Source organism: Henckelia pumila, chromosome 2 (assembly GCF_033568475.1).
Source record: "Henckelia pumila isolate YLH828 chromosome 2, ASM3356847v2, whole genome shotgun sequence".
In the NCBI taxonomy this organism is placed as follows: domain Eukaryota; kingdom Viridiplantae; phylum Streptophyta; class Magnoliopsida; order Lamiales; family Gesneriaceae; genus Henckelia; species Henckelia pumila.
In genome coordinates, this window is record NC_133121.1 from 13,926,509 (window position 1) to 14,070,687 (window position 144,179).

The window sequence follows — 144,179 nt, forward strand, 5'->3', positions numbered from 1 at the left end:
ATAGCGTCGGTTGTATTCTGCCGATTGGATTTGTTGTATTTTAATTATCCGCACTTTAACGCTTAAAAGCTTTTATTGCGTGCGCTTTTCTATAACTCTGATTAGATAGTGGATCCGGGTTGGGTCACTACATTTTGGTATCAGAGCCACGCATTGCACTGGGAATATTGTAAAGAGGATTAAGTAATTGTCTGTTCTTATGTAACAGATGGCAGATTTCGACGAAAATCACGGTGGCGTAGACGGCGGTCGTTGGGGCGATCCGAACGATCGTAGACGTCGGGGACATCCCGAGGAGCGCAGGCGAGTCAGTATGCGTAGGTTTAAGGAAGTTAGCCCGAAGCCTTTGACGGTAGGGGAGACAGCTGAAGAGGCAGAGGATTGGATGGAGAGGATGGAGCAGTGCTTCCAGGAATTCCGTTGCACGGCTGAGGATAGGATGGAGATTCTTGCCTTTATGCTTGAAGGCAGAGCGAGGAAATGGTGGAGATCTACTTCCGCACCGTTCATAGCAGCTAGAGGTGCAGCTACTTGTGTTGAGTTCCGTACTGCTTATCAGAGATTTTATTTTCCTCCAGCTCTTCGTCAGGCGAAAGCCAGTGAGTTGTTGAGTTTGCGGCAGGGGACGATGACGATCAAGGAGTACCAGCAGAATTTCTTTGATCTGCTACCTTTTTGTCCTCATATTGCCGATAGTTCTATGGCGAAGTTTGATCATTTCCTTCAGGGTTTGAATCCGGACATTCATCGTATGGTTGCTGTGGGCGGCGATGGGACTTACGAGGATTTGGTGGACTGTTGTCGCCAGGCCGAGGACAGTATTCGGAGGAACAGGGGACTCTATTCTTCTTCCAGGCCAGCGAGCTCTAGTCCTTTGGGTCCGAAAGGACAATCCTTCAAAAAGCCAGGAGGTACTTCTTCTTCTTCCTCTGGATCTGGTGGAGTACATAACTTTGGTGGCCAAAGGCCGAACCGTTTCCGTCAGTGCCGACGCAGACATCCGCCAGGGCAGTGTGGTCGATCGACCACTGCATGTTTCCAGTCTCACATGAAGAGAGATTGTCCTATGCTGATTGGGGCAGCGAGTGGTTCTGGAGGTTCTCAGGCATTTGTTCAGCCTCCTCAGTACCAGCAGCCACCTTTCCAGCAGCAGTATTCGCAGCAGCGCCAGCATCCGCAGCAGTCTCAGAGATAGCCTACTCAGACTCCTTCTCGGGGTCATTCTTCTTTGAGGCCACGTGCCCAGGGTCAGGTCTTTGCACTTAACCAGGAGCAGGCAGAGGCTGACAGCGATCGGATGATTGCAGGTATCTGTAGTTTATGTGGTTTTCCTGCATATGTTTTAATTGATACCGGTGCATCGCATTCTTTTGTCTCAGCACGTTTTGCTAAGAAGTATAAGTTGCCATATATTCCTCTAGACGTGTTATTAGTGGTTTCTACTCCTATGGGGAGCGAGGTTTTAGCCAAGCGTCTAGTTGTGGGTTGTGTTTTGGATTTCGAGGGACATCAGCTTAGTGCTAACCTAATGATTCTAGCGATGGAGGATTTCGATTGCATCATCGGGATAGATCTATTGACTACCTACCGAGCCATAGTGGATTGCTATCAGAGGTTTGTCCAGTTTCGTCCAAAGGATGACGAGTCATGGTATTTCTATGGTGAGGGAGCGCGACCCCCGATGCCAGTGGTTTCAGCTTTGAAGGCCCGGCGTGCTTTAGAGTCTGGCAGGGAAGGCTACCTTATCTACGCCATTGACGCATCCTTAGGAGAGTCAGATATTCAAGAGATACCAGTGGTTCATGACTTTCCAGATGTGTTTCCGGAGGAGATTCTAGGTTTGCCACCAGTTAGGGAGATAGAGTTTGGCATTGAGTTAGTGCCAGGAACTACACCGATTTCCAGGACTCCTTACCGATTGGCACCATCAGAAATTAAAGAGCTGCATAAGCAATTGCAAGATCTTCTTGATAAGGGTTATATCCGACCTAGTGTTTCGCCATGGGTAGCCCCAGTACTGTTTGTGAAGAAGAAGGATGGTTCGATGCGGTTGTGTATTGACTACCGTCAGTTGAATCGGGTGACAGTGAAGAATAAGTATCCTCTTCCGCGGATAGATGATCTTTTTGACCAGTTGCAGGGTACTTCTGTCTATTCGAAGATTGATCTTCGGTCTGGGTATCATCAATTGCGAGTTCGAAAGGAGGATGTTCCAAAGACAGCATTTCGTACGCGGTATGGGCACTATGAGTTTCTAGTGATGTCATTTGGTTTGACGAATGCTCCAGCTATTTTTATGGATCTGATGAACCGAGTTTTTTGCTACTTTTTGGACAAGTTCGTGGTGGTGTTCATCGATGACATTTTGGTATATTCTCGCAGCATGGATGAGCATGCCTACCATCTCTATACTGTACTGCAGGTCTTGAGGGAGAGACAGCTGTACGCGAAGCTGAGTAAGTGTGACTTCTGGATTGACCGAGTTGTGTTCCTTGGTCATGTCATTTCTCAGGAGAGCGTATCTGTGGATCCTAGTAAGACAGAGGCTATTTTGAATTGGTCGCGTCCGACTACAGCTTCTGAGATTCGTAGTTTCCTTGGTTTAGCAGGATACTATCATCGTTTTGTGGAGAATTTCTCTCAGATAGCTAAGCCTTTGACTCAGTTGACGAAGAAAGACGTTTCTTTCATTTGTTCTGATGCATGTGAAGATAGTTTTTGTGAGTTGAGACGTCGTCTGACGACAGCTCCAGTTCTTGCCTTACCGTCTGGATCAGGTGGATTTGTAGTCTTCACTGATGCTTCTCTCCAGGGTTTGGGGTGTGTGTTGACTCAGAATGGCCACGTGATTGCCTATGCCTCCAGACAGTTGAAGACTCACGAGGAGAACTATCCCGTACATGATTTAGAGCTTGCAGCCATTGTCTTTGCTCTTAAGATATGGCGTCACTATTTGTACGGAGAACGATTCGAGATTTTCACCGATCAAAAAAGTTTGAAGTATCTGTTCACTCAAGCTGAGTTGAACATGCGGCAGCATCGTTGGATGGATCTGTTGAAGGACTACGATTGTGAGATCAAGTACCATCCAATCGGAAGCTCCGTGCCAGGATCGGAAGCTCCGTCGGCAAGATCGGAAGCTCCGATCTGACTCAGTGAACACGTCATTGCTTACGTCAGCAAGGTGATGTCATGGCTGACGTAATATTGAGCAATCGGATGCTCCGAAGGTGCGATCGGAGGTTTCGATCGTGAATCGGACGTTCCGAACAGGGATCGGAGGTTCCGATCGTCGTTTATAAATAAGGGGTCCGAGCCCTCATTCTGTGCACCGATTTTCCCTCTTTCCTCTGGTTTTCGAACCTTCTTACTTAGATCTCCGGAGTTCTAGACATCCTATTGGGATTCCGGAAGTTGCCTAGCGATCCCGGCGTCGTAGCGGAGGTGTGCCTAAGTTTTGAGGCGATTCTACACCAGCGGGCTGACAACGGACGAATGTACAATTTGGCTTCCTAAAAATATTTAGGAGTATGCAATAGCTTAGTTAAGGCTTTTAGAGCTTAATTGTTGATGCATGGATATTTGTATTGTATTAGCTAGTAGGCTTGGAGTCTAGGCCAGCAGAGCTAGGTTTGACCAGCAGTGTTAGAGGTACGTAAGTACTGACCGAGATAGCCGGCATGATATATTTGCTTATATGTTGCATGAGTATGTGCTATATGTTTTATCATGTTTTAGCATGTTTTACCGCCTTAGCACATACATGATTTTACGTGTGACTGCATCCGGAGAGATGTGAGTCATTGACAGTCTCCATAGGGAACGATGATCTCATTCTAGACTCGAGTCAGGTATGACAGTTTCTATATGAGGCTTGTATCCTGTTTTGGATTCGGGTCAGGATGGGGTTGGCTCAGCCCTGATATGGAATATACGAGTACCCCGCGGAGTGGCTCTCTAGCCGGTACTATATATTCTTGGCGCCATGAGCAAGTGTTTTAACTTGAGTTTTAAATCATCTGTGTGCGAATATTTGTAATTATATCATTGCTTCGTATTGAGCGTTCTAGCTCACGCCTCTGTGTTTGGGTATTGTGTACCTTGTGGTGGGGCAGGTTTGCGGCTGGACGGTTCAGGCGGCTCCCAGCAGGATTGAGTTTCGAAGAGTCCAAGGTTGTAGAGGGTAGGGATTTATTTACCCTGACCCTTCGATTTGGTTGTATAACAGTATTTATACACTTGTGATAGCGTCGGTTGTATTCTGCCGATTGGATTTGTTGTATTTTAATTATCCGCACTTTAACGCTTAAAAGCTTTTATTGCGTGCGCTTTTCTATAACTCTGATTAGATAGTGGATCCGGGTTGGGTCACTACAGCAGCAATAGTGGCGACGACACTCCAAGGGATGGCAAATACAAATGGCAATGGCAACGGCAATGGCAATCCGCCACCTGCTCAGAATGGAGTAAAATTCCATTATGAATCTCTTCGCAAGAATCGAACTGAAATGTTCAAGGGAGATGCTGACCCAGAGGTGGGACGAAATTGGATGAAGAAGATGGAGGACCAACTGCGTCTACTTGAAGTCCCCGAAGCACTTAAAGTGGAGGTGACAATTCCTTTACTGGAAGACAAAGCACGCAAGTGATGGGAAGCTGTCTCACCAGCCATGTTAGCGGCGGGACCAATCACATGGCAACAGTTCCGTACTGCATTTTTGAAGCAGTACTTTCCAGTGGAGGTTCGAATACAGAAACTGAGCGAATTTGAAAATCTCATGCAATCTTCAGATATGACAGTGGTGGAGTACACCTCCAAGTTCAATGAACTCGGTTCTTATGCCCCAACCATTATGGGAGATAATGAACTGAAGTTGCACCGTTTCAAGAAGGGGTTGAGCAGCCGAATCCAGTTGGCATTAGTAGTTTTTCAGCCTGCCAACTTTGCAGACTTGATGGGAGCAGCCATCCGAGCTGAATCGGATATCAAGCGTCGAGAAAATAACTTCAACAACAAACGACCTCTCTCTGGCCAATCTTCTTTGAACGGGCATGTGTCCAAGCGTCCAAACCATTCTGGTGAATTATCCAAGGAGACCCTTTATGCTCCAAATCATCCACAGATCAAGCTATGCCCCACCTGCCATCTCCGACATGAAGGGGAATGTCGTCGGAACAATGGAGCCTGTTTCAACTGTGGAATAATGGGACACCGAATTGCTCAATGTCCCGAACCCATGAAGTCAAAGACAGGACCAAATGCTAGTACTACTAGTCAAGGCCAACCAAAGGAAAATAAACCTAATGCTCGTGTCTATGCCATTACTCAAGAAGAAGCAGGTGGTGCAAACAAAATCGTGACAGGTACCATTCTAATCAACAATGTGTCTACATATGTTTCATTCGATTTTGGTGTCACACATTCGTTTATATCTAGGAGGTTCGCTAAGAAGTTAGGGCTTATACCTGAGGAACTGACTAAACTATTTAGAGTAGCGACCCCTAAGAACAAGATAACTCAAGTTTCGAGGACAAAACTTTTCATAAGGAGGGAGGAATGTGAAACCCGGAACTTGGTCTCCAAGTTTATTCATTAAGGAATAAACTCTCAGCATGAAAATAAAAAAAAATCTTTCCTTTTTGTGATGACAAGATAATGGCTGAAATTTGGACACAATCATTATAATTTCAGAAATTAAATCAAGGAATGAATATGTAAGATTTTCCTTCCCCAAAGTTTCGAAATCAAGGCAGATCTTCCTCTTTTATTTGGATGATTTGTAGTCTCCTATTTAAGTGCAAAGGAGCGGCCTCTTTAGCTCTCCGAGTCACATTCAGAAAGTGCTATTTTCTCCATAATTTGAAGTCAAAGGCTACCAATTTTTCTTCCAATATTTTCAAGAAGTGGAGTCAAAGATTTCTCCAACTTTCTCTTTCATTATCACGTGGGAATTTTTCCTATGGAATTGGGAAGACAAGTCTTGTTAATACTTGTCCTCTAGTCTGCCTTAAATTCGAGACTTGAGGTGGAAAGGTACTCCTAAAAATTGTCCACTTTCTTTTATTGAGAGTCATGAGTATGCCATTAATCTGTCAAGTTTTTCTTTTAATTTCGAAGGTTAGTGCTTGAGAGTTTGGGAAATAAAACCTTCAGAAACTATCCTAACTCACTGCCGAAAGTTCAATTCTGAATTTTTGAGATTTTGCTCCTGTAATACTTTCGGTCAAAGCTTTGCCTATTGGAATATTTGATACTCGCAGCAACAGTAAGTGCGCTTTTATATGTATATTTCTTGTTGTGATTTTAAAAATATTTATTGATGAGTCATGGTATTTTGGTTTTCGAAATTCGTTCGAGCATGTGTCTTTTATTCGTGTCATGTTGGTTCATGTTGTGTCATGCATGTTGTCAAGTACTGTTATGATTCGAATGGATATGATAATGATATGACCCTTATACGGTGGGATTGTAACCGTTGTATGGCCTCACTCCATAGAGGATTAACATATTGGACATGACCTCGCTCCTTAGAGGATTAACATATAGGAGACAGTAAATCATGGAAAGGAGATGAATTTCAGTGCTTATGTTCATGTGTTGAAAGCTTGTGTATCATGATGATGTTATGGCCGATGGCCCAAGTATTGAGTTATGTTTATGTTTATGTTCATGATGTGTTGTGTTCCTATGATTATGCATATATTTGTTACATGTCTCGAACGGCCCCCACTTGCTGAGTGTTTCCCAAAACACTCACCCCTTACTTTTCTCTCCCAGATGATGAAGATGATGATGTAGAAGTTCGTGAACAAGATATGTTTTGGGGATGGTGATAGAAGAATTTTAAGATTTAATTTCGTTATGTTTATTTTGGGATTTTTGCATTAATATTTTGATATTAAGTTTTTAGACGCTTCCGCGAGTTTGTTGTTTTGTTATTTTGGATTTATCGAGTTGTAAAGACGATATTTTGGAATTTATTTATGATAATAGACTGGTTTGGTCTATACTGTACTATGAGGCTGGTTGTTTTATAATTTTTGTGAATTTAAAACAACGCCGGTGGCACGTCTCGGTCTCGGGGCGTGACATTAATTATGTTATCCCTCATTTATCAAAGCAAGTAAACGCAACAAGAATATTTTTAGATAAAAATTGGTATGACATAACTTATCAAAAGTAATTACTATAAATGTCTCATACTTAATAACGGGAGTAGAGTAACTAAGGAAACCCAACTTCTCACATCATTTGATTGATCGAACAATTTTGATTTCATCTTTATCTATCTATTTTATTTAAAAGACTTTACAGTTATTTCTTGACACGTTTTTTTATTTAATTAATGAAAATAAAAAATGGATGGAATATTAATTTTTAAAGTTAAGAATTTTAAATAAATAGTCGAGAATCCAAATCATGGCACGTGTTTTCAAACGATTATTAAGTTTGGACCCTAAAAAATGATTCGATCGATTTTAAAACAAAAATGTCCATATATATATATATATATAATTCAAGCTAATTACTTAAAAAAGGATTCTGTGCACATGAAATAATTCTTGAGAAAGGATCAATTTTGAGTTCGAAATTCCTAATTAAACCCTCTAATTAAAATTAAAATTAAAATAATCCAAATCCGTAAATAGCATCCTAATACAAATCAAATTCCAAATCCTGATAGCAATGAACATCTTCCCCTATAAATAAACACAAGCTCCGCCTATTCAAGTTAATATTATAACTCGAATAATTAACCAAGCTGCTTTATATATATTTCAATTCCTTCCAGTGAACGTATCCCATGGCTCTTAAATTGGCAATCACCATCTTCTTGTTTCTTGCTTGTTTTACTTGAAAATATGTAAGTTTGATAGGATATACCAACTCAGCGATTCGATTTCCGAGACCGGAAACTTGATACGAGAGTATCCTATCGGAATCAATACTTCCTTCGCAAGACTCCCTTACGGAGAAATTTTTTTCAACAATGCCACCGGTCGATGTTCAAATGGTTTCCTCATGATCGATTATATAGGTACGAATTTTGTTAATACATTCTCCAATATTAATCTGCATTAGTATATTCACTCATGTATATGCATATAAAAGATAAGCAAATCAAGAAAGTATAATTTTATGGTGATATAATTAAAATAACGTGATCTTAAAGCTATATTAAAGGACACTTTGTTTTCTTGATTAATATAACGTGATCTTAAAGCTATATAACACAAAAATGGGATCACAAAATATATCATATGTAATTATTTATAACTGTTGTAGAACTCGTGTCAATTGATTGCCTTTTAATATATATTTAATCTCTTGAACTATAATTTTAAGAAATATGTGATCCATTGAATAACAACTCAATATATATATATATATATACAGTCATGATCTACAGCACACCAGTATGCAGGGATTTTGTGTGCACCGCGTGATGTTCGCGCGAACATCTGAAAATAAAAATCAGATGTTCGCGTGAACATCTCAGATGTTCACGCGAGCATCACGTGGTGCACACAAAATTCCTGCACACTTGGCGTGCAGGGAAACAGTATATATATATATATATATAATTTTGTTATAATTTTTCTTGTTCTTTTTGATAGCTATGGATGCTGGTCTTCCATTGCTTCCACCTTATAAAAACACAACTTCAAACTTCCAACATGGAGCCAACTTCGCGGTTGCAGGGTCCACTGCGTAACCCAAGCAAGTTTTGGAAGATAAAAAGATTTTGAATCCAGTCACAAATTCTTCTAACATGGGAGGCTTTTATATAAACAAGGGCAATCCTCACCTCTTGAGCTAGCTTTTGAGGTGAGTTAAGTCCAAGTCAATTTATAATATGGTATCAAATCCCGGTTCCATCGTTATATATTGGACGACCCATAGTAAGCCTCACCCGTCCAATAGTTGGCCATCCGTTAATATCTCCACGCTCCAGTCATTTTATTTCTTGGCGTGAGAGGGGTGTGTTGGTGTATAAGTTTGTGTCCCACATCGGTTGGTTAAATAACCTTTGTTAGAAATTGACTTGGACCTAACCCATCTCAAAAGCTAGCTCAAGAGATGAGGATTTCCCTTGTCTATATTAAGGGCTCCCAGTTTATTTAGTCTACCAATCATGCATGATTACAAACATCCATTAACATCCATATTAGAACCAATCTTGCTACAACACGACTTACTGCAGATGTATAAGTGATACATACCGTAAAATCGTGCGAAGTTGAGCAGGAACTGATAGGCGTCGTTGTAGTAATCTCCATAGACGATCCTCACATTCGGTATTTCATGTTGTAGTTTGTGAATGGCTAGTTGGAGTTGGTCGTTGTGGTACGTCGCAAACTCGTTCAACTGCTTAACACATTGGTTCTCGTCGTATGCTGCGGAGTTGTTGTTTTGGAAGGCCATTTGGTAGATTGGGAGGCATCCGATGGGGAAGTTTCCGGGAACCACCACTCAAATTTACCCATTTTCATCAAACTTTGTGAAATCCTAGTTTTGTTACAGATAAGTGATAACCTTGGTGAAACTTTTTTGAACTAATAATGACTTATGATTCCAGAAATCTCGCACTCCCTCGTGTTTTTTCAGCAGTTTCTTTCACTTTACTTCTAACTTTGTGACAGTTTAATGTTTAGGAAAAATTTCATAAATCACTCCTATGAAATCTTGGTTTTGCTGATAACCCCCTATAAAAGTTTTTGAGCATGTGATTCTAGATCTGTAGCATACACACCCCTTTCAGCTAAAAAATGACAAAAATACACCTACTTAAATAAATAATTAAATTAATTTTATTTTATAATTCTATATTTAATTGAAAAAATGAACAAATTTTAGTTAAATAAATTTGAAAATTATTTATAATTATTTTATTTTAATATTTGTTATACACAAAATATATTTTAATAGTAAATTGTATTATTACATTAAATTAAGTAATAAGTTTAATTATTTTTAAAATTAAATTAAATATTTATTGATTGTATAAATAAACTTAATTGAACATATAAGTTAATGCATTGATGTTTTAATTTTTAAATTTTCAATAAAAGATTATATAAAAGTTCATAAAAGTCATTTAAGGACATTTTAGTCATTTTTCAGCCAGAATGTGTGTGTATGCTACAGATCAAGAATCACAAGGGCAGGTACGGATCCATTAATGAGTTGTGGTGGGGTGTAGCCCAGCCCAAAAAAAAAAAAAATAGTACCTATATATATGGGCAATTTGCTCAAAAATCCCCAAATGCAAACATATTTTGCTTTGGGGTCCCTAGTCATAAAATGTGGTACAAAACAATACAATATGTGGTACAAAACTATACAAGGCGTGGTACAAATTAACAAAAATTGTGGTACAAAAAAGTGGCTAGGAAGTGCAGAGCAAAACATGTTTGCATTGGGGATTTTTGAGCAATTTATATATATATATATATATATATATATTCATTCTTATTAGTTCCATGTTAGTTGTTACCCTTTCCAGCCCATTGCCCAGTCCACAAACTCATTCCAAGCAGCCCAACTATTTAATTATCATCCATATCAATATACTCGGTAACCTTTTTATATTTAAGATTTTTTTTTTCCTGGCCTGACACTCTGTACACGGCTGACGGCACACGGCACACCACAGGTTTCCATCGTTGGTTTTTTCTTTCTTTCTTTTTTCTAGCTCACATGATTCCTTTAATCATCTATTTTTGCAATTAGTACCTATTTTTCTTGTGAAATTTTTTATTCGTGAATTTTTGCAGTAATATTGAATTTTAATACATATGTGTATATGTATTCGGCCGTCCTTTTTTTTATTTGTTTTGTTTTGACTCTAGATCACATTGATAGCCCATGTGTTTTCTTTTATATGTAATGCAAAATAAATTAGAAATATTAATTTCATTATTGTTTAGTGCCTATTTTATTAAAATATTTTGCCCTTGTAAATTGTTTAACCCCGGTTCCATCAATGATATTGTTTTTCCATTGTTAATATTTAAAAAAAATCAAAGTGAAACGCATGTAATAATTTATGTTTTATATTGTAGTTTGTTGTGTATGTGTTAGTCTTAAGAAGTAGGCGGCATTTTTGTCAATTTTGGATTTGGAATGGAATATTATATACATGTCAAGATTTAAGAGTCATAAAAGTTCTCTTACTTTGTTTAAACATAATTATCATATTTATTTTTAATTTTAGATGATTTATGGTTTGCTAAATGTGAATGCCTTCCAAAATTTGAATGCTTTATGAAGAGACTGATGATTTATTGTAATTTTCTTAATTTTTATTTATTATTTTTTAGGGATACAATTTGAAATACTTCAAAATGGAACATCAATCTGCCTCCAAGAAGGGGAAGACATTGATATCCTATTTCTTTAAGAAGCGAGAGCATCAAACTAGTGAAGGCACTTCAATGCCTACCGTCCCTACAATGAAACATCAATAGAGTGAAAGTCTTCCAATTACTAGTGTCCAAATTTCTTCAATTTTCTCACCTACAAACGACCATCAGTCATCCTCTTCTTGTATTGAACGAGATCCGGGAAAAGAAAACAGATATGTGAATATCATGTTAATGCACGATATGAGATAAGACGTTTATATCTAAAGATGGGACCTTATCAACCAGATATGTTGGAGTATCCGAGTACAAAATTTGGAAGCCAAAATCGTCGATTTCAGAAAAAATGGTTACAGAGGTTTCATTGGTTGGAGTATTCACCTTCAACAAACAAGGCATATTTTTTTTTGGGTAAATTCGCATTCAGTACCTAAACCCAAACACATATGCATGTTCAGTACCCTGTCAGAAAAATATTTGTTTGAACTCCTTGGGCCCACATTTTTTCTCGGATGAAAATGAGTACAAAATATTGAAAATAAGGTACGAATATATGATATTCCAGTACAAAACATTGAAAATCTGATACAAAAACTTAGATTTTGAGTATAAAATTAACATGAACATTTTTATTAATAAGAAAAATATGTCATTAATATTAATATTTTTAGTATTCAAAAATCATATATTTGTACCAGATCTAACACATTTCGTACTCAAAAAACATATATTAGTGCTCTATTTTTGATATTTTGTACTCATTTTCATCAAAACATACAATTTGTCATTAATGTCAATATTTATCTATATATTTGAGTACTCAGAAATCATACATTTATACCAGATTTTTAATGTTTTTTACTGGGATATCATGTATTCGTACCTTATTTTCAATGTTTTGTACTGGTTTTCATCCGAGAAAAAAATGTGGACATAGGGAGTTTAAACAAACATTTTTCTGACGGGGGACTGAACATGTATATTTGTTTGGGTTTAGGTATTGAATGATACTTTACCGATTTTTTTTACTGTTTCTTTTTTTTTTAATGTTGTTCATTCATCTAATATCTCGGCATTGGTCAATGAAAGATTTGACAATTGGAAAAGGGTAAACCAAGGAAAAACGTGTGCATTTCTTGCCCATATTGAGGTTTGTGAACAATCATGGGATTTTGACAGAAAGATTTTTTGCTATCAAAAGTGTTAGTGACACTACCTCATTGAATCTGAAAAAAAATATATTAAATGTTCTTGTTCATCATGACCTCCAAGTTATGAAAATTAGAGGTCAAGGATATGATGGTGCTAGCAATATGCGTGGCGCATGGAATGGACTTCAAGCATTATTTCTTAGTGATTGTCCTTATGCATACTATGTTCACTGTTTTGCCCATCGATTACAACTGACATTGGTTTCTGTAGCTAAGGATGTCAGTGTTATTTGGGAATTTTTTTCTCATTTGGACAATATTGTCAATATTGTCACTTCTTCTACTAAGCGCATTGCTAAGTTACATACTACATAGAGAAATGAAATTGAGCATATGTTAGCAATTGGAGAACGTGATTCTGGAAGTGGGGCCAATCAGATTGGTAATTTGTAGCGAGAAGGATCTACTCGTTGGAGTTCTCACTATGACTCAGTAAAAAGCTTGATAGGTATGTATGCTGCAACTTGCAAAGTTTTTGAAGTTTTTAGTGACCATTCTCCAAATGGAAGAGCTAAGGCTGAAGTTCGGCGGGTTTACAGAAATATGGCAAGATTTGAATTTGTGTTCATTTTGCACTTGATGCATAGAATTATGAGAATAACAGATATTCTTTGTCAAGCTCTTCAAAGAAAATCTCTAGACATTTTGACTGCTATAACATTTGTCTCTACTACCAAAACTATCCTTCAAGAACTTAGAGAATGCGAATGGGAAGAATTTCTTCACGGAGTGAAAGATTTTTGTTCAAAAAATGAAATTGATGTGCCAGACCTTGATTGTCTATATAAGATTGGTCGTTCTCGGCAGCAAACCAAAGTTGAGCATCATTACCACTTTGATGTTTTTAATGCAACAATAGATTTCATCTTGATGGAGCTAAATACTCGGTTTAATGAGTCATCAGTTGAACTTCTTTATCTAAGTGCAACTTTAGATCCAAAAAAATTCATTTGACTCGTTTAATAGTGACGATATTTGCAAGCTTGCAACGAAGTTTTATCCTGAAGATTTCACAGATCAAGAAATCGTTGCTTTGGAGTATGAATTGGTACATTATAAACTTGATATGATGCAGAATTTGAAGGCTTTTACACTTGTTGAGTTGTGTCAAAAATTGACTGAGAGTGGGCGATCAAAGGTTTACGTAATGTTGACCAGATTGATTCATCTTGTTTTGACGTTACCTGTTTATACTGCAACTACTGAGCTAGCTTTTTCTGCAATGAAGCATGTGAAGACGGCACTTCGCAATAAAATGGAGGATGACTTTCTTGTTGATTGCTTGACACTCTATATTGAACAAGATTTAGCAAAAGAAATAGATGTAGATTCTATTATAGATGAATTTTATGTTTCAAAATCTCGTAGGGCTCAACTTTGTTGAACAATATAATGTATATTGTCTTTTTTTTAGATATAGTTTTTTGTAATTATAACTTATTACATTAAGTTCAAGCTCCCCTAATTCTAATTTCTGGATCCGTCCCTGCACAGTGGCTAGGGCTGGGATACCGAGCTAAAATACCGATTTTTTGGGATACTGTACCGAATTTTTTTCGAAATATAGACATTTTTTTGGTATATTGAATTTTTTTCAGTATCTATACGGTACCAATATGAATTTTTTTCATACCAACATTTCCGAATTTCGATATCGGTACCGGTATGAATTTTTTTCATGCCAATATTTTTTATACGGTATACCAAAAACCCACCCCTAACAGTGGCTACTAGATCAAAAAAATTTTATAGAAGGTTATCAACAAACCCAAAATTTCACAGAAGTGATATATGTCATTTTCCCTAATGTTTATTAGAATGCTTGCCTCTTGATTTTGTATGAGCATAAATCATGTTTAAGGATATATATATATTTACCGACCCTCGTTTCATTTTTGTTTGTTGTTTTTTGTGTGTACTAGAATAGGAGACAATAATAAAGATCAAATTGATATATATTATTTTTTTTGTGTTAATACTTTATATAGGCCCTGTTTGATATCAAAAGTTAGGCCAAAAAAAATACTTTTTAAAAAAAAAAAAAGTACTTTTTTAGTTTATAAGGTGTTTGGATGGTCATTTAAGTGCTTAAAAAACACTTTTTTAAGTCAAATTTATAGTTTTTTCAAAAGCCCAAAATTAGAGCTTAAAAAAGCATTTTTTCAAAAAAAAGTATATGAAATCCAAACGGGCTCATAATTTAGAGATAAAATATCTAGAGCTAGAGACTATATAAAAACTAGGGGAAATTGCATATATCACCCCTGTGAAATCCCGTGTTCGTTGATAACCCCTTTTGAAATTTTTTTGAGCTAAAAACCCACTGTGTTTCCGGATCTGTAGCACGCGCACCCCTCCTGCTGTGTTTTGTGGCTCACGCGCTGATAGATGCGAAAATGCAATGGTTTTTTTTTTTATAAATTTAGTCCAAAATACCCTTAAATCATACCCATTCATTTTGGCCATTGAACTCGTCACCTTCATCTTCTCCGATCACGACTCCAGCCAGCCGTATTTCCAAAATTTCTTGCTTGCTTTAGACTCCTCTTCACCTCCCCTACAAGCCTCGACATTTTTCTCTTCATTTTTTCCCCTCAATATGTCGAGCTACAGCTCCAATCTTACATTGGTACTCACCACGAAGCCGACTAGTTTTTCTTAATTTCCGACCAACTCCGACCACCAATCTTCCAAAGAAACCCCTATCTGTGACCCTCTTTTCCATACGAACAAAACACACACATCAATTTCCCCGATTCGTACTTTCTTTGAAAAGATAAGATATGGGTAATTTCGTCATTTTTATGGTAAAATTCTGAATGTTATGCGTGTGCTACTGATCCGGAAACACAAGGGGTTTTTAGCTCAAAAATATTACACAAGGGGTTATCAGCGAACCCGGGATATCACAGGGGTGATATATGCAATTTTCCCTAAAAACTAAAAACTTTCAAAATGAATTTTTTTTTTGGGAATTAAACTGCAAATGAAACTACCATCTTCATCTCAAGATCTCGTTTAAATCATCAGACAATTTAACTATTAAGCAAAAGCGTACTTGAACCCATGATAATTGGAATTCCGTTAGATCTGTGTGGTATGAACTTTCAGATCAACACCATTTCTGTTCGGAGTTTTTTTTAAAAAAATAATATTCTATCACGCTTTCTAACAATATTGATGTGATATATATATATATGAGAAAACAGTGAGCAACCACCGTGAGCACCCATGTGAGCACCTATTGACGTGACATCATGCACATCCAATAAGTAAGTGATACATCAGCAGATGCTCACATGGGTACTCACGGTGGTAGCTCACCGTATCATTTCTTTTATATATATATATATATATATATATATATATATATATATATAAATAATTTTGATCTCCTGCACCCTAGGGTGCAGGGTGCAGGAAACCTGTGTGCGACCACTAAAACCCGGTAGTGGGTTTTAGTGGTGCAAAAAAAACAAAAACCACTAAAACCCACTACCGAGTTTTAGTGGTCGCACACAGTTTTTCTGCACCCTAGGGTGCAGGGGATTGGAGCTATATATATATATATATATATATCAGGCAAACCGGCCATGTATTCAGTCACCAAATAAGGAGGGATGACCTGCCAATCCGACGAGTTGGATAAACCTAATGTCCTGTTGTGGGTTATAGGTGGGTCAACCCGCCCAAAATAACAAATATAACAATAAATCAATAAAAAAAAAAAAACAAAAACACCACCATTAATTGAGATGTTAAACAAAAATACTATTATTGTAACAAGTAATCAATGTCACAAGTAAACAAATCATATAAATTTCAATGTCACAAAAAAAAAAATTCACATGCATTCCAAAGCAGTATTGGTATCCAAAAACAGAAAATTAATTATAAAAATAAATAAAAATTTTAAGACATTAAAAACACATCAAAAAATAGTTTTAGTATCATTATACATTGAATATAAAATATCACAATATAATAAGAAAATCTCATTGTATAATGGAAGAACATGATATTAGATGTCATTTCAACATTATTCCGAACTATTTAATATTTATCATGAGTCAATTAGAAGTTGCCTCAAACAAAGATGTACCCCTCTATCTAATATAACAAGATTACAAGACTACACGCCCAACCCCACCTACGCACAAACGAACTATCTCAACCTATAATTTTTTATTACGAAAAAAAATTAGCGATTTCATTTTATAATAAGAATTCTATCTTTCTAAATAAAGAAATGTTAAAACAAAGATCTCTTTTTGCAATTCTAGTCTTTCTATTTTATTTCGTTCCTATTCTATGCCATTTTTATTCCATGATTTTTTCGGTTTGGACTAAGAAGAAAATTTCTATTTCTCATTATTTACCATTTTTTTTAAACAAAATATTATATATCAAACAAAGTCATTACGGATTACATCAGAAATATCAGAAGGTGAGAAAACTACTCGACCTTCTAGACCAGACAAAGAACCAACTCCTCGAACTAACAAATGGGCAACGTGATTCGCTGATCGTTGAGCAAAAACAAAAATTTCAAAATTTTGAATATCCAGAGCAAGGATATTACTATCTTCAATAATTAGGCCCGCGGACGAAGAATCTTGTGATGTAGAATTTAAACCTTCAATAATCAAAAGAGCATCAGATTCGATGGTAATATGTGAGAGTTGCATATCTTTTATCCAGCTGAGAGCTTCTCTTATTCCCAATGCTTCGGCGATTGATGGATCGGTGATTCCAGGCAGACTGCCTTTCATTATTTACCATTTCATTGGAAAAATTGTTTTTTTGGTCTTGTATGTTTGTCACTTTGCGATTTCAGTCTTTTATATTTTTGGATTTCAGTTTTAGTCCGCTATATTTATTTTTTTGGCAATTTTAGTTCTTTTTTCGACGTGGTGCTGACGTGGCACCAATTCAGTGCTGATGTGGAGCTGACGTGTACAGTGCCACATAAGTATTTTCGAATAAAAAAAAGACCGAAATTACCAAAAATCAAAACATACAGGACTAAAACTGAAATATGAAAACATAGAAGACCAAAATCTCAATGTGACAAACATACAGGATCAAAGTTGCAGTTTTTCCCCATTTCATTCTCTTATGTCACCGAAAAAAAAAAGAGATTGGCTACTCAATAAACATGAATTATGAATGACCCAATCGAGCTCATGTAAATCCTGAATCACCCATAATATCTTCACGCAACTCGAATCCATGGAGAAAACAGATCTATCACTAGTAGAATTTCTGTAATATACTTTAGATATTATCCAAAGTAATAGGTAGATAATTACCGAAGTAGACGCACGTGAAGTAAAAGATATTTTTTATTTGCATTAGAAAACCGAAGTAATAAGTAGATAATTACTGAAATTTTTGCTCGGTCCAAGGAACCCAAAACGGTTCGAAATTGGATCGTTGTCAAAGTAAATACTTCAGCAATTTCGCAAAATGACGAAGTAATTGATCTTCTATGACTTCACACATTATACGATTATCGAAGTAAAATAGATATACGACTTCACAGTTTTTGAATTGTGTCATTTTACTTCCTATGTTCATAGAATATCGAAATAATTTATCATATAAGACTACCAAAAAGTTTCGGTTTAACGAAGCAATTGCTACGTACGACTTCACTAATTTTCAAATGTGACGAAACAAATATTTTTTTTTCTATTTCACAAAAAATTAAAATTTTCAAGTATTTTTGTAATATTACTTCACTTTTTTTATTTATAGCTTAGAAGTAATAGACAATATTTTATTGTATTAAAATCATTCATCCAAAATATGCTCTATAAGTAAAAAAGTTGACCCAAAATATAGTCTACAACCCAAATCATTCATTCAAAATTATTCATAAACATGTGTCACAATGACCCAAAACATGTATCCACAACTATTCACAAGTACAACCCAACAAATTTTCACATCGTACATGAACAGTTATAGACACCCAAAAAAGAGTAAAAAAATTCACTCAATTCACTTCTTACTTCATCATAATGAGCTTGATTGTAATACTGTTTTTTTGATTGATCCTCCAAACTGAAATTTATAATTAAAATGTACAATGTTAAAGCCCCGTGCATAGAATGTCTAGAAAAAAAATAACAGAATGTTCCTGTAACTAATATAAATTATGCATTTATCACAAAATGAGGAAGACTAGTAGAAAATACAAGAAAATTCCAGCGGCACAAACAATCAACAACAATTTACTCAAAACCTTTGTTACACGAAATCTATTGATTGTGTTCACTACAATCATGAATCAACAACAACATCAAAGGCAATCATTATCCAAGTTAGATCAATTGGATGGATCATATTCACAACAAATAATAATAAACAGAGCATATTGAAAGCAAGATCATTTTATTTAAGTTTTGAATCAAATAAAAAAGTGCACCGGTCTTACATATTAAATGTCACACCTATTAGATAGATCTAGGGATGTAAATTAATCGAGCCAGGCTATTCATGCTGATTCGATAGATATTTTTATTCGAACTTATCAGACTCAAAGCCGAACCACATGTTCTGAACTCGAGCCAAAATTATTTTTTTGATAGTTTGCGAGCCGGTTGTGAGCCTTTATATTTTATTAATACAAGGAAAAACGCGTGAAAAATTTATAATTAAATATATGTTTATTAATATCTAATAAATAATAGAGAAGAAATATTTGATTGACAATATTAATTAAGAAACCATATAATTAATATGTTAGATATAATATTATAATGTAATAAATATGTATATTTTGACCCTTCAAGATATTAGAGCTTTCGAATGAAGTTCCCGAACTTTGATCTCTAAGCAATTCGAATGGTTCATGAATATGTTCGAATATTTCGAGCTGAACTTAAACTCGAACTTCATTTTGAGCCGAACTCAAACCAAAATATTTAAAATTTTCGAGTTTCGAATCGAGAAGGAACTCGAATACATTTAACTCAAGCCGAACTGAACCTTATTTTTTACAATTATTTGGTTCGATTTGATTTATTTTCATCCCCAGATAAATCAAAGAAAAATATCCCAAACTCATATTTAAATCATTTTTAATGAGCTTAAACTTATTTGACATTCACGATATATAATTATTTAATACTAGTTACGGAGCACACGCGTTGCGTGTGGAATATAATGTTGTTGAACAGTTAGATTTCCAATTGAAGAGAAAATGAGAGAAACTGTTGCAACGTGAAAATTTGGCTGCAATCAAGGGGCAAATCTGGAAGGAAATTTCGGTGTCCTAACACCATACCAAAAATAGTTTTTATAAGGGTTTCAAATATTATAATATAGTATAGATAGTATAGATAAGCTCATCCCCAAAAACATTTCATGCGTGGGGTCGTACTTTGTGTGTGTAACATAATCATATGCATTGTTTATATTTTGTTCTACACAAAAACTTTTATGAGACGATTTCACGGGTCAATTTTGTGATACGAATCCCTTATTTGACTCAACCTATGAAAAAATATTATTTTTTATGCCAGAACTATTTTTTTTTTGGTTGTAAATATAGGTTGGGTCGACCCATCTCATTTTTTGTTGTACATATGGGTTGGGCCAACCCGTCTCATGAAAATAAATCCGTGAAATTATCTTATAGGAGACGTGATACCCTTTGTTTTTAAAGTTAATATTCTAAAATTTTAATTAAAAATTATATGGGATTGGCTATTTTTTGTAATTATAAAATACGAAAATCAGACACAGTACTCTAATGTATGTATAAATAAATAACAATTCAATAATAATATAAATTATATTAAACAAATTATAACATAATAAGATCGTGTAAATATACATTTATATATATCTTTACTATATATTAATAACGCCACAAATTCGACAATTGTCCTTACTGTATCAAGATGGATCTTTTCAGCGTGCTTATGTCCTTAGTCACACGCACCCTGAAAAATTTTCCTAGGACTACCCATACCAGAATTTCTCCAAGTCAAGCACGCTTCACTTTGAAGTTCTTATGTGATGAGCTCCCGTAAAAAAAAAAATGCACCTTATTGATATGAGTAGTATAAAAAATGTAAAAAAAAAATGCACCTTCTTGATATGAGTAGTATATATAACATCTTTTAAATCATCCTCAACCATGAAGTCCATATCTACACATATTAGAATCCATCTCATTTTGGTATGAGATCGTTCATTGATGTTCCTCTTGCCTAAAAGTCAGCCAAGAGTCGCTCTTTATTCGTGAAATATCTTGGCACTGGTGGTCACTCACCGCACTCTTGTCAGTCTCGGACGTCATAATAATGGAATTTTCTGCACCAAATTCTCATATAAAATATTAAAAATACACACTTCACCTAGGAATGACAATAACCCGACCCCTTCCGGGACAGATATAAACCCGATAAAATTGGTTGTGGGGCGGGTCCAAATCAACGGATCCTGAGGTAAGTCTCGCATTTGAGTGAACCCGCGCCGTATATATATAGCATATGTTTACTGTATACATGTATAATAATATAATAAATATATTGAGTATGAATTTTTTTATGCTACCCTAGGGTGCCGTTGAGCAGACATGACACGTCAGCATTTTTTATTTTTAATATTTTTTAAAATCAACAAAACCTTTGAATTTTTCCTTTAACAAAACTACTATGGCCAAATAACCACCGGTAGTCGCCGCCACCTACAACCAAGCACCACCACCGCCACCTCTTACTGCCAAGAAAATCTCCCTCCATAGGAGATTAAAAAAATAAAAAAAATGCTCACATGTGTGTCTGAAATCCCATGAATTCGAAAGTCCATAGGAGATTAAAAAAAATAAAAAAAATGCTCACATGTCCGCTGCGTAATAGGTCCCTCACATTTTAATAAAAGTTGAATATTTGTATTGTGATATTGTTTGGTGTTATGGATGAAATGAATGAATGATGTATATAAGCAGTGGTGGAGCTACATGGTCTCGAAAGGGTGCGATCGCCCCCCCTCAAATTTTAAAAAAATTTAGTACTATATATATATATATATTATATAAATAGTGTTTGAGAGAGCTTTTGAGAAACATTTCTCAACTTTTCATTAACAAAATTTTCAAAAGATCTCTCATACACTATCACAATATCTTTTTAAAATACAAATTTTAATTGTGCAATATTTATCCTCCTCAATAACAAAAGATCCACCTCCATTTTGTCTACCATGATAAACTTTGAATAAATAGCAGTAAAAACAGATTTGGAGATCACGATGAAATACTGAAAAAAAATCATCTTAACTATTTTCGTTTTGAAATATTTTATGAAGTGACAGGTTTTCAGAGATTTAAACAATCTCTTTAATTGGGTGTGCACAAATTTGTTGTTATGTATAGCATGTTTTGATCCATCAAATTCATTTTTTTTTTACTTATGATAAGAAAAGTTATTTTGATTTACTTAGTTTTATCATCTGATTTTACTTTAATAGAGTTAGCGCATCTTGAGCACCAATATCATACATTTATTTGAGATATGAAGTAGCGATCAATTTTCTGATGTTGCAAAAATTAGCGAGATTGCTAAAAGGATCATCTAATAGAAAAAAACATCAATATTTCATTTGATATATTTACTTTGGAAATTAGAATTGTTATATATGTGTTGTAACTGCAGTAGAGAGCTTTTTTTGAGTAATGAAAATTATTAAAACATCACTTCGTAATCGGTTGAAAAATGATTAAATAATTATTTGGTATCGTATGTAGTTTTTTCAAAGCATGAAATGTGAGAAAATGTATTGTAAAAAACATATAAAGTTAATATATGATATTTATTATATATTTTTTAAAATCTAATGAATTCGCCCCCTCTGATCGAAAATTCTGGGTACGCCACTGTATATAAGTGCCATAAACTATGATAAGATATTGATGAGTAATATATAGACATGAATAATAGGTCTTTTTGTATGTTTTTTATTTTATAAGATTATTATGTTTTTAAATAATGTCCTACATTCCCTTGTTAATCACAAACAATTGTGGGGAAAATGTTATATTTGTAAAATTTCATTCATATCAAGTCAATCATGTACTTATAAAACATTTTTATAAAAGCGTTTTTGAAAAACTTTTTATAAAATATTTTAAAAGTTGTTTTAAGAATAAATATATATGTGTTTAGACAGCTATTGATCTATAAAATTATTTTAACATTTGAAAACTAATGTTTTTCATCTTTGTCTTCTATAGTTACATTTTAAAAACATCTAAAAACACACCTCAATGTTATTTAAAAACTATATATATTCTAAATTTACTAATTGGATAACACAACATATACTTAAAGTATTTATAAGTGTATTTTTCACTTATAAAGCACTAAAAACCTTTTTAAATTAAATATCCAAACGAAACCTATAAATTAGTTAGATATACTACTCAAAATAATTATCGATGTATTAATGACGAAAGTTTACATTTTGTCGATATATAGCGACAGAATAATAATTCTGACGTTACATTGATCGGCGACAAAGCTTTTCATGACGACAGAATTTTTGTCGCTAAGATCAATTAACGACAAAATAGCTACAGAAAAAGCCATCGCTATTCACAATTTTTTTTGTAGTGATAATGTCATAAGATGTTTACTTTTTAAAATATCTTATTAAAAAAATTATATTACAAAGTACACGTACTCCATTCTTTCAAAACGTGTTTACGTAGATGTTGTGGTTAGGTGCACACAAAACACACAAACTCGGTGTTTCGATCATTCTTAAGGGTGGGTCGGTACGGTATATCGAGTGATGTAGCAAAAAATTGATATTATCCGGTTAGAGAAAATTTGGGTAACTTGTGGAGATCTGGATAGCCGGATCAATACTCGAACTGTTCTAAAGTCCGAAATTCGTGGGTTGTTCCTGCATCACAAAGTAAAGTAAGTGGCGCCGGGAGTTGCCCGATGAAACACTCTGACGCTCAAATCAATATTTATCCAATAAAAGTTCTAAAAAACTAGAGCATGTGACTATAAAGTGTGTACATTAATAATAAGAGGACTTGAGCTATTTATAGATAGTCAAAGAGTTTCTTGGGCTTGAGCCTCTTATGGGCTTTTAAGAATTTATGATTTCGATAAAATGTCCAAATAAATAATATGAGACCCAAATAGACTGAGTCATTGGGCTTGGACCGGGAAAAAATCAAATTGGGTCATAACCCATCATCAAGATTTTCAACAAATACCGTATATCGTACCAAAATATTTGATATTGGAAAGTATGATATCGATATTGTACCGAATATTCGGTACACCGAAATTTCGGCATACCGAATGTTCGGTACAGTATAAATTTCAAACTGATATCGTACCGAAATTGATTGAGCCCAATACAAAATTATTATTATTATTTTTAATATAAATGATTTTTTTTCCGATATACCGAAATATCAAAAATATTTTAGTGTCATACCGTACCGAATTTTTTGCTATACCGTCAAATTCGGCATATGCGGTATTTTTCGATACGACAGTATTCCAGATTTTTCGGTATTTTTTTCCCCAACCCTAATCATTCTCCCTAATAATCCTATTCTCAATAGTTTCACTTCGACTTATATTTATACAAATCAAACAAGCGACTTTGGCTTTAATACCAACATATCAACGTTTGTATTTTTTAAAAAAAAGTTACTGTAATGGTGCAAACTCAAAAATTTATATCGTTCATTAACTCAAACACGACGTTTCATTCACCTCATAACAGACACTTATGAGTTATGACTTCTCAGCTTAACATTATAATTATTTTAGTGTCATTACTACATGGAAAGAGATTATGAAAATTACATTTCACCAGCACCACGAAACATTAGTCGGAGTAGGGAACACATATTGTGTCATCATTTGGTTCATAATGAGATGACGAAAGATCAAGAATAATTTTTACATAATATAATGATGATAAATCAACATACTTGCATAAAATAACGGTAAACTACACCAATCTTTCATAAAATTTGAGTCAAACATTGAATAAAATAAAAATAAATAATCAATAATTGTTTTATCTTTCTTTCGTATCAAGAGATATCTCATTCATCAATCATCATCTATTAAACGAAAAACAAATTAATAAATTTTTTTTTACCAATTCCCGTAAAAAAAAAAGATTTACATATTCGCCTTATCTTAAAATGATCATATAATAAGGGTCAATTATTTAAAAAATCCCATAGACATATGTTTCATTATTGATCAGTCCCCACAAAAATATTTTTAAGATTTAGTATCTGACAAATATGAAATCTTAGATTCAACTCCCTGACCTAATAAAGCTACGTAATCGTCCTTTTTTTTGGATATATATGGAAAACACGTTTTCAAATAATTAATGCAATCTCATCCCACAACCTCATCCTTCTCCTTCGCCATCACTGTTCCGGAAGAAAATCCCTAGGGCAAAAAATAGTATCATTTTGTGATCTTTTTCAAAAATCGCTTGGCTCGCTAACAGGTAATTTTTTATCCAACATAATCTTCACGATTTAGCTTATTGCTCTCTCCTGCTTATTTTTTCTTGTGTTTTCCAAAAAAAAAAACACAATCCTCTTCGAAAGTAGAATTTCCGTTTGTGTTTAATTTTTGTGGATTATCGCCTCATCTCTTGTGTATATGCTTTCTTTCTTCTTCTTTTTGTAAGAAGTGTATATGCTCTGTGCTTTATAGCTTAAAAATCTCACATTTTTATTTTTTTTTTTTTGTTTTTACTCTAACCAGTGTCCTTTCTATTTTACACTTTGAAGTTCCATTCTACGTAGCTTGAAATCTTATATTATTTGTTCAATTTTTCAGAGTCACATCATTTATGGAGTCCGGATCTGGAAGCATGAATTTATCATTTCTTGGTAGTTGTCGATACCTCCAGGGTCTTTATCTAATTTCAATTCCTAATGTTGTCACGTTAATGGAGGTATTCCATAGTTTAGAACAAAAATGCAGTGACATTAATCCTCAATTAACTACATTGCAATTCATAGCTCCCCATGAAAAGATTTCTGTCACTCTGAATGACGACGATGATGTTCGAAACATGATAAATCTTCATATGTGTTTGAAACTGAGCATAATTCATTTGAAGGCATCAAGAAAAATCGACCAGAGTCGGGGCAGTAGAAATGTCATTGGGTAAGATTCTTTTTTATTTGTCATTTTTATTGAGAATGAGTCTATTTTCATACATATATATGTTGTGCATGCAGAAGCTTATAATTCATTTTGTTGTTGATTGGGCATCATGCTTAAGTATCGATTATTAGTTATTTATTTGAATTTTGGTTAAATGAATATCTATGTTTGTTAGACTGATTATATATTAAAATGATAAAGGATTGAAATCGAAGATGATATAAATTCAACCGGTGAAAGCCCGCTCGAAATTGGAAATGTAAGCAACTCAATTGATTCTTGGATTCAATGCATACGTGGCGTAGGACAAACATTTAAAGACGCAGCAGAATTCAGAATTTGTATTAAAAATTATGCTATCGCAACCAGACGCTCAATTTCTTTCCAGAAAAATGATAGTGAGAAGATTATTATTGTCTGTAGGGGAAAAAATTGTGACTGGAGGATATATGCCTCTAAACATTGTTGTGGAACGGTGTTCAGATCAATCAGAATTGATACTCGGTGCAGCGGAAGTTTTAAAATTTTATATGGAACGATTCCATATCATGGGTATCAAAACTTAACGATTAAATTGTGCGTGTAAAAATTAAATAACAATTAAATTTTTACCTCCAATCTCGAATCGAGATTATGGACACCAACAGATTACTCTGCTCTTGTTGTATATCCCAAGAACTGATGGACGAACAATTCTTCAATCAGGTCCACGAACAGAAATTTAATCCCTCTGATAGATTGCACTAGAAAATCTATCAGAAGTTTCTACGAAGAGAATTAACGAATTTGATCCGTTAAACCAGACTGCAAATTCAAAATTCACAGGCTGGATTTTCCCGAGCAGAGAGGGAGGGGGGCGGCCACTTTAGAGAGAAAAACTAGGGTTTTCGAAAATTGTGACCTCTGTTTTTTAATTTCTGTACTACAATAACTTATTTATAATGTGGGCTGCTAACAGCTTAGGGCCCATTAGTCATAAGCTCAAGCCTGACAAACAAAGCCCGCATGTTCAGAAATTAATATAAAATTCATCGTGACTCAGATTGATAAACCAATTTCACCAATGTTCACAGAAACCATTTCTGCATCTTTTAGAGTCAAGATAAATTTTCTGAATCCGAATTCAGTGGTTTCCAAAAATGCCCATCCCTATGTCATTTTAGGAAATCTTACTCCTCTACTCTTAAATAAGAAGTCCCACTTCTTTGTTCATTAAATTTAACTCTTTAAATTTAACTATCTCAACGGGGATTAAAAATCCATTACTCTGTGTGACCCTCAATGGTTCAGGGATACAGCTAGCCGTGGGCTCACAACTCCTTGTGACTTGGAACAACAATTTCCGACTTTCCCATCGAATCATGGTAAGAGCGCCTAGCAACATCGTCCCATGATTCCCTAGGTATCACTGATAGTGCCTGCAAGAACCAATAGATTTTGGTTAGTGTACAGTACGGTCCCTTCATTCATATATCCTGACGGATCAACAACCATTGGTAAATCGAGAGTCGTTCGAGATTCGATAACTATGCAATACATCTTGAAGATCAAATAGTGATATCGCATGTGCTACTAAGAAACCATTTTTTAAAACACATCATGTACTCTGGCCAGAGATTCGTCACACTAATATCTCCTCAGATTGCATAGGATATCCACACTAGTAAGTATGTGGTGAATCCTTGACAACAAAGCATCGACTCCTATATGTGTCGTAACTGTACCCAATCCCGACACCTGATGACCCTAATAGAGTCGGTAAACGAGTCAAAGTACAGTACTAGCATATAGAGTCTCAATGATGTTTCAAGTAGTAAGGACTAATGGTGTACAACCAAAACCATGGACTTTATCCACTCGATAAATGATAACCACTTGGAAAGTTCGGATAGGGTAGTTCGATCATTCATCGTATGAATATCCATTTGCATGCTTTGAACATCTCTATGTTCCATACCAATGAAACGTGGTACTCGGCATCGCAAATGCTAGTCTCAATCTCGAGCGATCCTTATCCTTATTAACGGACGGCTCAATCGACTAGGAACTGTTTAGAATATACAGTGACTATAAGATGTGTTTCATGATAGTCATCCCCATGCACTACCACATCTTACATACACTATAGTACATTCAAGGTCTTTATCAAAACAACAATAGTATATCACAATATAACAATATGAAGAAAGATAAAGTCATTGCCATTATAAAAGTGTAAATTATATTAAACAAAAGATTGTTTATACAAAGAGTCATCAAAGCCCTTAGCCACAAGTTGGCTCACCGGGCACCCACTCTTTCAATCTCCCACTTGCCCTACAGCCAACTAGTCATACTACGCAGTCCCATTGCTTCGCGATATTTGTCAAATAATGGTACTGGCAAGGGCTTAGTAAGTGGATCAGCGATATTGTCTGCAGAGGCCACTCTCTCGACAGTGATGTCTCCTCTTTCCACGATCTCCCGGATGATGTGGTATTTCCTCAGTACGTGTTTGGATCTTTGATGAGACCTTGGTTCCTTTGCCTGAGCAATGGCACCCGTGTTGTCACAGTACACCGGGACTGGACCAACAACTTCAGGAATGACGCCCAACTCTTGGACGAAATTCCTCATCCAAACGGCCTCTTTAGCAGCTGATGCCGCAATGTATTCTGCCTCATTGGTGGAATCCGCTGTGGTGTCCTGCTTGGAACTCTTCCAAGAGACAGCACCGCCATTGAGCATGAACACAAATCCAGAGGTTGACTTCGAGTCATCCACGCCACTTTGGAAGCTAGAGTCGGTATAGCCTTCCAATTTCAGTTCTCTTCCTCCATATACCATGAACATATTCTTAGTCCTTCGTAAGTACTTAAGAATGTCCTTCACGGCTTTCCAATGCATTTGACCGGGATTAGCTTGATATCTGCTCGTGACACTCAGAGCAAATGCTACATCCGGTCTGGTAGATATCATCCCATACATGATACTACCTATGGCTGACGCATATGGTACATGTGTCATTTTCTCTATCTCTTCATCAGTCTTGGGACATATGGACTTGGATAGAGAAACTCCATGACACATAGGTAGATGTCCTCTCTTGGACCATCCATTGAAAACCTTTTCAATATGGTGTCGATGTAGGTTGCTTGAGTGAGTCCTATCATTCTCTTAGATCTATCTCTATAGATCTGTATCCCTAGAATATAGGATGCCTCACCCAAATCCTTCATCGAGAATCTACCTGATAACCATATCTTTGTTGACTGCAACATTCCTACATCATTCCCAATGAGTAGGATGTCATCAACATAAAGTACTAAGAATGTCACAGCATCTTTAACTACTTTCTTGTACACGCATGGTTCCTCCGGGTTCTTGATGAAACCAAAATCCTTTATTGTTTCATCAAATTTCTGGTTCCAACTTCTTGATGCTTGTTTGAGACCATAGATCGATCTCTGAAGCTTGCATACCTTATGCTCGCTTCCCATGGATGTGTATCCCTCAGGCTGCGTCATATAGATCTCTTCCTTAATGTTTCCATTAAGAAATACAGTCTTCACATCCATTTGCCATATCTCATAGTCATACCAAACAGCTATGGCAATAAGGATTCTTATGGACTTGAACATTGCAACTGGTGAAAAGGTTTCATCATAGTCAACTCCTTGTCTTTGAGTATAATCTTTCGCCACCAATCGTGCCTTGTAGGTCAATACCTTACCATCAGGCCCAAGCTTTCTCTTGTAGATCCATTTACACCCTATTGGAACAATTCCATCGGGAGGATCTACTAAAGACCAAACTTGGTTTGTATGCATCGAATCTATTTTCGACTGCATAGCTTCAAGCCATAAATTTGAATCCGCATCAGAAATTGCTTCCTTGAAGTTTCTTGGATCACATCCAATATCGGGTTCATCTTGATCCCCTTCAAGAAAAAGACCATATCGAATAGGAGGTCTAGAAGTCCTCTCGGATCTTCTAGGTATAGGCGTGTCCATAATTGGTTCCTGAGGTGTAGGATCATTATTTTGTGTTTCGGGTTCTTCTCGAATTTCTTCGAGTTCCATCATCTCGCCTTTCTTATCCAATAAGAAATCCTTCTCCAAGAAGGTGGCATTCCTTGAAACAAACACTTTTGTTTCAGTAGGATGATAGAAATAATATCCGATTGAATTCTTCGGATACCCTACAAAATAACATAAGGTGGATCGACTATCCAACTTATCTCCCACTGTCTGCTTCACGTAAGCAGGACATCCCCAAATCCTCAAGTACGAATACTTAGGAGCTTTGCCATTCCATAACTCGTATGGTGTTTTGTCCACTGCTTTGGTGTGGACGTTGTTCAACAACAACACCGCTGTTTCAAGCGCATAGCCCCAAAACAAAGGTGGAAGCTCAGTGAAGCTCATCATGGAACGAACCATGTCCAACAAAGTTCGATTACGACGCTCCGATACACCATTCAGCTGAGGTGTCATAGGAGGAGTCCACTGAGAGAGAATCCCATTCTCTTTTAGATAGTCCAAAAACTCGGTACTCTAGTATTCTCCACCTCGATCCGATCGAAGTGCTTTAATACTTTTACCTAGCTTGTTTTCTACTTCAGCCTTGAATTCTTTGAACTTTTCAAATGCTTCAGACTTATATTTCATTAAATATAAATACCCATACCTAGAATAATCATCAGTAAAGATAATGAAGTAGGTGTGGCCAAATTGAGTACCAATTCTAAATGGACCACAAACATCTGTATGGATCAAATCCAACAAATTTTGACTACGCTCAGGTTTCCCCTTAAAAAGGAGATTTAGTCATTTTTCCTTTCAGGCAGGACTCACCAGTAGGTAGAGAGTTAATATCAGACATATCAAGCATGCCCTCTCCTACTAGCTTGTTCATCCTCCTTGAGGAAATATGACCTAGCCTAGCATGCCAATGGTTTGCCGGGTTTTGACTATCGATTTTCCTTTTGTTCGTTGTTACCGGTTTATCAACATAACCAATCAAACATTCATTCTTGTAAATATTGCAAATCCCATTCACAAAATTGCAAGAATAACCATCTCTATCAAGCATAGAAACAGAAATAATGTTTTTAATCAAATTTGGAACAAATAAAACATCTCTCAAAAGTAACTTAAAATTGTTCTGCAATAATAAATAAATGTCTCCTATAGCTTTGGCTTCGACTCTAGAACCATTCCCGAGCCTTAGCTGGGTCTCACCCATCCTTAGCTTATTACTTCTTGTCATCATTTGCAACTCATTGTAAATGTGAGATCTATATCTGGTATCCAATACCCAAGAAGTAGTATTAAGTAAAACATTTATTTCAATGTAAAACATACCCTTTGCAGTTCTCAACTGCTCGAGGTATTCCTTGCAGTTACGTTTCTAATGACCGGATTTCTTGCAGTAATGGCAAACTTGTTTAGACTTGTCGAATTTTGCATGTAACATTTGGCCTTGAGATCATGGTCCAACCATTTCTCTAGTTCGGCCAACCTTTCGGCAGTTACATCAGCCGAGGCTGTTTTCGGAGAAGCCTTTTCTAACACTTAGAAAATCTTTTCCGAACTCATGACAATCTTAACTTATGGAACCATCCTGTATAGATTGCGCCAAAATTTGTTTTGTTCGAGAATTGTAACATGTGGATCACGAATTCATTGTAATGAAATACTGAGATGAAACAGACAATAATCGATGATTTGTTTAATAATTTACTAAGACATAAAATATGGCGAAATTTATTTTATGAATCTCACTCCCACTATTTTGACGATTTCACTACCCTCTAGTGAAAACGGGAAACTGTTTTCCTTAGTGGGAACATGAAGTCCAATTGACAAACTATAGTCCCGAATAATATCAGCCAACCATAATTTTCAAAAGGTAGAGCCCAATTGCTTCCAAAGCAACCTCCACGTTTTTACCTCATGTCCAATAAGGGCCCAATTATATGACGCCGTTTATTGTGACATGTCAAAATGACCCATCAATATTAAGTTGTGATGGACGGTCGCCATGTGGATCCCCCAATAATATGAGCCGATCCCATGGGAGTTCCACCCAACTTACAACATGTGTCGATCCAATGTACAGCTTTCCGACAAACGGGCCCCCCAATAATATGAGCCGGACCATATCCGCGGGTAGCATCTCATACATTGATCGTTGATGGAAGGTAGGAACATTTAAACAATTTTAAATTTCCTTTATTTATCTTGATATCAATTTTAAATCATATTTAAAATGAGGGATTTTAATTTTGAAAATTTGTCTCATCATTTAAAATTTGTATGCTTGCGGGATTCATACAATTTAGTCTAAAACATGCATACAACGATAATATCATATATTATATAGGATGATCGATTCCATTTCTAATCGACCCGTGGTTGCCAATCACGAGTCTAAGTCCAATCCTAGGTAATATGCAAGTATGCAATGCAATCCTATTACATTGTGCTTCCAATTTACATTTCTTCAGTCTTTATTGTCTGCTGGGCCCACCTCCGTCTTCAAATCTTCATCTCCCACTAAATCTAATGTATTTACAATTAATAACTATGATAAGTAGAGGATACATTTTAAGGGGTGGAAACGGGCCATAAACCAGGCCTACTTTTATTACATATGACAATTCATATTGGGCCATAAACCAGGCCCATTAATAAATCCAAGAACAATAAAAACAAATGTAAATTCCTAACATACACCTACAAAATTGGTCATGGCAATCGATCATCCTTATCCAATAATATTTAATTCAAAATTAATTTATTGGATAACATGCAATGGCAATTAAATTTAAAAGGATAAAATCATATTCCATATATAAAATCTTATTTTACATACAAAATCATATTTTATCTTTTTATCAAATAAAATCATATTTTACATATAAAATCCAATTTTATACATAAAATCATATTTTACTCAATATTTCCATAAGATCATATCTTATCATCAATTGTAACAAAAATAATTAATTTCATAAAATTTGATTTAACGGATAAAATCTATAAATTTTCCAAAAATTCAAATTTATCCAAAAATCAATTTTAAAATTTTCGGACTCGAACAATTCGATCCGACGCCTCGTGGACCAATCAAAACAATTTTCGATCGGACCAAAAATAGAATTTTAACATATTAAAATTTTAATTTAAAATAAAAAATTAATTTTTCCCAGGCCGCCCGGGACGATCCCGGGCAGCCCGCGCCCCAATGGGGCTCAGGCCGGGCAGCGACGATCGCTGCCCTGGGCAGCGCCATGCGCTACCCTGCGCAGCGACCATCGCTGCCCGTGTTTTGCCCGAAAAAATTTTATTTTAAAAAAAAATTTATTTTGTTTCAAAAATCGAGGCTTAAAAAAAAAATTTTTTTGTACAATCGATTAATTTAATCGCTTGATCTGAGCAACCTGGCTCTGATACCACTGTTGAAAAACTGTGATCAGATCAATCAGAATTGATACCCGGTGCAGCGAAAGTTTTAAAATTTTATATGGAACGATTCCATATCATGGGTATCAAAACTTAACGATTAAATTGTGCGTGTAAAAATTAAATAACAATTAAATTTTTACCTCCAATCTCGAATCGAGATTATGGACACCAACAGATTACTCTGCTCTTGTTGTATATCCCAAGAACTGATGGACGAACAATTATTCAATCAGGTCCACGAACAAAAATTTAATCCCTCTGATAGATTGCACTAGAAAATCTATCAGAAGTTTCTACGAAGAGAATTAACGAATTTGATCCGTTAAACCAGACTTCAAATTCAAAATTCACAGGCTGGATTTTCCCGAGCAGAGAGGGAGGGGGGCGGCCACTTTAGAGAGAAAAACTAGGGTTTTCGAAAATTGTGACCTCTGTTTTTTAATTTCTGTACTGCAATAACTTATTTATAATGTGGGCTGCTAACAGCTTAGGGCCCATTAGTCATAAGTTCAAGCCTGACAAGCAAAGCCCGCATGTTCAGAAATTAATATAAAATTCATCGTGACTCAGATTGATAAACCAATTTCACCAATGTTCACAGAAACCATTTCTGCATCTTTTAGAGTCAAGATAAATTTTCTGAATCCGAATTCAGTGGTTTCCAAAAATGCTCATCTCTATGTCATTTTAGGAAATCTTACTCCTCTACTCTTAAATAAGAAGTCCCACTTCTTTGTTCATTAAATTTAACTCTTTAAATTTAACTATCTCAACGGGGATTAAAAATCCATTACTCTGTGTGACCCTCAATGGTTCAGGGATACAGCTAGCCGTAGGCTCACAACTCCTTGTGACTCGGAACAACAATTTCCGACTTGCCCATCGAATCATGGTAAGAGCGCCTAGCAACATCGCCCCATGATTCCCTAGGTATCACTGATAGTGCCTGCAAGAACCAATAGATTTTGGTTAGTGTACAGTACGGTCCCTTCATCCATATATCCCGATCGGATCAACAACCATTGGTAAATCGAGAGTCGTTCGAGATTCGATAACTATGCAATACATCTTGAAGATCAAATAGTGACATCGCATGTGCTACTAAGAAACCATTTCTTAAAACACATCATGTACTCTGGCCAGAGATTCGTCACACTAATATCTCCTCAAATTGCATAGGATATCCACACTAGTAAGTATGTGGTGAATCCTTGACAACAAAGCATCGACTCCTATATGTGTCATAACTGTACCCAATCCCGACACCTGATGACCCTAATAGAGTCGGTAAACGAGTCAAAGTACAGTACTAGCATATAGAGTCTCAATGATGTTTCAAGTAGTAAGGACTAATGGTGTACAACCAAAACCATGGACTTTATCCACTCGATAAATGATAACCACTTGGAAAGTCCGGATAGGGTAGTTCGATCATTCATCGTATGAATATCCATTTTCATGCTTTGAACATCTCTATGTTCCATACCAATGAAACGTGGTACTCGGCATCGCAAATGCTAGTCTCAATCTCGAGCGATCCTTATCCTTATTAACGGACGGCTCAATCGACTAGGAACTGTTTAGAATATACAGTCTATAAGATGTGTTTCATGATAGTCATCCCCATGTTCCACTGTTGGAAAACTGTGATCAGATCAATCAGAATTGATACCCAGTGCAGCGGAAGTTTAAAATTTTTATATGGAACGATTCCATATCATGGGTATCAAAACTTTACGATTAAATTGTGCGTGTAAAAATTAAATAAGAAATTAAATTTTTACCTCCAATCTCGAATCGAGATTATGGACACCAACAGATTACTCTGCTCTTGTTGTATATCCCAGAAACTGATGGACGAACAATTCTTCAATCAGGTCCACGAACAGAGATTTAATCCCTCTGATAGATTGCACTAGAAAATCTATCAGAAGTTTCTACGAAGAGAATTAACAAATTTGATCCGTTAAACCAAACTGCAAATTCAAAATTCACAGGCTGGATTTTCCCGAGCAGAGAGGGAGGGGGGCAGCCACTTTAGAGAGAAAAACTAGGGTTTTCGAAAATTGTGACCTCTTCTGTTATGTAATTTCTGTACTGCAATAACTTATTTATAATGTGGGCTGCTAACAGCTTAGGGCCCATTAGTCATAAGTTCAAGCCTGACAAGCAAAGCCCGCATGTTCAGAAATTAATATAAAATTCATCGTGACTCAGATTGATAAACCAATTTCACCAATGTTCACAGAAACCATTTCTGCATCTTTTAGAGTCAAGATAAATTTTCTGAATCCGAATTCAGTGGTTTCCAAAAATGCCCATCCCTATGTCATTTTAGGAAATCTTACTCCTCTACTCTTAAATAAGAAGTCCCACTTCTTTGTTCATTAAATTAAACTCTTTAAATTTAACTATCTCAACGGGAATTAAAAATCCATTACTTGTGTGACCCTCAATGGTTCAGGGATACGGCTATCCGGGGGCTCACAACTCCTTGTGACTCGGAACAACAATTTCCGACTTGCCCATCGAATCATGGTAAGAGCGCCTAGCAACATCGCCCCATGATTCCCTAGGTATCACTGATAGTGCCTGCAAGAACCAATAGATTTTGGTTAGCGTACAGTACGGTCCCTTCATCCATATATCCCGATCGAATCAACAACCATTGGTAAATCGAGAGTCGTTCGAGATTCGATAACTATGAAATACATCTTGAAGATCAAATAGTGACATCGCATGTGCTACTAAAAAACCATTTCTTAAAATACATCATGTACTCTGGCCAGAGATTCGTCACACTAATATCTTCTCAGATTGCATAGGATATCCACACTCGCAAGTATGTGGTGAATCCTTGACAACAAAGCATCGACTCCTATATGTGTCATAACTGCACCCAATCCCGACACCTGATGACCCCAATAGAGTCGGTAAACGAGTCAAAGTACAGTACTAGCATATAGAGTCTCAATGATGTTTCAAGTAGTAAGGACTAATGTTGTACAACCAAAATCGCGGACTTTATCCACTCGATAAGTGATAACCACTTGGAAAGTCCGGATAGGGTAGTTCGATCATTCATCGTATGAATATCCATTTGCATGCTTTGAACATCTCTATGTTCCATACCAATGAAACGTGGTACTCGGCATCGCAAATGCTAGTCTCAATCTCGAGCGATCCTTATCCTTATTAACGGACGGCTCAATCTTCTAGGAATTGTTTAGAATATACAGTGACTATAAGATGTATTTCACGATAGCCATCCCCATGTGCCACCACATCTTACATACACTATAGTATATTCAAAGTCTTCATCTAAACATCTTATAGTATGTCACAACATAATAATATGATAAAAGATAAAGTAAATGCCATTATAAAAGTGTAAATTATATTAAACAAAAGATTGTTTATACAAAGAGTTATCAAAGCCCTTAGCCACAAGTTGGCTCACCGGGCACCCACTCTTTCAATCTCCCACTTGCCCTATAGCCAACTAGTCATACTACGTAGTCCCATTGCTTCGCGATGTTTGTCAAATAATGGTCCTGGCAAGGGCTTAGTAAGTGGATCAGCGATATTGTCTGCAGAGGGCACTCTCTCGACAGTGATGTCTCCTCTTTCCACGATCTCCCGGATGATGTGGTAGTTCCTCAGTACGTGTTTGGATCTTTGATGAGACCTTGGTTCCTTTGCTTGAGCAACGGCACCCGTGTTGTCACAGTACACCGGGACTGGACCAACAACTTCAGGAATAACGCCCAACTCTTGGACGAAATTCCTCATCCAAACAGCCTCTTTAGCAGCAGCTGATGCCGCAATATATTCTGCCTCAGTGGTGGAATCCGCTGTGGTGTCCTGCTTGGAACTCTTCCAAGAGACAGCACTGCCATTGAGCATGAACACAAATCCAGAGGTTGACTTCGATTCATCCACGTCACTTTGGAAGCTAGAGTCGGTATAGCCTTCAAATTTCAGTTCTCTTCCTCCATATACCATGAACATATTCTTAGTCCTTCGTAAGTACTTAAGAATGTCCTTCACGGCTTTCCAATGCATTTGACCGGGATTAGCTTGATATCTGCTCGTGACACTCAGAGCAAATACTACATTCGGTCTGGTAGATATCATCCCATAGATGATACTACCTATGGCTGACGCATATGGTACATGTGTCATTTTCTCTATCTCTTCATCAGTCTTGGGACACATAGACTTGGATAGAGAAACTCCATGACACATAGGTAGATGTCCTCTCTTGGACTCATCCATTGAAAACCTTTTCAATATGGTGTCGATGTAGGTTGCTTGAGTGAGTCCTATCATTCTCTTAGATCTATCTCTATAGATCTGTATCCCTAGAAAATAGGATGCCTCACCCAAATCCTTCATCGAGAATCTACCTGATAACCATATCTTTGTTGACTGCAACATCCCTACATCATTCCCAATGAGTAGGATGTCATCTACATAAAATACTAAGAATGTCACAGCATCCTTAACTACTTTCTTGTACACGCATGGTTCCTCCGGGTTCTTGATGAAACCAAAATCCTTTATTGTTTCATCAAATTTTTGGTTCCAACTTCTTGATGCTTGTTTGAGACCATAGATCGATCTCTGAAGCTTGCATACCTTATGCTCGCTTCCCATGGATGTGTATCCCTCAGGCTGCATCATATAGATCTCTTCCTTAATGTTTTCATTAAGAAATGCAGTCTTCACATCCATTTGCCATATCTCATAGTCATACCAAGCAGCTATGGCAATAAGGATTCTTATGGACTTGAACATTGCAACTGGTGAAAAGGTTTCATCATAGTCAACTCATTGTCTTTGAGTATAACCTTTCGCCACCAATCGTGCCTTGTAGGTCAATACCTTACCATCAGGCCCAAGCTTTCTCTTGTAGATTCATTTACACCCTATTGGAACAATTCCATCGGGAGGATCTACTAAAGACCAAACTTGGTTTGTATGCATCGAATCTATTTCCGACTGCATAGCTTCAAGCCATAAATTTGAATCCGCATCAGAAATTGCTTCCTTGAAGTTTCTTGGATCACATCCAACATCGGGTTCATCTTGATCCCCTTCAAGAAGAAGACCATATCGAATAGGAGGTCTAGAAGTCCTCTCGGATCTTCTAGGTATAGGCATGTCCATAATTGGTTCCTGAGGTGTAGGATCATTATTTTGTGTTTCGGGTTCTTCTCGAATTTCTTCGAGTTCCATCATCTCGCCTTTCTTATCCAATAAGAACTCCTTCTCCAAGAAGGTGGCATTCTTTGAAACAAACACTTTTATTTCAGTAGGATGATAGAAATAATATCCGATTGAATTCTTCGGATACCCTACAAAATAACATAAGGTGGATCGACTATCCAACTTATCTCCCACTTTCTGCTTCACGTAAGCAGGACATCCCCAAATCCTCAAGTACGAATACTTAGGAGCTTTGCCATTCCATAACTCGTATGGTGTTTTGTCCACTGCTTTGGTGTGGATGTTGTTCAACAACAACACCGCTGTTTCAAGCGCGTAGCCCCAAAACGAAGGTGGAAGCTCAGTGAAGCTCATCATGGATCAAACCATGTCTAACAAAATTCGATTACGACGCTCCGATACACCATTCAGCTGAGGTGTCATATGAGGAGTCCACTGAGAGAGAATCCCATTCTCTTTCAGATAGTTCAAAAACTCGGTACTTAAGTATTCTCCACCTCGATCCGATCGAAGTGCTTTAATACTTTTACCTAGCTTGTTTTATACTTCAGCCTTGAATTCTTTGAACTTTTCAAATGCTTCAGACTTATATTTCATTAAATATAAATACCCATACCTAGAATAATCATCAGTAAAGGTAATGAAGTAGGTGTGGCCAAATTGAGTACCAATTCTAAATGGACCACAAACATCTGTATGGATCAAATCCAACAAATTTTGACTAAGCTCAGGTTTCCCCTTAAAAGGAGATTTAGTCATTTTTCCTTTCAGGCAGGACTCACAAGTAGATAGAGAGTTAATATCAGACATATCAAACATGCCCTCTCCCAGTAGCTTGTTCATCCTTCTTGAGGAAATATGACCTAGCCTAGCATGCCAAAGGTTTGCCGGGTTTTGACTATCGATTTTCCTTTTGTTCGTTGTTACCGGTTTATCAACATAATTTATTGGAACGTCTTTTAATTTTAAGTTATATAGATCGTTTTCAAGTTGTCCATTTCCAATCAAACATTCATTCTTGTAAATATTGCAAATCCCATTCACAAAATTGCAAGAAAAACCATCTCTATCAAGCATAGAAACAGAAATAATGTTTTTAATCAAATCTGGAACAAATAAAACATCTCTCAAAAGTAACTTAAAATCGTTCTGCAAAATTAAATAAACGTCTCCCACAGCTTTTGCTTCAACTCTAGAACCATTTCCGAGCCTCAGCTGGGTCTCACCCATTCTAAGCTTGCAACTTCTTGTCATCACCTGCAAATCATTGCAAATGTGAGATCCACATCCGGTATCCAATACCCAAGAAGTAGTATTAAGTGAAACATTTATTTCAATATAGAACATACCCTTCGCAGTTCGCAACTGCTCTAGATATTCCTTGCAGTTACGTTTCCAATGACCGGGTTTCTTGCAGTGATGGCAAACATCCTTGGACTTTTCCATGTTTGAAGCCTTTGTCTTGTTCTTCTTCTCGGGTCCGGTTTTCTTGGGTGAGACAGAACGTTTCTTACCCTTTGTACTTGGCACCTTCTTAGCAGAAGAAAAGGAGCCCACCAAGAAAGCCGGTTTATTCTTCTTTAAAGTGGATTCATATGTTACAAGCATATTGACCATCTCTTCAAGGGAGGCCTCTATCTTGTTCATATTGAAATTCACCACAAATCCGTCAAACGAAGAAGGAAGAGAGAGAAGTAATAAGTCCACGTTGAGTTCATGCTCCAACACCAAATCAAGCGTTACCAACAGTGGTATCAGAGCCAGGTTGCTCAGATCAAGCGATTAAATTAATCGATTGTACAAAATTTTTTTTTTTTAAGCCTCGGTTTTTGAAACAAAATAAATTTTTTAAAAATAAATTTTTTTTTTTCGGGCAAAAAACGGGCAGCTATTGGATCGCTGCCCTAGGGGCAGCGACGGGCTGCCCGGCCCGAGCCCCTTTGGGGCGCGGGCAGCCCTGGAGCGTCCCGGGCGGCCAGGGAAAAATTAATTTTTTTATTTTAAATTAAAATTTTAATATGTTAAAATTCTATTTTTGGTCCGATCGAAAATTGTTTTTGATTGGTCCACGAGGCGTCGGATCGAATTGTTCGAGTCCGAAAATTTTAAAATTGATTTTTGGATAAATTTGAATTTTTGGAAAATTTATAGATTTTATCCGTTAAATCAGATTTTATGAAATTAATTATTTTTGTTACAATTGATGATAAGATATGATCTTATGGAAATATTGAGTAAAATATGATTTTATGTATAAAATTGAATTTTATATGTAAAATATGATTTTATTTGATAAAAAGATAAAATATGATTTTGTATGTAAAATAAGATTTTATATATGAAATATGATTTTATCCTTTTAAATTTAATTGCCATTGCATGTTATCCAATAAATTAATTTTGAATTAAATATTATTGGATAAGGATGATCGATTGCCATGACCAATTTTGTAGGTGTATGTTATGAATTTACATTTGTTTTTATTGTTGTTGGATTTATTAATGGGTCTGGTTTATGGCCCAATATGAATTGTCATATGTAATAAAAGTGGGCCTGGTTTATGGCCCGTTCCCACCCCTTAAAATGTATCCCCTACTTGTCATGGTTATTTATTGTAAATACATTAGACTTAGTGGGAGATGAAGATTTGAAGACGGAGGTGGGCCCAGCAGACAATAAAGACTTTTCGGACTCGAACAATTCGATCCGATGCCTCGTGGACCAATCAAAACAATTTTCGATCGGACCAAAAATAGAATTTTAACATATTAAAATTTTAATTTAAAAATAAAAATTAATTTTCCCGGGCCGCCCGGGACGCTCTCGGGCTTCCCGCGCCCCAAAAGGGCTCGGGCCGGGCAGCCCGTCGCTGCCCTGGGCAGCGCCGTGCGCTGCCCAGGGCAGCGATCACGTCGCTGCCCATGGCAGCGCCCAGCGCTGCGCTGGGCAGCGACCATCGCTGCCCCCCGGGCAGCGATCCAATCGTTGCCCGTGTTTTGCCCGAAAAAAAAATTTTTATTTTAAAAAAATTTATTTTGTTTCAAAAAACCGAGGCTTAAAATTTTTTGTACAATCGATTATAAGATATGATCTTATGGAAATATTGAGTAAAATATGATTTTATGTATAAAATTTGATTTTATATGTAAAATATGATTTTATTTGATAAAAAGATAAAATATGATTTTGTATGTAAAATAAGATTTTATACATGTAATATGATTTTATCCTTTTAATTTAAGTTGCCATTGCATGTTATCCAATAAATTAATTTTGAATTAAATATTATTGGATAAGGATGATCGATTGCCATGACCAATTTTGTAGGTGTATGTTAGGAATTTACATTTGTTTTTATTGTTGTTGGATTTATTAATGGGCCTGGTTTATGGTCCAATATGAATTGTCATATGTAATAAAAGTGGGCCTGGTTTATGGTCCGTTCTCACCCCTTAAAATGTATCCCCTACTTGTCATAGTTATTTATTATAAATACATTAGATTTAATGGGAGATGAAGATTTGAAGACGGAGGTGGGCCCAGCAGACAATAAAGACTGAAGAAATGTAAATTGGAAGCTCAATGTAATAGGATTGCATTGCATGCCTGCATATTATCTAGGATTGGACTTAGACTCGTGATTGGCAACCACGGGTCGATTAGAAATGGAATCGATCATCCTATATAATATATGATATTATCGTTGTATGCATGTTTTAGACTAAATTGTATGAATCCCGCAAGCATACAAATTTTAAATGATGAGACAAATTTTTCAAAATTAAAATCCCTCATTTTAAATATGATTTAAAATTGATATCAAGATAAATAAAGGAAATTTAAAATTGTTTAAATGTTCCTACCTTCCATCAACGATCAATGTATGAGATGCTACCCGCGGATACGGTCCGACTCATATTATTGGGGGGGCCCGTTCGTCGGAAAGCTGTACATTGGATCGACAAATGTTGTAAGTTGGGTGGAATTCCCATGGGATCGGCTCATATTATTGGGGGATCCACATGGCGACCGTCCATCACAACTTAATATTGATGGGTCATCTTGACATGTCACAATAAACGGCGTCATATTATTGGGCCCTTATTGGACATGAGGTAAAAATGTGGAGGTTGCTTTGGAAGCAATTGGGCTCTACCTTTTGAAAATTATGGTTGGCTGATATTATTCGGGACCATAGTTTGTCAATTGGACTCCATGTTCCCACTAAGGAAAACAGTTTCCCGTTTTCACTAGAGGGTAGTAAAATCGTTAAAATAGTGGGAGTGAGATTCATAAAATAAATTTTGCCTATTTTATGTCTTAGTAAATTATTAAACAAATCATCGATTATTGTCTGTTTCATCTCAGTATTTCATTACAATGAATTCGTAATCCACATGTTTCAATTCTCGAACAAAACAAATTTTCTGGCGCAATCTATACAGGATGGTTCCATAAGTTAAGATTGTCATGAGTTCGGAAAAGATTTTCTAAGTGTTAGAAAAGGCTTCTCCGAAAACAGCCTCGGCTGATATAACTGCCGAAAGGTTGGCCGAACTAGAGAAATGGTTGGACCATGATCTCAAGGCCAAATGTTACATGCAAAATTCGACAAGTCTAAACAAGTTTGCCATTACTGCAAGAAACCAGGTCATTGGAAACGTAACTCCAAGGAATACCTCGAGCAGTTGAGAACTGCAAAGGGTATGTTTTACATTGAAATAAATGTTTTACTTAATACTACTTCTTGGGTATTGGATACCAGATATAGATCTCACATTTACAATGAGTTGCAAATGATGACAAGAAGTAATAAGCTAAGGATGGGTGAGACCCAACTGAGACTCGGAAATGGTTCAAGAGTCGAAGCCAAAGCGATAGGAGACATTTATTTAATTTTGCAAAACAATTTTAAGTTATTTTTGATAGATGTTTTGTATGTTCCGGATTTGGTCAAAAACATTATTTCTATTTCTATGCTTGATAGAGATGGTTATTCTTGCAATTTTGTGAATGGGATTTGCAATATTTACAAGAATGAATGTTTGATTGGAAATGGACAACTTGGAAACGATCTATATAACTTAAAATTAAAAGACGTTTCAATAAATTATGTCGATAAACCGGTAACAACAAATAAAAGGAAAAATGATAGTCAAAACCCGGCAAATCTTTGGCATGCTAGGCTTGGTCATATTTCCTCAAAGAGGATGAACAAGCTAGTAGGAGAGGGCATGTTTGATATGTCTGATATTAACTCTCTACCTACTTGTGAATCCTGCCTGAAAGGAAAAATGACTAAATCTCCTTTTTAAGGGGAAACCTGAGCGTAGTCAAAATTTGTTGGATTTGATCCATACAGATGTTTGTGGTTCATTTAGAATTGGTACTCAATTTGGCCACACCTACTTCATTACCTTTACTGATGATTATTCTAGGTATGAGTATTTATATTTAATGAAATATAAGTCTGAAGCATTTGAAAAGTTCAAAGAATTCAAGGCTGAAGTAGAAAACAAGCTAGGTAAAAGTATTAAAGCACTTCGATCGGATCGAGGTGGAAAATACTTAAGTACCGAGTTTTTGGACTATCTGAAAGAGAATGGGATTCTCTCTCAGTGGACTCCTCCTATGACACCTCAGCTAAATGGTGTATCGGAGCGTCGTAATCGAACTTTGTTGGACATGGTTCGATCCATGATGAGCTTCACTGAGCTTCCACCTTCGTTTTGGGGCTACGCGCTTGAAACGGCGGTGTTGTTGTTGAACAACGTCCACACCAAAGCAGTGGACAAAACACCATACGAGTTATGGAATGGCAAAGCTCCTAAGTATTCGTACTTGAGGATTTGGGGATGTCCTGCTTACGTGAAGCAGACAGTGGGAGATAAGTTGGATAGTCGATCCACCTTATGTTATTTTGTAGGGTATCCGAAGAATTCAATCGGATATTATTTCCATCATCCTGCTGAAACAAAGGTGTTTGTTTCAAGGAATGCCACCTTCTTGGAGAATGAGTTCTTATTGGATAAGAAAGGCGAGATGATGGAACTCGAAGAAATTCGAGAAGAACCCGAAATACAAAATAATGATCCTACACCTCAGGAACCATTGATGGACACGCCTATACCTAGAAGATCCGAGAGGACTTCTAGACCTCCTATTAGATATGGTCTTCTTCTTGAAGGGGATCAAGATGAACCCGACGTTGGATGTGATCAAAGAAACTTCAAGGAAGCAATTTCTGATGCGAATTCAAATTTATGGCTTGAAGCTATGCAGTCGGAAATAGATTCGATGCATACAAACCAAGTTTGGTCTTTAGTAGATCCTCCCGATGGAATTGTTCCAATAGGGTGTAAATGGATCTACAAGAGAAAGCTTGGGCCTGATGGTAAGGTATTGACCTACAAGGCACGATTGGTGGCGAAAGATTATACTCAAAAACAAGGAGTTGACTATGATGAAACCTTTTCACCAGTTGCAATGTTCAAGTCCATAAGAATCCTTATTGCCATAGCTGCTTGGTATGACTATGAGATATGACAAATGGATGTGAAGACTACATTTCTTAATGGAAACATTAAGGAAGAGATCTATATGACGCAGCCTGAGGGATACACATCCATGGGAAGCGAGCATAAGGTATGCAAGCTTCAGAGATCAATCTATGGTTTCAAACAAGCATCAAGAGGAACCAAAAATTTGATGAAACAATAAAGGGTTTTGGTTTCATCAAGAACCCGGAGGAACAGTGCGTGTACAAGAAAGTAGTTAAGGATGCTGTGACATTCTTAGTACTTTATGTTGATGACATCATACTCATTGGGAATGATGTAGGGATGTTGCAGTCAACAAAGATATGGTTATCAGGTAGATTCTCGATGAAGGATTTGGGTGAGGCATCCTATATTCTAGGGATACAGATCTATAGAGATAGATCTAAGAGAATGATAGGACTCACTCAAGCAACCTACATCGACACCATATTGAAAAGGTTTTCAATGGATGGGTCCAAGAGAGGACATCTACCTATGTGTCATGGAGTTTCTCTATCCAAGTCTATGTGTCCCAAGACTGATGAAGAGATAGAGAAAATGACACATGTACCATATGCGTCAGCCATAGGTAGTATCATGTATGAGATGATATCTACCAGACCGGATGTAGCATTTGCTCTGAGTGTCACGAGCAGATATCAAGCTAATCCCGGTCAAATGCATTGGAAAGCCGTGAAGGACATTCTTAAGTACTTACGAAGGACTAAGAATATGTTCATGGTATATGGAGGAAGAGAACTGAAATTGAAAGGCTATACCGACTCTAGCTTCCAAAGTGACGTGGATGACTCAAAGTCAACCTCTGGATTTGAGTTCATGCTCAATGGCGGTACTGTCTCTTGGAAGAGTTCCAAGCAGGACACCACAGCGGATTCCACCACTGAGGCATAATACATTGCGGCATCAACTGCTGCTAAAGAGGCCGTTTGGATGAGGAATTTCGTCCAAGAGTTGGGCGTTATTCTTGAAGTTGTTGGTCCAGTCCCGGTGTACTGTGACAACACGGGTGCCGTTGCTCAGGCAAAGGAACCAAGGTCTCATCAAAGATCCAAACACGTACTGAGGAAATACCACATCATTCGGGAGATCGTGGAAAGAGGAGACATCACTGTCGAGAGAGTGGCCTCTGCAGACAATATCGCTGATCCACTTACTAAGCCCTTGCCAGGACCATTATTTGACAAACATCGCGAAGCAATGGGACTGCGTAGTATGACTAGTTGGCTTTAGGGCAAGTGGGAGATTTAAAGAGTGGGTGCCCGGTGAGCCAACTTGTGGCTAAGGGCTTCCTGGTGAGCCAATTTGTGGCTAAGGGCTTTGATGACTCTTTGTATAAACAATCTTTTGTTTAATATAATTTACACTTTTATAATGGCATTTACTTTATCTTTTATCATATTATTATGTTGTGACATACTATAAGAAGTTTAGATGAAGACCTTGAATATACTATAGTGTATGTAAGATGTGGTGGCACATGGGGATGACTATCATAAAACACATCTTATAGTCACTGTATATTCTAAACAGTTCCTAGTCGATTGAGCCGTCCGTTAATAAGGATAAGAATCGCTCGAGATTGAGACTAGTATTTGCGATGCCGAGTACCAAGTTTCATTGGTATGGAACATAGAGATGTTCAAAGCATGCAAATGGATATTCATACGATGAATGATCGAACTACCCTATGAGCCCAATTTCTTCCAAAGCAACCTCCACGTTTTTACCTCATGTCCAATAAGGGCCCAATAATATGACGCCGTTTATTGTGACATGTCAAGATGACCCATCAATATTAAGTTGTGATGGACGGTCGCCATGTGGATCCCCCAATAATATGAGCCGATCCCATGGGAGTTCCACCCAACTTACAACATGTGTCGATCTAATGTACAGCTTTCCGACGAACGGGCCCCCCTAATAATATGAGCCGGACCGTATCCGCGGGTAGCATCACATACATTGATCGTTGATGGAAGGTAGGAACATTTAAACAATTTTAAATTTCCTTTATTTATCTTGATATAAATTTTAAATCATATTTAAAATGAGGGATTTTAATTTTGAAAATTTGTCTCATCATTTAAAATTTGTATGCTTGCGGAATTCATACAATTTAGTCTAAAACATGCATACAACGATAATATCATATATTATATAGGATGATCGATTCCATTTCTAATCGACCCGTGGTTGCCAATCACGAGTCTAAGTCCAATCCTAGGTAATATGCAGGTATGCAATGCAATCCTATTACATTGAGCTTCCAATTTACATTTCTTCAGTCTTTATTGTCTGCTGGGCCCACCTCCGTCTTCAAATCTTCATCTCCCACTAAGTCTAATGTATTTACAATAAATAACCATGACAAGTAGGGGATACATTTTAAGGGATGGGAACGGGCCATAAACCAGGCCCACTTTTATTACATATGACAATTCATATTGGGCCATAAACCAGGCCCATTAATAAATCCAACAACAATAAAAACAAATGTAAATTCCTAACATACACCTACAAAATTGGTCATGGCAATCGATCATCCTTATCCAATAATATTTAATTCAAAATTAATTTATTGGATAACATGCAATGGCAATTAAATTTAAAAAGATAAAATCATATTCCATATATAAAATCTTATTTTACATACAAAATCATATTTTATCTTTTTATCAAATAAAATCATATTTTACATATAAAATCCAATTTTATACATAAAATCATATTTTACTCAATATTTCCATAAGATCATATCTTATCATCAATTGTAACAAAAATAATTAATTTCATAAAATCTGATTTAACGGATAAAATCTATAAATTTTCCAAAAATTCAAATTTATCCAAAATCAATTTTAAAATTTTCGGACTCGAACAATTCGATCCGACGCCTCGTGGACCAATCAAAAACAATTTTCGATCGGACCAAAAATAGAATTTTAACATATTAAAATGTTAATTTAAAATAAAAAAAATTAATTTTTCCCGGGCCGCCCGGGACGCTCCCGGGCTGCCCGCGCCCCAAAGGGGCTCGGGCCGGTGGGTTATGGGGTACGAGTGATTTGGCTCATATAGAAGTTGGTAACGCTTGATTTGGTGTTGGAGCATGAACTCAACGTGGACTTATTACTTCTCTCTCTTCCTTCTTCGTTTGACGGATTTGTGGTGAATTTCAATATGAACAAGAAAGAGGCCTCCCTTGAAGAGATAGTCAATATGCTTGTAACATATGAAGCCACTTTAAAGAAGGATAAACCGGTTCTCTTGGTGGGCTCCTCTTCCTCTGCTAAGAAGGGGCCAAGTACAAAGGGTAAGAAACGTTCTGCCCCACCCAAGAAAACCGGACCCGAGAAGAAAAACAAGACAAAGGCTTCAAACATGGAAAAGTCCAAGGATGTTTGCCATCACTGCAAGAAACCCGGTCATTGGAAACATAACTGCAAGGAATATCTAGAGCAGTTGCGAACTGCGAAGGGTATGTTCTATATTGAAATAAATGTTTCACTTAATACTACTTCTTGGGTATTGGATACCGGATGTGGATCTCACATTTGCAATGATTTGCAGGTGATGACAAGAAGTCGCAAGCTTAGAATGGGTGAGACCCAGCTGAGGCTCGGAAATGGTTCTAGAGTTGAACCTAAAGCTGTAGGAGACATTTATTTAATTTTGCAGAACGATTTTAAGTTACTTTTGAGAGATGTTTTATTTGTTCCAGATTTGATTAAAAACATTATTTCTGTTTCTATGCTTGATAGAGATGGTTTTTCTTGCAATTTTGTGAATGAGATTTGCAATATTTACAAGAATGAATGTTTGATTGGAAATGGACAACTTGAAAACGATCTATATAACTTAAAATTAAAAGACGTTCCAATAAATTATGTTGATAAACCGGTAACAACAAACAAAAGGAAAATAGATAGTCAAAACCCGGCAAACCTTTGGCATGCTAGGCTAGGTCATATTTCCTCAAGGAGGATGAACAAGCTAGTGGGAGAGGGCATGTTTGATATGTCTGATATTAACTCTCTACCTACTTGTGAGTCCTGCCTGAAAGGAAAAATGACTAAATCTCCTTTTAAGGGAAAACCTGAGCGTAGTCAAAATCTGTTGGATTTGATCCATACAGATGTTTGTGGTCCATTTAGAATTGGTACTCAATTTGGCCACACCTACTTCATTACCTTTACTGATGATTATTCTAGGTATGGGTATTTATATTTAATGAAATATAAGTCTGAAGCATTTGAAAAGTTCAAAGAATTCAAGGCTGAAGTAGAAAACAAGCTAGGTAAAAGTATTAAAGCACTTCGATCGGATCGAGGTGGAGAATACTTGAGTACCGAGTTTTTGGACTATCTAAAAGAGAATGGGATTCTCTCTCAGTGGACTCCTCCTATGACACCTCAGCTGAATGGTGTATCGGAGCGTCGTAATCGAACTTTGTTGGACATGGTTCGATCCATGATGAGCTTCACTGAGCTTCCACCTTCGTTTTGGGGCTATGCGCTTGAAACGGTGGTATTGTTGTTGAACAACATCCACACTAAAGCAGTGGATAAAACACCATACGAGTTGTGGAATGGCAAAGCTCCTAAGTATTCGTACTTGAGGATTTGGGGATGTCCTGCTTACGTGAAGCAGACAGTGGGATATAAGTTGGATAGTCGATCCACCTTATGTTATTTTGTAGGGTATCCGAAGAATTCAATCGGATATTATTTCTATCATCCTGCTGAAACAAAGGTGTTTGTTTCAAGGAATGCCACCTTCTTGGAGAAGGAGTTCTTATTGGATAAGAAAGGCGAGATGATGGAACTCGAAGAAATTCGAGAAGAACCCGAAATACAAAATAATGATCCTACACCTCAGGAACCAATGATGGACACGCCTATACCTAGAAGATCCGAGAGGACTTCTAGACCTCCTATTCGATATGGTCTTCTTCTTGAAGGGGATCAAGATGAACCCGATATTGGATGTGATCCAAGAAACTTCAATGAAGCAATTTCTGATGCGGATTCAAATTTATGGCTTGAAGCTATGCAGTCGGAAATAGATTCGATGCATACAAACCAAGTTTGGTCTTTAGTAGATCCTCCCGATGAAATTGTTCCAATAGGGTGTAAATAGATCTACAAGAGAAAGCTTGGGCCTGATGGTAAGGTATTGACCTACAAGGCACGATTGATGGCGAAAGGTTATACTCAAAGACAAGGAGTTGACTATGATGAAACCTTTTCACCAGTTGCAATGTTCAAGTCCATAAGAATCCTTATTGCCATAGCTGCTTGGTATGACTATGAGATATGGCAAATGGATGTGAAGACTGCATTTCTTAATGGAAACATTAAGGAAGAGATCTATATGACGCAGCCTGAGGGATACACATCCATGGGAAGCGAGCATAAGGTATGCAAGCTTCAGAGATCGATCTATGGTCTCAAACAAGCATCAAGAAGTTGGAACCAGAAATTTGATGAAACAATAAAGGATTTTGGTTTCATCAAGAACCCGGAGGAACCATGCGTGTACAAGAAAGTAGTTAAAGATGCTGTGACATTCTTAGTACTTTATGTTGATGACATCCTACTCATTGGGAATGATGTAGGAATGTTGCAGTCAACAAAGATATGGTTATCAGGTAGATTCTCGATGAAGGATTTGGGTGAGGCATCCTATATTCTAGGGATACAGATCTATAGAGATAGATCTAAGAGAATGATAGGACTCACTCAAGCAACCTACATCGACACCATATTGAAAAGGTTTTCAATGGATGGTCCAAGAGAGGACATCTACCTATGTGTCATGGAGTTTCTCTATCCAAGTCCATATGTCCCAAGACTGATGAAGAGATAGAGAAAATGACACATGTACCATATGCGTCAGCCATAGGTAGTATCATGTATGGGATGATATCTACCAGACCGGATGTAGCATTTGCTCTGAGTGTCACGAGCAGATATCAAGCTAATCCCGGTCAAATGCATTGGAAAGCCGTGAAGGACATTCTTAAGTACTTACGAAGGACTAAGAATATGTTCATGGTATATGGAGGAAGAGAACTGAAATTGGAAGGCTATACCGACTCTAGCTTTCAAAGTGACGTGGATGACTCAAAATCAACCTCTGGATTTGTGTTCATGCTCAATGGCGGTGCTGTCTCTTGGAAGAGTTCCAAGCAGGACACCACAGCGGATTCCACCACTGAGGCAGAATACATTGCGGCATCAGCTGCTGCTAAAGAGGCCATTTGGATGAGGAATTTCGTCCAAGAGTTGGGCGTTATTCCTGAAGTTGTTGGTCCAGTCCCGGTGTACTGTGACAACACGGGTGCCGTTGCTCAGGCAAAGGAACCAAGGTCTCATCAAAGATCCAAACACGTACTGAGGAAATACCACATCATCCGGGAGATCGTGGAAAGAGGAGACATCACTGTCGGGAGAGTGGCCTCTGCAGACAATATCGTTGATCCACTTACTAAGCCCTTGCCAGGACCATTATTTGACAAACATCGCAAAGCAATGGGACTGCGTAGTATGACTAGTTGGCTTTAGGGCAAGTGGGAGATTGAAAGAGTGGGTGCCCGGTGAGCCAACTTGTGGCTAAGGGCTTTGATGACTCTTTGTATAAACAATCTTTTGTTTAATATAATTTGCACTTTTATAATGGCATTTACTTTATCTTTTATCATATTATTATGTTGTGACATACTATAAGATGTTTAGATGAAGACCTTGAATATACTATAGTGTATGTAAGATGTGGTAGCACATGGGTATGGCTATCATGAAACACATCTTATAGTCACTGTATATTCTAAACAGTTCCTAGTCGATTGAGCCGTCCGTTAATTAGGATAAGGATCGCTCGAGATTGAGACTAGCATTTGCGATGCCGAGTACCACGTTTCATTGGTGTGGAACATAGAGATGTTCAAAGCATGCAAATGGATATTCATACGATGAATGATCGAACTACCCTATCCGGACTTTCCAAGTGGTTTTCACTTATCGAGTGGATAAAGTCCGCGGTTTTGGTTGTACACCATTAGTCCTTACTACTTGAAACATCATTGAGACTCTATATGCTAGTACTGTACTTTGACACGTTTACCGACTCTATTGGGGTCATCAGGTATCAGGATTGGGTACAGTTACGACACATATAGGAGTCGATGCTTTGTTGTCAAGGATTCACCACATACTTGCGAGTGTGGATATCCTATGCAATCTGAGGAGATATTAGTGTGACGAATCTCTGGCCAGAGTACATGATGTGTTTTAAGAAATGGTTTCTTAGTAGCACATGCGATGTCACTATTTGATCTTCAAGATGCATTGCATAGTTATCGAATCTCGAACAACTCTCGATTTACCAATGGTTGTTGATTCGATCGGGATATATGGATGAAGGGACCGTACTGTACGCTAACCAAAATCTATTGGTTCTTGCAGGCACTATCAGTGATACCTAGGGAATCATGGGGCGATGTTGCTAGGCGCTCTTACCATGATTCGATGGGCAAGTAGGAAATTGTTGTTCCGAGTCACAAGGAGTTGTGAGCCCACAGCTAGCTGTATCCCTGAACCATTGAGGGTCACACAAGTAATGGATTTTTAATCCCCGTTGAGATAGTTAAATTTAAAGAGTTAAATTTAATGAACAAAGAAGTGGGACTTCTTATTTAAGAGTAGAGGGAGTAAGATTTCCTAAAATGACATAGGGATGGGCATTTTTGGAAATCACTGAATTCGGATTCAGAAAATTTATCTTGACTTTAAAAGGTGCAGAAATGGTTTCTGTGCACATTGGTGAAATTGGTTTATCAATCTGAGTCACGATGAATTTTATATTAATTTCTGAACATGCGGGCTTTGCTTGTCAGGCTTGAACTTATGACTAATGGGGCCTAAGCTGTTAGCAGCCCACATTATAAATAAGTTATTGCAGTACAGAAATTACACAACAGAGGCTCACAATTTTCAAAAAACCCTAGCTATGTTTTTAAAAAGTGGCCGCCCCCTTTCTCCCCTCTCTGCTCGAAAATTCCAGCCTGTGAATTTTGAATTTGCAGTCTGGTTTAACGGATCAAATTCGTTAATTCTCTTCGTAGAAACTTCTGATAGATTTTCTAGTGCAATCTATCAGAGGGATTAAATCTCTGTTCGTGGACCTGATTGAAGAATTGTTCGTCCATCAGTTCCTGGGATATACAACAAGAGCAGAGTAATCTGTTGGTGTCCATAATCTCGATTCGAGATTGGAGGTAAAAATTTAATTGTTATTTAATTTTTACACGCACAATTTAATCGTAAAGTTTTGATACCTATTATGGAATCGTTCCATATAAAATTTTTAAACTTCCGCTGCACCGGGTATCAATTCTGATTGATCTGATCACCATTCTCCAACAGTAAGATTGTTTATACAAAGAGTCATCAAAGCCCTTAGCCACAAGTTGGCTCACCGGGCACCCACTCTTTCAAACATAAATCTGATAATTCATTTGCAATTAGAAAATGCAACCTGATCCATTGTTGTGGTGAGGATAATTTGAAGTCCAGAGGGAATCCAAACGCTGATTCACCTTGGGTAGCTAATTTGGTGAAAGCGAAGTTGAGAGGGGAGCCATCATATCGTCCATGTACAATGGTAAAAGACATACAAAGAGACTATGGAGTGGAACTTGACTATCACAAACTTTGGATGGGCAAAGAAATAGCGATGCATGATATTCATGGGACTGATAATGGGTCATATGATAAGTTGCGATGGTATTGTCATGCTGTTAAAGAAACAAATCCTGGAAGTTTTGTTGGATGTGAAATTGATCCTATGACTAAAAAATTTCAACGACTTTTCATTTTTTTTCATGCTTGTCTTGTTGGTTTCACTAGTGGATGTCGGCCGTTATTATTTTTGGATAGGTGTCATATTAAAAATAAGTACAAAGGAAGTCTTCTAGTCGCTGTCGCCAAGGATGCTAATGATGATCTTTTCACATTAGCGTATGCAGTTGTGGATGCAGAAAATGATTCTAATTGGGATTGGTTTTTTTATCGATTAAAAGAAGTCCTAGCCTCACAAGGAATCATTTTCTTCCACGGCTTTACTTTTTTCTCAGACAGACATTCGGGGTTGATCAAGGCAATCCACTCTATGTTTCCTGGTAGTCACCATGCTTACTGCCTCAGACACATTGTAGATAATTTTGTCAAACTGGTTAGTTGTGTTTAGTGCATTTTATTTTATGATATATGTTTCAGTTAATATTGGTTTGTGTTCATTGTCTTTTACAATTTTATTTTATTAATGTAGGTGTTGCGAAAGTATCCATTCCGTAACAAAAGACATTGGTCTTCGGTGTTGAAGAAAGCAGCATATGCTCCATCTAGGCATGAATTTGATGAACATATAAATCAGATAACTGAGTCCATGCCACTTGCTATAGAATTTATTGTGAATTCTTCACCAGAAAATTGGGCAAATGCTTTGTTTTTGGGTAAGCGATGGGGTATAATCAACAATAACATGGCTGAGAGTTGGAACAATTGGGTAAAAGCTGGTCGGTATTTACCTATTGTTTCTTTGGTAGACCATATACGTATCCAAATTATGACCATGATGCACCAAAGACGAGAATCATCACTTAAGATGGTCCAAGAATTAAGCCCTAGAAAAGAGAAGGATGTTTCACTCGCATGTAGTAAATCTCGTACCTTGAAGGTTCATAGATCAAGTGGATCAAGGTTTGAGGTGGTGGATATGGATAAAACTTTTGCCATTGATTTGAATTTGTTGAGTTGTTCATGTCGAGCTTGGCAAATTTATGGGCTTCCATGTAAGCATGCTTGTGCCTGTATAGAATCCAAGTCCTTGTCGGTGTATCGATTTTGTGATGATTTTTTCAAAATGGAAAGGTATCGACAATCATACAAAGGTGTAATCAATCCAATTCCAACCTTCGACATGTACGAAGGATATATCGATGAAGGAGATATAATTTATGCTCCTACAGTGCGCAGTCAACCAGGGCGTAGAAAGACTCAGAGGATTCCTTCTCAAGTTGAACATCATGTGACAAAGTGTAAGAGGTGTGGAAGGACAGGGCACAACAGAAGAACTTGTAAAGAAGCCATCAACTAATTGGTTGTCATCCCATAAAAAATCGTTTACTGTTTATTTATTTCACATTTTTATTCAACTGTTTTGGTTCTTTTTTTATATATGTCCAGCAATGTCTTAATTATTTTATTTTATTTCTTTGGCAGCCATAAGAATTTGTTGGAGCAAGAGAAAGAAACAACCGTTCATGGGTGTGCCAGAAAACGTACAAGATTTGGTCGTGTTACGTATTGATGTTTCGATGGTTAGTTAATGCATTTTCTCTATTGTGTTATTGTGTGTCATATGAGACAATTTGTCATGTGTTTTGTCCTACTGGTTTGATATATATTGTGGTTAAACTTTTGTATTTTCGATGGTTTGGTTATGTGATATATTATGAGATATTTATTAATCACTAGCATATATTATGAAATTTTTATGTGATGCACCTTAGTCATATAATTGCAAACAAAACTGATATCATAAATTTATTTTTCACTGCCACACACTAGTGAAAATTTTACTGATCAATTACTATCAGGATTAGGCCTATTGTGCTTGTATAATACTTAATTGATGAACTTAAGTTCTCAAATATGATGTATAAGTACTCAAAACCATTTAAATAGTACTAGCTTTCTAAATTAAAAAGCCGTACGCGTTGATGAGGAATAAACACTAGCAAAAATATCCAAGAAAATACATATTAAAAAAGCCGTACGCATTCATGAAATTCATCTCACTTTTTGTTTTTTACATTAAAAATACATATTTAGAAGTATATTTTTTAAGTACTTATAATGTCCAAGAAAATGCTAAATTTGAGCTTTGAAATACGTATTTTGGTCAATCAAATACTCCGAATGAGTAACAAAATACTGGATCTTGGCATTTTGAAGAAAAATGGTACTAATTAATACGATATTGTAATCAATACCAATACTTATTCAAAAAAACCATCCTTATGGTTAATAATATTCATTAATAACATTTTATTGGTATTGCTAAACAAGTGTAAGATGATCCTTAGTATGATATTATAATTATCAGTCTTCATTCATATTACTTATGCGTGATCATCCATTGTAGATAGTAGTTTTCAAGTTGATAAGTATCCATTCACAACATGACTCATGAAATTCATCTCACTTTTTGTTTTTTACATTAAAAAATACATATTTAGAAGTATATTTTTTAAGTACTTATAATGTCCAAGAAAATGCTAATTTGAGCTTTGAAATACGTATTTTGGTCATTCAAATACTCCAAATGAGTAACAAAATACTGGATCTTGGCATTTTGAAGAAAAATGGTACTAATTAATATGATATTGTAATCAATACCAATACTCTGAATGATAGGCATGTACTTCATCTCAATTTTTTTACATTAAAAAATACATATTTAGAAGTATATTTTTTACGTACTTATATTGTCCAAGAAAATGCTTAATTTGAGCTTTAAAATACATATTTTTATCATTACAATACTATGAATGAGTAACAAAATACTGGATCTTGGCATTTTCAAGTAAAATGGTAGTAATTAATACGATATTATACTCAATACTAATACTCTAAATGATAGGCGTGCACTTCATCTCACTTTTTGTTTTTACATTAAAAAATACTTATTTTGAAGTATATTTTTGACGTACTTATATTTACTAAGAAAGTACCCATTGCCAGCTTTTAAATCCATGTTTTGATTATTCAAATACTCAAAATGAGTAACAAAATACTGGATTTTGGAGTGAACACCATAAATTTTCGAAGTACTGCCATTTTGACGAAAAAAATGCATTCAGATACTTTGAATATGCAACATAATATTGGATCTTCAGTTAATGTAACAAAATACAACGTCAAACGTGGAATAACTAATTATCTCTCTAATTACAGAGAGATCAGCCTTTGAACAAGCCTTGTTTATTCGACAAAATCATTGAAGCCATCCGAGCTCTATATCCTTCAATTGATGTCTCCCATTCATTGCAAAACTCCAAGTTATCTCTAGCATAACATTCACCCCATAGGCAAACATAAACACCACAACTCAAATCATTTTCTTGTTGCCAACTCTTTATAGGAATCACTTCACCATTACCAATATCACATTTTTCCACTTTCAAAAGATATCCAGCAAGAAATTTGGCCTAAGAAGAAATCCAATCAAAATAATTTTTCAAATCAATCATAAAATAGTTGTAGAATTTTCTTTAAAAAAATATTACTTTCGATTTCAACTTACAAATTTCTTTGCCACGCCGGTGTAAATAGCACCATTCAAAGAATTTTTTAGTGTAAAACACTTATCGCTTGGAGTGTAGATGAGCAAGATCCAATGGTCTTTGTAACTGATCGGAAAAATCAAGTGTTTACACCTTTCCAAAACATCTTTATTTAGCTCTGACAGCTTGCTCAATGTACTCCTGTCCAACTTTGATGTAAATTCTGTAAAATCATCATCTTTGACCTGCTTCTGCTTCATTTTTTCAAGCATCCCAATCACAGTGATCTATAAATTAAAATAAATCGTTAAATATCTATGGGATGAAAGTATTCAATTGTTATCATCGACAATGTGTACCTGGACATTGGGAGACATGCAATATATGTCATGCCCATAATTATGCTTTTTATTGTTCAAAATATTAATAGGCATGAACAAGGTCCGATCGTATTTTCTTGCCAAACAAACAAAGCAATAACTCGTTCCCATACAATATTACGGTATCATCTTGCCATACTACACCACTGCAAAGCAAAGATAACAAACTTAATAAAAACAAACACAAAATGGAGAAATTTTAATTTCAGAAAAAAAATAAAAGAGTTCAAATATTTCTACCCCAAAGTATCCCCGCAGATGTACTTTTCAATAATAATCATTTCTTCTGTTGAGATTTGATCATGTCCATTGTAGTCTTGTCTTCCTCGGAACTCCTGTAGAGCTTCTTCTACGGCACTTTCAGCAATAGCTTTAACATCAATATTATCCTATACAACAATAAGAAAATACGCACAAACAAAAATCAATAAAACTTAAGCACTAAAAAAATCATAAGACATCATTAATATTAATATGTATAGTAAAGCATATATATTAAAACTACCACATCAAAAAATTCGATTGAATGTTTCTTTCTCTTCGGCTTTGGCGTTGTGCTGGGTGGAGTCATATAGTCAGGATGTTTTCTTTTTTTCAACCGGTTCCTTCTTTTTTGAACGTTCTTCACAATAGATGATTTTTCATTATAAATAATCATCTCTTTCTCTTTTCCAATGTTCATACCTAATTGATCGTTATCTCCATTATTTGTGTTCATTTCCACTTTTTTATCAACCACTTCATTTAATTTTTCAGCATCCGGATCAACTTCTCGATCGACATCTTGCTCGGTATGAAATTCATCATATATATGTGATGTATCCTTAAATCCAGATCGGCTAGCTTCATCTTCAGCCACTAAATTTTTTTCCTTCAACACTTTAATCTCCTTTTCAAGTCTTTTTATGTGATCCAATAATTCGGATTCATTGGATTGATGATGAACCTGAAAATTGAAATGTTAATTACACTATTGGTTGAACAATATTCTATCGATATATTTGTTATCATGAATTACAAATGGTTACCTCACTAAATCTCTCTATGCTACCAACAAGTACTTTTTCCTCTTCGAATGGCTTGATTGACACAATCTAAAAATAGAAAATAACAATTTTTTATTTTAAGAATACATTGACAAAAAATGTATAGAATGGTATAGATTAAATTGCACAAACCTTATTTGATTTCACAGTCATTAATACAGCTTCTGCACCCTTAGGATTAACGGGAATCTTACTCTCACTCCACTTGAATAAACGAGGGAAACAACGTAAAACACGAGGTTCACCGAGCATAGGAACTATTTCATATACCCAAGCCTATAAAAACAAAATAATTAACATTTACTAACTCAAAATATAAGATGTATAAGCTGAAAAAATAAATAAAATATCATTAATCCAACTATGCAGCCTTCCATATACTTTTTATCCTTCTTTTTCAGTTTAGAGAATCCAAGATGATCTTCAATTTCATCACGCAAAAACCTAAAAGCTGCATCTCTCCAAGCATACTCAAAAAATGATTCCAAGTTGTCCAAGTATGGGAAAATAAATTTTGGCGTGCCAAAATTACTAATAGGAAAAATTACACAATTAAAAAGTAGCAAAATAAAAGTTCTGAAAAAGTCATCAATTTCCTGCTCATTATCTGCCAACTCTAATAACTTCTTAGAGATTAGATTTCTATGAACAAATTTCATTCCCTTGAAACAACGTTGAAGGAAGTTAGAACCCAATTTTAAATCGATGTTAACATGTTGACCAATGTTAGATAAGCCTATAACGATCGAGAAATCCCGAGAAGTGAATGACACCATAGTATTTTTTCCAAAACAAAAACTACATGTCTCCACTTCAAAGCGTTTAAGCATAGCATTGACTCTTGATGTGCTTATAGAAAGCCTTTTGATCTTCAACCAAGGGGCAAGAGGTGAAGCCTCTATCCTCTTCAACTGCAATTCACCCATTTTGGGAACCAACTGCTCCATAACATTTAAAAATTTGGTTGGAGAACACCTTGAATAACCTTCTTTTCCGCTCTCTCTGATGTCTCCATCACTAGCATCCATATTTTTTTTAGTCTTTGTCATTTCTAATTCAAAAAATAATAATTAGTAATAACATGTACAAATATTTCAACACAAATACAGTGGTTCAAAAACTTCAGAAGACTGATGAAAGCAACTATCGCTTGTGGACGAACTCAAACAAAAACAAGACATGTAATTAATGGAATCAGGAATGTAAATAGATGTATAAAACCAGAATCTGCATCCAATTGGCAGCAACATCATAATTCTATAATGTTGTTCACTTTCTAAATGAAGACCCACAAATTCACTTTAATGATTGCATTTCTTCAAGGCAAACACCACATTTCCTCTATTTTGCCACACGGCAATGCAAAATCCCAATTAAAGAATGAAATATATCATGCGAGGCCTATTTTTTGTCACATGGAAAAGTGTAGTAGAAACAGGGCAAAAAAATCACCATACAATTATTAAAACAATTATTAAACCAACGAAACTCCCAAAAAATGGAAAATGTGTCCAAATTCATAAAAAGATGAATGCATTATACGAAAATTACACAATCAAATTTCATAGTTCCAATAACACAAAAAATAAAATGGACAAACTTTAAATCGAAGTCCTTTTGTTGGTGAGGGAGTGGCCGTGACGGATCGAAGTCGTTTGTTTGGCGATTAAGGAGTCGACGTTGCTTCCTTGCAAAATTCTTATCGTAAACCCCTTCACATTACCCCAGCTTCAAAAGAGAACGACTTTCAAATTTCAAACTACAGAGATGGGAGATGAGGCGAGCCATTGATAGAAGATGGGAGAGACAAGGAGTTGATGAAGATGTAGGATTGGAAAAGATGAGAACGAGGGATTTGAGAATGGGGAATTGGAATGAGATTTAGAATAAAAATATTACTTTTATTAATAATAAAAAATAAAATAAGAAATAAGTTTGTATAGGGAGTTTAAAATAAGTTTTAGTTTGGGTCAGGTATCAGATAAATTTTTTTTTTATGTAGGGACTGATTTTTAATCTTTAACTTGACAGAGGTATTTTTTTTCCAATTTATCGATATAATAATCATAATAATTTATAAAATCTGTCAAAAATCATATTAATAAAAAAACGGAAGCTATGGTCCCCACACCGCCACACGTTTCCTAATCACAGAAAATGTTCCACGACAAAGTGAAATATTCTTCGTGTCCCGACCAATAATTCTTCTGAATATATCACAAGTTCTTTTAAAAAAAAAAAAAAATTTAAAAGGCATTTTTACAATTTTTTAGATCTAAACCAAGGGAAACTCCTCCTTGTGATTATGATTAATTTTAAATTAAAAATATTTAAGGATTGATCAATAAAAAATTAAATAGATCAGTATATATTAAACATATAAACTAGAAACATAGAACGATCTCAAAAACTCATATGAGACGGTCTCAATGATCATTTTTTTGAGACGGTTCTCTTATATGAGTTATCAATTAAAAAATATTACATTTTATGCCAAAAATATTACTTATTATTATAAATATGGATAGAGTTGATCCGTTTCACGAATAAGACCGTCTCACACGAATGTTAGTCTAAACTAGAAACATAGAAGGCATCCAACTTCAAATATTTATTTTCACGCGTGCACTAAATTATCATGCAGTAGAATAATATACATAATTTTATTATACACACACGTACATAAATTATTACCTTTTTTTGGAATATATAAAATAGATTTCATATCTTACTTTCAGAATTTGAATAAATTGTGATTGAAGTAAATTTTTTGGTATAATTAGATGGATAATTTTTCACGAGAAAAACATTTTAAAAATATAATTTGTAAAAAGGTATCTTGAAAAATAAAATATAAAAAATAATAAGAGTGAAATTCTAACATTTTATCTCAGTCTCTTCTTATATCAAAATATTATTTTTTATTATAAATATGAATTACAAAATAACTATCAAACATTTTAAATCATTCCACAGTTCAATCGTCGATTTTTAATAACCTTTTTTTTCGACAAGGATTTTTAATAACCTTTTAACAGAGACAATTATCACTCCGAACAGAAAATATAGAACTTTTCTATGTGTTATCTTAAGAAAAATATTTTGTATTTTTTTTTTCTGTTTTTTGGAAATATGACAAAAGATAAAAAGATTCTATGTTCCCATTAAAGTTTCCGCGTAGAAGAAACGTGTGGAGTATATCATAAATGTGGATAAAGTAGCGTGGACATGGGTTGCTTTCAAAATAGGCCCCAGGCGATTTCTGTTCTATAAAAAAATAATACAAGAACACAGAATTCTTCCCAAAAATTTTTTAGAAGAATTGCATTTGAATAGGTATATTTTTCGCTCGATTCTTGCCTGCACAAGCAAAATATTGGATGGTTTGTTTTGTTATGATCAAGAATTTGTAAATGGTCCTTGATTTTTCGATTATGGTGTTGGATGTTGGCTTGATTTGGCGTTAATGTTTTTTTGTTTTCCTGTTTGTTTTACATTTACCCCTTTTGTTTTTGTTGATGATGGTATAGAATTTTCTTGTTTCTTGGTTGTGATTATGGTTGGTGTTGTGAGAATATGTTAAATTATATTTGACAACGTAAAATTTTAGATTTTTTTTTTAAAAAAAATTTGGACTTGCGTTTCAGAATTGGGTGAAAGGGGATTTCCCTATCACATTTTGCTCTTATGCTTGCGTTTTTGTATGATTTTTCATTTCATGTTTCATGTAGGTTGTTGCCTTATCTATGAGGTCCTCTGTTTTTCATTTGAATTTAAAGTATTAATTGACGATGTTGCTCCTTTGTATCTTCCTTTTTGGGTCGCTTTAATAACGTTGGATGCAGAAGGATTTTATAGTTTTTAATTAATAGAATTTAATAAATCTGAAGTTTTTGATTCGAAAAACAATAGTCTTTCTCAGCCAGGAGAAGCCGCCAGGGAACTTGTTGCATCTTGTTTTCTCCTCCTATGTAAAGAGTTTGGATTTTTCTTGTTAGATTTTCTTGCAGTCGAGAGAAATTTCCGACTCTTGTTGTTTAAAAAGTTGCGAAAATGTAAACCGCTTTGATTATTATGCCTGAAAATTTACTTTTGTATTATACTAAATATAGTCTCAAACCTTTAGGATGAGATACAGTTTGCGAATTCATATAGTCTGTTGATCAAACAGTACTATCTCACAAAAATTCCGGAAATTTTTCTCTAGACTTGGGACTAATTTATATTCTTGTGGATTTCTTTGATTTCCATAAATCTTGGGCATGATTCATTTCTCCATTAATTAATTACAGAGCATTTTTTGGACCCGACGTGGAGAAAAATGGGAGACAGAAAGGAAAACCCCGATGGCCAGGATAAAGGGCTGTTTTCCAATCTTGCAGCATATGCTGCTGGAGCTGGACATTACCCTCAACACCATGGACCATACCCCCCTCCTGCATATCCTCCGCACGGTTATCCGCCGCAAGGGTATCCTCCATATGGCTATCCTCCTCCGGGCGGATATCCACCTGCAGGGTACCCTCCTCCACCAGGATATCCACCATCTGGATATCCTCCTGCCGGTTATCCAGGGTCATCCCATTCAGGTAATCTCAGATGATATATTGTTTTGGTTGCGTCTGATTATCGTTCTTACCATATTCTTTGGAGCTCAGGATCATTTGATATTTAAACGTTTATTACCATTTAGATGAGTTTTCCTATCTTTTTTTCATGTCTTGGGCTCTTGGAAATATTTTAATGTCGAGTTTAGAATTGCGAAAAAAGTTATTCCTCCGCCCCTTTCTCATTCAGAAATGAAAATTCAGTGAATTTTGCTACCCCGTCATCCTTTTATATGTGTTCAATCCAATAAGAGCCGAGGCTCGAATATGATGAAATTTTCCAAAATCACTAAATTACAGTGCTAGATGGTCCCTGGTACTAACTTCTATTTGAATGTGCTCGTGTTTGCTTAATACAATGTAACAAACAACTATTACAGGACATGGAATGGGAGGACTCTTAGCTGGAGGTGCTGCAGCGGCAGCCGCTGCATACGGAGCTCACCATTTGGCGCACGGTGGATACCATCATGGTGGATATCATCATGGTGGATATTTTGGCCATCACCATGGAAAGTTCAAGCATGGAAAGTTCAAACATGGAAAGTTTGGGAAACGCTGGAAGCACGGTATGTTCGGGAAGCATAAGGGCAAGTTTTTCAGGAAGTGGAAGTAAAGTAAACGACGCCCTTCATCGTCTCACATCATTTACGTCCAGCGATTAATGGTCCTTCCTTTTTTCACTATCTGTTGCTATACTTATGTGTGTTGTTGAATATTTTTTATGGCATTCGGTGTTGAAGCTTTTATTATAGATTCTGATTTTGTTGGAAGATTTCCGGTGCCTAAAATCCAAGGTATTTGAGACAATAGCTATGTATATATTAATTATTAACTCAGTTAGTTTTGATTGAAGTTGCTCTTGATTTGCTTATTCTTTGGGGATCCTGTTTCACAAAATTCAAGTGAGACTCGTATATATTACATAGTGCAACGATTTAAGGTTGTGTTTGCCGTCTCTAGAAAAATGATATTAGATTATTATTATTTTTGTTTGCAATCTAGAAAAAATGATATTAGATTTTTTTTTTCTTAAAACATTTGTTTAAGAAAAAAAGTGTAATCACATTGTTTAGGTTGCTAACACTCTCTAAATTGCATGAGATGTGTTTCACCATTGCTAGCTTAATAAAATTTCCATAATGATTTTTTTTTTAAAAAAAAAGTGGATTTGATGTTGAAAAATTATTTGCCGGCTATTTTTTTTGTGTGTATATATTTATATATAATATAATAAATGTTAAAAAAAATTTAAAGACAAAAATATTGCTTTTAGGCTTCAATACATATCGATAAATAGGCGAGTCTAGAAATTCATTTCGGCCAATTGAACCTTCTCGAACTGTTTCTTTTTAAGAACCAAAAAGATTTGTGCCAAAATAACAGATGCCAAGAAGAATAAAAGACCTTGGACACGTAATGGATCTTGAAGTACTATTTCTGCATTTGTTATGGTTATTATCGTATCTCCATAGTAGATTAATTTTCTACTATTTCTCCAAATATAATATTTTATACCTTATTTATTGTTTTTTTACAAGGGTATGTTCAATATTTTTCTCAAGGCATTATTATTATTATTATTATTATTATTATTATTATTATTATTATTATTATTATTTTGAGCATTGAAATAAGTTTATGCTCAAACTACTTAATGCCCCTTTGAAGTGAAATGAAACACTTGCACATAGTCTCTTCTTTTGTATTACAAGATTCTTCACAAAATAAATCATGAAAATCCACTATGGAAGTAAAGATATTTCCCCAGTTCTTCTGTTTGTTCCATGCATCACAAATTGCAATAAAAATAATACTGGTGGAACAATAAATTTATGAATTTACTAGAAAGGTGCACTTTACTAAAAAGGTGAACTTATTCGTTGCACGTGAAACGCCGAAATTTTGGAGTCGAATAATACGAATGATAATCCCAATAAATCAAATTAAAAACCTAAAGTAGATAATATCCAAATATTATTTCATAATATCATAAAATCGAAGGTCAATATAAGGTAGAGAATGTTTAGAAATAATAATCTTTATTAGAACTAAGCCAATCAATCTGGTTCTTCCTTAATCTTGATTGATCCATGTGCTCCCTTTTTTATCCTCTTTCTGTAATCACTCAAATCCACAATTTCTACTATCTTTTGCTTCCCCTTGCTTTTGGCGATGCACAAAAACTCTTGTGAGACGATATTACGGGTCAATTTCGTGAGACGAATCATTTATTTGAGTCATCAATGAAAGAATTTGTAGTTATCATTGCTCACATCCAATGGATCAACAACCTTGCCATATATGACATAAGCTGCATCATAAATAAAGGAAACAAAACATAAAAAATATGTTTAGATTTGTAACTGGATATATATTATGAAATAACTATATGTTATATCATGAGAACCTCTTTTAGATCTTAATGTAGTCTGAATAGATTGTCCAATGAACGTTGCAGCAACATCGTCGAACATTCTCCACCAACAATGATAATTATACCTTGAAATAAAAGTTAAAATATAATTAATTTTCGTTGTTTGTATAAAATGTTGTACAAACCTAAAAACATGTATGAAGTATATTACCTTGGAAATATTCTGGTCTTTAACTTTATGAGTTGAAACAAGACCATTTGTTGTCTCCGTGGCTAGGTTGAAAGTTGAAACAATGATCGCATGTATCATACCAAATTGATCGACCCTTCCGAATTAAAGATCGGGAGCACAATGCTCTGATTCCGTGAAAGTTTTGTGAAGAAAAAGTCACTCTTCTTCAATTTTTCTTAGGAGTAATCACGTTAACTGACTACAAAATTATTTACTGCATAGAAAGAAATATGCAACCACGACACTACAGAATTTGAATAGCTAATCTTCAGAGAGAGAATCCAGACTGCATCCTACACATCTGACATAACTACAAAAAATCAAATAGTGTCATGAATATTATGATAAATGCCCACTCTGGATTCATAGCAGGCAGATATATATGCACACTCCGGAAAGTGATCAATAATACAAAAAATTACAACATGCAGCTGAGTTGGTTGGGTGAAAATCATTACATGTGATGTGCACAAACAGATAATTTAATAAATATGGTACAAAAGCATCAGATAATATAGGTTACTAGTGTTTTCGCTCCCACTTTCCTTCACGTCTAGCATCCCGTTCTCTCCTGTCAACGATCTGCCTAGGTTTGCTACCCCTGGAACCATGCCTTTGAGCAGATGTAGAACCACTCAACTGTCCCTCTAGGGCAGACACTGTATCGGGATCCCCAACACTACCTGTATCACCTGAATCCTTGCTCCGTCCATCAATATTATCTTCATAACTGCTGCCACATTCATCTGATCTTTCTCGCGATTGTAGTATCATCGGAAGCTGACCAGAAAATGGCCTTGCCCCTGATAATACAACTGTTGGTTGGTTGCCCATGGATGGATTAGAGGTAATAACATCTTGCTGAACTGTTCGTGCACTTGTTCTCAAGTTGCCTTCATTACCCTCCTGTAAATTGTCTCTTTCACGGTACCTATCTCGTTGCCTGATGATTAAAAAGTGAGAAATTGTGTCAAATGGCAAAACTTTGAAAAACCATTTTTATAAGCATGCCGACCCATCAGATTTGGCAAGTAAACAAAAGAGCTAATGGAAGCAAACCAAGCTTTTTCTTAGCAACACAGTGATACTGTGTCAAAGTCAAAAAAGCAATCTTTGGAATTATGGAAGGCCACTGGCCAAAAGGCTTGACATGAGTCAATAAGATCAATCGACTTTGAGGAATCTTAACCAGTCTTAAAAGATCAAGAGGCTGAAATCACATAAAAGGGCCCTTGAGCCTCTAAACGCGCCAATGCTCGGGCATCATGGCAAAAGCACCTTTTCCTTGCTACAGCTTGATCATAGGCGCTTGCATTATGAGCTTCTAATGCTACAAGTACAACCAAGCTGACATGAGAGACTGAGGAATTGAAGCTTTTGCATTGGCCAAAAAAACTAGCAATATTCCTTCAGCCCAGTTATTATAATTTTTCCACAAGTTTCAAGGAGAGGTTTGTCATGTTTTTACAAATCAATTGTACTGGACAAGGTTCTAATTTCTAGTTGGGCTGGTTGGACTTGCTGGTGTGATGGCTCACAATAAATAGCAGAATTCCCATTTTGAAGCTGTTATCATGTCAGAGAATAGAGTTAAAAAGTTATAATAAACCACTCCACTAACAATAAGTATCCTGAAATTCCCAACAGGTCAGGAATGATATCTGCTTGCAGACTGAGAAAAAGTCCAGGCCCATAAGACGGTAAATCCATAGCTCCAAGTGACATACCTAGATAAGCTTAGTGCTGAAAGGTTAAAAAGATCGCATGTTTTTTTATATTCTTAACAGATTGTCCTTGAATGCTACCAAACACCTTGTACAAGACTCTGGATTTAAAATTCCATGAAGCAATTGAGATGGAGTGTAAGACGCACCTACTATGGCTGGAGGATGCAAATTCTCGTCTTGATGATCGCATCCCAGTTTCCACTTGCTCAAGTTCCCTCTGAAGTTCTCGCTACATAAAAGTCATTTTGTATTTGATTAGCAAGCAATAGATTTGAGAATATTTTTATTTGAATGGTGAAATCATCTTTCAGCGTAATGCATACTACTCAACTAAAGAAAATTTTCAAGTAAATTTACTCTAGCTTAACACAAAGCAGGAGCGCTAGAATAATTCGCAGAAAGGTCAGCACAAAGGCCAAAAGGGATCAATTGGATAAACATGTTCACAATAATCTCAAAAAGTGGCCAATGGAAGGCTATTTTGAGAGCAATCAGTTCAGGTCTTACCTGTGCCAACTTCTCTTTCTCAATATCAAGGTTGTTCCGCAATTCTCTGGTTTTTGCACGCTCAAGTTCCAGCAACTGCTGTCTCTGAAGCTCCTTTTCAACTTCAATAGTCCTCTCTCTGGTACAACAAAACAAATCCTTCAACAATGCAAGCAGACACACTTATTATGACACGGAATCTGATAAATTACAGAAAAAAAAGTCGAAAACCTATCAAATTTTTGAATGAGTTCTGATTCTCGTAAAGCTGCTTCCTCTAAAAATTGTTGGCGTGAAAGCCTTAGAAGTAGCTTTCGCTGTCTACGAGCAACTACATCTTCCCGGACTTTTGTTTTCTCTCTGACGAAAAGATAATAGGAAAAAAAATAGTATGTTTAGAATGTGCAAGCTACAATCACATTAAGAAAAACACATCGACAACTATCAACAAGGAAAATCAGAAAAGGAGAAGAAATGATAAAATACAGTTAAGGGAACAGAACCATGTTTTTCACTCATAAATACAAAATTTGAGAATTCAGTGCAAACAGGATGTGATTAACTCTAAACATAAGATCTACAAGGCAACAACAATAATTCCTTTAAAACCCTAATATATTAATTAATTAATTCAGTGGCATTGCCAAATATTGAGCTTCTTCAGTTGACGCAGTTGCAGTAGTAAAATATTTCAAGTGCATGACATCAATAACTGGGATTTCAAGCATTAGTAATGACTTGTACTGAATTCGCTCGCTTCTTCTCTAAACTACGCAGCTGTGATTGACACTAAAAAATATTAAATGCACATACAACGATCTGATTCCATCCTTGATTTGCTGCAAGCGGTCATCATCCTTTGCATAAGCTGTATGAGACAAAAATAATTACGAAACCGAAATAGATACGCAGAATGAATTTTGAGAGATATTAGTTGGTAGTAAACTGTGGAACACGATTACTCTCAGTTCATGATAGCAACTCATGACTACTGTCTCTAATCCACTAAAAAATGTTTATTTTCAAAAAATAACATCCTAAAAATAGTCACTTCGATTGAAGAATATGGCATCTTGAAGTAAAATATCCATACTGGATAAAAATGGTAGCTGCCGCCAATCTTGAAAATCAATAGATGAATCTGGGACGGGACGTTCCGTTCGAATAAGTTCCATTTCCATTTCAGCTTCTTCTAGTTCCTAAAAGAAATATATATGTCATAATTTGATTGAGCAGGTTAAGGTAAATCATCAGGAGTGTGCAAGACTAACCATGGTCTTTTGCTCAACTTCATTTGAAAAAAAATCAAAGTATGACTGGGCAGAGGATAAATTGCCAATAACCTGCAAATTAATGAATAATAGATCAAAGAAGCAACATAAAACAAAAGGTAGGCAATAACAATTGACCAGTAATATGCTGTTTTCAATATAAAGACATGATTTTGTCCATGCACATGTGCTAAGCAATGCACAAACCTTTTTGCTCAATGAAAGAATAACAGGCCCATGCTCAAGGAAAGCAATTACCAGAACAAATATGTTCAACTACTCAATATCGCATACCTGAAGGATTGATTCACGTGTGGTTACAAAATCTGGCATTTGCTTAGGAGAACTAGAAGATAGCACGTTCTTTAAGATCTACACCCCAACAAAAAGAAAAAGAAAAATAAGGTAAGCATAGGCAGAAAAATTTCAACACACCAAGAAAAAGATGCATCGGGTAGGATCATTACGGCAAAGCAAGGACTTTCACTTTATAGTTACTGCATCAAACCTCTATAACTAATTCCACAATTTCAAGTATCTAGAATTCATAGAAATACATGTGAAATTCAATTCTGCTCGGCCACCAACCTCTTTAGCCTGGTCTCCATCATCTTTAAGTCTGCACAATGCTTCACAAGCCCTTTTCTCGAGATCAGTGCAATATCTTCCTGCAAAGACAATAAACAGGGAAAAATCTTACTTTTAGTCTTTAGAATACCAAATCTGACAGACTAGAATTAAACTATATTTGCAGCCCATGGCAAAACTTACCATTACCAGACATTCCAAAAGTTTCAATATTTCTCCAAATACATTCGGGGATCAGAGAGATGTCTTCGACTGGAGAGAAAAGGCAAACACTTGCAATGAGTGCCAAGGAGAACTGTGTCAACGGTCCATAGCATGAAGGTTGCGCAAGAGTTGTCAAACACTGAAGAATACTCTCAGCTGCTGCTAGAAATGATTGCAATTTACTTCTCTCTACATATGGAATGTAGTAGATAAGAAGTGCTGTTGCATGGGTTCTTAAAAGCAGTGACGTGTCGGATGACGCCATCAAGACCACTTGGTCCCAGGTAGATGAAACCAGAGCACATAATTTTGGCTCATAATCAGAAACCTGTAGGTTTGATGAGCATATTAAAGTTTCAGTTGTTGAAGACAAAAGCCACCTTCCTCCATTGGCATCTTGGCCAACAAGTCTACCCAAGTGTTTAAGGGCAATATATCGCTGTTCAGGCTCAGGATGACCGAGCAAGGAAATGAACAAATCAAACAAGGGTATGGGCATTTCAATTTGACAAAGGCTATGGATGCCTCTCGCCAGAATCAATGATATCATCTTATCAGTTTGTAGTCTCCAAATAATTTTTGGTGCACTGTCCGAAAAGTTCTTCACCACTGAGCTAATGTCACCAATCACATTATCCAAATGAAAAAAATGAGGCACTCGTAGAAGTGATTCAAGTAGTACAGATGCAACCTCCCAACAACGATTTTCTTGAAGCACTAAGATCATTCTAGAAAGTCCTTCAAGACTAGTATTCCAAAATCCAGGGAATTCATCAACAAACCTACTTCGAAGTAGCTTCTCTGCTTCTGAAGAAGCAGAAGCCCTCTCTGCAATAAAAAACAAACACTTCGAGTACACGATACACTCTGCAGATGTGAATGCCAACTTCTTTGCCAATTTATGATGTATTTTCCAGCATTGTTCTATGGTTGGATTGAGTTTTGAAACAAGGGCCTCTAGGTGTTTGGAAATACTCTTCATCTCCTCCAAATCAAGTTGAAAACTCTTTTGACTTGCATCAACATCCCCACTATTGTTATCTTGATGCCTCTTTGAATCCTCGGTAGGAGAAACAGAGTGGAATATGTCACCGAGAAACCCTGAGTGTGGCTTGGGTAAACCTTCATCACTATCAAAGGTATAGTTAGTACATGATGACATTTTAAGTGGAATGATGCCCCAGATTCTAGAAGTGCCAATCAGTAGGTCTTTGCAGTTTTCCATGAGTGCCTGATATGCACATATATAATCATGAAATGCAATTGTTCCCTCGAAGAAAGTAAAATCAGCCCATAAGATGGCAGACTGCAATACCTCAGCTTTCCTATGGAAAGATAAATTACCAAAAATGGTGGCCAAAACAAATATTGTCAAAGCCTTGCATTTTCCTACATCTTTTGGAGAACCTGAACTTTCATCATGTTGTCTAATGTTGTTAAAAAGCTGACCGAAGCATAAAGATTCAAAGTTATTATATGACACATCAACCAAAAGCTTTTCCTCATCAGACACCTTGTTCAAGGAATATGCTATGATGGGCTTCAACAGGCGCAATATGGAATCAAGAAATGACACATCAGAGTACGAAGTCCTGCATAGAGACACAAGCACTTGCACCACTTTGGGTATTTCAGGTACCATTGCTTCCATGTGCTCCACCACAATTGCTTCAAGAATGAATAGAATGACAGCTTTAGCATTCTTTGCAACAAAACCTTTGAAATAAACAGGTTCACACTGAAATAAGTCTGGGGGCTTCTGAATTTGAACAAATGGCCATGAACATAAACTAGAAAACCAACACATCAGATCTGGCACGAGAGCGGAAGAGAGAAATTTCAGTTGTAAACCAACAGCTTCCAATATAATTTCCCCAAAGGCTTCAAATTCTTTCTTCAGATTGGGAAAGAATTTACTGACACCTGGATATAAAGCATGAAAAGATTGCTCCCCATCTTGATACCCGTGACTTCTGCCTCTATCCTCCATGTTATTATCCTGGTGGATACCAAGTCCTTGAATCGACTCATTCTTACGTTTCAGTTCAGTGATATTATCTAGAGAGAGATCATCAGAAAATATGGACAAAATATATGTTAACTGTGACAATTCGGAAACAAGGAAGAGCCGCTCTTTCAGATATTGCTTTGCATTACGTGAAACTGCCATCCAACCAAAATACCTAACCAAAGGTAGAGCAGAAGAAGAAAAGGCAGGCACTTTCTGTAGCCACGAAGAAGCAGGAATTAAATTTGAGAACCGAAATCCACTTTTAGCATTGATTGACAGTTCATATCTTTCATCATTACCGCTTGAAGCAATCACCAACCTGTTGAGAAGAATCCAGCGGCATTGGACCTCATGCAGCTTAGAACTTTTCAATTGTGAATTTCCTTCAATTTCAAATGATTTCAGCTGTCCCTCAAAGGTCTCAGCAAAATTTAATATTATGTCAACTACATGCTCCGGGGAACAGAACAATTTTGTAGCTGAATGCAACAAGAAGAGAAGACACCACATCAGAATCTCATGCATGTAATATTGCCCCCAATCTGAATTCCTGTGCAGACGCCTAACCAAAAATTTGCACAGCATCGCTTGGTTTTGCCGAACCAAGGTAATAGCATCTGCATTTAAAATATCCTTCTGGTTCAAATTTATAACATCTTCATTCTCTTCAACATCTGATGCAGATATCTCTCCCTCCAATGCAACTTTGTGATATTTACTGTCTAACTCAGCTGCCTCAATCAAAATTTCAAGAACAACTCTGTCTCTTTTCCTTTCAATGTCAGCCACCAGTTTCAAGTCATTGTTTTTTTTGGGAAAAATACTGTTAATATCTGCAAGCCCACGATTTTCACTGGTCTTTATATTTTGCATATTACCGACACCAACTGAAATGTCCTTGAAAGACTTCATGAAGTAGGGATTAATATAACACTCTGCTGCCAAAAGCAAAGCATCTATCGTAGCATCATGACTCTCCCGAGTAATTTCGTTCTGGGAGCTCAAGTCCAGAGCTAAGCGCCTAAACTCAGTAGCCCTCAGCTCACAGTCTCGATAATTCATAAGATGTGAATAATTAGCCATCAAATTGTACAATTCTATTCCATGACTGGAAGTCGATGCCGACTCGTTATGAAAATAGTTAATATTTTTCTGCACAGAATTATTGAACTCAGAACGAACATTTGTACTGCTTGAATCAGAAATATTTTTGTCTCGACTGGCAGGAACATTGGTAAGATACATTCTATTCACTTCCGGAGGAGCAAAAAGAAGACTTACATCTTCAGGAACATCCACTTTACCACTGATGTCAACATCATCAACCTTCCCATCACCATTTTCTTGGCTATGTAATCTGGAAGAGGCTATTCCATCAGAAGAAGCAGAAGGCAAGGTGGTAAATGATTGTGGTTCTTGTGTTGCTAAAGCAGAAAACTTGCGGCAATCAATATCAGGAGGTAACTGCAACTGAGCATCCAAAACTGCTAGAAGCACACTGCATAAAGAAACACTTCAGTGTTATTAACATTACAATGTAATGACCAATAAAATAAATGGATCGAATTAAACTCATGGTTTTCGAGATTGTAAAGGCTGTTAAAAATTACTCTTGTTTCGTATGAAACTACGTGACTACAATTTTGGAAGGTAACAATAATAGGTCAAGGCCTTTGGATCAAGCTACCGGAAATGATGACCCTTTTACTACATTCTTGTCACCATACTTTTAATCTCAACATTCTGCTAATGATGCATGATTGGCAGGGTTAGTATCGGTGAAGGTGTTTAGAAGATGGTGAATAAACATCTCACAAATTTTTCTTTTCAACTTGAAAATAATAAGGGTCCTTCACCATTGTTAGCAATCAAGGACAAATTTCGATCTTCTTTGAAGAAAAGTGTGGAAATAGTCACATTGGACTCAGCGAATCCAAATCAGCAAAGTGATAAATGGTGCATAAATATAAAGAGACCAGGTTTATTTATGGAAGTTCGAAGGACAAAACCCTTTTCCGTCTCTTTATTCTGTTCCAGAAGTTATCACTAAAGACTTTGATAATTACAACTATTATAACTACCCAATTCGGTAGGGCTACCAAATGCTTACTGAATCACCTAGAACACAACTTCAATACAAGGAAATGATTTCTGTGGAAATTTTTTCACACAGTTACGACTCACACCTTTGAATGAAATACAACCGAGGATAAAAATCAACTCTGATACCGCTTGTTAGGATCAGTGGAGGTGTTTACATGGGGTTGAATAATCTCATCACAAATTTTTCTTCTACTACTTGAAAATAACAATGCTCTTTTGCAATTGCTTTTAGTCGTTCAAATTTGAACGTAGCAAAATATCCTACAAAAGGTCGTCTCAAAAACACTCTACAATCTGCGAACATTTTCAAGTTTCAAAAATTTTGAAGCACACGTTCAAAGTTTATCTGATCAATTTATAATTAAAAAGAGTTGCAATAGCTCGTTCTTGAAATGTTCTGAAATGAACCAATCATCGAAAGATTATATCAAGTTCGGTTTTCAGAAGGAATGGAAGTCACTCAAAATAACCTCAAAACTGATATAATATCATTGAAAACAATGCAAGTTGAAATAATAAAAACATTTCGGTTGAAGTATTTTATCAAACACATAAAATGCTTCAACAGTCAGTCACCATTAAAGTTGATATACAACTTTTAAAACACTCGATGATTGTACTTTTGAACGACTTGCTGATAATTGAATTATTAGACTGGAAATATATTACACACCCAATTGTTCAAGCTCAGGCCTCTGGACAAATTAGGAAGAGATGATGAACTTGAATATTGTCTGAAGGCAGACTTAAATATTGCCATTACCTGGGTCAAGTTGCAAATAGTAGAAAAATTGCAAGCCCTGATGAACTATGCACACAAGTTTAAATTCAGTTCATGGCTCCTATTACCTCGGAGCAACTGATCCACGTCTCCACTCAGCTTCCAGTGACGAAAGCACCGCAGACTTTCTTATTGCCGCACGAATCACATCTAACGCAATAGCACAATTTTGTTCTTGATTTTCAATAAAAAAGGAAGACACATTTCCAAAAGCTATCATGCCCTTTAAGGGGGTCAAAGCAGGATCCAGATAAGGTTCCAGCATCTCCACCAAGAAAAGTATCTGATGCTTTGCCTCCTGAAATACACGAAGGCGATGCATAAAAAATCAAAACTGAAAAAGAAGTTTTTAAAAAACATTTGATATGAGGCTCGAGGTCCATGGTAGAACTTTGGAGAAAAAAGACCTACAATTTCATTTCAAAATTCTCCACTCATGGAACTACCTTATAGCTTGCCAATACATCATCCATGTTTCCAGATAGTGCCAGGACGATATATTTGAGGGCGGCACGTGCACGGGACAATGAAAATCGAGCACCCTACGCAAAACGATACAGAAAAACTTTTAATGCTTAGAATAAGGGACTAAAGTTTCAGTCTGTGATCGTAACAAAAAGATCAGTTTTACAAAGCTTTTGACCTAGAATTTTCTGATTAGTATCTAATGCAGATTCTTTGGATCACGACGTCTTACGCTAACACCCATAACAAAGTACACAGCCACTTCCAATGAAAAAATATCCTCTTTCATTCATGTTATAGAGGGCTCTAAGGGCCATCCCAATAAGGATGGATCATCTATCAGTAATAGGATCCACCAGTCACCTAAGACCAACACTCAAGAAATTAGAGGAACACTTCCTTTTGACTTTGGTAAGCTACAAAAGTAACAAGAATTCATCTCTATACAATACACAAATTATGCATCATTTTCGATAGAATACTGTGTTCTAATTAGAATTTAGACCAGAGTCCCAATTATGATTTTATCAGCTAGTCACAGTACATAATGAGAAAAGATAAATAGTGGTTCTGTTTATAACAAAAAATCAAAACATAAATTAGAGGTTCCTGATAGCTATATGTTGTGCCCACATATGTGTGTGTGTGTGTGTATATATATATATATATATATATATATATATATATTGTGTGAAAAAGAAAAATGAAAGGGAGAAAAAAAAAGTCCTAAGAAGAATTGCGTAATGTGTGAAGTTCTGGGGATGATGCTTTAAGAAAAGACAAAAACATTAAAACAAAAAAAAATCATTTAATGGCGCATCAAGGGGTGACTTTCACGCACATTGAAAGAAAAATCATTTAATGGACACCAAGGGGTGACTTTCATGCACATTGAAAGATATTCGCTTTCTTTAGACATGTGCATTTATGTAATTAGAAAAAGAAACATAAACTGTTATCCAAAAAAATAAAAGAAATAAACAAACATAAATTGAAGTTTCCTTAGTTCAAAAGAAGAGAGTGCATATCCGCTTTCGGTTGAATATTCTATTTCTTAATTTCTAGGATTTTCAATTTTGTATTATGGGTATATTATCAAGTTAAATTAGGAGTGGATTATTTCTCTACAAAATGTTTTCTTTCTATATTTTCTACATGGTATCAGAAGATCCGGTAAAACCCTAGCCATGATCTCGTTCGGCAGTATGGCATCTTCCGATGACGATCCGCAGCCCAAACTGCCGCCGCCGAACGCTACCGCGTCACCTCTTCCCGACGCATACCTTTCTTTTCCATCAAGTGCCATAATAACTGTCCACAACTATCTCCAATGGTCTCAGTCCGTCAAGATGTTCATCTGCGGCAAGGGAAAGAAGGATCATCTCTCGGGTGCCTCGAAGTGTCCCACTGCTGGTGACGCGAAATTCAAGATTTGGAATGCCGAGAACAACATGATCATGTCTTGGCTCATTAATTCTACGACCCCTGAGATCGGTGAGACTTTTTTACTCTACCATACGGCCACGGAAATCTTTTTTTTTTTATAGGAAACTAGAATTTTATATATATAGTGAAGTAAGTAGATACAAAAAGTGAACCAGCGGTCCACAAAAGCTAACTAGGTCCTTTGCAAACAAAGGCAAAAATCATCTAAATCAAAGCCAATTTCCAATCCCTATACAAGTCTAATAAAGCCAAAGAATGGAAGCTAGAACCCTTGTGAGCCCACATGGAAACTCTCAGTTTGACTTTGTCCCAAACTTCCTCAACTGTTTCTACACTATCATCAAAAATTCTTCTATTCCGCTCCAGCCAAAGCGACCAACATACGCAGTGAGTCACTATCAACCAAAACACTCTCCCTTTTTGTCCAAGCCGACCTCCTAGATCCATAGCAAAAAGATCTTTTGTTGAGTTCGGGATTACCCAAGACAGTCCCAGTTCCTTGAGGGCAAGATTCCACAAGAAACCAGAAAACGGACAGTGAATAACCAAATGGTCCTGAGTCTCCCCCCCCCCCCCTGTTTGCATAGTACACACCAGCTCGGGCTAAGGGAGATGTTCGAAAGCCTCTTTTGAATCAAATCGCAGGTAGGCAGCCTCCCCAACGCAGCTGTCCATGAGAAAAACTGAACCTTTGTCGGAATCGGTGCTTTCCAGATTGGGTAGAAGAGAGGGAAAGTAGGGAATCGCACGACCGGGAACAAAGACTCAAAGAAGGATTTAACTGAAAATACACCTGAGCTGTCCCACACCCATTTCCTCACATCCTCAGCGCCCTCTATTAGATTGACCCCCCTCAAAAGTTCCAGCACATCACCTAAAGAGAATAGGTCCGAGTTATTTCGCATCGAGGGCCTACTCTATGGTCTGCGCCAAGGCGATGACATTGTCACCACCTATTTTAACACTCTCACCCGTCTGTGGCAGCAACTGGATTTATTCGAGTCTCATGCCTGGACATGTCCCACTGACGAAGCTCTCTTCCGCTCTACCTTGAAAACAAAGCGCGTATTGCTGTTTGTGTTGGGCCTGAATCAATCTCTCGATGTCGTGCGCGGCTGTATTTTGGGCACCAAGCCACTGCCTGGCCTTCGTGCAGTTTTTTCTGAGGTGCGCCATGAAGAAAGTCGGCGCCAATCGATGTTGGGCTCTCCTGGTACGTCCCCTTCTGTAGATGGGTCAGTACTTGCATCTCACCGACCCTCTTTCAATACTAGCACGGGGCTCCTGCCCATCCACCGCTGTCCGCTGCCTCACTTGGGGATCACCACATCCACAATGGTCGACCATGGTGTCCAAAGTGCATAAAGCCGAATCACACCCTCGAGACTAGCTAGCGCATCTGCGGGAAGCCAGCCGATTGGAAGCCGACTCGAGCTCGACAGTCAACAGCTGCTGCTACCGAAAGTTCCTCCTCAAATCCGCTGCCCTTCACCAAGGAACAATTGGAGATGCTGAAATCCATGATCAGTCAGCCCTCGGCTCCTTCCCCGTCACTCCTCGGGTCTGGCAACATTGCCCATCACTCTGGTATTGACCGCTTTCCCAGTGCTTTGCTTTCGAAACAAGAATTATCTAATGTTTGGAGTGTTGATTCGGGTGCATCAGATCATATGACTAGGAACTTGTCTTTATTGACTCATATCGTCCTTGTGGAGGTTAACGTTCAGTTCGCATTGCTAATGGGTCTAGCTCCTTGGTGGTTGGTATTGGTTCAGTTACTCTAACCCGGGATATTTGTTTACAGTCTGTTCTCTTTGTGTCAGAGCTTACTTGCAATTAATAAATTGCGGCACTGTATTGTCAGTCAGTCAACTCAATTCCACTATCAAATGCGGCACTGTATTTACTAGTGACTCTTGCATCTTTCAGGATCTGGCTTCGGGGAAGACGATTGGCGGTGCTAATCTTCGTGCTGGTCCATTCTTTTCCGAACGGAAGCTTCTCCCAAGATTGGACCTCCGAGTGTTCCTGACTCCTTGTTTTCTACTTACTGCTCCGTTTTTCATTCCAATAACGATAGTAACTTGTTATTATGGCATTACGATTAGGGCATCCGAATTCTTTGTATCTATCCAAGTTGTTTCCTTATCTTTTCAGTAACAAAATTTCAAAATCTTTACAGTGTGATATTTGTCACTTTTCTAAACAAACACGTCACTCCTTTACCACACAACCTTACAAACCATCTACCCTTTCTCCCTCATCCACATTGTCACATTGATATATGGGACCGTCGCTCGTCAAAAATTTCACAGGTGCCCGCTGGTTCTTCTTATTTGTGGATGATCATACACGACTCTCTTGAGTCTTCTTGATGAAGGAAAAATATGAAACGACATCTCTGTTCAAACGTTTCCACACCATGCTCCAAACACAATTCTTCGCCCATAACCAGATACTCCGTTCTGATCGCGCCCGTGACTATTTTCAACTCTGTGTTGGGTGATTACCTTGCCACTCATAGCATTATGCGTCAAAGCTCTTCGTAGACACCTCTCAGCAAAACGGGGTCGCTGAACGTAAAAATCGTCATTTGCTTGAGGTTGCTCGTTCCCTTTTATTCACATCCAAAGTGCCTCAAGAATTTTGGGGCGAGGTAGTCTTGACTGTCATGTACCAGATTAATCGTGTGCCTTCTCGCGTACTACAATTCGAGTCCCTTGTCAATTCCTTACTCGTATCATTTCCAAATACGCATCTTCTTCACTCTCTTCCCGTCAAAGTCTTTGGTTGCTTTGTCTTTGTTCATATTCATTCCCAACACCGCAACAAACTCGATCCCCGGGCAATCAAATGCATTTTCTTCGGGTACTCCTCAAACCAGAAGGGATACAAATGTTATTCCCCTACTACCAAGAAATTCTACCACTCCATGGATGTTACCTTCTTCGAAAATGAGCCTTTCTAACCTAATTTCTCCATTCAGGGGGAGCGTAGTAGTGAGTCTCCAAATTGGGTTCCTATACTGCTCGAACCAAATGAACCCATGACTCGTCCAGAATCGAATCCTTCATTTGAGCCACAATCAACACTGCCTGACCCTCAGACACCACTCAAGATCAATTCTGGTCTAGGAGAAATATAGTTCAAATGGAGAGGCAACATGAACCAGTACAAAATCATCCAGCCCATGACACTTCTCTAGAGTCAGCATCCACAAAAGATAACCAAGGTACTGTTGATCTCAACTATTGACCCTAACAATGTCGATATACCTACTGCATTGAGGAAAGGGAAGAGGGTATGCACACAACACCCGATAAGTAACTTTGTCTCGTTTGAGTGGTTATCATATGCATATCGTGCTTTTGTATCTGGTATAACTATAAAAAATTTCAGACTTCATCTATCAAGGAAGCCTTCAAAGATCCAAAATGGAAAGCAGCAGCTTTTGAAGAAATCAAAGCTCTCGAAAAGAACAAAACCTGGCATATTACTGAACTTCCACCAGGGAAACGAACAGTGGGGTGCAAATAGATCTTTACAGTCAAACATAATCCGGACGAAAGCACTGAACGGTACAAAGCTCGTCTAGTTGCAAAGGGGTACACCCAATCATATGGAATTGATTATCAGAAGACGTTTGCACCAGTTGCAAGACTTAACACCATCAGAGTACTTCTCTCAATTGCGGCAAACCTCGATTGGCCCTTATTTCAATTGGATGTCAAGAATGCTTTCCTGAATGGTAATCTTGATGAAGAAGTCTACATGGACATACCTCTAGGCTTTATACCAGAAGCAACGAAGAATAAAATGTGCAGGCTGGAAAAATCTTTGTACGGGCTGAAACAATCGTCTAGAGCATGGTTTCATCGGTTTACAAATGTCAGTGTTCTAAAACGCAGCCGCCGGCCGCACCAGAAAAGTGGTAATCGGTCGCCCTAGGCGTCCTGGCCGCTTAGGCCACAGTATGCGGCCCTAGGAGTCCTGGCCGCTTAGGCCACAGTATGCGGCCCTAGGCACCGCCTAATCGGGTTGTGCGGCCTAGGCGCTGCAGAAGAAGAAAATGTAGGCGGCTAAAGAATGCTGCAGAAGAAGAAGATGAAGGCGGCTCAAGAATGAAGACGTTTTATTTAGGTTTTGTTTTTTAGGTTTTGTTTTTGGGCTTTTAGTTAAAAGCCCAATACCTTTTAAAAAAAAAGTTAAAGCCCAATAAAAAAATGAAAGCCAATATTTTTTTAGAGGCCTTGAACTAAAGTCCAATAAGCAAAGTCAAGTCTACCCTAACTTGAAAGGTAATGTTATATATTAATTTGTAATGAAAATTTGAGCTAGAAAGAAATTTCGAAGGAATTTATGATTTTTTTGTTGATACCGGGGAATCCGCCTAGCGGCGCCTAGTCCTCGCCTAGGCGCTAGGCGCTGGTCGGGAGCCCGACTAGCGCCTAGCGAATTTTAGAACCTTGACAAATGTAATGACTGATGATGGATATTTACAGTGCCAGTCCGACCATACCCTGTTTGTTAAAATTTCTGATGGAAAAGTTCCAGTTCTCATTGTCCAAGTTGATGACATTGTACTTACTGGAAATCATGAGAGGGAAATGGATCGGATAAAAAGAGTCATTTCAAAAGAATTTGAAATGAATGACCTTGGACCTCTTAAGTATTTTCTAGGCATGGAAGTTGCCAGATCTTCACTTGCGATTTCAATTTCTCAGAGAAGGTATGTTCTAGATTTGTTGAAAGAAACAGAGATGTTAGGGTGCAAAACAACTGACACCCCAATGGAAATGTCAAAATAGGAACAAACGAAGATCGTGCATGTAGTAGCCCGTAACCAAATTAGGTAAATAAGGGAAATAATCGCAATTAGGAACCTTGAGTTCGGACGCTCCGAAAGGAAGATCGGAGGCTCAGAACGTGATCGGACGATTCGAAGCCAGGATCGGAGGCTCCGAACGTGTTCGGACGCTCCGTCGGCAGGTTCGGACGGCCCGATCGGAGTCCAGTATTACGTCATTGCTTACGTCAGCAAGATGGCGTCATTGCTGACGCATTGATGGGATTTCGGACGCTCTGAAGTTGAGTTCGGACGGCCCGAACGTGTTCGGAGGCTCCGAAGCCAGTTCGGACGGCCCGAACTCCTTCTATAAATAGGGGTGCCGAGCCTCACTTTTGAGTGCACCAATCACTTCTCTTCTCTCGATTTCCTTAGTCTTCCAACTTAGATATAGGGCATTCTAGGCGTCCCATTGAGAATCCGAAAGTGGCATAGCGATCCAGGCGTCGTAGCGGAGCTGTGGCCTAGTTTTGAGGCAAGCGACAGCAACGGGCTGACGACGGACGCAGGTATAGCTTTTGCTTCCTAAAAATATTTAGGAGTATGCAATAGCTTAGTTAAGGCTTTTAGAGCACTATAATGATGTTAGTATCATTTGGCAGTGTAGTGCGAATTATAGGCGTGGACCTAGAGCTGGTAGAGCTTGCCTAGTATTTGAGGTACGAAAGTACTGTTCGAGATATCCTGACTGAGTATGCATGTATTATGTGACTGCATGATTTACATGACATGATTATATGCTGCATACATTTGCATATTGAGCTATCTGTTTTGAGATGTCAGTTAGTGGGGTTCTACCCTATCCTGTTAGTGGATGAACTTCCATCGATTTGGGTCCGGAGTATCCACTGGTTTTCGGTATGTGAGCCACCTCCTGAAGCGACGGCACAGCGTGCTACATACCAGGGCCCGGTCTGTCTTTGTTATCCGATTATTGGCCTCTAGTCGGTAGGAGGTACACTTACATGCATGTATACTCATACTCTCGTGCTGAGCGTTTTATGTTCACGTTTCGTACTTTATGCATCTGGACACCCTATTCCATGGGGCAGGTTTGCGATTGGATGAGGCGGGTGGATCCAAGAGGGGCTAGGCAGTGGATGGCCAGCTGGAGCTTCGCCTAGAGTTTTATTGCATTGGGTTGATACAATATTCGATTTGGTTGTATAACTATTTGGGTATTTGCAGATTCCTTTCCTTGGGATTGTATAATATTTATTGCTTCCGCAGTTTATTTCTGATTATTGATTAATTAAGTAAATTGCATTTCTAAGTTTCTGATTAGTAGGTGATCTATGGTAAGGGTCACTACAGTCACCAACTGACAAAGGCATGTATCAGTGCTTGGTGGGTAAAATCATACACCTTTCTCATGCCCGACCAGATATTGGTGGGCAAACTGATACACCTTTCTCATACCCGACCAGATATTGGATTTGCCGTGAGTGTGATTAATCAACACATGAATAGTCCAACTGTGGAACACATGGAAGCAGTTTATCGCATACTGAGATATCTAAAGGAAGCAGTGCATACTGAGATACCTAAAGGGAGCGTCTGGCTAGGGATTACTCTTTAAGAAAACTACAGTAAAAAATGTCAAAATCTTTATTAATGAAGATTGGGTTGGTTGTCCAATTGACGGACGATCTACTTCCGGGTACTGCTCTTTTGTGTGGGGAAATCTTGTCACCTGAAGGAGTAAGAAACAAGCTATTGTAGCACGCAGTAGTGCAAAATCATAATATCGTGCTTTGTCCAATGGGATTTCTGAAGGGATGTGGATTAAAAGGCTGCTCAACGAGTTGAGATTGGAAGATAATCATCCAATAGATATTATGTGTGATAATCAGGCTGCCATAAGATTGGCCATAAATCCCGTGCACCACGATAGAACCAAACACGTCGAAATAGACAGACACTTCATCAGTGAGAAGATTGAGAAGAAAGTAATTCATCTTCAGTATGTTCCTAGTCACTTGCAGATTGCACATATCCTGACAAAAGCTCTTGCTCCACCTACCTTTGAAGAGTTGCAGTCCAAGCTGGCAATGACAAACGTATACTACCCAATTTGAGGGGGAGTGTTGAATATTCTATTTCTTAATTTCTAGGATTTTCGATTTTGTATTATGGGTATATTATCAAGTTAAATTAGGAGTATATTATTTTCCATAATTTAGCATTAATTCAGACTTATAAATTAGCAATTAGGTTGTACTCTTCATTCTTGAATTAAGGAGAATAATATTTGTTCTCTGCAACTACTTTCTTCCTATATTTTCACACTTTCTTCTAAGTAATCTCTGCATTTTACATTCCTCTAAACATTCTTCCTGAGTAACAGGAAAAACACATGAAGTTCCTACATTCCACCTGCCGGAAAAACAAGAGAAACTCATCTTGGAATTTGGGAAATAATAACTAAGAAACATACTTGGATTACTCCTAAAAGGTCCTCTAGTAGCTCCAAAGTTAAGTCCACCTGCAATCCCAAAGCATACAATGATAAATGACTATGGGTCCACCTGAAGCCCAAAACTATGTAGCAGATGATTACGCAAGCTATCGTTCAACCTTTGCAATTATTTGAGCAATGCATGGTGCCAATACACCAGAGCATAGATCAATAAGAACGCATGCAGCCTTGGCCTGAAAATATGTTAAAGAATAAAGAAGGTTATCTGACAAGCAAGAAGAAGAGGAGAGAATAGATCAAATCTATATATAATTAGGAAAAAATCTGTTGAGGAAAAAATTTAAGTATTTTGAAATTAAATAAAGTAAAAAAGAAGTAACCAACATGTGATGGCAAAAATGACAACAAATAGCCAGCACATGCACGAAGTAGAGGACGGTACACCAATGAAGATGAAGTTGCCACAATCTGCCATTGCACAAATAAAAATCAAGATAGAAATTAGGACTGAGGGAACAATGAAAATTAAGCAGAAAGACATTTTGATCTATCAATACCTGAGACAATGCATTTTGCACAAATGGCTGCTTCCAAAGAGAGAAGCTGTCATCAATTTGGTAAGGGCTGCTGACAACAGGCCGAAGTGCTAATAAACATAGGACAAAGAAGTATCAGTTGAGGCCTCGAAATCCCTAAATGAGAGCAAGTTCTTTTTTTATAGGTAACGATAAAATATTATAGAATAGTTTAACTACAAAAGTGGACCAGAGGTCTACGCCTAACTTATTAATAGAATAGTTTGATTACAAAAAGTGGACCAGAGGTCCCTAAACGAGAGCAAGTTATGAAACCTAATAATTAGATCAGCAATAATACTATTTAATGATTGATTAATGCATCAAAATTCATAAATAAAAATATAAAATATCAATAGTTCATATCATGCTAAAATATTTTATTCTATTTTAATTACAAGATACGAAATTTCTAATGCATAAAAGTTATGTAGAAATGTTTAATGTTCTAAGCTGAAAATCAGAAGTACCACTCAGGCGTTCAAAAGTAATACGTTTCATTCCAAATTAGTGACACTAGTTCAACAGTAAAGTAAATATGTAACACTCTCGTGAACAAAATACAATTTATGTTTTATGAGACACGAAGCACATTAACTGATGAATCAATTTACAACTTGTGAAGGAGGGAACATAACTTTGAACGATTAGAAACTTCCCTTCTCATCTTTACAAGGACGGAAATATGCTAAATATACAATAATGAACATGTTTCTCTAAAGATGTTTTACAAATAACTAAAACAAAAGTATTAAAATAAAAGCGTAAGGTAACTTGAGAGGGACTGTTGGCTGATTAGGATGATTAAGTTATCTTTAGACCTGTTTTGAATATGAGAATTAATTAATTAAATTTGTTGCCATGGAACATTTTTTAGCAAAGGCGGTACTTAGTACTAATGTTTTCTCTAAGCTATCACTATCTACTCAAATTTAGGGAAAGATCCACATAAATTCTTGTTCAAGAGTTCAGTAGAATAAGTAATTTTCTCCGTTTCAGAAAATAATTTGACAAAAGTTAAAGAAATAAACAGTTTAGAAGAATAAATGATTTTCTCAAAGTTTTCTCTGTTTCATGCAATAAAGAAATAAACAACTAAACATGCTTTAATTTTAGATAGGAAACTGGAATCAAAAGAAGGACCTGGAAGCAATGCTTGTACCAGCGGTAGTGCCAAAAAAAAGTCTGAAGTGTTCTCTGCCAGCTTGCTACATTGTAAAGGCTGGACAGGAATTTAATTATAGCTGTCTATCAAACATCAAGACGATGCAATGGCAGAATTATTTCTATTGACAGTTTTAGTTGGCAAGGCACTTCTGCTCCATTTAACCAACCTGAGATGCAGATGCATAAAGAACATGCAAAATCCCTTCTTCTACCGCCTCAGAATCTAATAGATTGAGGTATGTTGAATCCCAATGATCATCTGGCATGTTAAACTCTTCCCCAAACAAGTTTGAATAGTCGGTTAAGGAAACAGGAGCAACACGTTCAGGTTTAAGACCCTCTTCAGCTACAGCAGATGTAACATCGGAAGCTAAAGTAGATGCTTCTCTCCAAGTCGTAGACTCTGAAAGTTTCTTAAGAATCCTTGATGCCTACAACATGACAAGTACCAGATAAAGAAATACTAACCTGATTTAAAAAAATTCCAAGAAAGCAAATGAAAAACAAGAAGCATATCTTACAAGCCTGCACAATTTCCCCAGGTTAGGATCTTTATAAGCTTTTCTAAGCAATGTGAAGATTGCATCAGGACGAAAGACGAAGTGACTAGAAATTGTCGACAGTGCAGATGATGTATTTCGTGATCTCCTTGGCTATGTGCAACAAGACAGAAAATTAAATAAGTATCCAAGCACTTCCACAGTAAGAGTCAAAAGAAAGTGAAAGTAGCTGATTTCACTAAACTCTAACAAAAACTTCTTGATTATTTCAAGCCTGTTTTCATATAAATACTGCCAATAAAATAACTCACGATCATGCATCACTAAGAAGTTAAGAGGAAGGCATGATATTTAATGTTTTTGTTAGTTGTCTCACATCGGTTGGATAGAGTTCCTGGGAATTGCATAAATGGATTTGGACAATCCTCCCCCCTTGCACTTTTAGAGTTGAGTTAGGTCTAAGTCTAACTTCTTAACATGGTCTCAGAGTTGGACCACCCATAATTGGCCACCCAATAATGTCTCAGTTAAAGATAATGGATTTGGACCTAACTCAACCCCAAAATCCAATGTAAGGAGAGAGAATTGTTCAAGATCATATACGCAACTCTCGGAAATTTCATCCAACCGATGTGGGACAATTACACACTAACAACCCCCCTCACGCCCAGGAATGAGCATATGGAGAGTGGAGATAGTAATGGGTAGCCCAACTTTTTTCTTTTTATAAGAAACACATATATTATATTATTAATAAAATAAAAAGTAGATACAAGAGGTGGACCAGTGGTCCACAAAGTACTCTAAAATAGATCAACAATTATGCTAACTCCAAACCAAACTCCAATCCCTATACAAAACTGAAATCGCAAAAGACTGAAACCCTGATATATTATGTATCCAAGTAGATACTCTTAATTTTATGTTGGAAGATTGAAATTAATTTAGGAATAATTGTTGTAAATCTGTAAATTAGCTAAGATCTTTATATTATAGGAAAGTAACTAATTAGGAAATATTCTTTACCTAATATCCGTGATTGACATCCCTGATTTGTAGCATTACATATGCTCTTTAGGTTGTAAATCTTATAAAAGGATGATCAATAATAGAGAATTATTATTCCCTGCAAATTCTTTCTTTCAACGTGGTATCAGAGAAGAAGACATTAGCTCTAATTATATGTGCTATCCAACGGCACAAGAGCTTTGGGAGAATGTAAATCAGATGTATTCTGATTTGGGGAATCAATCTCAGATCTTCGAGTTAAATCTTAAACTCGGAGAGATGCGACAGGGGGAGGATAATGTTACAAAATACTTCCACTCCTTGAAGCGTATATGGCAAGATTTAGATCTCTTCAATACCTACGAGTGGAAATCTGTTGAGGATGGACGCCATCATAAGAAAACTGTGGAAGATAATCGCATCTTCAAGTTTTTGGCCGGCCTCAATGTCGAATTTGATGAGGTCAGGGGCAGAATCATTGGAAGACAGCCCCTGCCTCCAATCGGGGAAGTGTTCTCAGAAGTTAGAAGAGAAGAAAGTCGTAGGAATGTGATGTTGGGAAAAAAAGCGCAAGAAACTGCCGCTGAAAGTTCAGCGCTGATAACCATGGGTGGAGGCATCAATAAAACCACCATAAATCAGCGAAAATATGATGAAAAGCCACGTGTTTGGTGTGATTTCTGCAATAAACCTCGCCATACACGTGACAATTGTTGGAAGATTCATGGAAAACCTGCAAATTGGAAAGGAAAAGCAGTTGACAAACAAGGGCGAGTATTCTCCACTGCTAATGAAGTCGAGACCAGCCCCTTCACTAAGGAGCAGATAGAACATCTTCTTGAATTGCTAAAGACCAATTCACCATCCGGTATTCCTAGTGCTTCTGTGGTAAACACAGGTAATGAATTAAATGCTCTATCTTGCCATCTCAAATCTTCTACTCCATGGATCATTGATTCTGGAGCATCTAACCATATGACCAATTCCTCAAATATATTCGAATCCTATTCACCGTGTCCTGGAAATGAAAAGGTTAGAATAGCTGATGGCAACTTCTCTTCGATTGCAGGAAAGGGCCTAGTAAAAATTTCTAAAAGAATAGATCTTAAATCTGTTCTCCATGTCCCTAGGCTAGCTTGTAATCTCTTGTCCGTCAGCAAACTATCTAAAGATTCTAATTGTTGTGTTATCTTTTATGAATTTTATTAGAAATGAGACTTGGACCTAACGCACCTCAAAAGTTAGCTCAAGAGGTGAGGATTACCCTTGTCTATATTAAGGGCTCCCAGTACTCTATCCTACCGATGTGAGACAATATTTCAACACACCCCCCACACGCCCAGGAATGAACATCTGGAGCGTGAAGATATTAACGGGTGATCTAATCGCCCAGGAATGAACATCTGGAGCTTGAAGATTGGCCTAATTATAGGCAGCCCAATTATGGGCGATCCAACACACGGAGGACCTGGTCTCTGATACCATATTAGAAATGAGACTTGGACCTAACTCACCTCAAAAGCTAGCTCAAGAGGTGAGGATTGCCCTTGTCTATATTAAGGGCTCCCAGTACTCTATCCTACCGATGTGAGACAATATTTCAACAAATCTCATTGTGTTATTCAGGACCGGAGCTCGGGGAAGACGATTGGCAATGCTAGGTTGATCAATGGTCTCTACTACTTCGAGGGTGATTTACAAAGTAATAAAATGGCTCAAGGACTTAGTAGTATTGGTTCTCTCTCTGTTCGTGATCAAATAATGATTTGGCATTATAGATTAGGGCATCCTAGTTTTTCTTATCTAAAAAAAATATTTGTTCCCATCTTTATTTCAAAAAACAGACCTTTTATCATTCCAATGTGAAAGTTGTTTTTTGGCAAAGAGCCAACGCTCGTCTTACATTTCAAAACCTTATCGTGAATCAAGGCCTTTTTACCTCTTTCACAGTGACGTTGGGGGACCCTCAAAAGTTACCACTGTTTCAGGAAAAAAATGGTTTGTAACATTTATAGATGATCATACTCGTCTTTGTTGGGTATATTTAATGAGGGAAAAATCTGAAGTTGAAAAATTTTTTAAAGAATTTTATCAAATGATTGAAAATCAATTTCATGCAAAAATTAGCATTTTACGATCTGATAATGGGACAGAATATTTTAATACAATCTTAGCAACATTTTTGAAAGAAAAAAGGCATTCTACACCAATCCTCGTGTCCTCGTACTCCTGAACAAAATGGAACAGCTGAACGTAAAAATAAGCACTTGCTAGAAGTAGCAAGGGCTATGATGTTTCACATGAATGTTCCAAAATATTTTTGGGGGATGCCATACTTACTGCATCTTACCTAATCAACAGAATGCCTACAAAAGTGCTGCAGTACAGCACCCCATTGGAATGTTTAAAAAAGATTTTTCCTGATACTCGAATTAATTCAGAATTACCTTTGCGAATATTTGGATGCACTGCCTATGTGCATATTCACAAGGGATCACGGTCAAAGTTGGATCCTAGGACAGAAAAATGCATTTTCACAAGAAATACTCCTAACCAAAAAGGCTACAAATGTTTTAATCCTCTTACAAAAAGGGTTCACACAAGTATGGATGTTTCTTTTTTGGAAAATACTCCATATTTCCCTAAAAATTTAATTCAGGGGGAGAAATTAGCGGAACAAAATTTTTGGGAAATCGTTGAACCTTTACCTGCTGTGATTTTAGATATAGAAAAGGAGAATCAGGAACCCCAATCTGCTGAATCCGGATCAGCATTTGATCTGTCAGAGAAAGAAATACTACGATTGATAAAAAATCGAGAAAATCTTGAGCCACTGATTTATTCACGGAGGAAACTTCCTGGACAAAGTAAAGACCATTTGATCACTCCAACGCATGGCCAAACAGAATCCCTGACCGACGGTCTTCTCCAAAATGTTTCAGGTGATTCTTCTGCATCTATACACTCTCTTCCCCCCATTGTTATCAGCCCAAATTCATCAACAGCTCCTCATAATGAACGAAAAAAATCTGCATCAGAACCTGTCTTAGAATCAGCCCAAAACCTTTCTATTGCACTTAGAAAGGGGGTCCGAACATGCACTAGATATCCTATTGCTAAATACATCTCATACAACAATCTGTCCAGCAATTATAGAGCATTCACAACAAAAATTTCAGAACTTGCGATAACCAAAAACATTCAGGAAGCACTAGATGAGCCGAATTGGAAATTGGCAGCGTTTGAGGAAATGAATGCGCTGAAAAAAAATGATACTTGGAAGGTTGTTGAATTACCAAAAGGAAAAAAGGTTGTAGGCTGCAAATGGGTTTTCACAATAAAGAGCAAAGCTGATGGAAGTGTTGAGAGATACAAAGCCAGACTTGTAGCAAAAGGTTTCACTCAAACCTATGGGATAGACTACCAAGAGACGTTTGCTCCGGTAGCTAAAATAAACTCCATCAGAATTTTGTTGTCTCTTGCAGTAAATTTCAATTGGCCTTTACACCAATTGGATGTAAAAAATGCCTTCCATAATGGAGATTTAGAGGAGGAAGTATTTATGAGCTCTCCACCAGGTTTTGAAGAAAGTATGAGTTGGGAAAGTGTGCAAACTAAAAAAAGTCCTTGTACGGACACAAGCAATCCCCTCGAGCCTGGTTTGAACGCTTTGCGAAGGTGATAAAGGGTTATGGATATACTCAAAGTCAAGCAGATCATACTATGTTTTACAAACATTCAAAAGGAGGAAAGGTGGATGTCCTGATTGTTTATGTGGATGATATTGTGATAACTGGGAATGACTTCTATGAATTAGAGAAGCTGAAAGGAGAACTTGCCAAGGAATTCGAGATCAAGGACTTGGGAGCATTAAAATACTTTCTTGGAATGGAGTTTGCTAGATCCAAAGAAGGTATTTTCGTAAACCAGCGAAAGTATGCACTTGACTTGCTTAATGAGACTGGTATGTTAGGTTGTAAGCCCGCTGAAATACCTACAGAACCTAATGCAAAGCTGCAGATTGCCAAGGCCGAGAATGTGAAGGATCGTGAGCGCTACCAAAGGCTTGTTGGAAGGCTAATCTACCTTGCCCGTACACGTCCTGACATAGCATTCGCAGTAAGCATGGTTAGTCAGTTTATGCATGCACCTAGCTCAGAGCATTTTGAAGCTGTTTACAGAATACTAAGATACTTAAAGGGAACACCAGGAAGAGGACTCTTGTTTAAGTCAAGAGGAAATCTACAAATTGAAGCCTACGCTGATGCGGAGAGGCAGAATTTAGAGCAGTAGCTCATGGAATTTGTGAAATTATGTGGATTAAAAGGTTTTTGAATGAGTTAAAGGTGTCGGGATCATCTCCTATGAAGTTATATTGTGATAATAAGGCTGCAATTTCTATTTCTCACAATCCAGTTCTCCACGATCGTACAAAACATGTGGAAGTGGACAAGCATTTTATTAAGGAGAAAATAGACAATGGAGAGGTGTGCATGACATATATCCCCACAACGGAACAAGTGGCTGATGTGTTCACCAAAGGACTACACAAAAAACAGTTTGATATCTTTGTAAGCAAGCTGGCTATGGAAGATATCTTCAAACCAGCTTGAGGGGGAGTGTTGGAAGATTGAAATTAATTTAGGAATAATTGTTGTAAATCTGTAAATTAGCTAAGATCTTTGTATTATAGGAAAGTAACTAATTAGGAAATATTCTTTACCTAATATCAGTGATTGACATCCCTAATTTGTAGCATTACATATGCTCTTTAGGTTGTATTATTCCCTGAAAATTCTTTCTTTCAACGTTTTATCTTGTCCCATAGCTCTCCAACCGAATCTTCTACATCTTCAAAGATCCTCCTGTTTCTTTCGAACCATACGATCCAGCAAACACAATGCACTATAACCGGCCAAAGTATTTTCCCTTTTTTTCCCAGTAGGCCCCCTAAATCTGCAGCGAACAGATCCTTCGTAGTCATTGGTGTCACCCACGACAATCCCGTTTCCTTCAACACTAACCACCATAAGGAGCTTGTGTATGGACAATGAACAAGCAAATGATCCTGACTCTCTCCCCCTTACTTGCACAGCACACACCAATTAGAACTTAGAAGACAAGTCGGAAACCTCTTTTGAATCAATTCACAAGTCGGCAATCTTCCCAACACTGTTGTCCATGTAAATACCTGAACCTTAGAAGGAATAGGAGTTTTCCATATCGTTCGAAAAAGATCAAATTTTGGATACAAAGCTTCCGGAAAGAAAGAGCCAAAGAAAGATTCAACAGAAAACAATCCTGAATCGTCCCACTTCCAAAACCTAACATCCTCACCTCCCTCCACTAGGCTAACTCTGCCCAAAATTTCCATTAACCTGATTAAATCACACAACTCCTCATCCCTAAGATCGCGACGAAAATGCAAATTCCAGGATAATGAATTGGAAGATGTGAAGGAAGGTAATTCCATTGATAATGTAAACTCCTCATCAACCTGAAAATTTTTATTTTTTAAAATTAGTTTTTTTAAAAAAATGATTTTTTTTTTGTAATTTTATATCAAAATTAAATCCGAATCTAATATAAATTTTAATTATCACATGATCCTTTTTATATGTATATCATATGATCTCGTTTCTTATCAAAAAATATATATATATAAATTTTAATACTTACATCAGGATAAGATTTTCTTCTTATAATTTGAAAACACATGACTGGATTAAGTGATTAACTAGTCAAAAATCAAAATGTAGATGTTGCGTGTAAAAATGTTGAGGTTGTGGGAATACAACTATCTTACGGATTAATATGATTGGATACGTTTTCAAAATTTATAAGAAAAAAAAATACGTGAATAGTGGGGAGTTAGAATCGTATTGTTGAAATCTAAAAAGGCTTCACCAAACTACGTTTTTCTATTAAGCCCTCTCCCTTATATATAGCAATAGATAACGCCATAGTCAATACATCAAAAAGGTAATTCTTTTCCTCTCAATAACATATACAATCAGAGTACAATCCAGAAGAAATAAAATTCTAGAAAGAGAATATTCTACAAAATAAGGTAGTAACTAGTGCTACGCGCAACATTTAAGTAGAATAAAATGACTTCATGAGACAGTACCTCAAAATTGGAGGAAACCATCAAGGATGTTGATGGCGGATTGATCTTAGAAGCTTCGTAGTCAGAAACATTGATAGCCATTCTCGCAGCTTCTCTGCCAAGACTCAGAAAACATTTGTTAAGAACTGTCTCAAACAGAGTTACATACCAAAAACTGACATGGTTGTGTATGGAACAATTTAACCATATCTGCATCAGAAATAAAAAGCAGATAAGACTTGATAGCAGCACCAAATAATTGATTTTCAGACATTTTGAAATTTCAAGTACTCGTCCTTTTAATGAATGTTCCCTAAAATGGGTCGGTCGCATGATAGAAATCTTCTATTAGTCATCACCATTGTCCAAGGTAGAACAAAGGCATATAGACAAAATTTATGGACTTCAAATATACATTAATTTACCAACCTTTCATTTGCTATCTGAAGGATCGGATAAAATGGACCAGAAAGCATTGCAAGAAAACGAATGGCAGGTTCTGCGCCTTCCGAAAAGCTATTAAGATCAGCCTGTGCGGTAGAATTAACATGCATGCCAGACTTCAGTTATCAGAGGAAAAGATCAAGCAAAGAAAAACCCCTTTCCATGAACTAAGACAGGCTCAAAATCTATACCTCAAAGTAAGGAAGAAATTTGGCCAACCGGCTTGTGATATCTTGAAGCAACTAAAAATTAATAGTTAGAAAAGAAATCATAACAGGAACTAAAAAGAGAAATGTCTGAATATACAAGAATCTAAGCAGCATCTCTTGCACTCTAGGTATATGCAGTTTGTTCACCTGAAGATGCATATCACCAGCATCTTGTTTGTGGGATATTATACTTGGTAGCAAGTAGTTAGCCACTGAATGAAACTCTGGCTCAAGACCAATGACTGGAACCCCAATAAGCTGTAATACGCAGAAGCATAAAACATAAATACTGGCATCATAATTTCAAGACATATTAGCAGCCAAAGGTTTAATAAACGGTCACTTTTAGTTTTTTCTATGCAATAAAAAAGCAACAATGAGAAATGTGTGCGGTAATCAAGGCAAGAAAAGTTTGCACACCATTCAAATTGTATCTAAGAGTGATTACAATCCCATAGAATGAAAGAGAAGGTATTCCACTAGTTGCGATTGCGAGGAACGAAATCTTTAAAAAATTGTTATCAGCATTCTGAGTAGAGTTGACAAACGAGTTGGCCCGTTGTTGAGATATGCGATTATAATAGACTAAATCAAATCTTGTTTATTTATGGTTGATAAGATATTTTATCTTTGGTAGGATTGTAAATTATTTAGGTTGATTCAGTTACCCAAAATATTGGGATTATGATTTGTAATCTGTAAATTATTTAAAGGGTAGAAACCCAATAAACGAGATACGACAGAAAAAGTTCTTCACTCCCTTATTTTTTCATGGTATCAAAGCCGAAGGATTTCTTCGTGTAAAAATCAAAAAATGGCCAACTCCGACAGCACCGTTTCTGTTGATCAATCAAAGGCCACACGTGAAGTACCTCAAGCCTACGGTGCTGATTCCTCCTCTCTGTTGATCACAAGCCATAAACTAAATGGCAAGAATTTTCTCCAATGGGCACAATCGGTTAAAATTGTGATTTGTGCCCGAGGAAAGTTGGGTTATCTTACTAGAGACTTGTCTACTCCAAAATCCACAGATTCTTCATATCAACAATGGGTGGTGGACAATTCTTTGGTTCTCGCATGGCTTATAAACTCCATGGAGCCTCAAATAAGTCGCCGTTATCTCTGGTTTAAGACGGCTAAGGATGTGTGGGATGCCGCGCGACGTATGTATTCCGATCTTGGCAACGCTTCCCAGATTTTTGAGATTCGATCCAAGCTCAAAGAGATGAAGCAAGGATCGAAAACTGTAACTCAATATTTTTCCGATCTACAAGAGTTGTGGCAAGAACTCGACTTATTACTTGATAAAGAGGTGACTTGCACTACTTGCAATGACAAACAGCAGAAAAATCTTGAGAAGGAAAGAGTCTTTGATTTTTTAGCGGGTCTAAATCGCGAACTGGATGATGTGCGAGGCAGAGTGGTGGCTCGCGACCCCTTTCCTTCGACGGAAGATGCATTTGCAGAAGTTCGGCGGGAGGAAGTGCGCCGGAAAGTGATGCTGATTGATGATACTCCAGCCCTTCCTACTGCTCCTGAAGGTTCTGCTCTCATCTCTCATAAACCCATGTCCTCTGACAAGTATTATTTTTTTTGATAGGAAACATATGTATTATATATAAATGAAAATGATAGATTACAAAAAGTGGACCAGCAATCCACGCTAGCTAGCTATATTCAAAGCCAAAAAGGGCCTCTAACAATCTAGATCAAAGCCAATTTCCAATCCCTATACAAGTCTAACATAGACAAAGATTTAAAGTTAGAACCCTTGAGAGCCCACGTGGCAACTCTCAGTTTGATTTTATCCCAAGTTTCCTTCTCTGATTCTTCACTATCTTCAAAAACTCTTCCGTTCCTCTCCAACCATATCGACCAACACACGCAATGAACCATTACTAGCCAAAGAACTCTCCCTTTTTCACCTAGCAAACCTCCTAGATCAGTGGCAAAAAGATCTTTCGTTGTTTTCGGGATTACCCAAGATAATCCCAATTCCTTGAGGACCAGGTTCCACAAGTTCCCTGAATACGGGCAATGAATAATCATGTGATCTTGAGTTTCTCCTCCCTGCTTGCATAGCACACACCTGTTTGGGCTAAGGGACATGTTTGGGAGCCTCTTTTGAATCAAGTCGCAGGTAGGCAATCTTTCCAACGCAGCTGTCCATGAGAAAACCTGAACCTTTGTCGGAATGGTGGTTTTCCAGATTGGGTAGAAAAGAGGGAAGCTTGGGAAACGCTCCTCTGGAAAGAAAGACTCGAAGAAGGACTTTACCGAAAAGACTCCGGAACTGTCCCAAACCCATTTCCTCACATCCTCCGTTCCCTCTACTAAGTTCACCCCCCTCAAAACTTCCAGCAGGTTACCTAGCTGGCTCAATTCAGCATCCCTCAAATCGCGTCTAAGATGCAAGTTCCAGGTCAAAGAGTTAGAGGAAAAAGACGAGTCTCGACAGACGAAAAAAGAAATCTGCCTATTGTGCTCCCTAGATATCTGAAAGAGATTAGGAAAGAGGTCCTTAAAACTAGAATTCCCCACCCAGCAATCTTCCCAGAATCGAAATCTATCTCCCCCTAGAACCACTGCCCTCACAGAGTGACTGAAAGTCATATACGTCCTTGATATGAATTTCCACGGACTTCTAAACGTGTTATGTCTAGCCAATCCCGCATCCCATCCATTCTCTTGAACTCCGTATTTGCTCGCTATGATTTTCTTCCAAAAAGTGTCCCCCTCCGTCGAAAATCTCCACCACCATTTACCCAACAGAGCCTTGTTCCGAAGGCATAGGTTACCTATTCCCAATCCTCCTCTATCTTTAGGTCTACAAACTTTGTCCTAGCCTACCAGGTGGCAATGAGCCTCCCCATCCGGTCCATCCCACAAGAAGTTCCGCATAAGTTTCTCCATATCCTCTGCAACTCCTCTTGGGATCCGAAACAACGACAAGTACACGGGGAGGGCACTCATTACTGCCGAGATTAGCGTTAGTCTGCCACCTCTCGAAAGGAAAGCTTTCTTCCATCCAGCTAGCCTTTTGGACATCTTAAAGGTTACTGGCTCCCAGAATGAGACCCTTAAGGGGTTCCCTCCCAATGGCACTCCTAGGTATTGAATGGGCCATGCTTCCACCCCACAGCCGATCTCCCTAGCCAACCCTTCCTCCACTTCTTTATCACAATTACAGCTCAAGAGTGCACTTTTGTCCTTATTGATTTTCAAACCGGACACATCACAAAAAACAACCAGAATATCCATCAACAGCCTCACGTGATCCTCATTAAGCGCAAAAAACAAAGCGTCATCGGCAAATTGAATGTGAGAGACCTCAACTCTATCCCTCCCTATCTCCCAACCTCTAAAGATGTTTAACGCCTTTGCCTTGTCAATCAAGCGTCCCAAAACATCCGCCACCAAGTTAAATAAGAACGGGGACAGCGGGTCTCCCTGTCGTAACCCTTTCTCCCCCTTAAAAGTACCAGTCGGTCTCCCGTTGACAATAACCGAAAACTTAACATTGTTGAGGCATCCATTAATCCATTTCCTCCATCTATTCCCAAATCCTTTCTTAAGGAGAACAAAATCCAGAAATCTCCAATTAACGTTGTCATATGCCTTCTCAAAGTCAGCCTTGAAAACCCAGCCTTTTATCTTTTTCATTCTGAATTCCTCCACTGTCTCATTCGCTATCAAACAGCAATCCAAGATTTGACGGCCTTCAATGAAGGCACTCTGTGAATGTGCAATTGTGATCTCAAGCACCTTCTTAAGACGCGAAGCTAGCACCTTAGCGATTATCTTGTAAAGACTAGTGACTAGGCTAATCGGTCTACAGTCCCTAATGCGTAGTGACTCTTTCTTTTTTGGTACCAAACAAATGTATGTCTCATTCGTTACTCCATTCACAACACCTCCCTCATAGAATTCCTTAAACACTCTCTTTAAGTCCTCTTTAATCGTTTGCCAACACTCCTTATAAACTTCCATTGAGAAACCATCCGGTCCCGGAGCTTTTGATCCTTCACAATCAAACACTGCTTTTTTAATTTCCTCCTCGGTAAAAGGTAGCTCGAGCTGCTCCATAGAATCTCCATCAATTGCGCTCCATTCTACCCCTTCAATACCCCACCCCCCTCTCTCTGGTTCGCTATAGAGTTTTGTGAAAAACTCTATAATTGCTGATCCAATAATTTCTTTATTGGAGCTCACAGTTCCGTCTTCCAATTCCAACCTCTCTATACTTGTCCTGCTTCTCCTTTGGCTAAGTAACGAATGGAAAAACTTTGAGTTGCAGTCCCCTTCCTTTAACCATTTGACTTTTGCCTTCTGGGCTTCCATTTGCAATTTCCTACATGTTAACTCCTCTAACTCAGCTTTGACAGCTCTTCTTTCCTCCGCCACATTATCCGATCCCGTACCTTCCCATTCTTGAGTATCCAGCATTTGAATCTTGTTTTCCAGCTCATATCTCCTCATGTCTAGGTTTCCAAAAGTTTGTACAGAAATCTTTCACACGCCCTGGATGTGAACATTGTCATGGCCCTGGTCATACAAAAGACAAATGTTGGTATCTCCATGGCAAACCTCCCAACTGGCAGCCAAAGAAGAAGAAGGATGGCAAGGCTTACCACACCCAGCCCACAGCAGGAAATTCTGGACCAGCTTCTATCCCTTTGTCCAATGAGCAGCTCGAACAAATCTGCAAATTTCTGAGTCACTCCTCAGTCAATTCACAACAATCCAAACTTTTTTCTGGATCATGTTCAGCAGCACAATCTGGTAAAAAATTTTCAGTACACAAATCTTCATATTCGAACCCTTGGATCATTGATTCAGGGGCATCTGACCATATGACAGGTTGTTTGAGTGTTTTTTGTACCTATGTCCCTTGTGGTAGTCCTACCACTGTTGTTCTTGCTGACGGTTCTTTAACACAGGTTGCCGGAATTGGTAACATAAGATTATCCCCGTCTCTTACCCTTATCGCTGCATTTTATGTTTCTGCCTTAAAATGCAGTCTGATATCAGTCACTAAACTCACGAGGGATAGTAAATGTGTTGCTAAATTCATGCCTTATTCGTGTCAATTTCAGGACCTACTATCGGGGAAGACGATTGGCAATGCTAAGGTTCATGATGGACTCTACTATTTCAAGGCTGAGTCTGGAGAGAGTGGACTTCAGTCTAGGTCTAGTAATGTTTCTTTATCCGTGTCTAGTGGTCATGATGTCATGTTATTGCACCGTAGGCTTGGCCATCCCAGTTTTACTTATTTGAAAAAATTGTTTCCATCTTTATTTGGTAATAAAGAGTTTACTTCTCTCAATTGTGACATGTGCCAATTTGCAAAACATACTCGCACATCATTTCATCCAAAACCGTATAAATCATCCACACCTTTTACCTTAATCCACAGTGACATATGGGGGCCTTCAAAAATTCCCACCTCAAATGGAAAAAGATGGTTTATTACGTTTATCGATGATCACACACGAGTTACTTGGGTTTATCTACTTCGTGATAAATCTGATGCAACCCTTGTGTTCCAAAATTTTCATAAAATGGTAACAACCCAATTCCAGACACAAATTCGAATGCTGCGCACCGATAATGGTAAGGAATATTTCAACTCTATTCTTGGGCAATATTTATCTGAGCATGGTATTATTCACCAGAGCTCTTGTGTTGAAACTCCGCAACAAAATGGGGTGTCGGAACGCAAAAATAGGCATTTATTAGAGGTTTCCCGGGCTCTTATGTTCACTATGCACGTTCCAAAATACTTATGGGGGGATGCACTTCTAACCTCTACATATCTTATCAATCGCCTACCTAGTCGCCCACTCAACTTCAAGACTCCTTTGTCTGCCCTTACTCTACACTACCCTCAGTATGTACCTCATGAGATACCCTTGAAAACCTTTGGTTGTACTGCGTTCGTCCACCTTCATGAACATCACAGAAGCAAGTTGGATCCTCGGGCCATCAAAACAGTTTTTGTAGGTTATTCTCCAACTCAAAAAGGTTATAAATGCTACTACCCTCAAACCAGAAAGTTTTATGTCACATATGATGTCACCTTTTTTGAAGAAACACCCTACTTCCCATCTGCTTCAATTCAGAGGGAGAAACTGATTGAATCTTGCTTCTGGGACAGTTTGAGTCTACCCTTACCTGTTGGTCCACTGCACAGTACCATAATACCCAATCCGACTTCAGCCAGCAAATTTTCCAGCCCCAATTCCATCATCTCTAGCCCTCATGTTATCCATACAAGTGAACATTCCAGCCTAAAAGATGAGAGAGAGCAAACTCCTAGACAACAAGAACTACAAGTCTACACTCGAAGGAGAAAGCCTCAAACTGAGAAAGAAGTCATGAACCCCACTCATTGTCAAGAAGATGATCCGATAGTAGAGCCACTTGACAAACCAGGTATATCTTGTCCTATTATTGATCTTGACATGCCAGTAGCTCTTAGGAAAGGTGTTAGATGTTGCACCAAACACCCTATATCTCAGTTTGTTTCCTACTCAAAATTGTCACCCTCATTTCGGGTTTTTACCTCAAATCTGTCCAGTATGTTTATTCCTAGGAATGTGGAGGAAGCATTAATAATCCCAAAATGGAAGGCTGCTGTCCTAGAAGAAATGAATGCCCTCAAGAAAAACAAAACGTGGGACTTGGTGAAACTTCCAAAAGGTAAGAAAACAGTGGGGTGTAAATGGGTTTTTACGGTTAAATACAGGGCGGATGGATCAGTGGAGAGGTGCAAGGCTCGTTTGGTTGCCAAAGGTTTTACGCAAACTTTTGGAATTGATTATAACGAGACATTTGCCCCCCGTTGCAAAACTAAACACGGTTCGGATTCTCATTTCATTAGCAGTCAATCTAGATTGGCCTCTACATCAATTTGATATCAAAAATGCCTTTTTAAATGGGGAGTTGGAAGATGAAGTTTACATGTGCCAACCTCCTAGATTTGAATTAGAAGGTGAAACTGTTTGTAAACTTAATAAATCTCTTTACGGCCTAAAACAATCTCCACGAGCTTGGTTTGACAGGTTTTCAAAGGCCATCAAGAGATTTGGCTACAAACAAAGACAAACAGATCACACGATGTTTGTTAGCACTCTGAAAGGGGTAAAATCACCATTATCATTGTCTATGTTGATGACATCATCATCACTGGAGATGATATGGAAGAAATGAAGAGGATTAAGCTGATGATGGCTAAAGAATTTGAAGTCAAAGACCTTGGAGCATTAAAATACTTCTTGGGAATGGAGAGAGCGAGAAGCAAAAAAGGCATATCAATTTCTCAAAGGAAATACACTTTAGATCTCTTGGAGAAAACAGGGATGCTTGGATGCAAACCGTGCAAGACTCCAATTGAGCTTGGTAACAAAGAAAAGATGTTGGAGGGAGAGCCTGTTGACAAGGAAAAATATCAACGCCTTGTGGGAAAGTTAATCTATCTTTCCCATACAAGGCCAGATATCGCATTTGCAGTCAGTCTTGTTAGTCAGTATATGCATTCTCCTTGTCAAGGCCATTTCAATGCAGTCTATCGAATCTTAAGGTACTTGATGCAAACACCAGGGAAAGGTTTGTTCTTTGCCAAAACCAATGATAAGAGTATAAAAGGATTCTCTGATGCAGACTGGGCTGGTTCCATTGATGATCGAAAGTCAACTTCAGGATATTGCACGTTGTTGTGGGGAAATTTGGTGACATGGCGTAGCAAGAAACAGTCTGTTGTAGCTAGGAGCAGTGCAAAAGCAGGGCCATGACTGATGGAGTATGTGAACTTATTTGGATTAAGAGGGTGATGGAGGAATTGAAGATGAAATTTGAAAATCCTATGAAATTCTTTTGTGATAACAAGTCTACCATCAGCATTGCTCGCAATCCAGTCCACCATGACAGAACAAAACATGTTGAAGTAGATCGACATTTTATTAAAGAAAAATTGGAGACAGGCATAATTGATATTGAATATGTTCCTACTTCCCAACAATTGGTTGATCTACTCACTAAGGGGTTAACAGAAAACTCACTTGAGTCTCTTGTCCACAAGCTTGGACTCATCAACATCTACACCAAGCTTGAGGGGGAGTGTTGAGATATGCGATTATAATAGACTAAATCAAATCTTGTTTATTTATGGTTGATAAGATATTTTATCTTTGGTAGGATTGTAAATTATTTAGGTTGATTCAGTTACACAAAATATTGGGATTATGATTTGTAATCTGTAAATTATTTAAAGGGTAGAAACCCAATAAACGAGATACGACAGAAAAAGTTCTTCACTCCCTTATTTTTTCACCCGCCAATCTGGTGGGTTGGAAAAACCTCAACCCGTCGTACCCTGCCCAAGGTTATGAGTTAAGCGGGCACCCGTCAAAATTTTTACAAATATTTTACACAATAACATTATTAATGGCATTACCAACTAAACTTACATTAACTTGGTTCCAAAGAAGCAGAAGTCCTATTTCATTAAAGATTTCCGCCTTATCAGCTTGGTTACTAGCCTTTATAAGATTACAGCTAAAGTATTAGCCTTGAGACTGAGGAAGGTAATTCCATTGACAGTTGCTGACACTCGAAGTGCTTTTATCGTAGGTTCACAGATTTTAGACTGTTGCCTCATTGCTGAGTTGGTGGAAGAGTATAGATTGAAGAAGAAAAGAGGTTGGGTCTTCAGAATAGATTTTGAGAAGGCTTATGATCATGTAGGTTGGATATTCTTGGACTTCGAGTTATTGAACAAGGGTTTCGAGGAGCGGTGGAGAAGATGGATTAAGGGTTGTCTTTTGAATGTTTCATTTTCGATTCTTATTAATGAGAGACCTAAGATAAATTCAAGGGGAGAAGGGACTTAGGCAAGGAGACCCTCTTTCTCCCTTCCTATTTGATTTGATAATGGACGTGTTGGGCAGAAATGAATGATAAACAAGGCAAAGGGTTGCACATGATTCGGAGTTTGGGAGTGAGCAAGGATAGGGTGGAGATTTCTCACATTCAGTTTACGGACACGGACGATGCATTAATTTTTTGTGAAGGAGGATAGATATGTTAGCCTTCTGGTGGATATTTTGAACACTTTATGTGCTATGTCAGGGTTGAAATTTAATTTGGGTAAGAGTGCCTTATTAGGCCCGATTTGTGTTGAGGGAAGGTGGAGGGCCTAGCAAGGCTTATCGGGTGTGGTCAAGAAGTGTGGCCTATGAGATACTTGGGGATTCCTTTGGGAGGCAATCCGTCAAAAGAAAAATTTTGGGAACAGATTTATCCAAGATTTACAAGAAATCAGCTACTACAAGAAAAACGTTTTTGTCCAGATGAGGGAGAATTTGATTTCAGCGGTTTGCGGTTTTGGATGCCCTGCTAACGTATTTTTTGTCTTTATTCTGAATACTTAATGGGATTGCACATGCCATGTTAAAGGTTACAAGGGATTTTTGTGGGATGGTGGCAACATGGAGCATCATTGTCACCAGGTAGCTTGGGATCAAGTGTATAGACCTAAAGAGCAAGGGGGTTTGGGCACCGATATATTTGTTTTAGAAATAAACATTATTCGTCAAATGGTGGTGGAGATTTTTTAGGGAAGTCGCCAGGTGCAAGATTATTGTTAGCAAATATAGGTTGCAAGAAGAGAATGGATGGGATGCCGGTCTAGCTAAGTTTTCCACTTTCAGGAGCCTTGGAAATTCATATATAGGATTTATCGTTGTGGCCAGAGGGGGTAACGTTATTAGATTTTGGGACCATCAATGGTGAGGGGTGTTGGTGTGTTAATTTGTGTCTCGCATCGGTTGGGTAAATATCCTGGGAGTTCAATATATGGTCTTGGACAACCCTCCCCCCTTGAACTAGCTTTTTGGGTGAGTTAGATCCAAGTTCCAATTCTTAACAGGGGGACCCTTCCTTTCAAGTTCTTATCCCTTCTTTGTTTCAGATCTCCATGGCTCATAGCCATCCAATATCTTTTAGATTCTTCAGCTTGGTCTCCCGGTCTGGTCTCTCTTCTCTTTCTTGGAATTTGCATTTTCGTAGGGATCTTAAGGATGCGGAATTGAGTGAGTTACGTGTGTTGTTAGGTTTTTTGGAGAGGGCTATTATCGTTCAGGGTGCTGCAGATTATAGATCTTGGATGTTGGATTCATCATGCACCTTTTCAGTTAAATCTTTCTTCGAGTTTTTTTCCCATGTTCTAATTCTCCTAGATTTGCACTCTTTCATTTCATTTCAAAATTGTCGATTCCTTCTAAGGTTCGAGTGTTCTTGTAGATCACTGGCCTTGGTAAACTTCCAGACTTGTGAGTTGATGCAGAGAAGGAATCCTTCATGTTCTCTCAGTCTTAACAGGTGTGTGCTATGCAGGCAGGATTATGAGACTTGGGACCATTTGCTTTTACACTGCCCTTTTGTCAGTTTGCTTTGGGCAAGGTAGTTTATTATCTGTTGGTCTATCCGGTGGGAGAAAAACTAAAGGACATTTATGACAGAGATGAATCGGCTGATGATTGTTGGGAAAAGATTAAATTCAGGGTTCCATGTTGGCTTCAGTCAACAGCGGATTTTAAGATCCAGTTTGGATACAAAATTTGTAAATTAAAAAAAATGATTAAATAAGTTCAATTTTTTAAAGTGTTTTTATTAAAAAAATAAATAAAACAGATGCGTCTTTGGTGTTTGAACTTATGTTGAAAAAAAAATTTGTTTTAATTTTTAGATAGAACTAAACGCAGATGCCCGAAAGCCAAATATTATGGCTTCTAAAAATCACTTAAATTTCTTAAAACAATTTTTGTAAACAAACAATACACATTTTCAAAAAAACACTTTTTTAAATAAGTGTTTTTAGTCGGTTGGCTTCTCCAACCAAACGGGCTCTAAATCATTATATGTGCTTGCTCTTTCTAGGGATTTGAGTCTTATTTTGTTAGTTGACTCGAGTTTGAAGATTTTTGGTAGTTTTTTGTTGATTTGACCTCTGGTCCACCTCCTCTTTGTAATTATCTTTATTTCTAATATTAATATTATCAGTTTCTTTTTCAAAAATAATAATAATAAATGTCACAATCAAACAAATCATGTCAACGATTATATCTTATATAAAATATCACATATCTAAACAACATGAATAACATAAATAAAAATTTAGTTATAAAAAGTTAATAACATAAGACATTAAAAAGACTATCAAACACTAGCTTTAAATTTCCAAGAAAACATACAATAAATGATTAAAAATAAATGTCTTGATACAAGAATTCACAAAAAAATTAATAAAAAATTATCTTTATTTTGACACGGCCTGGCCCCACTTTTGTCCCCTACAATTCAGTAGTATCTCGAGATATAAGGCAATAAATGGAAAAGGAATTTGGGCCCATCAGCACATGGTTTAAAGACCCAAAAAGAAATAAAATATTTGTTTTTTTATTTAATTTATCTTATTTTGGCTTTTATTACTTTAATTTAGTTTAATTTTGTTGGGGTGCAATAATTTTTCCTACTTGGTAGAGCGATCGAACTATGGAGCTTGGGCTGCTGTGCGCTTTAAAAGATTTGAGTTGTACCATTACCACCAGCTATAGCTTTGAGTTGCACCATTACCACTGTTGGAAGATTGAAATTAATTTAGGAATAATTGTTGTAAATCTGTAAATTAGCTAAGATCTTTGTATTATAGGAAAGTAACTAATTAGGAAATATTCTTTACCTAATATCAGTGATTGACATCCCTGATTTGTAGCATTACATATGCCCTTTAGGTTGTAAATCTTATAAAAGGATGATCAATAATAGAGAATAATTATTCCCTGCAAATTCTTTCTTTCAACGTGGTATCAGAGAAGGCAGGCAAAAAATCACGTCTCCTTCCTCCTAACACCATGTCGGATGTTTATGATGAATCTACCAAGGAATCTTCAGTCCCTGTCAAAAATCCATCACCTCAGATCTCTCAAAAACTAACGCACCTACCTCAGAATCTCACTCTGTTCAAATCACTACAATTCGTTTGAATGGTGACAATTTTCTGAGATGGTATCAATCAGTTCGGTTGTACCTCAGAGGGCGAGGAAAAATGGGTTACCTAACTGAGGAAAAGAAGGCACCGGCAGTAGGTGATACGAGTTATGCTACATGGGATGCTGAGAATTCCATGGTGATGACATGGCTTGTGAACTCTATGGAAGAAGACATTAGCTCTAATTATATGTGCTATCCAACGGCACAAGAGCTTTGGGACGGAGAATGTAAATCAGATGTATTCTGATTTGGGGAATCAATCTCAGATCTTCGAGTTAAATCTTAAACTCAGATAGATGCGACAGGGGGAGGATAATGTTACAAAATACTTCAACTCCTTGAAGCGTATATGGCAAGATTTAGATCTCTTCAATACCTACGAGTGGAAATCTGCTGAGGATGGACGCCATCATAAGAAAACTGTGGAAGATAATCGCATCTTCAAGTTTTTGGCCGGCCTCAACGTCGAATTTGATGAGGTCAGGGGCAGAATCATTGGAAGACAGCCCCTGCCTCCAATCGGGGAAGTGTTCTCAGAAGTTAGAAGAGAAGAAAGTCGTAGGAATGTGATGTTGGGAAAAAAAGCGCAAGAAACTGCCGCTGAAAGTTCAGCGCTGATAACCATGGGTGGAGGCATCAATAAAACCACCATAAATCAGCGAAAATATGATGAAAAACCACGTGTTTGGTGTGATTTCTGCAATAAACCTCGCCATACACGTGACAATTGTTGGAAGATTCATGGAAAACCTGCAAATTGGAAAGGAAAAGCAGTTGACAAACAAGGGCGAGTATACTCCACTGCTAATGAAGTCGAGACCAGCCCCTTCACTAAGGAGCAGATGGAACATCTTCTTGCATTGCTAAAGACCAATTCACCATCCGGTATTCCTAGTGCTTCTGTGGTACACACAGGTAATGAATTAAATGCTCTATCTTGCCATCTCAAATCTTCTACTCCATGGATCATTGATTCTGGAGCATCTGACCATATGACCAATTCCTCAAATATATTCGAATCCTATTCATCGTGTCCTGGAAATGAAAAGGTTAGAATAGCTGATGGCAACTTCTCTTCGATTGCAGGAAAGGGCCTAGTAAAAATTTCTAAAAGAATAGATCTAAAATCTGTTCTCCATGTCCCTAGGCTAGCTTGTAATCTCTTGTCCGTCAGCAAAATATCTAAAGATTCTAATTGTTGTGTTATCATTTATGAATCTCATTGTGTTATTCAGGACCGGAGCTCGGGGAAGACGATTGGCAATGCTAGGTTGATCAATGGTCTCTACTACTTCGAGGGTGATTTACAAAGTAATAAAATGGCTCAAGGACTTAGTAGTATTGGTTCTCTCTCTGTTCGTGATCAAATAATGATTTGGCATTATAGATTAGGGCATCCTAGTTTTTCTTATCTAAAAAAAATATTTGTTCCCATCTTTATTTCAAAAAACAGACCTTTTATCATTCCAATGTGAAAGTTGTTTTTTGGCAAAGAGCCAACGCTCGTCTTACATTTCAAAACCTTATCGTGAATCAAGGCCTTTTTACCTCTTTCACAGTGACGTTGGGGGACCCTCAAAAGTTACCACTGTTTCAGGAAAAAAATGGTTTGTAACATTTATAGATGATCATACTCGTCTTTGTTGGGTATATTTAATGAGGGAAAAATCTGAAGTTGAAAAAATTTTTAAAGAATTTTATCAAATGATTGAAAATCAATTTCATGCAAAAATTAGCATTTTACGATCTGATAATGGGACAGAATATTTTAATACAATCTTAGCAACATTTTTGAAAGAAAAAAAGCATTCTACACCAATCCTCGTGTCCTTGTACTCCTGAACAAAATGGAACAGCTGAACGTAAAAATAAGCACTTGCTAGAAGTAGCAAGGGCTATGATGTTTCACATGAATGTTCCAAAATATTTTTGGGGGATGCCATACTTACTGCATCTTACCTAATCAACAGAATGCCTACAAAAGTGCTGCAGTACAGCACCCCATTGGAATGTTTAAAAAAGATTTTTCCTGATACTCGAATTAATTCAGAATTACCTTTGCGAATATTTGGATGCACTGCCTATGTGCATATTCACAAGGGATCACGGTCAAAGTTGGATCCTAGGGCAGAAAAATGCATTTTCACAGGATATACTCCTAACCAAAAAGGTTACAAATGTTTTAATCCTCTTACAAAAAGGGTTCACACAAGTATGGATGTTTCTTTTTTGGAAAATACTCCATATTTCCCTAAAAAATTAATTCAGGGGGAGAAATTAATGGAACAAAATTTTTGGGAAATCGTTGAACCTTTACCTGCTGTGATTTTAGATATAGAAAAGGAGAATCAGGAACCCCAATCTGCTGAATCCGGATCAGCATTTGATCTGTCAGAGAAAGAAATACTACGATTGATAAAAAATCGAGAAAATCTTGAGCCACTGGTTTATTCAAGGAGGAAACTTCCTGGACAAAGTAAAGACCATTTGATCACTCCAACGCATGGCCAAACAGAATCCCTGACTGACGGTCTTCTCCAAAATGTTTCAGGTGATTCTTCTGCATCTATAAACTCTCTTCCCCCCATTGTTATCGACCCAAATTCATCAACAACCCCTCATAATGAACGAAAAAAATCTGCATCAGAACCTGTCTTAGAACCAGCCCATGACCTTCCTATTGCACTTAGAAAGGGGGTCCGAACATGCACTAGATATCCTATTGCTAAATACATCTCATACAACAATCTGTCCAGCAATTATAGAGCATTCACAACAAAAATTTCAGAACTTGCGATACCCAGAAACATTCAGGAAGCACTAGATGAGCCGAATTGGAAATTGGCAGCGTTTGAGGAAATGAATGCGCTGAAAAAAAATGATACTTGGAAGGTTGTTGAATTACCAAAAGGAAAAAAGGTTGTAGTCTGCAAATGGGTGTTCACAATAAAGAGCAAAGCTGATGGAAGTGTTGAGAGATACAAAGCCAGACTTGTAGCAAAAGGTTTCACTCAAACCTATGGGATAGACTACCAAGAGACGTTTGCTCCGGTAGCTAAAATAAACTCCATCAGAATTTTGTTGTCTCTTGCAGTAAATTTCAATTGGCCTTTACACCAATTGGATGTAAAAAATGCCTTCCTTAATGGAGATTTAGAGGAGGAAGTATTTATGAGCTCTCCACCAGGTTTTGAAGAAAGCATTGGAGTTAGGAAAGTGTGCAAACTAAAAAAGTCCTTGTAAGGACTCAAGCAATCCCCTCGAGCCTGGTTTGAACGCTTTGGGAAGGTGATAAAGGGTTATGGATATACTCAAAGTCAAGCAGATCATACTATGTTTTACAAACATTCAAAAGGAGGAAAGGTGTCTGTCCTGATTGTTTATGTGGATGATATTGTGATACTGGGAATGACTGCTATGAATTAGAGAAGCTGAAAGGAGAACTTGCCAAGGAATTCGAGATCAAGGACTTGGGAGCATTAAAATACTTTCTTGGAATGGAGTTTGCTAGATCCAAAGAAGGTATTTTCGTAAACCAGCGAAAGTATGCACTTGACTTGCTTAATGAGACTGGTATGTTAGGTTGTAAGCCCGCTGAAATACCTACAGAACCTAATGCAAAGCTGTAGATTGCTAAGGCCGAGAATGTGAAGGATCGTGAGCGCTACCAAAGGCTTGTTGGAAGGCTAATCTACCTTGCCCATACACGTCCTGACATAGCATTCGCAGTAAGCATGGTTAGTCAGTTTATGCATGCACCTAGCTCAGAGCATTTTGAAGCTGTTTACAGAATACTAAGATACTTAAAGGGAACACCAGGAAGAGGACTCTTGTTTAAGTCAAGAGGAAATCTACAAATTGAAGCCTAGACTGATGCGGATTGGGCTGGAAGTATGGTGGATCGAAGGTCTACTTCGGGGTACTGCTCATTTGTAGGGGGGCAACTTAGTTACTTGGCGAAGTAAAAAGCAAAATGTAGTTGCTAGAAGCAGTGCTGAGGCAGAATTTAGAGCAGTAGATCATGGCATTTGTGAAATTATGTGGATTAAAAGTTTTTTGGAGTTAAAGGTGTCGGGATCATCTCCTACGAAGTTATATTGTGATAATAAGGCTGCAATTTCTATTTCTCACAATCCAGTTCTCCACGATCGTACAAAACATGTGGAAGCGGACAAGCATTTTATTAAGGAGAAAATAGACAATGGAGAGGTGTGCATGACATATATCCCCACAACGGAACAAGATGCTGATGTGTTCACCAAAGGACTACACAAAAAACAGTTTGATATCTTTGTAAGCAAGCTGGCTATGGAAGATATCTTCAAACCAGCTTGAGGGGGAGTGTTGGAAGATTGAAATTAATTTAGGAATAATTGTTGTAAATCTGTAAATTAGCTAAGATCTTTGTATTATAGGAAAGTAACTAATTAGGAAATATTCTTTACCTAATATCAGTGATTGACACCCTGATTTGTAGCATTACATATGCCCTTTAGGTTGTAAATCTTATAAAAGGATGATCAATAATAGAGAATAATTATTCCCTGCAAATTCTTTCTTTCAACGACCACCGGCTATAGCTTATGGTAAAGCGGTAAGCGCTCGGTCCTATTTTGTCCGTTTCTCTTTCGTAGGTTAAATATAGTTTAAACAATTTTATTTGGTACTTGCTAGTTAGTTATAATGGAACGACAATCCTTATTTTCTTATCTATACTAAAACTTGTACCGTACACTTGCAATTATTTCGTTGTAGTTTAATAAATTGGTACATTGCTTGTTACATTATTTTTGAGCTACAAAAAAGCACGATCAAAAGTATTAACAACAGAGTAAAATCTTCCTATCTATGATTTGTCTTTCTTCCTCACGTAATTAAAAAGTTCTGGTAATATTCACAACATGGATAAAGTCATTCAAATTGAAATCCAGTTATGTATAGCAGCGCCCGTAGTATTATTTTTCTCAAGTATGATATTGTTAAAATGTTATACCTTGATGGCTCACATGTGTTCTGTGCCCAACTTGGTGTGTGTTGCTTAATTGTCAAAGGCAAGCGCTTCTCGCGCCACCAGGCTCAGCTCCTGCGCCTGGGAACAAGCGCTTCTCAGCCCCTGCGCCTGGGATTTTCCCAAGCGCAGCGATTCACTAAGGCGAGCCCAGGTGCGACTGAGGTGCGCCTCAATTTGTTTTCTGTTTACGGAAAAGTCGTATATTTTTCTTTTTTTAATTTTAATTTAAATAACATTTAATTGAGTTTCTATTTCCCAAAATATTTAAATTTACATTTATTGATAGATTGATAACAACTATAAACTAGGATCTAAATTGTCAATCTGCCTTAAACTAGAATCTAAATTGATTGACTGGACAAGTTATTAGAGAAAATCCCTACACTAATATGGTAAAAAAAAATAAAAGTAAAGAAAAAATCTACTAGTAATAACAGATTTCTTAACTACAGATAGCATACTAAAAATAATATATCAGTATCTAGATTAGAAAAGTAAAAGTGACTCATAAATATACGAATAATGCAAGACTTTCTTAGTGCATTATCAAAATATATGTACTTTACTGTGAAATAGCAATAATATATAAATATTTTTTGTGATATGATATATTTTTGCTTAGATTAATTATTTCAATAATAGCTTTTTGTCATATAGTATCATTAAATAAATATATTTTTTTGAAAAATTAATATTGTGTCTTGCTTCGATAAGGCGCGCACCTCGCCTTGCGCCTCAGGCTCCAGGACCCTTTCCGCCTTAGTGTGTCTTGCGCCCTTAACAACTATGGTGTGTTGTGTCGGAAAGAGAGGGAGACGCAGGACCATATGTTGATTCATTGTACTTTCACGAGTGGGTTGTGGGCAAGAGCTTTGGAAGAGATAGGTTGGTTTGGGTGGTTCGAAGATTAACACAAGAATTATTCGCTACAGATCTTGGACATCTTTTTGGCAAGAAGGGTTTAATTTTTTGGATAGTGGTGGTTAATGGCATATGTTGGTCCGTGTGGTTGGAGAGGAATAAAAGAATTTTCGACAGCATTGAAGTATCGATTGGTTTGGGTAGTTTGAAGATCAACATAAGAATTATTCGCTACAGATCTTGGACATCTTTTTGGCAAGAAGGGTTTAATTTTTTGGATAGTGGTGGTTCATGGCATATGTTGGTCCGAGTGGTTGGAGAGGAATAAAAGAATTTTCGACAGCATTGAAGTATCGATTGACGACGGCAGGGAAAAGATCAAATTTCGAACATCTACTTGGACTGGAACTCATGTAGAGTTTGAGAATATCTCAATCTCAGATTTATTAAGAGAGTGGGTTTTTGTCCATTGTTGATATGAGTAGGGTCATGCTTAGACTTTTGTCGTTAATGGATCACTTGTCCGTCTATTGTAATTAATAGTCTTCATGTAACTAATATAATATTGTTACTTATCCAAAAAAAAAAATTTGTTTATACCTTTACCATTTGGGGGCAATTGGGAAGACATCTGGAGATACATCTGCAATTACCCAAGATAAGTTTATTGCGTCTTTTTCTAGTTTGGGTCAGGTCTTCTTGATCTAAGTTTCTCCTTGAAGGATATATGCTTTTCACACTTTCGACATAGGAAGACCAAGATCTCCTACTGTGGCGTGCTTTATGTTGGTAAATATCCATTCGTCATACAAATGGACTACAAGATTTTTCGTTGAGGAAAAATCTCTAATAGTCCCGATTTGGATTAGATTGTAATCTTGTCGTTCATCTGTTTTTAAAGGTATCTATTCTACCGAACATCGTATTGGTAAGCCAATTAAACTTGATGAGCCTATAACTGATTTTTATTATCCTTATTTTTATCTGTGTTGAGCCAAATCTTTTAGAGCCTTTGCTTGATTATATGTGGGTCAGGTGGGCACCCACTTATGACAACTAAAAATTGCTAATGAAAAGGTTCATATGTATTGTGTCAATTTTAAAATGGTTGGACATTGTTATACCATTTGCGCACCCTTCAAAAGCTGGCTCTTGCTCAAGCTTCTACACATCTAAAATCAGTAGAAGTTATCCTCAACAGTAAATAAATAAAACTGCAAAGCACTTTTCTTCTTTTTTTTCATAGGAAATGAATTGTTCTTTTTTAAAGAACTCAGTCAATCAGTGGAAGTTGAGCGAAAGAAAATGGCTCAACTTTCAAAACCTGCACCTAACAAATTACCAAATGCTAATAAATTGTTTTTACTATCTTAACTAATGCATGGAAAATTAATGTGGGTTGGTCCAAAACTTGGCACATTCTCGAGTCCTTGCCATTCATCATTTTTTTGGTTTCCTTGGACTATGTGCATGACTCTAAGAATCATGGTATTTTGATTTCCTTGGCCCAGATCTAGTTTCATATTGTGCAGTCCCTCCAATTTTGAACCGATATCTGAGGCCTTGTCTTCGGATTCAGAGAGAGGATTAGAGTTCAAAAAAAAAAATAGAATGGCTTTTTCAAAATCCTTTTTGTCCAGATCAATAGTCATCTGGCTAAATTGGATTCATTGTCATAACATTTCAGGCATAAAGAAAGGACCAAAGGTCCAGGCATAAAAAGAAAGGACCAAAGGTCCAGGCATAAAGAGAGAAAATCCGGAGTCGACTTAGCATAATATAAGACTCTGATCCCTATATAAATCTGTAACCGAGAAGTTTTGGAACTCCGCAGTCTTCGAAATTCAAAACGGAACTGTGATTCGCGGATCTTTTCAAGTATATAATATATTATCGTTTCTCATCAAAAAAACAATTGCCAATAGATTCTTCACCATTATCAAAAGTTCTCCTGCTTCTCTCCAACCAAACCAACCAACAAATACAATGAACTAACAATACCCAAAAGATTCTACCATTCCTACCAAGACTACATCCAACATCTGCTTCAAATAAATCCCCAACTGATCTAAGGGATACACAAACCAAGCCCAACTCCTCCAAATACGGCATATATTTGGCTGTTTTATATCATAGTCAATGACTTAATTTGTGATAAACACTATGACATTCATTCCTAATGTTCAGGTGGACAACAAGAAATCTAATTTACAAGGAAATGCAAATAGGACAGATATTCAGCTTAAAAATAACAAATATTGGTAGCAGTTTGCGTGTGAGAGCCTCAGAGAGAGCTCTTACCTGAATGAAAAAAATAGCTATGGGGTTTCCACGCATACAAGATAACCGCACATAACGGCATGGGGTATAGTTCACTGGGTACATCATGTCGCGTCGAGGTGCTTCACAACGGGGACGAACCTTTACAAATGTCTCAGGCTGTCGTAAAACATGTTGAGAGGACATATAAGGGTAGCGAAATAGAAAATTGAGACGACCACCACATTTATAAAAGTATAACTATTCAATAAAAATATTACAATGAAAATGATATTATAGCAAAAAACAAATACAAAGCAGATGCTACGAGTTATCAAGGTATAGACATTCAATCCTTATACCTTAGCAACACTGAAGGAGGAAAAAACAGAAGCTTAAGATGACAGGCTGTGAAAATTTGAAAATGAAAGTAGTAAGTGAATAAGAATCTGCATTAGAGGCATTATCTAGATTACGATAAATCAGGAAGGAGCCTAGAAAGCAATATCCTTCGGACAGAACAGGTGAACAGGTTGTATCTAAACAGAAATGATTTAAGCTTTTATTTCTCATATGCTCATGCAAAAGGGACGGAAGGACGAACATCCAAAACTTGGAAACTTGCTTACTCCAACGTAACTAAACCTGATCAATATCCGGCATAAAAAAAAGGTGTCAAATGGGGAACTCTAGGAGCAAGATCAAATTAAAACTGATCTAGTTTAGCAGAAACTGATTTACTAAAAAAGATTCTCCACGCAGCAAATTTCACAAAGCACGCTTCAGCTGAGTTGAAGCACGTTGGATCTAGAAGATACTTGAAAAGCACAAATAAATACGAATTTTACAAAGGTACACCAAATATATCTACAGATTACAATGCAAAAAAACCTCGAGGAAGAAAACTCTTTATAGAAAACTCAGAAAAAAAAAAATTGAATGCATTTGCTGTTAAAGCTCGTGTTCCCCTGACCTTGTAACTCAATCCAACTGAAATTTCCCATTCCAACACAGACTTATTATAGATCCTTATGTGTGACAACAAGCACGGAACCTGGAGCGAAACAAAAACAGTGGTAGCATTAGATTAAAAAGTGTATCGTACACAACATTAACAAAGACAGGAAATAAATTTCCAACAAAAAAATAGGCACATAACAAAAAGGCATTCGTCCCCACTTAGTTTACCAATACCACAAAAGTCAAATGTTAAAACGGCTGCAATAAGTCATAATTCATACCACCTAGCCAAGTGCTTCTTTTTTTTTTTTTGTGAAAACCCAGCCAAGTGTTTTTAAATTAGTGATATAATTGGACAACAAAATCAAATTTAAATCACAATATTTGCTACTTAACCTAGCTTTAAATCTATCAAACTTCCAGCACTTGTTGGACGACACTGTGCCAAGCCCAATTGGAGAAGTACGGTCCCATCAAGCTAGCCTAGTGACAACATATAGCATAAAACTTAAACAGCATTTGAACCTTCGATTTTGGCATGGAAAACACTAAAGCAAACATTCATTTGAGCAAATATGATAATGAGATAAACACATCAGTTATTCAAATCAATTTTATTTAGTTTTGCATGATAGAATTCGAAAAGTTGACATGATTTATGCTTATACCATCAAACAAGGAAATCTGTAATGGACTTTGGTTGCAAAAAATTTCTTGTTGTTTGATTTCTTTTACTTGCATTTTCCTTACTAGAAATCAAAGGCGCTAATATATACTTCATGAATTTATAGCAGGCTGTACAACAACTGAAAAAGAGATCAGGGATTGACCTTTAAGATGATATAAACATGTTCATTGAAAATGAGAGATTCTTTTACCTCCGATACGCATGATTACAAAAATTAAAGACCAGCAGAATATGCCATGCTGCAGTAGAACATAAAAATAACTATCTATGGAAAAATACCTCAAATGGGAATTTGTATGGGGGAAAGATCCTATGGTTAGAGGACCACGTTAGGTGTGTAAACTAATCGATCCGGAAAAAATATTGATTCATATTCAAAATTATTGATTCTATCTAAACTCAAACTTTTTCAAGCCAAATTCAAACCCAGATTATCTTGGTTGGTAGTTCGTGAACCACTTTCAAGCTTCAATATTTTGCTAATTTAATATAATTATATATTAAATAAATATATTTCAAACCTGCCGAGTCTATCTAGGTAAGAAATGCCAACACTAAAGTTAACTACAAGCTAATCCAACTTAAAATGAAAATTAAGTCATCGTCAGTGCTTCATTGGGTTTCACAGCACAGACAAAAGCACTTCGTGCAGAAAAATTGTGTTTGATAAACACTCAGAAACTCAAAATTTCTGAATATCTTCCAAAACTCTCAAGTTATTTTTTAAAAAAACCCGGTACTAAGAAATGAATAAATTTTATAACAGATATTCAGTGATGGTATCATTTTTTTCCCATATATTCAGTCAACTCAGAACTTTGTTTCTAGCGTGCAGTTCCCTGATAGTTGTTCAATTTTCCTGGGAAAAGAATGCAGTCATTACAGTAACAGGTGATTCCTAATTGTTGGCCAACATTCTTCCAAAGTTTAACAGAGGAAAACAAATGGGACTCCAAATGGTATCCGAATTTCAGTTCAAACTCCACAATTGGGCAACAAACTGCTAAATTTAAAACCAATTCGATCAAGAACAGAACATCAAAAACCCATTTGATATATCGCCAGAAAACCCTTGCAAACTCCCTAAAAATGTACTCACATCGAGTTCAAGTAAGATCCATTCCTTGGTGTTGGTAGCGGTGGACCAATGATTGCGGAGGTCAGTGTCGAGCACATGAGCTGCCTTCTGCGCAGGAGATTCTCTGGACATGGCCTTCACTTTGTAGCTCAAGGGCTTAACCCTCGGCTCCAATTCCACTTCCATGTCTCCTCCTGAGGGATTCTACGGACAATGCTTCGGATTTGGCTTCCGCAACCTCCGACTCCGAGCCAGTTTAATTTTGCACTTCAAAATTTTTATTTATTATTGAATAAATAATTTCATGTAAAAACAAAAATGGGATTATGGGACGACCTTAGGGGTGATTTGGACAAATATACTTATAATATATATATATATAATAAAAAAATTGTGATCAAAAAACAAAAAAAAAAGTGTTTTTTTTTAATATTTTAAAACTTTTTAAAAAAAATATGCATGAGTTTGGACAATTATTCTACAAAAATATTTTTAGAATTAAAAAGGTAATGTGTTTGATTTCCGTCATTGCAAACATAAAAAACGCACGTCAATTTTAGTGGCTCTTTCTAAGAGAAGATAATGTAAATAGAAAATATCTTCTGGCAAAAGAAGGTAGCCCGTTCTTAGAATTAGAACCCATGGGGGCCTTCTCAGGCCCATCGACAGGAGTGAGCGTGATTGTTTGTTGCGCGCTTAAGATGGACCACCACCCCCTATTCGGGCGGGTGTTAGCATTCTATAGGATTTTTAAAAACTACATTTGGAAAACAATTTTTTAAATATATTTTTAAAAAATACTTATAAATATGTTGCGCAAACATATACTTTAAAAAAAATTTACTTGTAAAACAATAAAAAAAAATTATAACATATTTTTCCTAATGTTTTTTTTATCGAATTCAATGTCCAATTTTATCTTGCCAATTGTTGGAGTTGGACATAAAGAACCCAAATCTATAATTTTACGTTCAACTCGAAGATATTCTAAAGACAAATTAAAAAACAAATTCTGAAAAAATGAGGGGAAAAACTTTTATTTGAAATTAAATATATATTTGAAAATAAAATTTGAAATCATATCTATATCTAAATCTATATATATATATATATATATGGATTTATGTGACTTTTTTGTTTTGATATAGATATATATATAGATATAGATTTATGTGTGATAGGTTACACCTAAAAATTCAATTGGGCCTGAGCTCAATCATAAAGGTCCACTCCAAATATTTTTGAGGCCCAAGCTTATTTAAATATTATATATATTTAATTCAAGCAGGCCCTGAATTCTACAAAAGCCCATAAGAGGCTCAAGCCCGTGAAACTCTTCGAATATCTATAAATAGCTTAAGTCACCTCATTATTAAGGTACACTCTTTCTTTAGCACTATATTACTCTACTCTTGATTATTATTCCTTGAGTAATAACTGACTTGAGCGTCGGAGTGCCTTCGCCGGGAACCCTCCTGGCTCCTCTGACTTTGTTTTGTGACGTAGGAACAACCCACTGAAGATCTCCACCGGGAACATACAAGGATCCGTTGATACTCCAGACTTTGCGGAAGCAACGTGTCATATATAAGTGATTTTTGGCTACATCAGCTTGGCGTCGTCTGTGGGAACCCGTTCACTACGTCATTGAGAACACATATTACTTCAAAAATGTCTCAAGGAAATATTAACAATGGAAACGCACCGCCGAGTATTACTCTCACCCGTGAAGACTTGACTGCGCTAATGGAAAACACAGCCGCACTCGCAGCAAAAGATGCAGTTGCTCAGTACCTAGAAACCCGCAAGCGCAAAAGCAGCAAGAAAAAGGCTCAGACTGAAGGTTCGTCATCTCTTGACCCTAATAACGGAGACCCAAATAAAGATAAATCTAAAGTGAATGATAAAGATCAAGGGGGGACCAAGAAAAATACTACTCAAAAAGACGGTGAAGCAAGTGTTCACACAGTTCATGACATTTCTAGCGAAAACAAGATCACTAATCCAGCTCGGAAGGATGGATCTCGCACACATGTAACTGGAGAGAATATGTCCGCAATTTTGCCGTCACGCCGAAGCCCCTTCACTGATGACATATTATCTGAAGCATTACCAAAGGGAGTCAAAATCCCCAGCTTACCTGAGTTCGATGGAACGAGTGACCCCCAAGACCATATAGACAAATTCTACGCGAAAGCGGATTTGTATGATATCACAGATGCTGCATACTGTAAAATTTTCCGAACAACATTATCAGGAAGAGCACTCACATGGTTCAACAAGTTACCCTCTGGATCTATTGCCAATTTGGAGCAACTTACTGACTGCTTTATCCAGCAATTCTAAATTAACAAAAAATACCCAAAAACAGCGGCATATTTGTTCACAGTCATTCAAAAAGAAGAAGAATGTTTGAGGGACTATGTTCGGCGATTTACTCATGCGGTGCACGAAGTTTTACACGTGAACCATGATTTGTTAGCTGGAATAATGCAACAAAACTTGCGCCATCGGAAGTTCAAAGAATCAATTGCGGGAAGGCCGCCCAAAAACTTAGAGGAATTACTGGAAAGAGCTGAGAAATACATTCGGGTTGAAGAATCTATTGAACCACACTACCTAAATAAAAGAAAGAGAGAAGAAGATAAACCAGATATTAGAAAGCGAGACGAAAAGCGAACAGCACAGAGCCCCCATCTCCAGAATACACCCCTCAATGCACGTCTGACCGATATACTGGTAGTGGCTGAAAAACAAGGATTGTTGCGACCCCCTCGCCCAATGCAGAATAACCCAAAGCGCCAACGTTTGGAAAAGTATTGTCATTTTCATAAAGATAAAGGCCATACTACAGAAGATTGCTTCAGTTTGCGAGCAGAAATTGAAAAACTCATAAAGCGCGGACATTTGGGAAAATTCGTGGACAAGTCCCGCGGTGAAAAACGAGATGACAGGCGTCGGGACGAACAACCAAAACATGACTATCAAAAGCGCCATGACAAAACTGGAAAACAGCATGAACGAGCGGATGAAAATTTGCCCTCGGGAGGGGTAATCGCCGTAATCACTGGGGGGCCTGCTTGTGGCGACTCGAACAATGCAAGAAAAGCTCTTTTGCGAGCAGCAAAAGGAACCAACAATTTATCCAGCCCCACATCCTTGTCAATATGTGAAGTTGGAACCATCCAAGATGGATTGTCATTCAGTGACAAAGATCTGGAGAACCCTCGGGGTACCCATAATGATGCTTTAATCATCTCAGCCACAATCTCCAATTTTTGGGTAAAGAAAATTCTAGTGGATTCAGGAAGTTCGGCCGACATAATTTTTCATGATGCATTCGTCAAGTTGGGTATTAGTAATGCACAGTTAACTCCAGTCAACACTCCACTAGTCGGATTTTCCGGAGAAATAGTTGAAGCTTTGGGAGAGGTAACGCTTCCTCTATCCTTGGGTTCTTACCCTAAGCGGTCTACTAAGATGGTGAAATTCCTTGTGGTAAAAGCTTCATCGGCGTACAATGTAATATTGGGACGACCAAGTCTCAATATATTCCAAGCCATCGGATCGACATATCATATGAAGTTGAAGTTTCCGACTCCAGGAGGAGTAGGAGAAGCCCTTGGTGATCATCGTCTAGCTAGAGAGTGTCATGTAGTGACTCTGCGGGGTTCGTCAGAAAATCGGAAAAGACAAGTCTCTAGTGAGGAAAAACCACCAAAACCCGGAAAGCTTTTGTGTGAAAATGGAATACATTTGGTGGATGAAGAAGCTGAGAGCAAAGAGAGAATAACAGCAACCGAAACTCTGAAACATGTGGCAATCATTCCAACTGATCCCAAGAAAACCCTAAAGATCGGGACCGAATTACCTCCTGAGCTGGAAGAGAAGTTGAAAAATTTTCTTGGTCGCAATTTGGACGTGTTTGCTTGGGGTGATGAGCATCTGCCAGGAATACCTCATGAATATGCGCTTCATCACCTCCGTGTTGATCCGAAAATGAGACCGGTGAAGCAAAAGAAAAGAGCATTTGGTCCAGAGAAAAATCGGCATATATCCGCGGAAGTGGAGAAACTCTTAGTGGCAAAGTACATCAGGCCAGTTTCATACCCAGATTGGCTTGCAAATGTGGTTTTAGTACCGAAACCTGGAGGAAAGTGGCGTTTGTGTATAGATTTCACTGATCTCAACAAAGCATGCCCCAAAGATCCGTTTCCACTCCCTCGAATTGACTTGTTAGTCGATTCGACAGCAGGATGCGAGCTGCTCACTTTTCTTGATGCATATCAAGGATACAATCAGATCGGCCTAGCGCCAGAAGACCAGGAAAAAGCAAGTTTCATCACTGATCGAGGAATTTATTGTTATGATGTAATGCCGTTTGGTTTGAAAAATGCTGGAGCTACCTATCAGCGTCTGGTAAATACCATGTTCGAACATTTGATCGGGCGTAACATGGAAGTTTATATAGATGACATGCTCGTCAAAAGTATTCAAGCATCTAATCATTTGGAAGATCTTGAGGAATGTTTCAGTATACTCAGAAAATACAGGATGAAACTTAATCCGGATAAATGCACTTTTGGCATACGAGGAGGCAAATTTCTCGGTTATATGGTGTCAGAACGAGGAATAGAGGCCAACCCTGAAAAAATCAAAGCAATTTTAAACATGAATCCTCCGAAGAGTGTAAAAGGCATCCAAGAATTGACAGGACGTTTGGCCGCCCTCAACCGATTTATCTCAAGATCCGCAGACAAGGGTTTACCATTTTTCAAAATGTTGAGGAGTGGGAAGGGTTTTCAATGGACAGAAGAGTGTCAGCAAGCATTTGACGAGTTGAAAGTGCATCTGACCTCTCCGCCGTTGTTGGTAAAACCAAACGAAGGTGACACCCTGTTGATTTATCTGGCAATATCTGCGGAGGCGGTAAGTGCAGTATTGGTCTCTGAAGTAGGACGTGAGCACAAACCAGTTTATTATATCAGTCGAACTTTACACGGAGCGGAATTAAGATATACAAAGATCGAGAAACTGGCACTGGCTTTGGTAATTGCAGCGAGAAAATTACGTCCTTACTTTCACTCTCATCCAATAATTGTACTCACCAATCATCCTCTCAAACAAATTATCTCGAGTCCTGAAGCATCAGGAAGAATGGTTAAGTGGGCTGTTGAACTTAGCCAATATGGAATTGAATATCGCCCGCGTCCAGCGATTAAAGCACAAATTCTGGCTGATTTTCTAGTAGAAATGACAGTAACTCAAGAAGAAAGCTCCACCCAAACATGGATGGTTTATGTCGACGGGTCATCAACCTCTACAGGAAGCGGTGCAGGTATAGTGGTGGAGAGCCCACAGGGAGATAAATTTCAATACGCCGTCAAATTTCTATTCCCTGCAACGAATAATGAGGCAGAATATGAAGCTTTCATCATGGGAATTAAATTGGCCCTGTCGGTCGGAGCAAAAAGACTGACGATACACAGTGACTCCCAACTTATCGTCAGTCAGGTTAATGGAAATTATGAAGCGAAGGAATATAAAATGTTTGAATACCTCACTCAAGTGAACGAGCTTCTCTCGCGTTTAGACAGCTATGATATAAAGCAGATACCTAGAGGGGAAAATGAGTCAGCAGACCGCCTTGCCAAGTTAGCAAGCTCATTGGCCAACATTGATAGTAGGAAAATTACATTCCTAACTTATGGCAAGGAAAAAACTGATGGAAGTGATGTTACAATCTTCTGTGCTGACAGCAAAGAGCCTAGTTGGAAAGATGAAATAATCGACTATTTAAAGCAAGAGAAACTACCTGCTAACCAAGTCGAAGCTCGAAAACTTAGAGTGAGAGCTGCTCGGTTCACGATCATTGACGGAGAACTGTACAAAAGAGGTTTCTCTTCACCTTACCTAAAGTGTCTAACGCCAGCTAAGGGAAACTATGTGCTCCGTGAAATTCATGAAGGAATATGTGGAAATCATTTAGCTGGCAGAGCTCTCGCGGGGAAAGCATTGCGCCAAGGGTACTTTTGGCCAACGATGAAGCAAGACGCTATTGAGTTAGCAAAACATTGTCACGCATGTCAAGAGCATGCCAACTTCCATCACCAGCCGGCTACAATCTTACAGCCCCTGGAAAGTCCTCTACCTTCTGCTCAATGGGGAATGGATTTGGTAGGTCCTTTTCCTCCTGCTACCGGACAAAGAAAATTTCTGATAGTAGCTGTGGATTATTTCACCAAATGGGTCGAAGCTGAACCATTGGCCAAAATATCCGAGAGAGATGTAATCAATTTTTTATGGAAGAATATAATATGCAGATTTGGCATTCCTCAAACCTTGGTTTCAGACAATGGAACTCAATTCTCTGGAGCGAAGATAAAAGACTGGTGCAAAGGACTCTCTATCAGGCAGTTCTTCACTTCTGTAGGGAATCCTCAAGCAAATAGGCAAACCGAGGTCACCAACCGGACCATTCTACAGCACCTCAAAACACGCCTAGGCAATGCCAAAGGAAAATGGGTGGATGAGTTGCCAAGTGTTCTATGGGCATATCGAGCCACTCCACGCTCTTCAACTGGAGAATCTCCTTTCAACTTGGCCTACGGAGCGGAAGCTGTGGCTCCTGCCGAAATCGGAGAGCAATCATGGCGAGTGAAACAGTACACTTCATCTGGGAATGACCAAGCCCTCCGAATTTCATTGGACTTGGTGGATGAACTGAGAGATGAAGCTTCGACACGAGCCGAGAGATATCGAGCTTGTATGACTAAAGCTTACAATGACAGAGTCAAACCAAGATCTTTCCAAGTAGGAGATCTTGTATTGAGAAAATCTGACATCTTGAAGTCTGTGGGCAAGCTGGATCCGAAATGGGAAAGCCCCTACAAAGTAATTGAGATTGTGAAGATGGGAACATATCGCCTCCAACATTCAGATGGAAGAATACTTCCCAGGCCTTGGAACGTGGCTAACCTGAAGAAGTTTTATGCATAAACTGCAACTCTCGTCAATAATAGGCTAAATTTATCTTTTTTAGCGTATTTTCCTTATGTTTTCATATTACAATTTTGTGATACATTTTTCAACTAATTTGATTATTGTTTTTATATAAACAGATTACTTTGTCGAAAGCATATCATATCTCATCTCCTATACTAACGCTTACTTACGACATAAACGTCATAGACCCTAGCAATCATAAAAAATTCCCAACAATAAGAGGCTTGGCCAGCCCCTTGGGACATTTGAACTTATGACGCTGTAAGAGGTCACGACGACATAATAACATTATAAGTCCCGGGATACCTCACCACGCACCAAGTGGGTTTAGGAATTCCCCATGAGACAAAATCTTGGGAGATTGATCCCCTCCCAAGTACTCCATTGTTAAAGCGATAGTATTTTATTCATCAAACAAGTATGCAATAGCAAATTCAAAATGCAAAAGAGATATGATAATCGACAAATACTTACTTACTCAAAAAGAACAAAAAAAGTCTATGACTTTGACTCTGTCACAAAAAAATTTTGCCCAAAAGTGGCAAGAAATAATAAAGCTAAATTGTTCCACGGCCCCAAAGAGTAGTCTCCATATAGCTTCGACACACACGTCATTATTGGTTGTATAAGCTAAAAATTCGAACGCAAAGCTTCGATCATCTCCTCATCACCCAGACCTCCCAGTAAATCTCCTAAGGGAGGATCCGAGTCATCTTCAACTCTGGCAGTACTAGGCTCCGGAATTTTTGGGTGAATCATCATAATAATTTCCTCTGGAACTAGTTTAGTTTTTCGTAGTTCTTTGCGGCAATCCACTACAACTTCATCATGAATAACGATCGCCCGCTGAATCACTTCATCTCTAAAAGCTGTGGACTCTCGGTAGCATTCAATTGCTTTTTCTCCGGTACTTCGCAAGAGATTCTTGCCTATTGATGAATTGAGAAAAGTCTCACCGGTCTCCGATTCATGGGAATATTTTCCCCTAAGTAGCTCCATATCCTTGTACATTGCATCATACTTTTTGGATTTCTCTTCAAGCTCCTTTTGCGACTTGAGAAAATCATCTTGTGCCTTAGTAGCTTCCTCGCCGAGTCTTTTGCACTCTCCCCTTAATGACGTTACTTCTTCATCCAATCTCTTATCAGAATTTTGGGATCTCTCTTCTCGAAATTGAAAAGTTTGGGCAAGCGATAAAATCTGCAAACACCCATAGATAAAGAATATTATTTACTACATAAAAATCATAAAAAGTAACAAACATATAATAATATACCTGGAAGGCAGACGAGGCAAGAGACCGAGTTAATACTTCGATAGGCTGAGGCAGCAGATGCAACCTGTCATGATCTCCAATTAGATTAGCTCCGATTCTCCAACCAATCTCTGGATCCTTCAAATCCCAAAAAGAACCAGCATTATTCTTATGATTCACACCCTCCAAGAACAAGTGACGACCCTCACGAGTGTCGGGAGGAATTGTTCGTTCATCATCACGTCTTCTTTTTGGATTTATTCTACCATTAGCATTCTCCCTAATACGGGTATCACGGTCAGCATCATTTCTTTTACCACCATTCCTTCGGTCACGAGTGTCAGTATTTTTAGATGGAGGACCAGAACGATTGACACGGTCGGATGGCCCGGGAGAATTCCTCCTCCTTGGAATCCCTTGGGAATTGTGATTACCTCGATCCACTGGTGACTCTTTTCTCGAGGTCTTTGACGGAGTTTTCTCGTTTTTCTTTATGCAAGCGCGAACTTCCGCCAAACTTATTTTGTCACCTACAAACAAACACAAAGAGAAGAGGGACAATGATCAGTGAATAAATTTAATAAATTTTAAATTAACACGAGTAGAAGAATCCAAAGAAGACGCAAAATACAGTTATCAAAATTCAATTTGAACAAAGCATTACCGGCAGGAATCAAACTTTTTGGGTCAAACAACTTCTTGAAGAGGCCTAAGGAACGACATTCAAGTTGCAATTCACGGTGGATTTTGCTAAAAATAATTTTCCTATGGCCCGGACTCCAAACTATGGGAACCTCCCAACCATAATCCCAGACATAAACAAAATTTTTTCTCCAATCACTTTTCGGAGATGGACAACGAGATAAAAACTTACAATCTCCCCGAGGTAGAAAATAAGTATAGGAACCCGGCATGGAGCGACGCACCGAGAAAAGCGCATAAAATAAGTCTATAGTCGGGGACATTTTAATTTCACTCACTCTACGTAGGAAACACGTAAAGAGAAGAATCGCACTTGGTGTTAATTGACTTAAACTCACCCCGAGACTATCTACAATTTCTATCAAAAGGGCATGAGGAGGAAGCGAGAAACCAAAATTAAAGTACTCCAGATATACAGTAAAATATCCCGGAGGCGGTTCATGGCAAGGATCTCCATTTTTGGGAATCTTAAGGATATTTCTAGAGGATAAGTCAAATTTTTGACTTGGACTTAAAATCTCCGACTCGTCCAAAAGACGCTCGCTCACTCCTCCCGAAGACTCTTCAGAACCACTATTATCGCAAGAATTCGGGTTACTATCAATTTTTAAACAAGGTGATCTCCTCATATCACGAGATACCACCGTTTTCAAATCACTCAAAGAAAATAGGCATTCGTCAATTTCACTATCATCGCCAGACTCCGCTGGCGAAGGAGAATAAGTATCTCGGTTAGCAACCAATACCGAAAATACTTTACCTCGTGAAGGGCACCCTGCAACGATTTTTAAAAAAAAAAAAAAAGACACATATAAGAAACAAATTTTACCAAAAAGTAATAACACATAAGTTAATTAAAAATAATAAAGCAAATAATAGCATCAAATACGTGGTAATTGATTATACATGTTTATTAATATGATTCGTGTATATATATGTATATATTTGTCCATCCCATCATCGTCCGGGTTATCGTCGTCAACATCGTCCACAACCGCCGACCAGCCTTCATCAGCCGACCGCCGCGCAGCCACCACCTTCTCCGGCGAGTTCCCGCCACTGCACAGCCGATCTCTATCTCCGACGAGCAATCACCCTCTCTCCGTCAAGGCCAGATTTGGATAGCTTTGAAGCTACACCATGGCTGGCAATCGACGTGAGTCCATCGTCGGATCAGCACCATCTTTTCCATCATGTTTGCGTCCACGCCGCTTCTTCGAAGTTCAGATTTGGTCAAGCTTTTGATAGCTTGATCCATGCTGAAAAACGAAAAGCCCTCCGCTGGAATGACCACCTCGTCGTCCGCCTCCTCAGTCCCGTTCGAGTCCAGATTTGGACGCACCCACAAGCCGGGGATGCAACTCCGTGGCTGGTACTCGAATCGCCGGAAACACCACCCCACCATCGACGAAGCTGCAACACCCTATCCTCACCTTCGCACAGCCAGCCCGTCACTTTCCCTTTTCGACAATCACCACGACGCCTTGAAGCTTCTAGGTCGCGCATCGTTGCTGGTTCAGCGGCGGAGTGGGGCGCCGACAACAGTTCACGGACAGGGATGGAAGATCGATACACATATACATATATCTATATATATGATACGTCTATTAATGTGAACCGAAACAGAAAGTAAACGTTGCACAAGGCCAAAGATAGAGGAAAGAGAATAAATAAATTAATAATATATTGCACATGTGTTGTCCACTTTCGTGGACCATGATGAGGAATTTATTGGTAGGTACCTGCCATGATAAATCAGATTGTGTTTCCTCTCTCTAATCGTGGGAATGCTGCAGTACAAGATTCAAAAATCAAATTAAGTTAGTACGCCGTAATGAAAACATACTGCGGCGTTGAATTTATAATGACATTAGCCATCAGAGTTCTACTGGGCTTCTACAATTATTATTCTGGCAGGATTTTGATATTCAATTCCACTGAAATTATTATTCTGCCAGGATTTTAATTATATTGCATCACAGTCCTACTACGTTTTCTCCATCATGGTATCTCCATGTCTGATCCCCGCGACCTGACCGGGCAGGTCGATCCCCGTAATTTTTGCAGTGGCAAACAATATTCATTCTCGGCAACTAAATTTCTGGCAATACTCCGGTAAAAATTCTACTCTCGGACCTCTCCACACACGCGACATGCCCGAGAGTGGGGGGCCTATGATAGGTTACACCTAAAAATTCAATTGGGCCTGAGCTCAATCATAAAGGTCCACTCCAAATATTTTTGAGGCCCAAGCTTATTTAAATATTATATATATTTAATTCAAGCAGGCCCTGAATTCTACAAAAGCCCATAAGAGGCTCAAGCCCGTGAAACTCTTCGAATATCTATAAATAGCTTAAGTCACCTCATTATTAAGGTACACTCTTTCTTTAGAACTATATTACTCTACTCTTGATTATTATTCCTTGAGTAATAACTGACTTGAGCGTCGGAGTGCCTTCGCCGGGAACCCTCCTGGCTCCTCTGACTTTGTTTTGTGAAGTAGGAACAACCCACTGAAGATCTCCACCGGGAACATACAAGGATCCGTTGATACTCCAGACTTTGCGGAAGCAACGTGTCATATATAAGTGATTTTTGGCTACATCAATGTGACTTTTATGTTTATATATATATATATAAACAAAAAAAGTCACATAAATAGAAATAAAACAAATTTTTCTGCCCAAAATACATTTTCGAAAATAGTAAAGATATCATAAAACTAAAAAAAAAATTATTTAATTTAAAATTATAGATAGAGATAATATTGAATATTCAAAAAATAAGATAATATTATAAATGATAAAATATTTGATCTAAAAATTTTAAAATATAGATAAAAATACAATTGAAATAACAAAATTTTAATACAAAGATAATATGAAGAAGTAAAATATTAAAACAAGATATTTATAAAAAAAAATAGGGGTGAAACAACCTTATATATATATATATATATATATAAACATCTTAAAAGATGTCAAATAGGCTTAAAACTGTTTTCTAAAAAGCTTTTCAAACAAATTTACAAAACTTTTAAACTCTGTCAAATACCCCTCCAACCACAATAAATTTAAATTGATTTCAATACTCTCTAAGGGCACCCACAGTAGTGGAAACATTACTCCAAAAAATTTGTGGATTCATCTATCTACGTCATCTTTCAAATATCCAACATCTCAAATATCTCACTTCTCACAATCAAATATCTTACAAACTAAATATTTGTGGACCTCACTAACATTTTATTACTCTTAATTTATTTTTTATTTAAAAAATAATTACCAACATTATTTTATAACGACTATATGACAATTACAATTAATTTAAAAGCCTAAATTTATTATAATAAAATATTTTTAAATTTGAAAATAAATAATACAATTGTCATTTTATCATTTATTTATTTATTTTACTTAATTTAATTTTTATCTTTTCTTATAAATTTAAAATATTTATTATTTCATTTATTTATTTTAATAAATTATTTATTATTTAATAAATTATTACTTTAAAAAAAGAAAGAAAGAAAGTTCAACGCGTGGGCAACTGTCCACCCGTAGAATCAATAAAAAAAAAAGTAAGTGGATTGGTGTCCGGACATTTCCAAGTCAGCACAAATGTCCTCCCTAAGGATTTGAAATTCATTGTGATGACCTCAATTATAGTATAATAAATATCAAGATGAATTTTTTTAAATTAACAAAAATCCTTTAATCCAATTCAACCTTAATTTATTTGTATTTTAATTATTTATTCACACACTCATATTTACTAATTTTGCCAATAATTTCATGAAAATAATACTTTGTGCATCGCACAAGTGAAATACTAGTATATATAAACACAAAGTTTTTACTAAAAAATAGTAGTTTCTCGCCAAAACGTAATTACTAAAACAAGAAATCATTTTAATTAACGTTATATATATATATAGAGTTTTGCTATGCTGCCCACCTCCGGTGCCCACCTCCATGCCCACTTATGAGGTGGCACTCATCCATTGGATGAACCATTTGTATATGATTCATCTCATCCATTGGATGATTGACACCTCATAGGTGGGCACCGGAGGTGGGGAGCATAGCAAAACACAAATATATAGAGTTTTGCTATGCTGCCCACCTCCGGTGCCCACCTATGAGGTGGCACTCATCCATTGGATGAACCATTTGTATATGATTCATCTCATCCATTGGATGATTGACACCTCATAGGTGGGCACCGGAGGTGGGCAGCATAGCAAAACTCATATATATAGAGTTTTGTTATGCTGCCCACCTCCGGTGCCCACCTCCATGCCCACCTATGAGGTGGCACTCATCCATTGGATGAACCATTTGTATATGATTCATCTCATCCATTGGATGATTGACACCTCATAGGTGGGCATGGAGGTGGGAAGCATAGCAAAACTCTATATATAGAGTTTTGCTATGCTGCCCACCTCCATGCCCACCTATGAGGTGTCACTCATCCATTGGATGATAATGATTTTTTATTCAAAATTTGAAATTTAATCGGATATTATTATTATTATTTTGATTTTCAATTAGTTGTTTTGAGTGCAAAAATATCTATAAATACTATACATTATAATATACCATTTTTTTAAAAAAATTTATAAAATGTTGTATTTAAATATGTTCAATTAATTTTTGTATCTCCAAATATATTTCAAAAATAAATTTTATATAAATATATAATAATGTCTCAAATTTCAGTTAATTTTTTTTTATGTCCATGGTGAAATTTTCATAAATACAATATATATATAATAATGTATAAATTTTTTTTTCAAATTTTGAAATTTAATATGATGTTATCACTATTTTAAATTTTGTTATTTTTGTTGTCTATATATGTATGAAAATTTCCATAAACTCTATATATGATAATTTACCGATAGTCCGTTCAATTTTTGAAATTTGATATTGTGTTATCACTATTTTTAATTTCAGTTAATTTTTTGTGTTCATATATTTGTGAAAAATTCCATAAATCATATACATGATAATGTATCAATTTTCAGTTCAAAATTTGAAATTTAATTAGGCGTTATCACTAATTTTTAATTTAAATTAATTTTTTCTATATATAAGTGAAAATTTTCATATTGCTATATACGATAATGTTCAAAATTTGAAATTTGATTGTATGTTATCACTAAATTTTAATTTAATTTAATTTTTTTATCCATATATATGTAAAATTTTCCATAAATGATATATGATAATGTAACAAATTTTGGTAAAAATTTGAAATTTGGTATATATGCGAAAATTTTCATAAGCTCTATACATGATAATATACAAATAATATTTTTTTTCAAAATTTTAAATTTGATAAGATTTTATCATTATTTTTAAACTTCAGTTAATTTTGTCTCTTTCTATACACAGATATATTTGTGTGTATGAAAATTTTCATATTGCATGATAACATACAAATTTTTTATTCTATATAAATAATTAAAGCACGTTAATTCATTTTAAGTTTTGCTTCGTTTAGATTGATTCACATTTTCATGCATATATATATAATGTACAAAAATAATTGGTTCAAATTTACTGGCTTAATTAAGAGAAATTTGATTTGCCAAAAAATTAATAATAAAAAATAGATAATAATTAATACTGTGAATATAATAATATAGCAATTTTCAATTCAAAATTTCTTTGTTGTTGACATAATTTAGAAATTATAATTTTTTAAAAAAATAATTGTGTTATAAAAAGAAAATTGATTAATATTAACTCTATACATTTTTTTTATCAATAAACGCCTGAAAGTTTGTTTCAGTTCAAACTTTGTAGATTTACCATATATGCAAAATGTTATGTGAATGATATAACAATCTACTAGCTCAAATTTTGGTGGATTTACCATATATACAAAAAATTACTATAAATAAATTAGTAGGTCTCTTGGAAGACGATTTCACTAATCTTTATCAGCGAGAGGGGCCAACCATACCCATATTACAATAAAAAGTAATATTTTTGGCATAAAAAATAATATTTTTTCATGGATAATTCAAACAGCAGATTCGTCTCACAAAATTGATCTGTGATACCGTATCACATGAATTTTTGTGTAAATAAAAAAAATATAGAAATTTTCGATTCAAAATTTGATATTTTGTTTACATAATTTAGAAAATCTAATTTACTTCAAAATATACTTACGTCATAAAAAAGAGATAAATATTAACGGTATACACATTTTTTATGGAACAAAATATGCCTGAAAACTCGTTTCCGTTCAGATTTTGATATATTTATAATACATATGAAAAATTTTCATAAATGATGTGTATATATATATATATATAATTTATATATATAATAGGGAAAATTGCTTTTTTGGTCCGGTATGTTTGTCCTTTTGCGATTTCGGTCCTCTATATTTTCTAATTTCAGTTTTAGTCCGCTATCTTTATTTTTTTGGCAATTTTAGTCCTTTTTCTGATGTGGCGCTGATGTGACACCAATGCAGTGCTGATGTGGAGCTGACGTGTACAGTGTCACGTAAGCATTTTCGAAGAAAAATGACTGAAATTGCCAAAAATAAAAACATGCAGGATTAAAGTTGAAATATGATAACATAAAAGATCGAAATCGCAAAGTGATAAATATAAAGGATCAAAATTGCAATTTTCTCTATAACAATCAACCCAATCAAATTTGGATATTTTACCATATATTGTGAAATGTTCAATAATTTTTATGTGTGTATATCATATCACAATTTTCGTTTTTACTGATGAAAATTTAAAACGTCTACCATATATACAAGAAAATTACCATTTTGATTTGAACACACACAAAATATATAAATAGTGTTCAAATACAAAATCATGATATAAGAATCAATCAAAATACACAAATAACTCATTTATTTTGATTAGAGTTATCCTTGAAGTAGGCACTTTAATCTTGCACTGTGTGCTTAAGCTACGATTGGTCCGTTGTTACGATATATCATCGCATGAAAACAAGGTAGATTCCACGTTGTAATACATATTTCATGATGCTGATGTGTATATATTTTTTTTCTTATTGATATTTATCTATAAATAAATTTGAGTATAATTTATATTTTTCTCTATTTTACAGGGTTCATGCATACATGCAATGCAACAATATATAAAATTTTGTTTCATAGAGAAAGTGAAACGAATCCTAAAAAAATGTCATCTTTTTGCTATTAAAACATAATTGTGACATAAAATAGACTGAAATATACAATCAAATTTAAAACTAAAATAAATGTATGCGAGATATTCGATGATACTTTTCTTTCAAAAATGTTTGAATTCAAGATCTTTAGAGATTTGAAAAATGTGGATTCCTTCGATTTAACAAAACTTTTTTCTACGTTTATTTTTTTTCTTCTTGCTTCATAAATATATCACATTTATATCTTTTTTTATACTTATTAGTTTTTTTATTAGATGTAATTTTTTTACTTATGTTTTATTAATCTAACACGTTTCCTATCGTTTTAATTTTTTTTATAGATGTCATTGACAAAATGGTATCAAGAAATTCCCTCAAAATAGAAAAATTATAGTCGTTATGTGAAACTTATTAATTTTGTCATTGAAGAATTAATGTAAATTCCATTTTTCTCAACTTTCTCATTTTATTTGTGGTGAAATATTTTTTCATCTATATTTATTTTTTTGTCAGGAAAAATAAGTTACCATGTACTTTGTGGGTAAAATTTGTTTTCTAATTGTACAATATATAATCAATTAGCTAATTTGTATTTTATTTATTTGTTCAATTTTTCACACTTACTAATATTTATAGTTAATTATATAAAATAATATCTCGTGCATCGCACGGGTGAAATACTAGTTTTGTTTATAAAATGAACTCGTGACTATTATTTCTCAAATATATATACTTATAATATGCTGAAATGGATATAAACATGTTTATTTTCTGTTATAGTCAAGTGTTGCTCCCAGAATTTGGGAGCAAACTACATTTTACCACTCGTTGAAAACCCAAAAAAATTGCATAATCTCTTAAATGAAATTAGATATCTTTTAAAAACACATGTTTTTTTCAAAGTTTCGTGGAAAACTTGTTAAAAATAACACAAATGTGCCTAATTTTAAAAACGCGTGCTTGTAAAATATCTTCATTTTAATTTCAGGTCTATGGTTTTTTATATTTAACTAGTTATGAACATGTGTAAGTGAAACTAGAGCTGTCAGACGAGCCAACCCATGGCGGGGCGGGCCGGCCCACCAAAAACCCACCTTTTGGTGGGTCGAGGGCGGGCAGACCCTGTTGGAATATTATTAGGGTCATAACTGTAATTGTAAATGTTTAAATGTCATCAATTAAATAAGTCATAAATTAATGTTGTCTAATTAGAATTAAAGAATTGACTTAAGGACTTAATTGTCATGATATTATTGTGTGGATACCATATATCATATTTTTGATTTGTTGAAGGGCCAAATTAAAAATAGTGAAAACTTATTTAATTATAAAACGGTTATGATCCCAATTTTGCAGAACAACGCATACTTTCTGTTTCCCATCGACAGAACAATCTGGTTTGGAAGAAACTGCAAAATTGAAGATCATCACCCATAATCATTCACTAAATCATGGATTCTGGTACGCTTCCGTAGTTCTGATTATTATTCTTGAGAGTTGGATAGAATTGATGGATTTTTCTGTTTGAAAGATGGAATCCAATTGTTTTCTTCAACCAAATTCTTAAGAAACTATGTTGTTTGTATTAATTATTTTGATTTCCCTCCGGTTTATGAAACCTGTTCGTCTGCCGAATTTAGATTTATGAATCTATGTTGCTTACGAATCTGCTTTCTTCTTTGCCGATTCTGTAACCATGATGATTTTGGATTAAACAATCGTGTCCAATTTTGTTGTTTCTCAAATTACATTTGGTCACAATCATTGTGAATTTTCGATAATGCTTATTGAATATGATTGTGGGCTGATGCATGGATTCTGTATTTTAAATGATGAGTGGGAACTAATGAAATGCTAATCATGATCTGGGCAATAATTTTTCTTTCAATTTGACTATGTTGATAAGTGCGTCGGTTAAAACTCTGATAAATGTTGAGTTTGATATTTTCGGTTGTTAAAAATGGGAGCAAATCATTTGCTATCTGGAATCACATTCTAACTTGTGATATTATGAGTTTTTCAATAACCGAACAATTATGTTATGTTTAGTCAATTAAGTGAAATGATTTACTTGTTTTATCATAATGGATTCTGTTAAGTTTCAATTATATGTCACCAAAGTGAATACAATAATTGAAATTTAATTTTTTATTTGAAATATTAAGATATTTTTAAGGTATTAAATAAATTTCAAATGTACATATTTATGTGAGTATTGATCAGCCCAAAGGAGGATTTATACTTGACAAAATAATTCATTTGCTTGTGATAATAAATATGTAAAAATTATAATGTTTCATTTGTTTATTTTCATGAAAATAATAAATCTGTCCAAAGATGGATCTCTTATCTGTCATGCATTATTGTTAATGTTTTATTATTAGAACAAGAGTACCATTTGCAAATAATATTACTGTCCAAAGACGTGATATTGATGTTGCATTAGGTATCTTGTGATGGGTCTTTCCATTTATTTGTTTATTTTTGTGAGATAAACATGTTATTTATGTTATTATTATTATGTTCTTTTTTTCCAGCAAAAGTTGCAACTATATCTGCTAATGTAAGTTCAGTGCCGATCCTTAATGGGAAAAATTTTAAGGATTGGAAGGAGAACATTCTTATTGTTCTTGGCTGCATGGATCTAGACCTTGCGATCAGGACAAAGCAACCTGCTGCTCTTACGGATTCTAGTTCCTCTGAATTGAGGGCTAGATATGAGAAGTGGGAACGCTCTAACCGCATGAGTCTTATGATCATTAAGCGCGGCATACCTGAGGCTTTTAGGGGTGCGGTGTCCGATAGTGTTACCAAAGCTAAGGAATATCTCGATGAGATTGAGAAACGCTTTGCCAAAAGCGATAAGACGGAAACAAGTACGATTCTGAAAAGCTTGATTTCCATGAGGTACAAAGGCAAGGGAAATGTTCGGGAATATATTATAGAAATGTCCCACCTTGCATCACAATTGAAGGCACTTAAGCTTGAGTTATCGGATGACATGCTGGTTCATTTAGTGCTTATTTCTCTTCCAAACCAGTTTAGCCAGTTCAAGATCAGTTATAACTGTCAAAAGGAGAAATGGTCTCTTAATGAACTCATTTCATACTATGTTCAAGAGGAAGAGAGATTGAAGCAAGACAAGACTGAAAGTCTTTTATTTTATTCTTCCCCCCAAACTCAGTATCCTCGAAGAATGTAGTTGTACCCGTCTCAAAAATTGATCTTGATTTGGGATCATAAAACTTATAGCCCATTGATCGCTCGGAATAGCCAATAAAGTAGTTGTTCATAGTCTTGGGGTCCAATTTATTCTCATGTGGCCTATAAGGCCTTACCTCAGTTGGACATCCCCAAACATAAAAATGCTTTAGACTGGGCTTTCGCCCCGTCCAAAGCTCAAAAGGTGGCAGAAATAGTTGCAACATTAGCTGAAAGAGAACATAACTGAAATATAAATACCATGCTCACAAACATAATTATCAATAAAATTCAAAATAACTGGCAAATCCCATCTCAAGATACCTAGCGCACTATTAATTTCAAGTCTTTGGACAGTAAAATTAACTGCAAGTGATACTCTTGTTGCAATAATCAAACACTAACAATAATGCATGACAAATAATAAACCTCTCTTTGGTTTGATTCATTATTCGCATGTAAAATCCTTACAATCGTTACGTGTTTACTATCAGAAGGTAATTATGTAGTTCAGCCAAATATTAACCTTTCTTTGGGCCGATTAATAATCGCATGAACATACACACTTACAAACATTAAAAATTCGTCATGAACAATCTACATAAGAGAGGTCACTTTGGAGACATCTTATGAGGAAGAATGTGTTCCAGCTACTCTTCAAGATGACATGGTTCATATTCCTACGATTGATACTAATAATGTTCAGGAATGTATTCATGTCATTGATCAGGATGTGACACAAGAACATCAAGACATTGTCAATCAACTCCCAAGTGAACAAACTCAACAACCTCAAGAACCAGTGTCTGAAGAACAAATGTCTTTATGGAGGTCCACTAGAGAAAGAAAAACTGCTATTCCGGATGATTACATAGTGCTACTCCAAGAACATGAGGAAAATAATGGTATGGCGGAGGATGATCCAATCAACTTTCGTCAAGCCATGCAAGATTCAAATTCGCAAAAGTGGGTCGAGGCAACGAATGAAGATTATAAGTCAATGCAAGATAATAAAGTTTGAGAACTTGTCCCATTACCAGAAGGCAAGAAACGCATTGGTTGTAAGTGGATTTTCAAAACCAAACGGGATTCAAAAGGTAACGTGAAAAGATACAAAGCACGTCTTGTAGCTAAAGGTTATACTCAAAAGTATGGGATTGACTTTAAAGAGACCTTCTCTCCAGTTTCATCGAAGGACTCTTTTAGGACAATCATGGCACTTGTCGCACATTTCGATATGGAACTCCATCAGATGGATGTCAAGACACCTTTTCTCAATGGAGACAATGAGGAAAAAATCTATATGGTGCAACCAGAACACTTTGTGTTGGGAAATCCAAAAAATATGGTTTTCAAACTTAAGAAGTCCATCTATGGGTTAAAACAAGCTTCTCGTCAATGGTACCACAAGTTTCATCAAATAATTATCTCATTTGGCTTTGAGGTAAATGTAATGGATGATTGTGTGTATCATAAGTTCAGTGGGAGTAGGCATATCTTCTTGGTTTTGTATGTAGATGACATTTTGCTTGCCACAAATGATATAGGTATGTTAAACGATACCAAGAGATTTCTCTCTAGACATTTTGAAATGAAAGATCTTGGTAACGCCTCTTTTGTACTAGGAATCCAAATACATCGAGATCGTTCTCAAGGTATTCTTGGATTGTCGCAAAAGATCTATATCAATAAGGTGCTTAAAAGATACGGCATGCAAGATTGTAAGCCAGGTAACACCCCAGTTGCTAGAGGAGACAAGTTTAGTCTTAAACAGTGCCCTAAAGGAAGCTCGAGATTCAAGCAATGCAAAAGATTCCTTATGCTTCAGCTATAGGAAGTCTTATGTATGCTCAAGTTTGTACGCGTCCGGGTATTGTGTATATTGTTGGAGTGTTGGGCAGATATTTAAGCAACCCAGGAATGGATCACTGGAAAGCAACCAAAAGGGTAATGAGATATCTAAAGAGGACTTGTGATTACATGCTCACATATAAGAGGTCGAATAATCTTGAGATCATAGGATATTCTGACTCTGATTTCGCTGGATGCCAAGATAGCATGAGATCCACTTCAGGCTATGTATTTCTGTTTGCTGGTGGAGCTATCTCTTGGAGAAGTGCCAAACAAACACTAACAGCTTCTTCCACCACGGCGGCTAAATTTATAGCGTGTTACGAAGCATCTAATCATGCAATATGGTTGAAGAATTTTGTCACTGGGTTGCGTATTCTAGAAGGGGTTGAAAGACCATTGAAATTGTTTTGTGACAATAGATCAGTTGTATTGTATTCCAACAATAATAGGAGCTCGACAAAATCGAAGCACATCGACATCAAGTTCCTTGTTGTGAAAGAAAGAGTACAAAGTGGACAGATTTCGATAGAACACATAGACACAAACTCCATGATAGCAGATCCTTTTACGAAAGGTTTGCCACCCAATGTTTTTTATGAGCACACAACTCATATGGGTGTCATTCAGTTTGATGAAGTCTAGATCTAGTGGGAGTTTGTACTATATATATGTTATTTTTGGTTCTATGTATGTATTTGGATATTTTCTGATCAGATATAAAGTTCATTATTTACTTCATTACACTTTGTCTAACTGAAGTTAAAGTTTTGATCTCACTTTGGTAAAGAAGGACCAGTTGAAAATTGACATGAATAGATCACCTTGCATGTAATTTTCATGCCACACATTCATATTGATCTATGTCATTTGATTGTATTGATGTAAGTGACCATTGATGGTTTAGTTGTGATAAATACAACAAAGACTGCATTGATCTTATGTCAATATAATTAATGGACGAGATTGTTTAAGAAGTCCTACATTTATGATGACAAAAATTTTGAGCTCATTAAGTTTAACACATTTATAAGTTTACATATATGGCCCAGTGGGAGATTGTTGGAATTTTATTAGGGTCATAACTATAATTGTAAATGTTTAAATGTCATCAATTAAATAAGTCATAAATTAATGTGGTCTCATTTAGAATTAAAGAATTGACTTAAGGACTTAATTGTCATGATATTATTGTGTGGACACCATATATCATATTTCTGATTTATTAAAGGGCCAAATTAGAAATAGTGAAAACTTATTTAATTATAAAACGGTTATGGTCCCAATTTTGCATAACAACACATACTTTCTGTTTTCCATCGACATAACAATCTGGTTTGGAAGGAAACTGCAAAATTGAAGAATATCATCACCCATAATCATTCATTAAATCATGGATTCTGGTACGCTTCCGCAGAACTGATGGATTTTTCTATTTGAAAGATGGAATCCAATTGTTTTCTTCAGGCACACCATCTCGGCGGGCAGGAAATCCTTAATCCAATCCAACCCAAGGTGGGTTGCGGGTTAGGCGGATCGACCCGCGGGATGACTAACTACAAATAAAAATCATTATAATTAATTATTAATTTCATAAATAAATAAATATTAATAGAAAAATATTAATAAAAATTTTAATTATTGATTTCATACGTGTAACTTTTATATAAAGTAATTAATACAAAAAAATTCACAACTTTCATTAAAAAATACATATATCACAATAAAAATAAAAATAAATTAATAATTCTCAAGGCCCACGACGGGCTAACCCGCGCTCGTGCCTAGGCGGGTTGGCCTACCTAGGCCCACTTTTAGTTGGGTTGAAATTTTTTTAACATAACCCACTTAAATTGTGTGGCGGGGCGGGCCGATTCGATGGGCCTAACCCAAATTGACGGCTCTATGTGCAACACGACTTCAAATCATTGTGAGCAATGCAAAAAAAACGACGATGATAGTAAAGGACAGACTCAATTCAATGAGTCATTGTTTAAGCCATTACATACAACTATCAAATTCCAATTTTTTTTTTTTTTGCAAATATTCATAAACATGCTCATGCTCAATCTTCATTTGTTCGTATTTGAATTTCTTTTTGTTTATCCATGAAATCCGAATATTTCAAGTTGGTATGATATTGTCTACTCTGAGCACAAGTCTTCATGGTTTTGCATTTAGAACCACCCAAAAGGTTTCATACCAATGGAGATATATATCATTCCATATATTAACTCATAATATTTCTCTTGATCTTCGAATGTGGGTCTTTGGTTGACTACCCAACAATCTTCAATGCTTTGGACCACACGCCTTACATGAAATACTGGGAGCATCATCCTCGAGACCATGTGGTGTTATAGCGCTGGAGATAAAATCCATCTTCGAGTTTGGAGCTTTCGACATTCAACATATGAGGCAGTCAGCTAATAGAGTAGCACATTCTTTAACCCGAAAAGATTTTGAGTTCCCTTAATTCATTTGTAGAATGGTCCACTGGTGACATTCCAAGGCTTAACACAGTTGTATCTCAATATATTGTGGCTTAATATTACTGTTAACCTAAAGATAAATAAACTTTTGCCTTGAGCAAAATTACATATGAAGTAGTGAAGTACAATGACATAAAGTAGGAACATGAGAAGAAATAAGTAGAAATAAGGAACAAATTTAAAAATTCAAAATAGTCACCATCTTCCCAAAACACATGTTCATAACAACATGCATAATTACATAAATATTCTCTACGAGAATTGTGTTAAAGCCCAAGAACGGAATGACTAGAGTTTTGAAAAATAATAGTCCCAAGATGAGTTTGTTAGAATTTGGTTTGAAACCCAAAACCTCAATATTCAAAACTTATAACATTTGTGTCAAATGTACTATAAATTATTAGCTAAATATAATTTTTTTATCTTTATATAATATACACACACAACATAGGGGTAGACATAATTATTTTTTTTTGGACTTTTACATTGGCTTGCATTCATGTCTCTCCCACGAGATCATATCAGATATATGTTTATATCACTCAGGGGCGGCCCTGCTAGGAGTGCAAATGAACCGAACCTGTTCGTGAGCTTTACGAGTCCGCTCGATAAATATTTGATTCGTATTCGAGCTTATCGAACTCGAGTCGAATTCGAACATGTTCGAACTTTTTTTCGAGCCGAGCTCGAGCCGAAATTACTCTATTCGATAGTTCGCGAGTCTTAATAAATAATTAATATAATATAATTATATAATAAATATAAATAGTTTTTGAACTTTTTCGAACATTTCGAGTTTTTCGAACCATAATATCCGAATAGTTCACGAATAAGTTCGACTATTTTGAACCGAACTCGAACTCGAACTTCATTTCGAGTCGAACTCGAGCCAGAATACTTAAAATTATCGAACTTCAAATCGAGCTCGAACTCGAATATACTCTTATCGAGCCGAATTCGAGCCTTAAAATTTTATCATTATTCGGCTCGATTCGGTTCGTTTGCACCCCTGAGGCAGGGCCTTTGCCCAGGGTGGGGCCCCAATTTATTAAAAAAATTTATTATATATATAATATAATTATTATGTATTAATAATATCAATTAATTATTTAAAAAATAATTATTATTATAAAAAATCTCAAAATATCGAGCATAGCTACAACAAAACTTTTCCTTAAACATATATATTCAATCTTCACTATGTTTATTATCTCTTATTCTGATATTGTTTGTCGTCGACTGTCGCTCCTCATCGTACTCCGTGATCATCAACGTTTCAAGCCTCGAGTTCTTAGCTTGAGTTGTTCGAGAATCGAGAGATTCATCCTCTGCCTCTAGTTGCACTAAAATTTAACTTATTAGTTCAATTTAATTTAAATTCATTTAGATGCTAATATTTGTTGTTAATTTCATGCAGGGGTTGCAAATTCATGGATTAGGGCATGAAGAAACCTAATTTTGAAAATTGAGGCTTTTGTTGAATTTAACTTTGAATAGCTAAATTAACTTCTTATAAATTAAATTTGTACCTTAATTGTGAATTTTGATAGTTTATTGTAATTTTTTCGAAATAATTCATGATTACGAAATACAAAAAATATAGATTAATAATTGTATTTAAATTTTAATGCTAATAAGAGACCCCATATTTTAATTTTCGTCCGGGGTCTCATTTTCTGTACGTAGGACCGCCCCTGATATCACTTAACCCAAGTAATGGTGATTGGCGACTATTAATCATAGTTTTTCCTAAAACAATTGGTAGTGTTGGGATCGAAGAATTTGTTGGTGACAATTGGTAGGGCGTTACAATTCTCATAGACTGAAGGGTGTGCCATGCATTATTAATATTATTATTTGATTACATGGGGGTTCAAACTCGACTTACGTCAACTGATGGATATGTAAGATCAGTTATGCTACAAACCACATCTCGCGTGTCAATATGCATTATTAATAGAGAAATGTTGGTGAGTAATAATTGTCCCTACTAGGAGTACGATCAACATGCGACGCTTGAATTACTATGTGACTAAAAATATTAAAGTTGCATTGTTACAACCAGTTATAGATTTTGATAATCAACAAATAATTTGGAGTTTTTAAAATACATTAATAATTCGGATAATAAAATTTAGAGTAATTAGTGTTAAGTAAATAACATATAAAAATATTGTCAAATTGAATTAATAAGTCCAATAATATTTTTAAAAACATGTATATAATTACGAAATAAACATAATTGATAATTTAATTTACGTTATAATACAAATTGTTTGATGATCGAGACCGGTGGAATAATGAAAAGGCATAATATATTTATAAAAATATATTTTGGGAAAAAATAATTATGTAATAAATTAAAGGTCAATCTTACATAAAAGTGAAGGACAAAATTAAAACTTTTATTTTAGTTTCCTATTTGATATATAGAAATAACAAAAATCAAAATCAAAATCAAAATCAAAATCAAAATCAAAATCAAAATCAAAATCAATCAGGCCCGTTGTTGCTTTTGGAGATGTTTCTCTGTAACGTTGTATCTGTATTTGTTAAGTGTTAACTAAACAAGTCATTTGATTCCAAAAGGAAAAATTGCAAATGCTATTTCTGTGATAACCCGAATTTGCTTAAACTCTCCATGAAAGGGTACCATCGACAGTCTATTTTGTACATCACACATTGAATATTGCGAATGATTATGGGCTAATTTTAACGAGAGTTGTGCCCAAAATGCTCTCGAATTCAGGAGACTTCTTCTTTTTGATCACTTGACAACTTCCCCGGTTTTATTAATATTTAGAAACCTTAGATGGAATCCGAAAATTATGAATCCAAACATGCATTATTGATACAAGATATCTCCAAACTTCACCTTGTCAAGGCTATAATAGAGTGTTGTTCAACGAAATAAATCACCAAAGTATCTCCAAAATCCAACTTCATGTAAGATATCCGGCCCCATACTCCATTTTGTAAATGACAATGCGACGAGGAATTGCACTCTTAGAGATGAAAATAGGTTGGGTCTAAGATTAGCCTCGTATACTCGTCCCGATAATATAAGTTTAGACCCGGTCAAACGGACTCATGGGGTTCAATGTACCTCCCCGCTATTATATATAAGAGTATGTATATACATATATATTATTAAGAATCTATTTATATATTTTATTGAATAATATATACGTTAATCTCTATATTTAGCTCATAATA

At 36.7% G+C, this 144,179-nt stretch overlaps 6 protein-coding genes across 11 annotated transcripts; 5 read left to right on the top strand and 1 right to left on the bottom strand.

The window, feature by feature from the left end:
- The first annotated feature begins 4,670 nt into the window (after window positions 1-4,670).
- Window positions 4,671-5,597, top strand: LOC140877250 (uncharacterized). Its single transcript, XM_073280784.1, has one exon. The coding sequence runs from the start codon at window positions 4,671-4,673 to the stop codon at window positions 5,595-5,597; it is 927 nt and encodes a 308-aa protein (XP_073136885.1).
- A 7,431-nt stretch (window positions 5,598-13,028) lies between these two features.
- On the top strand, window positions 13,029-13,962 carry LOC140877251 (uncharacterized). Its single transcript, XM_073280785.1, has 2 exons — window positions 13,029-13,418; window positions 13,513-13,962. The coding sequence occupies exons 1-2, from the start codon at window positions 13,029-13,031 to the stop codon at window positions 13,960-13,962; spliced, it is 840 nt and encodes a 279-aa protein (XP_073136886.1).
- A 39,711-nt stretch (window positions 13,963-53,673) lies between these two features.
- On the top strand, window positions 53,674-55,170 carry LOC140877252 (uncharacterized). Its single transcript, XM_073280786.1, has 3 exons — window positions 53,674-53,798; window positions 53,952-54,246; window positions 54,343-55,170. Exons 1-3 carry the CDS (start codon window positions 53,674-53,676, stop codon window positions 55,168-55,170), a joined length of 1,248 nt encoding a protein of 415 aa, XP_073136887.1.
- Window positions 55,171-61,991: 6,821 nt separating this feature from the next.
- LOC140882955 (uncharacterized) lies at window positions 61,992-64,268 on the top strand. Of its 2 annotated transcripts, none has more exons than XM_073289220.1 (3): window positions 61,992-62,123; window positions 63,080-63,376; window positions 63,775-64,268. In XM_073289220.1, the coding sequence occupies exons 2-3, from the start codon at window positions 63,109-63,111 to the stop codon at window positions 64,008-64,010; spliced, it is 504 nt and encodes a 167-aa protein (XP_073145321.1). In that variant the 5' UTR covers window positions 61,992-62,123; window positions 63,080-63,108; the 3' UTR covers window positions 64,011-64,268. The 2 variants fall into 2 exon arrangements, with proteins under 2 accessions (XP_073145321.1, XP_073145323.1); XM_073289222.1 differs by lacking the exon at window positions 61,992-62,123 and adding an exon at window positions 62,137-62,170.
- A 1,876-nt stretch (window positions 64,269-66,144) lies between these two features.
- LOC140879459 (uncharacterized) lies at window positions 66,145-117,539 on the bottom strand. Of its 5 annotated transcripts, XM_073283155.1 has the most exons (27): window positions 117,295-117,539; window positions 115,521-115,601; window positions 114,590-114,727; window positions 94,510-94,620; window positions 94,345-94,395; window positions 94,139-94,239; window positions 93,731-93,824; window positions 86,614-86,745; window positions 86,260-86,523; window positions 86,069-86,147; window positions 84,908-84,996; window positions 84,735-84,818; window positions 84,509-84,583; window positions 84,369-84,416; window positions 75,621-75,716; window positions 75,243-75,472; window positions 73,572-73,788; window positions 70,259-73,442; window positions 70,076-70,155; window positions 69,782-69,859; window positions 69,488-69,559; window positions 69,310-69,415; window positions 69,030-69,084; window positions 68,448-68,576; window positions 68,238-68,355; window positions 67,877-67,959; window positions 66,146-66,946 (listed from the first exon to the last, which is right to left on the bottom strand). In XM_073283155.1, exons 1-27 carry the CDS (start codon window positions 117,457-117,459, stop codon window positions 66,526-66,528), a joined length of 6,381 nt encoding a protein of 2,126 aa, XP_073139256.1. In that variant the 5' UTR covers window positions 117,460-117,539; the 3' UTR covers window positions 66,146-66,525. The 5 variants fall into 5 exon arrangements, 4 of the variants coding, with proteins under 4 accessions (XP_073139255.1, XP_073139256.1, XP_073139254.1 ...); XM_073283154.1 differs by having other exon boundaries at window positions 66,145-66,946; window positions 70,076-70,151; window positions 70,255-73,788; XM_073283153.1 differs by having other exon boundaries at window positions 70,259-73,788.
- A 17,331-nt stretch (window positions 117,540-134,870) lies between these two features.
- LOC140877254 (uncharacterized) lies at window positions 134,871-136,621 on the top strand. Its single transcript, XM_073280793.1, has 2 exons — window positions 134,871-134,880; window positions 135,957-136,621. Exons 1-2 carry the CDS (start codon window positions 134,871-134,873, stop codon window positions 136,619-136,621), a joined length of 675 nt encoding a protein of 224 aa, XP_073136894.1.
- The last annotated feature ends 7,558 nt before the right edge of the window (window positions 136,622-144,179 follow it).

Bases quoted from the DNA above. Each gene is read 5' to 3' on its own strand.
- LOC140879459 (XM_073283154.1), bottom strand. From the start codon at position 117,459: ATGGAAGTGGAATTGGAGCCGAGGGTTAAGCCCTTGAGCTACAAAGTG. The intron at 114,728-115,520 runs GTCAGGGGAACA...GTTTTACGACAG, and splicing joins CAGTTGGATTGAGTTACAAG to CCTGAGACATTTGTAAAGGT. The intron at 70,152-70,254 runs GTTTTGCCATGG...CTTTGCAGGAAG, and splicing joins GGAATGTCTGGTAATGGTAA to ATATTGCACTGATCTCGAGA.
- LOC140877251 (XM_073280785.1), top strand. From the start codon at position 13,029: ATGTATGCTGCAACTTGCAAAGTTTTTGAAGTTTTTAGTGACCATTCT. The intron at 13,419-13,512 runs GTTTTTAATGCA...GTGCAACTTTAG, and splicing joins AGCATCATTACCACTTTGAT to ATCCAAAAAAATTCATTTGA.
- LOC140882955 (XM_073289220.1), top strand. From the start codon at position 63,109: ATGGGAGACAGAAAGGAAAACCCCGATGGCCAGGATAAAGGGCTGTTT. The intron at 63,377-63,774 runs GTAATCTCAGAT...CAACTATTACAG, and splicing joins TCCAGGGTCATCCCATTCAG to GACATGGAATGGGAGGACTC.
- LOC140877250 (XM_073280784.1), top strand. From the start codon at position 4,671: ATGTTAGCGGCGGGACCAATCACATGGCAACAGTTCCGTACTGCATTT.
- LOC140877252 (XM_073280786.1), top strand. From the start codon at position 53,674: ATGGTAAAAGACATACAAAGAGACTATGGAGTGGAACTTGACTATCAC. The intron at 53,799-53,951 runs GTATTGTCATGC...ATTTTTGGATAG, and splicing joins TCATATGATAAGTTGCGATG to GTGTCATATTAAAAATAAGT. The intron at 54,247-54,342 runs GTTAGTTGTGTT...TTATTAATGTAG, and splicing joins TAGATAATTTTGTCAAACTG to GTGTTGCGAAAGTATCCATT.